This window comes from Myodes glareolus, chromosome 12 (genome assembly GCF_982192425.1).
Source record: "Myodes glareolus chromosome 12, mMyoGla1.1, whole genome shotgun sequence".
In the NCBI taxonomy this organism is placed as follows: Eukaryota; Metazoa; Chordata; class Mammalia; order Rodentia; family Cricetidae; genus Myodes; species Myodes glareolus.
Window position 1 is genome coordinate 67,639,843 of NC_142037.1, and position 124,548 is coordinate 67,764,390.

At 37.1% G+C, this 124,548-nt stretch overlaps 1 protein-coding gene and 1 long non-coding RNA gene across 22 annotated transcripts; both read right to left on the reverse strand.

Moving 5' to 3' along the window:
• Positions 1-14,299: 14,299 nt before the first annotated feature.
• Rbm26 (RNA binding motif protein 26) lies at positions 14,300-81,480 on the reverse strand. Of its 21 annotated transcripts, none has more exons than XM_085698205.2 (24): positions 80,942-81,479; positions 63,700-63,818; positions 62,998-63,134; positions 60,614-60,702; positions 59,643-59,860; positions 58,116-58,376; positions 57,165-57,404; positions 56,602-56,772; positions 56,131-56,286; positions 50,789-50,900; positions 49,573-49,732; positions 48,558-48,722; positions 47,867-47,989; positions 46,629-46,700; positions 39,857-39,982; positions 39,453-39,527; positions 37,357-37,524; positions 35,691-35,795; positions 31,741-31,941; positions 28,772-28,858; positions 22,079-22,192; positions 19,303-20,472; positions 18,647-18,705; positions 14,300-14,998 (listed from the first exon to the last, which is right to left on the reverse strand). In XM_085698205.2, the coding sequence occupies exons 1-22, from the start codon at positions 81,010-81,012 to the stop codon at positions 20,383-20,385; spliced, it is 3,060 nt and encodes a 1,019-aa protein (XP_085554331.1). In that variant the 5' UTR covers positions 81,013-81,479; the 3' UTR covers positions 14,300-14,998; positions 18,647-18,705; positions 19,303-20,382. The 21 variants fall into 21 exon arrangements, with proteins under 21 accessions (XP_085554331.1, XP_085554334.1, XP_085554333.1 ...); XM_085698208.2 differs by having other exon boundaries at positions 56,602-56,742; positions 80,942-81,478; XM_085698207.2 differs by having other exon boundaries at positions 47,867-47,998; positions 56,602-56,742; positions 80,942-81,478.
• A 35,608-nt stretch (positions 81,481-117,088) lies between these two features.
• On the reverse strand, positions 117,089-119,459 carry LOC146892168 (uncharacterized). The gene is made up of 3 exons (XR_015004657.2): positions 119,222-119,459; positions 118,347-118,478; positions 117,089-117,250 (listed from the first exon to the last, which is right to left on the reverse strand). It is a non-coding gene; the product is annotated as an uncharacterized LOC146892168 (long non-coding RNA).
• Between the last annotated feature and the right edge of the window lie 5,089 nt (positions 119,460-124,548).

The window sequence follows — 124,548 nt, forward strand, 5'->3', positions numbered from 1 at the left end:
TAGTCTACAGAGACAGCTAATATATGGCACATATGGCCTGTTCTTCGCCTCCTGAACTCAAAGCAGATAGCATTAACTGATCATGGTGCTGTTTCTCACTAAGCCATGACTCCACCTTATACTTTACTGGTTAGCACTCAGCAGCCAATGTTAAGAGTTGGTTCTCAGGATGACTCCTATGTTGACAACATGGATCTAGTTCCTTTTCTCTTGCTGCAGAAAGCCAAAGAAGTCTCTGGGACTGTTTTAAGTCACAGAGACAATTAGTTTTCAGAGCCTGAACCAGAACCCAACTAGTCTAAGTCTCTTTTTACACTATACTCATTAGAATATACTTTAATTCAAAATAGCTAGTCAATAATGTGCATCTATGTATATATACATATAAATGTACATATACAACAAAAAAGTAATATTCTCAATGACTATTTGTCCTTTTAAACCAGATAACAGATATCAATATATGTGAGTGTATGCTATTTAACTATATAGTATATTGTAGTTTCATATATTCTATTTCTTAATCAAAAGTGGAGTACTTTCTGAAAGCATACCATTAAAAGCAGTAAAGCATGAACTGAAGAGAATGCTCAGTAGTTAAGGGTATTTGCTGTTCTTACAGAGGACCCATGTTCAGTTCTTATCACCCACATGGAGGTTCACACAACAGCCTGTAACTCTGAAGGATCCAAAGCCCTTTTGATCACCACAGGAACCGGCATGGATTTGATACACGTGGATACAATCAGATAAAACATTCATATGCATAAAATAAAATCTTTTAAAAATAGTGAAAGACAAAAGAAATCAAATAAACTGATTAGCATAACCATTTGTATCTTCCTCACAGTTTCTTAGCATGTCTAAGATACAGCTGAGAAAAAAAGGTATAAAATTAAAATAAGTCAGTCTTGTAAAGTGTGTTTTATCCATTGCTATGGAAAGAATATTTTATTAAATTTTTACTTTTCACTGAGCAAACACTGATTCCTAGTACAAAGAGGAACTGGGAGCTCAGAAAAGCTTTAGTGGTATCTGTTCAATTCCTATAGATTCCTATCTTACCATGCACAAATGTTCACATGTCAAAAAATGTATGCCAAAAAAAAGTGAGATTACCTAAAAGTAATCAGAAGTTACTGTTTTCTGCTTCAGCGCAAGCTTAAATTCTCAAGAGGAATAGACGTGTTTCTTCCAAGTCAGTCAACAAGGGATGTGAAAAAAACCCACAAGGGTCGAAATAAAATTCTTTAACCTCCTTTGCTTTGAGAAGAGAAACAGAAAAATACTCTCCAAGAATTAACACCCAGGATACCTCATTACCAGAAATAAAGGCAAATAAGATAAAAAGTAAAGAAAAACAATCCCACTGCCTGCAAATAGACAAAAAAGGACAAGAGAAAGATCTTGGACAAAGAACTACACAATAGTATGTCATATGAGGAAAAGAAATGAAATAAACTTAGAAAATAGCAATGATAGCTTTGAAGGGAAAAAAGCTGATCTTGTGAAAAAATAGTTGTCACAGATGTCTAACACTTGGGCTCTATGTGTCCATCTGTATCACTGTGTCTTGCATGTGCTGGCGATTGTCTTATGACAGTAGCCTTGGAGATGCGCCTTTCAGGCATGTGTTTGAAAGTGAGACTCCAAATTAAGATACCGGTGGTCCTGTACCAACTGTGGCAGATATTTACCTACTGTCTCTCAGACTCTGGACAATCTTCCCAGCTTTTCTTCTGTAATAAACAGGATTTGGTGTCTGAAAATTCCTAGAGTGCCTTGATAATTGATTTCCAATTAAAAAGACTATGGTAGACTGTAGCACAAATTCTACAAATTCTACAAATTCCACAGACTGTTATAGGGGTAAATGCTGAAAAATGAGAGAAGCAGAGCAGCCAGACTTAGTTCTGACCTTCACCAAATCCTTAGACTGATCCTATCTTTAGGAATCCCCAGACTGAATGCCTTGAGCGCCTGTCTCCGCCTGCCTTATATTCTTCTCTCTGCCCTGCCATATCCCTTCCTGTCTCCAACTTCCTAAAGGACATACCTTTAATCCCAAATAGTGGGATTAAAGGTGTGAGCCACCACTTCCTGGTTCTGTTTCTCTTTCAGACTGATTCACTTGAGTGTAGCACAGGGTGGCCTTGACCTCATATTGGGTTCACCTGCCGCTGCCTCCCAAGTGCTTAAAGGTGTGTGCCACCCACTGCCTGACCTCTATGGCTAAGTAGTGGCTCACTCCAACCTCTGATCCTCAGGCAAGCTTTATTTGTTATAGTACAAACAAAATATAAGCAGGTTTCCTCTTTTTTGTTGTGACTCTCTGCCCAAAAAATAATGCAAGCTCTTTGCCCAGGTTCACTTTCTGCCCATAATTTGCAAATTTCACCATTAGTAAAAGGTACTACAATTTCTGCAGGATCAAGTCCTAATAATAGATGAAGTCTCAATTTTCCTTTTAGAATCAACTCACAGACCTTTTCCACATAAGTTTTTAATTTTTTACTGTTTATAAGGTAAAAATGGTCCATTCTAAGATAATATATTTCCTTTGCATTAATATCCCTGTAGGAAAATACAGAGATGATAAAATAGCCAGAATGCAAAGAATCCACAATATGCATCCTGTAATTTCTTTTCCACCAAAGCCAATTTCCTCTCAGCTTTAGCTGATAATTCTCTTGGACTACTTAGGTCCATGCCACCATCTAAGGTTTTGAGCAAATAACTCAGTTCATCATTTTGTACATAGGAAATGTCTCCTAGTAATCTTTGAAAATTATTAAGAGTCTGCAATCACTCCTAATGCGCACCTTTTGGGAACTAAATTTTTATAGATTTATATCCTAAATAGTTAATAGAATCTCCTCTTTGTATTTTTTTTCAGGAGCAATTTTTAATCCCAAACAATGCAAAATTTTCTTTACTACTTCAAACATTCCTTCTAAAGTATCTATAGTTGAATCAGCTAATAAGGTATAGATTAAGGAAATTGCTTATTTCTAGCAGCTAACAAACAAAATATTGGCCCAGGGTGGAAATATTTAACATTCCCTGTGAGGGAACCTTCCATTGATATCTTTGCAGGCTGAGAATTATTATCAGTAGGCACTGTGAAGGCAATTTTTTTTCTATTTCTTGTAAAAGTATAGTGAAGAAACAACCTTTTAAATCAAATAACTATAAGAGGCCATCCGTTATGTAACAGGAAAGGCAAAGGAATTCCAGATACAAAGAACCCATAGGCTGAATTTTTAGATCTGTTACTATTCTTCATTTTTCAGATTTCTTTTTAATAACAAATACAGGAAAATTCCAAAGGCTGTCCAATACTAGCTGTTCTAAGGCCTGCAGCTTCTCTGTTGGTAAAGGCCATTACTTAACCAATACAGGTTTGTCTGTCAACCATTTTAAAGGTAGGGCTGTTAGTGCCTTTGAAAGATCAGCAGCTGCTGTGCCCTGTTCCTGTACAACTTGAATGATTGTTGATTATTCTTTATAATACCTCCTAATATTTTCCCCAGAAACATACATTAATTTATGGCTTGTTTCTGAGATTGGAAGAAAGTTAATCTATTTCATTGTTGTAAGAAATCATGTTCCCATAAATTGTTGCTATGTTAGCTACATATGCCTTTAGTCTTCCTCACTGTCCTTCTGGCCGTATACATTCACACACTGTTTTACCTGAGATAACATTCCAATCCCGAAAAGCTAAATATTTACCTCCTGAAGAGTGTAACTTGAATGTCAAGATTCTGGTGCAATTATGGTTACATCACACCTGTGTCTATAAAACCTTCATATTTTTAATTTTGGTTTTTGTTCATTTATAGAAGTTTGCCAAAATATCTGCTTTATGGTTTCTTCTGAATTTTTTTGTTCTCTCTTCAACAGTTGTTCTATTATACAGAGCAGTATGGTTTTTAACAATAGGTATTAGGATCTTTAATTCTCTGAGGAGTTTCCTTCATGGTGACAGCAAATGACTGAAACAAGTTTGACATGAGGGTTCGTGAAGAGTTTTACAACAGCAAAGGGTTACCTTGACTATCCCTTGTTGATCAACATTCATTAGTCTAATGCCTGCCTTTGCCAGACCTTCTGCATAATCCAGAATGGAGGAGCTTTCTGTTTGGATTATGCTTAGAAAAAAAAACCATTTTTTTTTTCTGTTTACAATCCCTTTTTAGATGACCTTGTTTACCACAATTGAAACATTTGACATTTTGATTTTTCTTCGACCCTCAGGAAATCACCTCTTCTATACAAGCATCATGTTCATTAAGATTCAATATTGACTGTGTCTCAGATCCACTCCTCCAAACGAGTTGATCTTGTCTTAAATGGCCTAATTACCCTTTTGCATTGTGAATTAGCATTTTCAAAATTCAGACATTCAATTATTTGTGTAGTTTTTGAATTTGGTATCATTCTATTTACTATTGAAGCCAATCTTTGAAAGAAATCAGTGAAGGTTTCTTTTGGGCCCTTTATTTTAGTAAATGACTCAATCTTCTTTTGAACTTCTTCAATTCTGTCCCAAGCAGTCAAGGCTGCAGTAAACCATAAGGCCAGGCAGGGTATGGTCATCTTATACAGATTTCCTTCCTACATTAGCAAAACCTCCCTCTCTAAGAAGTTGGTCTTAGGAAGAGCATTCAAAGGCCTAACTCCATTGTAATCGTGTTCCCCTTTAAGAATTCCCAGTTTCTCACCAAATTTGCTGCTGAAGACGATTCAGATGACAATGAAGGATGAAACTGAAAGCTGCTGTGTAGAACAGCAGAAGTCTGAGTGGGCTCCGAGGCAGCTTTCTAGTTTGGTAGCAGCACAAAGAGGGGTCCAGGAAAAGTCCACAACCCACAGGGAGAAAAGAAGCCAAAGTGCCAGTCATCTGCATGGGAAAACATGAGAAACCAGCTACCTCCTGTAGTGTTTGGAGTTCGCTGCGGAGAAGTTGTGACAACAACAAGATTCCAAACTTGTTCAGAGGCTTGGGGGGAAAAAAGAGAAAAACCCAGGCAGTGAGGAAGTGACCCCGGCAGCATGTAACTCCAGCCAGTGCTGGTGGCTGCAAGGCCACAGGCAAGTGGCTTTTTCATCTCACATTGTGTGCCTGGTGCAATATGAATTCTATTTGGTCTTGATAATTAAAACCCAGAGTGAGATATAGGGGTAAATGCTCAAAGATCAGAGAAGCAGGACAGCCAGTCACTTGTTAGTACCTTTACCAAATCCTCAGACTTAATAGGGTATTCTGTCTCTACAAGTCCTCAGACTGAATGCCTTGAGCTCCTGTCTCCTCCTACTTCATATTCTTCTCACTGTCCCACCATATTCCTTTTCTCCACCTCCCTAGTGCTGGGATTGAAGGCATATGACTCCCGAGTGCTGGGATTAAATGTGTGAGCCACCACCACCTGGCTCTGTTTCTCTTTTAGACTGAGTCTCTCAAGTGTAGCACAAGGTAGCCTTGAACTCACAGAGATTGGTTTGCCTCTGCCTGGGAATAAAGGTGGGTGCCACTACTGCCTGGCCTCTATAGCTAACTAGTAGCTTGCTGATCCTCAGACAAACTTTGCTACAGCACAAACAAAATATCACCACAATAGACTCTAAAGTGGAGGTGAAGAAGGAAAGGAGACAGGCCCTGCCGCTTCTAGCTCTTAAACACTTTTTTAAAAACATCTTTATCACTTTCACACTCAGCCCTGTGCAGTCCCCCTTGGAAGTCAAGTAACTGTTTCAGTTGTTCCTCTTCCAGGATCAACATCTATTCTCAACCTGCGAAAACCAGCAATTCTCGTCCTGCACTTCTAAGCTAACAAAGAACTTCATTTTAATTAACTATTTTGGTAAAATATTTCAGGAGTTGATCTTTGGGAGACAAGAGAGAAACACAACTACATTTTGCGCTCCCCCCACCCTGTGTGTGTGTGTGTGTGTGTGTGTGTGTGTGTGTGTGTGTGTGTGTGCGCGCGCGCGAGCACAAACTGAATAAAATAGGGCTAGTGATCAATAACTGACAGACTTTAAAACAAAAAATAACGTGATGGAGAAGGGGCTTGTACTACTTAAAGGAACTGTGGTAACTGATAGTTATATGCATCTGAATATGCTAATACAAGAATTGCCCACTTGTTCCTCTGAAAATCCAACTATATAGGATAAATTAATTTTTGACCTGGAAAGTTTGTTCACACTAACAGTAAGAAATCAATCATATCTGAACATGTCTTAAAAGGTGTGGCTTTGGCCATCATTTATTGATTGCTGTTTTTATAGCCCTTGTCTGACACCCCTTTATACAGTGCATGAATGGTTCACCAATTATAAAAACAGCAGTTATCACCCCTCCTTCCACTCCTTTCCCTTCAATCTGTAAAATATGCTCACATACTTCCTGACAACTGTATTCATCATCCTAACATCTACTCTTCAATTACCCACAACCATTGATTGAGTCTCCACCTTAAATGTTACCTCCCCTTCACTGTGCATATCATTTCTTGTTTTCCTCCCAGTTTCTCTCCATTCTACATCACGTTGCCTTCTGTGTAGCTTACATGTTTTTTTCAGATCTGTAGGCTCTGGCCATCTTGATCAAATTTGGTATCTTACATAAAACAAGCCACTGTTAGAGGCCATGTAAGAGGAATAGCAAATAGTTTTGGAACTCATGAAAGACAACTCGGTGTTAGCATAGATACATTTCATATATAAAATTTTAGATTTGTGATTCTTTTAAGATTTTATATAAGATTTTAAGATTTTTTTAAGATTACTTTTTGAGATAAATAATAAAATGATTGATCCTTTCTTTAACTGCAAACAGTTGTCTGCCAGTACAAAGGAATCAAAGCATGCTTGATTTGCTTAAAACTTTGTTAAATTATAAAAGAATCATTCATTTGGGGTGAAGAAAATTCATTTGGGGTGTAGGAAAATTAATACAAAGAAAAAAGTTTAAGTATTTGTGGGCTTCTAATAAAAACATGTAACTAATGATAATGATGAGATTTCCTCCTCTGTAAAGATTTTATTTTTTTTTTACATTTTTTGTTTTTATTGAGTTATATATTTTTCTCTGCTCCCCTCCCTTTCTCCCCACTTCGCTTTTACCCTCGCCCATGAGCCCCATGATCCCAATTTCTGTAAATATTTTGTTTTTGGAAACTATGTAACTTGTGGTTGTGAGGTAATTGTTTTTTATGCAGAAATTTTTGTCTTAGGAGGTATAAAATGGTATGAGAAAAATAAGATTAGTAGAAGAAAAGAAAAAGAAGGAAAACATTAGGAAAGATATAGAAGGAAAACATCAGGGTAAGAGAGTACGAAAAGCAAGAAGAAAAATATAAAATGAAGAATTAAGTTTTGGCCCTCAGAAAAGTCTCCTGTGTGTACACAACTGCACAGTCTCTTTCTCTCTAGTACCTGGCCCCCTTGGCAAGCTAGCGTCTATGAAGGTCCCTTATTCCTCAATGTTTTGGACACCACCACTGAACTTAGCTTCTGCTAGACTCTTGCATCTACTCCACACACATGTTCTCCTCCTGTCCTTGTGGAGTTCACCAAGCTTCTATCCTTAGTCTGCTACATGTGCACCCCACAGAATCTCAACCATTAAACGTGATCACCAGATCTGTGTCTTCAGCCTAGACCATCCTAGATATATCCACTGGATATTTCCACTTTGAAATCCTGCAAGGTCACAAAGAGCTGTATGTCAGAAACTAAGTCAACTCATTCTTTTGTCCTACAAGTCGGTCTCCAGCCCCATGATAGATTCCTGGATACCACATGGCCACCAACTTGGTTGCTCAACCCAGAGACCCAGACTTTCATAAAAAGCCTATGCTACTTCTGCTGCATCCTTCTCACCACTGCCATGTTTTTTGAAATGCAAATAAAATGATTCTTCAGGTTCTTCTTCCACTCTATCCCACTTTCCCAAGTTTCAAAGAGTTCCAGTGACTCCTCAATATCTCAGGATGAAATTGAAAGTTCTTATCACACACTAGAACTTCTTTCAAAGCTTCTGTTCCCTGCCCCTTCTCGCTGGCTTTTTCTTAAAACCCTTCACATTTTAGCCATTTCATGTTTCTTATCACTCCTCTGAAGTGCTTATTTGCATTAATATCCCTGAGAAGGTTTTTCCTTAAATAAAAGATTAGGGTGGAAAAACTGGGGAGAGTGGAAAAGGCATATTACGGGAAGGATAAGAAAATGGTTGCCTATTCTCTAGTTTGAGAACTTCAGACAGGAAATAGGTGTTCAAGACGGTTCTGAAAGATGTTGTGCACTACGCCACAGGAACACACTGACAATTGAGTTAGGGATGGATCCTTGACTTCCTCAAATTACACTGGCTTTGTGCTTGGCAGGAAAGAACTCAACGAGAGATCCCATGAATCTGATATAGAAGACTCATAGAATAGTGGTGTACTTGAGACTGGACTTTCTTTAATTAAAAAAAATTTTCAAGCAGTATATTCTGATCTTTTCCCTCCGACAGATCTTCCCAGATCCTCCCTACCTCCTTAACTCAACACCCTTTCTTTCTCTTTAGAAAATAAACAGGCAAACAACGTAACATTTTTTAAAAAAAAAAAACACAAGAAATACAAACACACACACAGAGAACTCAGAAATGCAAAATTGGAAACCATAATATACAAGCAAAAGTACAATAAAACAGAAAAATGCCCAAACAAAGCAATATGAGACAAGAGACTTACATTCTTAACCCCAAGTAAAACTAGGAAGAATGGTAAAGGTGTGTGTGTGTGAGGGGGGTGTCAGAAATCATGGAAGTGATGACTCTGCAACAAACTACATTCCTACTAATAAAAAAAAGAAAAATCATTATTGTGGGAAGGACTTTTTATTGAGCTATAAATTTTTCTCTACTCCCCCTCCTCTTCCCTTCCCTTCAACCTTCTCCCATGGTCTCCCTGCTCCCAATTTACTCAGATCTTGTCTTTTTCTGCTTCCCATATAGATTAGATCCATGTATGTCTCTCTTAGGATCCTCATTGTTATCTACGTTGGGACTGTGAATTGTAGGCTGATTTTCTTTGCTTTATGTCTAAAAACCACTTATGAGTGAGTACACATGATATTTGTCTTTCTGGATCTGGGTTACCTCACTCAATATGTTTTCTAAACCTATTAATTTGCCTGCAAATTTCAAGATATCATTATTTTTTTCTGCTGTGTAGTACTCCACTGTGTAAGTGTATCATATGAATGTGGGAAGGACTTTAAGGGAGGAAGTGAGATCAACAGAGATGAGAAGATTAGAGAAGGGAGCTTATAATAACCACAATGCATATTACATACATGAAATTGTTAATTTTTCATTAAACAATTTCCCTTCTGCAGTCCTTCCAGATCATTCCCACCCACTCACCCCTTTCTTCCTCTCACTTCAAAAATTAAATAACCAAGCCCAATAAACAGACACACACACACACACACACACACACACACACACACACACAGAGTCCTACAGAAACAGAGTCAGAAACCATAATACAAACCAAAGACCAATAAGACAAAATGTCCAGAGTGATATGAGACAGTCTACAAAAGCACCACTGAGTTCATTTTGTGCTGGCCATCTGTCACTGAGTCCTATCCTTATGAGTGGCTAATATGAGACTCCAGCGAAGAAAGTTAATTTTTCCTCTGCAAGCAGGTGTCTTAGTTAGGTTTACTACTGCTATGATTGAAACACAATGATCAAAAAGCAAGTTGGGGAGGAAAGGCTTTATTGGCTCACACTTCAATATGGCTGTTTATCATGGAAAGAAGTCTGGACAGGAACTAAAACAAGGCAGGAACCTGGAGGCAGAAGCTGATTAGACACCATGCCTAACTGGCCTGCTTTCTTATAGAACCCAGGATCACAAGCTCACGGATGGCGCCACCCACAATAGGTTTAGTCTTCACTCAACAGTAACTAAGAAAGCGCCTTACAAACTTGCACACAACACTCCATCTTATGGGGGCATATTCTCAATTGAGGCTCCTTCCTCCTAAATGACTCCAGCTTATATAAGTTGACATATCTAGGATGGTGGGCGTCAACTGCAGACAGCTTCTTGGTCAAGGATGCAGTCTGTCTACTTCCCCCTTTCATTGCTGGCACCATCTGGTTTGTACCTGTGCAGGCACTGTGTATGCTGCCGTGATGGTTTAAAAGGAAACAGACCCCAAAGGGAGTGGCACTATTAGGAGTTGTGGCTTCTTTGGAGCGGGTGTAGCCTCAATGGAGGAAGTGTGCCACTGTGGAGGAGGGCTTTTAGGTCTCATATATGTCCAGCATTTTGTCTCCCAAAGAGAACACAGCAAGTTTGAGATTAGCCTAGGATACCATGTGACCATGCCTCCAACCTACCCAAACTGCTAAGAATCATGATTTTCAGAGCTCTGAATAAACGATATATTACATTAACTCAATAATGTACATTTTAAGCATACAGTGAGTCAGTAACCTAAAATGTAAAATTCTACAATGCAAACGTTCAGTTATTTAAACCAGTCATACTAAATTATACCCAAGTTTTCCTATTTCTAGTTAAATAAAAACAGCCATCAGATAAATAAAAGTATAAATTTATAAAAAGTATAAATTATATAGTCCAATATAAAAATTTCTAGTTTTGCCACGAATCACAGAGCCTGTGCACTAGTCTGCAGGAGGCTCTCTGTATACATGCGGTGGTTGTTTAGTTTGGGGTTTCTGTGGGACTCCTAAAAGTGGGAGTGGGGGTGTCTCCAACCCTTTTTTGCCTGTTCTCAGGACCTTTTTCCTGCTACTGGATTACCTCATTCGGCCTATATGAGGATATGTGCCTAGTCTTATTGCATCTTGTCATGCTGTGGTCAGCTATCACTGGAAGTCCTCTTTTCTGAATGAAGGGAAATGGAGGAGCAGTGGATCTGGGAGAGGAGGGAGGTGGAAGGAAAGGGAGGAGAGGAAGGGGAAACTGCAGTTCGGATATATTGTATGAGAGTAGAATGAAAAAATAAAGGAAAAAATTCAAGTTTCCTTAAAATACACAATTATATGTAATTAGAAAAGACTGAAAAAGATTAAGAAATACTTTTGGGTAAAAAAACCTGTCAACATAATCTGAAAATACCAACAGGTGGCTGTGTATTTGTGTGAATGTGTACGTGTGTGAGTGTTTACATGTAAGTAGGTACAAATTTTAACAATTTCATCAAGCACCATTTTTATTAAGAACTTTTGCTGTTTAAAAACAAAACAAACACACATATAACTCACGATTTACACCCTTTAAAGATGTATTTTTAATCCCCAGACTGACTACCATCAAGCTTTCTACACCTGTGAGATGTATCCCTACAATGACACGCAAAAAGAGGATGTAATATTTGTAATAACATTAACTATGAAAGAAACATGTTGAACGTGAGAAAAGAAAGCCAAGTCAGACCAGGTGAGGAAAGGTTACAAGGGGGACTTGTGAAAACATTTTTATGAGTCTATGGATCACCACTGTAAGCACTTTATAATAATTTCACTTTCAGACTCCATAGCAGCCACTCATAGTCACGAGTGCAGTATTTTTGAACTTATCATTCAACATAGGAAGACCTTTTTGGTCACCAAATGGAAGAGAAAATTCAGCAGTAGAGAAGCAGAAACTAAGGACAAATAGTAATTAAGGGTTGTGTATGTATGGGAAGAGGCACTGGGGCTAATAACACACTTGAATCATGGCTGACCTTAAACAACTTCAAGAAAGAACGGAGGGTAGACAGCGAAAGAAGAAACGTGGCTACTTCTTCACTAACAGTTTCACAAGTCTCAACTGTGTATGCATGGTGGATAAATATCTTATGTATATAAATATAACTGTTACAAGATGTAGGATAATTTTAAAACATTAACAACTGTTTTTATTAAGACTATTTTATTTTTAAAAATTTCAAAATATAAAAATAATAAACATGGATATTTAATAAACAAAACAACATAATTCAACTATAAATAATAGAAGTGTTGACAACCCACATAAACACAGTCACTATAAACATTCTGTGCATACAAGAGTAATTTTCAAGTTCAAGTTTTACCTTTTCAGTTCAAGTTTTATCATCACTTTTAAAAATAGACAAGGAAGCTGCTACAGCTTAACCAATTACTTTCGCTCCACTCAAAGAGCAGGGAATTTCCCCCATGCCAACACGCATTCATGAAATGGGATAATTATGGGCACAGGTACTAACCACTGGAACAACCCAGTCTTTCAGACAAGAAAAGACTCCTTTGGTGTTTTCAGATTCAACAACAGTCCATAGAAACTGAGTAAAAACAAACCACTTATTAAAGGCAGTCTTGTGCCAGACAGCATGTTCAGATAAAGTATGGTCAGAGTTGGGATTCTGAGAATCAGAAGTAAACATGTCAGAGTGCTCTGCTGATACTTCACTGTGTCTCAGGAACACTCACTAAGGTGCTAGAATAAAGTCTTGGGGGCAAAACGGAAAATGCACATCAAGGGAAAACTTATACAATGTAGTAACTCATCACATACTCTGTAAGTATCTGTAGGAAACACGTTGCCTTCCACTGAGCAAAGGACAGACAAGAGTTTAAAGCAGAGTATAATGACATAATTATTTTATGACTAGAAAAGTTTTCCATTTCAAATGAGGGGAAAACCATGCTTGAATATATCACCTTAAAATTCTAATCAAATTAATAGCCTTCGTCTTATCAAAATAAACTATTTTCTTTTGGGAGAAGCTGGGCAAAAATAAGGGTACAGTCATTCTGCATCATTTTCTTAAATTATTAGGTGTTCACTGATGGGGCTGGGCTCTTACCCGACTTAACACATACCACCCACTTCATAGATCTGCAGCTAGCGGGATTATTGTAAGCGATAATAGAGTAAAGCCTAGCAAAGACTAGACAACAGATTCAATGACACGAAAAGGTTTTATAGCACCAATGACTGTTTCCTAAGACACTTGAGGGGACTGTATCACTTTAAAGTATTATCTTGTAAACAAGACCAAAAATATTTAATTGATCTGTATTTTGAGCATAAATATTTATAAATTCTATTAAAAAAAACAAATATAGCATGGCTAGAGCGACAATAGTGTAAAATCTAAGTATATTGAAAAATATAAAGATATATAAAAGGCTTCCATAATGCAGTCATGCAGAGGTAAACTGCTCCATTCAACTACACACAAAAAAAGAACAATTCTATACAGTTATGTACAAATCACTCCATGACGAGTTTATTCAAAAAAAAAAAAAGTTAAAAGCAAATCTCTAGTAACCAATGTTTAAGGATTTAAGTATAACTGACCAACTGACTCTCACAACAATTTTCAAAAAAAACCCACTGATGTTAAGGAGATGTCAACTTGACTTTTCATTCCCAAGGGCACATTCCACTTTGTTTTGCTTTTTGATTCAATAGCAAAAAGAAAAAGTAATAGCCAAATAAATTTAAGGTAACAGTATGTAGCACTCACCAATGAAACCATCAAAGAGTTACTGGCAGGTATAGTCTGTTCGGACATGTTCTTTGGCTCTAACTTAAGCATCCACAACACTACCACTATAAAGACTTCTTTGAAAATAAAAAATATCAATTATTCTGGTATGAATTCCTAATGGATATCTAATAATTTGTGGAAAAGAGTAACAAAAAAGTGTGTGAGGAGAGAGGGGTAACGAAACAAAATGCCTTGTAGGCTATTATGTAATAATTACCTAAAATACATGCTTTACCTTTAACCATGCATGTATAATCAATGTGGATCAAGATAGACAATTTATAACATGACTAATGAGTTTGTTACATATTATTATTCATGAAGACAATCACAATACATACTCAAGAGGGAAAAAGTGTTTGTAGGATATCAGCTTTGTATAATAAAGTATAACTGAATAGAACTTTTAAAAAAAGCAGAATCAATATAATTTGGTTTTACTAAAGAGTAGCTATGATACTAGATTTCTCAAATACCTCTAAGAATCTGATGATGAATACTCAAAACAATTAGTAAAAAAAAATTGGTGTGCTATAAAAAGGGTTTTGTTAATATTTAGGATGAGAACGTTCTAAGTTTAAGCTATAGTGCTTATTATTAGTACATATACTTTTAAAGCAGCTGAAAACTAGGCTTTAAAAATAAACACTATTTCCCCTTGCTTGTAAGATTGTCTTTGATGTCTTGATTTTAAGTGATGAAAATTGTATAAATTAGACAAATTTAGTAGATATACAATTTTAAAACACATAGGTCATTATTTATTACTTGAAAAGAAATAAAATTATTTTCCTTGTTTTTGAAGAGTAGAACAACAACAAAATTTCACTGAAGTAAGTGGTCCTGGCAATCACATCAATTTATACACTTACACTTACAGTAACAGACAAATTAATTACAATGTGTAAAAAGTACTGTATAGTTGTCTCAAAATTATTTTAGTGGCAATCCTAATTCAATAAATACATCTCAAAAATAAGAAAAATTAAAGCCAAACTTATGTTTAACTTTTTTAATTCATTTTCTTCATTTTAAACTGTTCAATTAATGCTTTCATGGCTTTATATTTACCAGACACAATTCTCAGTTTGGCTGAGATGGACTATATTTCATAAGGAAACTAAAAGGCCTTGTTCCTTCCTAAGGTCTTTTACAAATTAAACTGCTATAAAATAAGGAAAGAAAACATTTATGAATAAGGTCAGAAATATCACATATTTCATACACCTCTGGACCGAGATGTGCTTGTACAGACTGTAAAGGTAAAATGGTCATCACAGTACATGTAAACATAAACAGCTATTCAGATGGGAAAGGGCAAACCCAAATGACAGGATGATGATGTTAACAGTCATCTCCAACAGGATGGGTCAGGACAGGGCTTGCTCATGTCGTCACAAAGCTAAATTCAGGCAGTGATGTTCTCTCTCTGCTGGAAAAAGAGAACACTTATTAAAAAATAAAGAAATAAATAACAGGAAAACTCCAAAATTGAATTGCAGCATGAACTAACTCTAACTTACTAAGACATTTTTAAAAGTCTACTTGAGAAGGATCGAAAGTTACAAATTGTATCCTAAACTACCTTTGGATTTAAGTGATTTTTAACAAAACCTCTCTATAACATGCTTTCTAAAAATATTAGGTTTCAATTTCATAGCACTACAAAACAGCTGTCATTGAAACTGGGGGAGGGGGCTGGACCATCTACTAACTGGTCAGGTGGTATTTTTACACAGAGTTGTGAACAGGCAAATAGATTTTTAAAAATCACGTACAAGTCTCAAGTCATTGTAAATAAACCAAAAACAAAAACAAATTTCTTAAAGTTTCCCAAGGATTTTCAAAATAACCATAAGGATACCTTATTTCCTTAAACTCCATACAATTATCATTTCTTTATTCTATATAACTCAAAATTCTAAACCAAGCACCAAGTGTAATAACAAAAATTTAAAAAGGAACACATAATGAGACAGTGCCTGGGATGAGTGGATGAAATAAAGAAATAGGAGATTTAGATCAAATATAAAAAGATATATAATACATGAGATCAAATATAAAAAGTTGATACAAAAAAGTTTTAAAGTGTTCTCACTTAAGTAATGAACACAGAGTACTAATAAAGTATACCCAGTTAGATGCTTTTTACTAAGCATATCTGCTTCCATTAGAAATTACTGATAATGGCAATCATGGCCAGTATTTTTTTTCCCTTTCATAAAACTGGGTAGCTATTTACAAGATTATAATTCTGTGTGATAAGAGACAAAAAATAATAATACCACCCTTTTTTACAGCAATACAAGCACGCCGTGGAGCAGCTTTTTTTAGTTCAGAGAACTGACAAAAGTGAGCTCCTTATATCTAATGTAAGAGAAGGGTGTGTTCTTTTTGGTTTATAAGTATTTTATACTTGTGGCTTAAAAATCTATGTTAAGTGTCCAATTTTAGTTCATAAAATTTTAGAAGAAAAAATTGTCCTAAGAAAAAACCCAGAGTGAGTAATCCAAAACTTCTTTTAGGACAACCTTGTTTTGAAGGCTTATTGAGTTTTTAAGGGGGATAGGGGTACAGATATTTATACAAATACTAGAACTAAAACTAGTTTTCTGTAATGAGCCTATATTCATTGTAGAAGGGAGAAAACATAATTTGGCAAGACCTGCACAGTACTCTGAGACAGTCACTGATATTTCAACAAATCCAATAAGCAAACATTTGATTTCTTTTTGAGCCATTATACCCAAAGGTCAATGTTGCAAGTAAAATTTGAATACAGCCCCTCTTCCCGCTCCCCAGAAAACAGTCCTGGTTACAAGATACCTACTTCAATGAGACTTAGCCATACTTGCTATATGTAATCAGCTAAAACAGTGGTGTCTTTTCTTCATAGTAAACTACTGGTTTGTTACATATGATCATATAACAATAGAACAGAACCTATGGAATAGTCTTCCATTTCTTGCAACATGTTTTCATTAAGTGTTGGGGCATCAGTTACTTGTTAAAAAATAAAATTACAATTTTCCAATAACATATAAAACATTGTTTAGAGATTAAAAATATGCAAAGTGACAACCATCCCTTGAAGTAATCCTAATCAATCTTTTAACCAGAAATATATCATTTCCCCTATAGTTGCCTACCTTGTCTCTAATCTTTTCCCCACTCCCAATCTACCTGCATAGCCAGATAACCAGATACGTACAACAAAGCAGCAAACTTATCAGGAGAGCTGTAGAATTAAAAAGGTTTCTCCTTTTAGGTGACATATTGTAGAAGAAAAAAATGGAGATGGAAAAGAAGATATAAATCTGCATTTGTTGAAAACTGGTATAATAGGCAAATAGTTTTATTTTTAAACCAAGTTTAGAAGCAAAGAGTAAAGTTATAAATGGGAATGAGTAGAACTTGTAAATACAGAAGTTTACTTGTACTTTATAGGTTAAATGGCAAACTTGTGTTGGCAAATGCAAGCATTTGGAAACATACATACAAAACTTTAGCAAAGAGGTATTATGTAAATTATTAGAATCAAAGTTAAGGTGTTTCCACTGATGAGAAAAAGAACATCAGGTAGGAATATCTGGCTTACAGATACAGATGTATTTTGAAATTAAACACTAATGTATCATCAGGGGCAGTGGAGAGATAAAAGAGACGTCAGAGATCATTTGGTCCAACCCTTTTCATTTTATATATAAGGAACAAACTCTGGGAAAGGAAAGAGACTTGGCCACAGAGTTATCTACAACAGCTGGGAACAAAAGATGAATCTCTTAAACCTTGTTCAGTTCTCTAAACTAGGTCATCTATGGACCAAGAGAAATTTAGTGAAATGGTCTAGGTTGGTGGCTTTCAGCATTTCTAATCATGCATTCTAATAAAAAAAAAAAAGCAAAGATAACCCCTAGAAATGACTACAGTCTTTAATATTACACCATCTAGATGCCTTAACTGGGGACATGTCAGGATTGGTTCTAAGTGTCTACCTCAATCACTACTACCCCTGTGATGAGACACATAGCTCTATCACTTTATAAAATGGCCCCGGTGACTGAGGAGACTATCCAGAGATTTTAGAAAATTGATAAGAATTAACAAGGGAGGTAATTGTCAACCTCATTACTATAAATTTAAATATGCATCCATTCATTATTTCATCCAACAAACATCTAAGTGCTCACATGAGCCAGGCTTTACTATAAGCACTAGAGATAAAAAGATGAATAAGACATGGTCCCCTTCCTAGAGGAGCTTGCAATCAATCTAGTGGGGGAAGACAAACATATAAACCAGATAAATTATGTTACAACATTAAATATTATAACAGAGATATGAACAAAGCGCTTTTTAAAAGGGTAAACATGTCTAGTGACCAAAGAGTTTACTAATTCTGTGCAGTATTCTGAGGTAAAGTTTATCATGGTTACTATAAACACAATCTCACGGTCAGTCAGTAACAAGGGAAAAGACAGCAGCGGAGTTCTATAGTCTTTTCTTGTTCTGTAAAGTTGGTACTGAAATCACAAAGCTTATATCTAGTTCTTCCACTTGCTCACTAGGACTTTAGGTAAGCCACTCCATTTCTAGCAGCTTGTTTTCTTCTTAGTAAAATGAGAACTACCATCTACTTAAAAGAGGTGTCATAGGTTTTAAATAAAAAATATAAATGTGGACATAGAGTACTAGTATTTATAAACATATTCATGAATTAAAAACCCAGTAGCAATGTATCAGTAAATATCATTTATAATAAAAGCCAGACTAATTCTTATAAAAGTACACTGTAAATCTAATGAATACTGGGAATATGTAACCCTTATGCTAGGGAACGATAACAAGCCGTAGTTGGTCTTCTGATTGATCCAAAGCACCATGCCTTAAAATTAAGTTATTAGGCAATTTCAGGCTAGGGAAGTTGATGAGCTATTCCTGATCTTAAAAGTAAACTGGTAATTTCAGTGACATTTCTAGGGAAATTTACAATAAAATTTGAAACTATAATCAAGTCATAAAGCCAAAAATAGAATGGAGATTTAACTGGCCTTGGAAAGATTTACTTTCTTTATAATACCTGTTTGGTGTAAAGAGAAGAAAGGTGAGCCTCTGCCAATTTGGCATCTTTCACGACTACTAAAAAGAAAAGAAAACAAACTTACCTAATGAATGAGAATAACACATAATAAACACACAAGAGACTACATAAAATACACCACAGTCTAAGCAAACTTTACAGTCATTATTGTAGCAAATGGAATCTAAGTTTGAAATTTTATATATAAATGTGTACTAACTGCAAGTCAAACATTCCTATAAAATAGTACTGTCATAAAAACATACAACTATAAGTCCAGTGGGAAAAAAGACAAAAACACCATCTGAGTTACTCTCCTGCAAAGACTGGTACTGGTGGGATTAGGTTTTGATTGTGTTGGCCCCAAAGTGGAAGAAAGTAGTTTAGCTTTGTTAAGAGGTATTTTAAAAAAAAAACATAATCTTGAGAAGCAGAAATACTTGAAATGAATATAAAGACTTTAAAAAGATAAATACAGTCATCTACCCTCATTCTACAAAGAATATATTGCCTGAAAATGATTTAGCTAACTTTCAATAATTATATTTACGTGCCAGGGAATTCCACTTAAAAAATCACAGTATTGTTGCAAATGTGAAAGATTTTTATATAAGTATAGTAAATGCACACTTAAAATATCAGACTGGAACACTTACCAAACAGTGTTTTCCTAAAGAGGTATCTATAGTACATTCTTTATTCATACATCTTCAAATGGTCAAGTTCTCTTTCATACATCCAAAATGTAATATGAAGTTGTCTTAGTCACCAAATGTTAGCGCTACTTGAAGTCTGGTTCCAAACTAATCAGCCTGCTTTTAAATTTTAAGACATCTGTTGAAAATGTATATGATCAAACCAAACTGAAGTGGTATCAATTTTAGACATTGGATTGTACATCATTATAAAGGTACCAGTACCCATTATTACTTTATGATTATAGCTCCTTTTGATAGTCAGGGGAAGGTAGATCATCATCTGGAATGGTCTGTTTCATTTTCTCTTTTTTTTCTTTTTTTTCTTTTTTCTTTCTTTTTTTTTACTTTTTCTTTTTTTTTTAAATCAAGGAACATTGTCATGGATTTTTTTTCATTGCTTTTTTTTCTTTTCTTTTCTTTTAAAAGACCATTCCACTTTATTTTTAGCATCCAGATGCATAAGGACTCATATGTAAAGCAGTCATACACCATTATCATTAACACCCATGTGATAAAATACATACACAAATCCAACAAACGGCTAATACATAGTAAAGCCTAAGCATACTACTATGTAATATTATGAATACATAACTTGGAGACTTTAGTTAGAGTACTATGTCATCTATTCATTTTTTAAAACATTCATTAAGGTTTTAAATGCAAACTCATTCCTTATTTGGAGTAAAACAAAATCTTCTATGTTATGACAAGAACTGGGTCATAAGTATTCAAATCTATTCATTAATTTACAAATAACCCAAAGAATTCTGTAATGTTCAATAGAATTATGTAATAAAAACATTGCATATGTTCTATTGTGATGTCTTTAGCAATTGTTTACTGAAATAAAATGCAAACATCAATCTTTTAAAATACAAGATCAGAAGGTAGTTTTCTTCTCTTTTATCTATTTGTGAAATCCATCTTCATCATATTTTACCAAAAATTGTTTTTACAAACATGTAAAAGTACATTAGATAATACTAATGAAACACAGGTAGAGTCCTAGCATATGCAGATCAGTGATCAGTCAAATCATCTTCTCCAAGAACGAGATTCATTGTCCTCTTCTTCTTCATCATCATCTTGAAGTAATGAGTCATCCACCAAAGACTCTTCCTGAAACTTTAGGTTAAGATGTATTTAGGAATTTACCCAAAATAAAAAAAGAAAAAGAAAAAGAAAAAAAAGAAAAAAAAGAAAGAAAAAAAAAGTAACACTTTTAAATACTTTCTCGCTCAAGAGTTGAATACAAACGGTTATTTCTATAGCTAAAACATGTCCTTATTCACTCAGTCTCTCTATAGTATGTTTTACTGCTTACATGAAGCAAGCAATAAAGATCAAATTAAAATTTTGTACATGCCACTTCTACTCTGACAAATCATGCCATCTGCTGTACTTTAAAATACTGCTCAATCCTTCTTTAAAAAGGGAATCATCAATTTTCACTAACTTACCCTAACTCTCAACACTCAACCAAACAATGACTTATAAAAATTCTACCACAATTTCAATTTGATTTTTGCTATCTATAAAATATGTTGAAGGAAAACCAAACACCTCTTTCTTTTCCCCATTCCCTCCATAAAAACTTCTCACACTGCTTTCCCAAACTTCAAAATACCTAATACCAGGAGCTCTCCTGCTTTTCTCCCCATTCAATTCAAACTCAGGGAAGGACAAAGGTATAATCTAAAATATAAAATGACAAATCATGTACATGAGTTTCAAATACACATTTATTCTTGCATTTGACTATGGATATGCATAACAGACTTGAAATGCTCTTCAAACAAAGTAAAGCACCATTATGGAACTCTAACAAATATAAAACAGAATCTTTTACTTTCTTACCTTTATTTTTTAACTTCTTCAAATTTTTTCTATAACTTTTTTCATGATTAAGCAAAACACAATTGCTTATTTTAAATTCTTTTGTCTTAAAGGCTTTTATCACTCACTGTCTTACCTGCCAAACCTTTATTCCACTGAATAGCTGGTGTTACCTGAGAAAAATGCAATCTCCCATTCTTATTCTGAAGCTCAAATTCTGCTGAAAATGCCTTTCTCAACTACATTTCCAGTGCCAGCACATAGTTACAGAATACTACTATATTCAGGACTCGGCTCCATTAGTAATAAGTCTTTAAGAGTGTTCTGGACAGACACAATTAGTCTTGCCTGAGAGCTCCCACAGCATGTTGTCCAAGTCTGCATTCGGCACATCAATATGCCTGCTTTTGCAATTAGTTCCTTCTGTCTCTGTCACCACCCTCTTTTCCAGATTATAAGCTCCTTGATGATAGGGACCGTGTCTTATTCATTTTTGAGCCTATCACAAAATCTACCACATAGCAGGTAGTCATTCTAATGTACTAAAGCAATATGAATTTAAAAAGGCTAAAATGTTGATACAGCAATTGAGTATATTAAATACCCTAAAACATAATATATTACAAGATTTCCTGTGAACAAAAATCTAATGAAGAATTATTATCTTCTGGAGGAATTGAAAACTGATATATCACATATTCTTTTTAGGTTAGACATCAGCAATTCTTCTCATTAATCCATAAAATATAAAGTTGTCTGAATTTATCTGATCTCTTCTGGTTGGAATATGGCTTAGGAATAAAAGTATTATGTTAAAATCACAGCCATAAAAATACCTTTTATAAAAGAGTTATGAATAATGATGAGAAAACAAGTGAAAAAAAATATAACATACTTCCTCTTCATCAGGTTCAACTTCTTCCGTTTCCACAGCTGAAATATTGGTTATTGGTTTATTCCACGCCAGTTTTAAATCCTGCCCCTTGAAACGAGCTCCATGAATTGCAGCCTAAAACAAGTAAGAATATGGGAGTGAAGAGTATTCTCATAAGCAAGTACTATTTCACTCTTGGTCAAATTTTAGTAAAAATTAGTATGTTTGCCGACTTACAGCCCAATGACAACTACTACTCAGACAACAATCCCATTATCCACCAAGAGTTCAGCTCTAGCTTCTAACGTCTATTTTAAGATTAACATACTAAATGAATTTTGCTTCATTCACTGTCAATTTACATCTGATATATATAGTAACTATTACCTAGAAACCTTTAACAAATTAATGATCAAAATCACTGTAAAACGATGCATAACTAACACAAACTATCAACACCTTAAGAAAAGGGGACAGTCACAGCTCTGAACTTATCTACAAAAAAGCAGTGTTTCCTATGAAAAGGTTTTGAAAATGATGGTGATGACAGCTGCAAAAATGTTCAGGTCTAAGGTTCGTGCGATAGTCAGTAGCAAGTATGGAAACACCACGTTTAAAACAACAAGAATTAACAAAAATCAATGCTAGCAACATTTTAAAGTAACTCATGGTCACAAAAGATTTATAGTACAGACTCAAAAGTACAGAATAGTATGAAGCATAGAAACAATTATATATATACAGTAACACCTGAAAATCTGTTGTATGTAATATTAATGGCCCAATGTACAAATTTTAAATACATACATACATATGAATGTTTTAGTTCAGAAAAAACTGAAAACTGAAGCTGAAATCATTACATAAGTATATCAGATTACTTTTAGGAATAATAAACACCACATGCAAAATACCTACAAAATTTTTTTCTATTTAGCCAAAAACATAAATATAAAATGTACAAACTATGATCAACAACCTATACAGTAAATTTTAGGTAAGCAGTTGATTTTGTTTCTGGGGGGAAAGTTCTTTGCTGTGTATCTCTACCTAGACTTGAACTCACGCTCCTCCTGCTTCAAAGTCTCCTACTAAAGAACAATACAGTTGCATAATACTACACCTTGCAACAACAGGTTACTGACAAGTTTTTCTAACAAATGAATTTTGTCCATTTCTATATTCAACACATATTTCAAATATGTAACATAGACTTTTGTTTTTCCCAAGACAGGGTTTTACTCTGTACCAGCCCTGGTTGTACTGGAACTTGATCAGGCTGGCCTCGAACTTACAGAGAATCACCTGCCACCACTTCCCAAGTGCTGGAATTAAAGGCGTGCACCACCGCTGCCTGGCATAGGGTGAACTTTTATCTTTATATCATTTTAATTTTTTAAAAACTGGATGGAGGGCCCAGTAGTCTCCAAAACACCACTATTACCATTGCTCTTGGATACTGGAGGTTTTTAAAAACTAGGTGTTTTCAATTTTTAATGAATTTTGTTCTTTAGAAACTTTTTTAACAATCCAGGCTATATAAACCTGTGAAACAACTTTGAATTTTGTTCCCTGAAAATAAAAATTTAATTCAAGAAACCTAAGCTTTTCTTATAAAACCATTAAGTTCCATTATTTTCATTGTAGTAATATCTATTTATAATAGCCTTTAAGAAATTAGAATGTAATCCAGGTAATTTAAAACACAATTATTTCTGTAACTCACCCATTTTATCTATCTGTCTGTCTATTTACCTATCTATCTGACTTTTCAAGACAGGGTTTCTATTTGTTTACTTATTTTTTTCTGTTTTGTTGGTTTCCAAGGCAGGATTCTCTGCATAACCCTGCCTGTCCTAGAACTTGCTCTGTGGACCAGGCTGGCGTCACATTCAGATCTGCCTACCTCTGCGTCCCTAGTGCTGAGATTAAAGGAGTACACCTCTACATCCAGGTTCATTTTATATTTTTTTAAAGTCAGATTTAAGTAACATAGTATAAAAATTATTATTCATAATTATCATTATTATAAGGCTAAGAGACAGCCACCACTATATAATTTGGGACAGAGGGCAGTGCTAGTGGAAGTTGGAAGAGTACACAGGATCCCTAGGAGGTGGAGTTAAAGGTGTTGTGAGCTGTCAGATACTATTCAGAAAAGAAATTCACAAAATAGGTGAAGTGTGTAAGGTTTAGAGACATAAAAAGATAGTTTTGGGTTGGTAATACAAGTTAAGATAGAAAGTGAATTAGTACAACACTTGAACATACCAAGGTAGGGCAGATAATGGAGTATTTTCTCTGAATTTGTCAATTGCAAACAAACTAGATATTGTTAATGTAATTATTATCTGTATATGTTTGTATGTAGTTATTGTATATAGTTTTACTATGTTAGCTAAAACCATCACTTTTTATTTAGACAAAAAGGGGGAAATGTGTAATATTATTTGTGTTCTTACATCTAAAGCTTGCTTGGAGTCAGAAGGTGGAGCTAGCCACTGGTTAGCCATAAAGAGGAAACAGGAAGTGATAAGGCAGGGGCAGAGAGAAGACCCTTTGGGAGGAGCCCCAGGCAGAGGCAGGAAGTCACTGGTGACTACTCTGCTGCTTCTCTGATGTTTCAGGTTTGTACCCTAATACCTGACTCCTGGTTTTTATTGATAAAGATTAACTAGATTAACACTTCACCTGAGTGCTAGAAACTGAACTCAGATCCTCTACAACAGCAATATTCACATTTAACCACCAAGTCACCTTTCCAGCTCCTCATTAACTTTTTAAACAATGAAGCCGGCTTGGATTTTTCTAATAGAAAAGAATTTTATCATAATTATGGAAATGTATTTTTGCAAAATAATTTACTATATTTTTAGAAAGTAGTTATTCTTTTATTTTAACAAGAAAGTTTTAAATTTTTATGTATTAGAAATTATCAGTCTTTTCCTTTGTAAATATCATGTCATGACTTAAAAAGTACTTACTAAATTAAGGTAATTTAAAAACAATTTTTATATATGTGTGTCTGAATGCCTAAGCATATATATATGTACATGTGTATACAGAACAGCTGGTGACACAGGGTGTCTTCCTTAGTTACTCTCCGCCTTACTTTTTTGAGACAAAATCTCCCATTAAATATAAAGCTCATCAATCTTGCTAGAATAGTTGGCTTGCTAGGAAACCCGAGGTTTCTAGCTGTATCTACTTTCCCAATGCTGAGATTACAGACTACCACTTTCCATGGCTAGCATTTCGGAGTGCTGGAGATGACCTAGATCCTCATGTTTCACACGACAAGTACTATACTTATTACATCATCTCCACAGGTACTTAGGCTGTAGATTTATTGTCGTGTGTGTGTGTGTAAAACTGTATGCTATGTGTAGGTGCTTCAGAGGCCAGAAGAGTGTCAGAATCCCTGAAGCTGGAGTTACATGTGATTATATAATCAGTTCCATGGTACTTTGACTCAACCGTGGGTCATCTGAATAGCAGAAGGTACTTTGAACTGCTGATACATCTCTCCAGCCCTGTTTTGGGCTTTCTTGAGGCAGGATCCTCTGGGTTTTAAGTCAGGCTGTCCTCAGATTTCCCATAGACTTTAGCTAACAAATATTTTTGTTGTTTTTCAGTTTGTACTTGAACTATAAAAAAAAAAGAGAGATAAAATATTTTGTTTTCTGTCCACCCCTCACCAAGTCATTGTCCAAATACATTTATTGGATTTTTTATTTGGTACCTTTAAACAGCTCTTTTGTGAGCCTTTAAAATCCATAAATATGTATAATACACGGACACCTATTTCTAAATTCTACTTTGTTTTATTTTCTACATCTATTCCAATTCATAATTTATGATAAATTAAATACTATTCTTTGTTCATTTATATTTGTCACTAATTGATGTTATTCCTACTTGTGGCCAAATGCAGTATCACATGATCTTTAACAGGTGTTAGTTAATGACATCCTCTCAGATTTAGTATTGTTTTCATATAGTATACTAAGAACAGCAAGAGTTCTGCAAGTATCTCACAGAAATGTAAGAAGGAACTTCATAGATATTTCTAAAATGCGAACAAGTATCACACAAGTACTTTTACATGTACTTTCTATAAGACACTTAAGGAAAGTAGTGTAGTGTGGTGACGTTTGTGCTATAACAAGTTTGCCTGAAGATCACAGTGTGGAGCTAAGTCACTACTAGTCAGATATAGAGGCCAAGCAGTGGTGGCACACACCTTTAATCCCAGCACTCCGGAGACAGGTGGACCCTCTGTGAGTTCAAGGCCTCCCTAAGCCTGAATCTGCCTGAAAGAAAAAACAGCCAAACGGTGGTGGTTCACATGTTTAATCCCAGTACTTGGGAGTCATACGCCTTTAACCCCAACACTAGGGAGGTGGAGACAGATATGGGATATGGCTTGACGGAGAGAAAAATATAAGGTGGAGGGAGACAGGAACTCAAGCATTTGGTCTGAGGACTTGGAGAGAGAGGATACCCTATTCAATCTGAGGATTTTGTGGAGGTAAGAACTAGTGCTGGTTGCTTTGCTTCTCTGATCTTTCAGCTTTCACCCCCTAATAAATGACTCTGGGTTTTTATTATTAAGACCAATTAGAATGTGCATTACAGTGCAGTAATATTAATGGAAATAGGACTATATATAAAAATGCACAAAACAAGAAGAATAGAAAATAGTCCTATCTCAGTATAAACACAATTAAAAATCCACTATATTTTCAAAATCCTCCAAGTTATCAAGATTCATCCAGAAAGGTTGTTTCATTTGATTTGCTTTTTGTTATTATTGTTGCTTTGAGACAGTTCTGTTATACAGCCCTGACTGGTTTCAAATTAACTATGATGACCCTGAATAATGAGATTAGGAACACATGTCATCAAGCCCAGCCTTCAAGGGAAAAAAATTCTTAAATAATTTATAGTTTAAAAAAAAAGTATTATTTCAAAATACTAAAAGAGATGGAAATTTTATCATCATGTTTTGTAGAAGCAAGTACCATTAATATGTGGGGGAAAATTCTTCATGTAAAACTAACACCTCTCAGAGAAAATTTAGTAGAGTTCTACCTAACACACACATATATATACACTATTGTTTTTAAATAATCACAAATTTTTTAAAAAACGTTATTATTATTTTTTTTCTTGATTTTTCAAAACAGGGTTTCTCTCTGTAGCCCTGGCTGCCCCAGAACTTGCTCTGCAGGCCACGGTGGGTAATTAAAGGGTTAAGTACTTCCCACATAAGCATGAGAAGAGTTCAGATCTCTACTACCCAAGTAAATGCCAGGAAGGCATGACAGTCCAGCAGTAATCCCACAATTCAGGGGATCCTTACATCAAGGTGAGCTCATCAAGAGACACAACCTCAATATAAAATGAGAGTAATTAAGAAAGAGACATTGAACATCGATCTCTGGTCTATACAAGCACATGGATACACATGCAGGCGCACCCACAAACATGCAATCACACAACGTACATATGCACACACAGACATAAACTGAAGATATTTCTGGGTTGTCTTTTGAAAGACAATTCAAGCGCAAGGCAGGGGCACAGTGATACATATCTTTAATCCTAGCACTGGGGACAAAGAGATAGGCACATCTCTGTTGAGTTCAAGGCCAGCCTGGTCTACATAGTGCACTCTATGATAACCAGAGCTACACAGCCATAAAGATTCCATTTCAAAAATACAAAACAACAAAAAAGACAATTCAAAGTATATCGATTAAGATAACTATATAACAAGGACTCTAAAAGCTAGAGTCACATATCGTCTCTTGGACAAATAACAGCAGTCTATTCAGGCATATACTAAACAAGAGATGCTTCTGTAGAACTCAACCTGCAGGGACCCGGAACTCATAGGTGAAGGATAAATAAAAAGGGTGGGCAGAATCATACTTTCTCTACATCTACCTTAGATAACTCTTACCATTATTCTACTAATGCAGACTTTGTCCATATAAAACAGTAAACAGTGGAAAGAGTAGCAGCCCTAATTTCTGTAAAAAGAGCTATGACATCTTCAAGTAAAAGGAATTTTAAATTCCACTTGGTGTCTAACTTATATATGCTATATGATGTAGTAGCATTTCATTTGTATTTTAATAAAAAAAAAGTCTGCCTGAAGATCAGAGAGTAAAACAGCCTCATAGGTCAGCCTTATCCACCAGGCAGTAGTAACACACACCTTTAATCCCAGTAGCCACACGAGTTGCCACAGAAACCGGGAGGTGCATGCTTTTAATCTCAGGGGTACACACCTTTAATTCCAGCCCTAGAGAGGATTATAAAACAGGAGGAGACAGCTCTCAGACAGAGTCTCATTCTGAGATTCCTGGAGGAAAGATCGTCATTTTGGACTGAGGTAGAGGTAAGAGTCACTAGCTGGCTGTTTTGGTTTTCTGACCTTCAGGTTAAACCCCAATATCTGATTCTGAGTTTTTATTATTAGTGCTTCAATATACTGTATTAGTATTATATTTATTATATTATATTAAAACGTTACATACAGATTTCCTAAGAAAATAAAGACATTTCTTTCATAAACACAAACTTGCACTTCAAATATTCTACCTTCTGTCAAGGTACAATTAATCAGTAAACTTGAAATTTATACTAAAACTTAAGGAAATAATAATCATTTAAATCTGAAGTTTTAATTATTTTAACACTTACAGCTTCTGCTTCTGCTCTTGTCTTGAATGTAATTATCGCATGGAGTGATGAGTCGTCAATCTGACAATCCTCAATTTCTCCATATTGCTGTAAATTAACAAATTATTTCCTCAAAATAAATGTTTTAAAATATCTAAAACCCCAACTGCATTAGAACAGTAATAAGCATAACCCAGAATATATAACTTATACAGCTTAAAGACAAATAGTTATTTCATCTAATCCTGTCTTCCAATCTCAGTTCTAATTCTATATTTCCCATAATTATGCTCTATTTGAGAAATAATGTATAAAATAATAATAGTCAAAGCCTGAGGTTGCTTACCAATCTTCCTTATTACGCCAACCTCAGGACAAGGTAAATTTGTTCTTAAACAGCATACTGAATTATCAAAACTAGGAAATTCTAGTATCATTTTCAGTAAAAGGGAGGAAAGATTCAGAGAATTCAAGCAATTTTTCCAAGCAGTCAAGAAAATTATCAAGAATAAGATCCAGGCCTTCTGATTGTAAATTCAACAATAATTGAGCATGGGTTCCCTTACTATGCATTCTATTATGGCATACACAATTTACAATACTTAAATACTAACCCAATTATACTATGCCTAATTGGAGTTTGCTGTATTTTCCCCAAATTAAGGAAGATTTTTCTTAACAGCAAGTTTACTACATGAAGATTAGTTTTTTGTATATTACTAATATTTTTCTTTTGTTCCAAAATAAGACTACAGCCATAAATTCATTAAATACAAATTTTTGTGAACTAATTTATACTTGAACAAGTTACTTAATCTCTTCAGGTTTCATGTCCTTACCTTAAAAAAATATGAGCAAAATAGTGGCCAATCTTAGTGTCAACTTGACTATGTGGAATTAACTAAAACCCAAAGATGGGGCACACCTATGAGAGTTGTTTTGCTTTGTTTCTATTAAATTATTTGAAATGGGAAGACCCATTTATAATACGGATCTTTGAGGTGGGAAAATACACCTTTAATCCAGGTAGTTTGATGTAGGAAGATCCATCTTCAATTTGGACCACACCTTCTGTTGGCAGCCTACATAAGGGACATAAAGAGAAGCTAGCTCTCTCTGCCTACTGATAGCACTCTCAACAGCAAGTCCATTCCTTCTCTGGCAAAAGGTCTACTTTTGGGGGATTTCAGTGTATTACTGAGGCTGAGACAGTCAGTCTTGTGAACTGAACAACTACTGGATTCCTGGACCTTCCATTGGTACAGACAATCACTCTTTAAGTCATTAAGTGATTCTAATAAAATCCCCCCCCCCATGAGACTCATTCTTTTAAGTTCTGCTCCTCTAGAGAATCCTGACAAAATCAAGTGGTCATTCAAGTAATTCTTAATATCCCCCAAAATTTCAGCTGTTTTTATTACCACTGTTACTGGTTTAACTGGATAAATTTTAAAAAGCATTTGCTATATGCAATTGTTCTGTCAATGGTCCTTATGCTCAGAGATAAAAAAGCTAAACTTTGAAATGTGTACTCTTGTTTAACACTAGTATTCTTCATGAGCAAATAATCACTTCTAACTTAGAGCTAAAAATTTCCAAGTTTATGGAACAATTTTTAATCTAAGTTTCTGAATATTTATTTCTCAAACATCTTAGTTTCAGCAAAACACAATTATAACAAACGATTATTTTAGCATATTGATTGCTAATCCCCTAATTAGCTCAATAACTGTACACAAGACAGGTAGATTATCTGCATCTCCTTTCCTTTGTAGAGTGGGACACAGAGGAGGGAAGAGCTGAGTTGCATCGTCAAGCACCTTTCTAGTTCTCATTCTTTATGCTTCTGAATCTAACAAGCACAGGACTCTCCAGACTCCTCAGCCTTAAATATTAATCATGTTAGTTACTTCATAAACATCAATTATTTCTTTCAAAACTTCCTTATATTTGCATAAATATTAACTGAAAGCTTGAAATATAAATGCCAAAAACAGAAATATAAATTTCTAAATGATGAGGACAGCTAATACCTATTCTTCTAGTTCTCAGTTTCAATTTTATTAACTGCTAAACTTTCCTCCACTGATTTTTCATCACACATCAGGGTCAAACTAGTCATTGGGGTCTTTAAGTGTTTACTAAGTTGAAGTTTAGTTCAACTGACTTGTGTCAAAACAATGTACCTTAAAATCTCTGTGAGTAAAGACCTGAGTAAAGGTTCTTCCTCTTTCTGATGTAATTACCAGAATACCTAGGTTAATACTGAAGTCTAGTAACTTATGTTTTGAATAACACTAAACACTGAAATAATTAAAATGAAAGGGTAAGGAAGGTATAGTCTCCATTCTGCATATTAGTCTATGAAGTCTAAACAAACAATAGATGAATAGAGACTAGAATCTCCTTATCTTAACCACTCTATTGTTAGATAAACTCTCTTAAATTTCACCCTTGATCCGAATAAGACAACTTTTAGATCATACATCAAAAGTGTATCTTCCTTCAATTCTACTAGGCTCTATGAAAACCTTATAATTTATTTTCATATTTAAAAATCTAAATGGTCTAGAAAACATGCCAATTTTTCTTTAAGTTATCAACATAAACCGACTCATAAGGTCCCTCTCTGAAACAATGATGCTTAAATAATTAGACTTATAGTATTTAAAGGCCTATCTAGTTTTGAGAATTATAAAATTTTAGCTGGTCCGTGGTAAATCACACCTTTAATCCCAGCACTTGAGAGGCAGAGACAGGAGAATCTCTGAATCTGAGGCGAGACTGGTCTACAAGTGAGTTTCCGGACAGCCAGGGCTACAAAGTGAAAGCCTGTCTTTAAAAAAAAAAAAAAAATTATTTCTTGCAAATACTCAGAGACCCTGTTTCTGTTTTATAACTAATAAAAAAAGACTACTGTACATTTTCCTAAATCTACTAACCCAAAGAACAATTATTTGTATTATTTTTGCTAGATGTTAAGAAAGTACCGCGAAATGAGGAAGAAGATCTTCTCTGTCACTCTCTGTAAATGCGGAGATCTCCAAGGCTCTGGGCCGGTGATCCACCACAGCATGTCCAGGAACACCTCGTCCTCGACCTCTACCCCTGCCCCGGCCATGAGCTGCACCGCGACCTCTTGGATGAATTCCTCTACCTCGGCCAGATGAAAGAATTCCTCTTTTAGCAGCCTAGAAAAGAAAAAGTTACACATGCAGTAAGTAGGCGCTTAGACCTCTACTTTGAAAAGCCTAACTCTGTGTTTCTGAGCTTTCAGATTTTAAAATATTTCCATTGACTTTCTTTACTTGTTGAACATAACAAGTAAATTCAATACTATACCTGTGTTAACTCAAGCCATGTATTACAATTTCAAAAATGATTCAGACCTTTATACAATCTGAGAAAGTATTTAGATAACTACAAAACATGAAAAATGTGAAATTATTAAATGTGCTTTTTCTAAAAGTATTTAAAATATAAAAATTTTTAAAATATTTACAATTTTATTACATTATTTTCTGTCTCTTTTCCCTGTCAGCTAGCCAACGTCACACACGGAGCCATCCTGCCACCTCACCTTTCTTCTTCCCTCCCAAACTAAATTCATACTCAAAGCCATCAAGGACACAGGACAAGAAGACTGGTAACCCTGGATCTCTTAGTTCCTTCAAAAGTCTAGTTAATACAGACTGCAGCATGACCTACATAAATAATAAATACATTTTACATTGAATATACTCCAACCCTTCAAGCTTTATGTAATTTTCAAATGAATGCTATTTCATTTTTGTTGACTAAACTGGTCTAGTAAGTTTTCTCAAATGCAATATTTTGCTCTTACCATAGAATACAGAGTATCAATATTCTACCACACCATTTCTTTCACATGGAGTACCATTCCTTGATTACACCAACATTTCACAACACCTATGTTAGCAGTCATTAATCCTAAGTGCAATTTCAGGCTGTGCAGTTGCCACAGTCGTTAAAATGCTTACCATGTAAGCACCCTACACAACAAGGACATCAGTAGTGGTTTGAAAGAAAACTGCTCCTATAGGTTCATAGGAGCAGCACTATTAGGAGGTGGGGCCTTGTTGGAGCAGGGGTAGATTGTTAGAGAAAATGTGTCATTGGGGATGGGCTTTGAGGTCTAAAATGGCCAAGCCAGGTCCAGGGTGTCACTGTATCTTCCTGCTGTGTGCTGATCCTGATGTAGAACTCTCAGGTACCCCTTCAGCACCATGTCTGCCTGTATGTCCCTATGCTTCCTTCCATGGTAACAATGAACTAAAAACCTGAACTGTGAGCCAGCCCCATTTAAATCCCTTCCCTTGCAAGAGTTGCAGTGGTCATGGTATCTCTTCACAAAAATAGAAACGCTGATTGAGACAACACCATAGTGTACATCTGTAATCTTATTATCAGAAAGACACAGACAGGCAGACCCCTGGGCCTCTTGGCCAGTCAAATCGTTGAGCAGCAAATGAACAGTGAAGCTTGGGTAAGACATTCAACATTAACTTTTGGCATCCAGCCTCCAGACATGCATTAGCACCTGTGCACACATGCAACATAAATACAAATACACATAAACCACATATACAAGCTCAATTTCTAGACAGGTAAATTATTGACACAGGCTCTTATACAAGACTTAGGTTCAACTTCAAACACCCACATGGTGCTTGACAGTTCCAAGAGACCCTCTTCTGACTTCCATGGTCATTATCCATACATGTGGTACATATACATACATATATGCAAGCAAACACTCATTCAAAAGAATAAAATAAAACTTGGGAGCAACTCACTTAAAATTTAGTAATTAACTGAATATATAGAGGTTGAACAAAGAAAGGGTGGAATCAAGTCTCCTTTCATACTTCTAATTTGAGTAACTATATATACAAACTTTGTAAGCAAGATAAACACAATGATGAACATGCTGATAAGGGTATTTGACATCCAAGCAATAACATCAAATTATGAGCACCAAAAATGAACACATAAAATTAAATAATGCTTAATGAAATAAAGCAGGCACAGAAAGACAACTACTGTAAGATTTCATTTACACACAGAATTTAAAACAGCAATGTTATAGAAACAGAAGAATGGCTATTACCAAGGGTTGTATTGGTGTGGAGAATAGGGAAATGCTGGTCAAAATGTACAATGGAATAAATTCTACCATCAGTTGTATAGTTTAGTGAGTACAATTAATGATAGTAGATGATATATGAGAAGAGTTAGGGAAGAAAATTTTTGATATATTTTCATAAGATTTGAATATGTATGAATTACTTTGATAACTCATCTTGTGATGTATACATATACTAAAACATCATGCTACATACCATACACATATACAACTCTTAACTGGTCAATTAAAAAATACTGAAATAAAATAATATAGTTTAAAGGGGAAAGGTTATTAAAATTAAACATACGAAAAGTATGCCCTGCAGAATATTAATGACACACAAGATAATCCCTGAAAATTAAGCTACAGCAAGCCTATAATTTGGAGATTCAAACTAAAAGCCTCTAAAAAATCCTAAAGTCAAATAGCATATTCATATGACCTTTTCAAATTATATTTAATCTTAGAATGTGTGCTAATGAGTCTCTATTAACGACAACAGAATCACTATAATGCGCATATTCTGGAATCTACTACATTACTGCATATTTGAGTATTATTGAAAACCAAAGCTGAGTCACCATAAAAGAACAGAAAATACCATTTTACCTTTGGCTGAATTACAACAAGTAAAACACAGAACAGTAAATTTTTATGTTATTTTTATTTATTTATTGTTATTTACTTACTAAAATCATATGTCAGAAATTTTACAATACTAATGGTACTAATAGTACAAAATATTTTTATGGAGAAAATAATTTTAAAATTAATGCAAGAAACCTATTGTTTTGGGCAGAATATGTAGGCAAACCAGATCATATTTCAAGGGAATGCAAGTGTATACATGTTTAGGACAAAATTTCACAGCTTTTTCTAACTCTCACATAAGACCTAGCCCAGGACATGATTCTAAAAGTTAAATCTTTAAAACTTACACGACACTAAACAGATTTTTACTGCATTGTAAGGTGAGAGAAAAAAAAATCAGTGTCAACATACCCTGTAAGAAAAGTTTATTCTAATTAAGCAAAATAATACAAAATGTTAAAAAAAAAATAAAAAACCTTAGATTATATCAAGCAACAGTAAACAGACATTAATATAGTTTCATATTGTTATATAATTTTATTTCTATACGTTTTAATAAATGTTAAGCATCCATGTTTCATAAGAGAACAATTTCATGAGGAGTTTCTTATATAACCATGTAACTGAATTATAAGGTAGCTTATCTTCTCTTTTAAAACAGTCACAGCACCATCTATAGGCCAAATTTAAACAAGCATGTGTTTAAACTGGTTTATAGCTGAGTCTATTCTTTAAGCCACTCAACAACACAATATGCCTATATAACTTTACACATATAAAGACTGTTTTCATACAATTACCTGAAAAGCCTTTAACTGTATTTAATCCAAAGAAGAAAAAGAGAACAAAAACAAAGAAGAAATAAAATTCACTAGAAATGGACACCAGGGTGTACAGGTAAAAGCAGTAAGATGTCTCAGAGGGTAAAAGCACTGCATTCAACGCTCAAGAGCCACATGGTAAAAGGAGAGAACATACCTCACAAACTGTCCTTATATTCCTATGCAAATGAATAAATTAACAAGCAAAATAAACTTGTTTTTTTTCTTAAAATATTTTCTCTAGTTGTTCTGTAAAAATCCACCCCCACAAATAAACAGTGGTCAGCAATTGTTAACTAGACTCTAAACCCACATTTTCATGTTAACCATAACAGTAACCACTTCTTCCAAGTCAACTGTGTGGTTGTAATAAACATACCTCCAACTGTAATTCTGTATACTTTCTCCTAAGTTCTGTGACTTCTTCTCCAGCCTGCATCTTCTTATATAAATCCAATTCTGTGTCAAGCAATTCTTTCTGCATCTGAAAAGTAATTAATGTTTCAAATAACAATATTCTGATCTTATGTAAAATTTTTACACGATCCTTTTGCTCATATACACTTTTTTCCCCTTTCTTTTGGCATGGGCTAGTAATATATAAAGTCAAGATTCTCCTGTTTTGACTTCATGAATGACAAGATTAAAGGTATGTGTCACCATGAAAACTGACATTTCTATTTCATGTGATACTATTCTAGCAAAAGTATCCTAATTCTTATTCTCATTGATTTCCCTAAAATTCATTGTCTATATCACAGCCAGAGTATGAGTTCTATGAGCTAATAATGTAATAACTTCTGGGAGGAAAAGGGCTAACAAGCAATATATAGTATGTCTTTATATAGGTAAATTCAAATACCTTAGATCTGAGGATAAAACACAAAGTAATCATAAAGGGTACCAATAGGAGTTGTGTTAGGAATACTGTTATCATGGGCTGGGGAAAGGAGTCTCTTATGTGTATCTTTTTATGTACTTTTGAACCATGTTATTATTAGTTACTTTAAAAAAGCTTAAACCAGTAAAAACTGGAGCCAGAAGAAAGAATTCAAAACTGAAAACAGACATAGACCTAACTTTTATCTAATTAACATATTTACAAAAAGGACTCAAAGTAAAGCAACATCATAATCTGATCTAATCTTTATTGGAACACAATTAGTTTGGAAAGAATATAAATAAAATTTGAATCCAACTTGTTGAAATCAGTACTGCAAATTTTGCAAATATTCTGAATGGACTGCAGGTCGACTTGAACGATGAATAAACTGATGTTATGAAATCAAGTCATCATCATGGAAACTGACAGTAGAGTATAAATTTTAAAAAAGAGTAAGGATGTGATTTAGATTGAAATTAGAAATGTCAATGTGGCTTTATACACACACAAAGAATAAATACTGTACCACCTGTATTTTATTACTTGTTGCCATCTGAAAACATCTTGCTCATTTGTTTAGATCATCCAGAATAATACATCTGAATTTTTTCCCTTTGCAAATTATTCTGGAGAGTGATAATAAGTTACTTCCTATCATGAGCCTTCTATATTACTAACTAGTAACAATACATAGTTCAAACTTCTTGACCATACAATCAAGTACCCATATCATTTTGTCCCAAACTACCTTTCCAAAATTATCCGTAATCATTTTATAATAGTAAGTTTCACAACTGTAAAAAGTAGAGTTATGATTAGTCCAATTCTGAACAAAGGATACATTCTTTAAAAAAAAAACTTAAAAAAATCACGTTTGATATTTTTATTTTAAAGCTCTTTTTAAAAAAGACTTATTTGTATTCATTATATATGGATGTTTTGCCTGCATATGTATCTGTACACTATTCAGTGCACTTGGGGGCCAAAAAAAGGCATGAGATCCTCTGAAACTGGAGTTACAGACAGTTGTTAGCTGCCAAGTGAGTAAGTTGAACCTAGGTCCTCTGAAAGAGCAACAAGAGCCCTTTACCACTAGGCCATCTCACCAGACCCATGCTTAATATTCTTAGTAAGCAGTCATATGGAAAACAAAACAGAATACCTGAGTCTTCGTTTTTATACTTTTTGGAAGACAGCGTCCAGGAGATGTAGCTTTGACTTCATCTTTCAACTTAGTAATATTTTTTGTCAAAACCTCTAATGTTTTCATTATTTCTGCTTTATCTTCAGACTTCATTGTTTTGTTTTTCTCTAGTTTTGAAATTAGCATCTGGCAAGTTTTAAAACAGAAATCTTAAGAGACCTATTCCTATTACTGATAACAAAACAAATACAATAAAACAAAACAAATACTATTTTTAGTTTATTTTTCTCAACAAAGCTGCTATATCTAAGTGTATAAAGATAGAAAAGCAGGCTTGGGAGCTAATAGCGTAATTAAAACCAGTTTACTTTGGGAAGAACTTTACTATTATTTGGCTCTCTTAGAACATAAGATCTGAACAGGAGAAGTGAGATAGGAGATATCACATGGAATTATGTTCTCGGAGTTAAGATAGCTTCAGTTTTATATGAAGCATTATGATTTCACCTTAATGAAGTATATCCAAAATAAGAAAAGACCATATTTATAATCAATGCAAGTTTTTCAACAGTCTTAACTTCTAGCCTACACTACAAAAAATAAGTAATTTGACAGTCTTAGTCTCCTCAGGTGCTGAGATTATATTAATGTACCACTGTGCTCCAACAAAACATTTTTTTCTAGATTTTTACATTTCTACTACATTATAAAACACATCAAAACTAATTTCTAAGCCAGATGGTGATGGTGCACACCTTTAATCCCAGCACTCAGGAGGCAGAGGCAGGCAGATCTGAGTTCAAGGCCAGCCTGGTCTACAAGAGCTAGTTCCATGACAGCTAGGACTGTTCCACAAAGAAACCCTATCTCGAAAAAAAAAAAGACAAAATAAAGTTAATTTATAATTAAAATGTCATAAATTAGAGAGCCATCTGCCCCAAAAATGTCAGCCAAGAAATGCCAGTTACATTAAGTAAGTTTTAAAGATTTAGTTTATAACTGATGTATGTGTGCTTGTGCCGTATGCATGAAGATGGCCATGGAAGCCAGAAAACAGGGTCTGATACCTTGCAGTTAGGGTTACATGCAATTGTGAAGCACCTGATATTGGTGTAGAAACCCAAACTGGGGTCCTCTGAAATAGTAGTAGCAAATGCTCTTAACCATTGAGCCATCTCTCCATGTCCACATATAATTTGACTGTTTTATCAATCACATTAAAAAGATAAAAAAGGAAAAATAAAATTGATGGCAGAAGCCATTCGTTCATCCCGGCCGCCCAGATCCAAGATAACAACACAGAAACTATATTAATTAAAACAGTGCTTGGCCTATTAGCTTATGCATATTTCTAGCTAACTCTTACATCTTAAATTAATCCATTTTTATTAATCTATGTATTGTCACATAGTTGCGGCCTACTCATAAGGTTCTGCCCGGCATCTGTCTCCTGAGGCAGCTACACGGCTTCTGTTTCACTCTGCCTACTCTCTCCACCTCTATCTGCTTTGAATTCCCATCTTGCCCTATTCTACACTGCAACAGGCCCAAAGCAGATTCTTTATTAGATGGTATTCACAACATACAGAGGCAAATCCTACATGAAAATTAATTAAGTAATTTAGCCTAGTGTACCAAATGCACATTTCAACAATAAAAAAATTTTAAGATGTTTTTCTTCATACTATAGCTTTGAAGTCTGGCATATAATTATAATTTTCCTCTCAATTTGGACTAGACACAGGGCAAACGAATCAGTCAGGTGTGGCTTTTGATTACTCTTGTAAAACCCCAGAGTAGAGAATCTCAACTAGTGAAGAGCATGCCAATAATAGTAAAAAGATTTCATTTCATTATTCGCTGACAAGAATACTATACAGTAACAGAGCTAAAGAAACTTATTTTCAATTTGTGTTGATAACCATTTCCAAATAAACTATACGTACACTTCATAAATTTCTTCAACTACAATGCTATTAATACACATGATACACTGTTTTTTTTTTATTTTTACCACTACCAATTACAATAAATCTGCTTCTCACTATGAATTTAAAAGATTAAATTCAATAAACATAAGGCCAGTATTTTGCCAAATACTTTAACTATTTTACCTTCTGTGTTTCAATGTGCTTTTCTAAAATTTCTTGCTTCCTTTTTCTTACATCCTGCTGAAGTTTCAGTGCCTCCTAAAAGAATCAAAATATCATTTGAGTAATATCTAACGATATCTAAAGATAGATAAAGCAATACAAGAGAAGAAAGGCAGTTTTAGTTAAAGAAGCATGGCAACAAAAGCAATACACTTTCTATCGTAAAGCTTAGAAAATGAATGCAAGTGTCAAAGATCAAAAAGAAGAAACTTTCCTTTACAGTAAATGGAAAATGGGGTGGGCGTTACTTATTTCTACACACAGAGCTATGTATCTAGTCTCACCTTGTGGGGAGTGCCTTATACACACACTGACTGGAGGAGTCTTCCTAAGCGCAGATTTTACGTCATGCTATTTATGCTTACCTGTTTCTTTTTCTGTGCTTCATTACTATCAACTGCAGGGGTAGAAACGAGTAAAGATTTCTGCGCAGCCTTCAAAGCAGCTGGATTATACACCGTTTTTGTAAGGCCAGTAGATGTAGACAACACCTACCAACACAAATTCAATTTCTTCAGAGTGTTATTATTCATAATTTCTTAAGTCTTGCTTCTAAAACACTCAAACTTTAAAGCATTCCTGCCTAAAATTAGCATGCTGAACTAAATGTATTATATACTTAGAATAACTAAATCATATTTTATGACTTAAAATGAATGGTTTGAGTGAATAAGCCCTAAACCAAACAGAAATTTCCTAGTGACTTAATATCTGTAACAAAAATTCAAAGCCAAACATGTAAATCTTGAAATCAAAGGATAAAAAAAACTCCCATTATTGTATTTCTCAGAAAATACTTGTGAATATATCTCTACCTATCTCTACTGAAGCAAAAAAAAAAAAGCACAAGAGAAAAACTGAATGTGATCCTACAAATAATTTAGTATGATCACTACAATTTGAAGTTCCAAAATAAATGCAGCCATCACTCTCCATTCCCGGCAGGCCATATTCTTCCTGTCTGAAGTGATCTTAACCTCTTAAGCCAAGCTCAGATGCAGTACAAGCCAAAGCATTAACCATTTCTCTTTTCTGCCCAATACTTAACAAACAACTTTTTATTCTGTAAGCCATGATATAAAATACTAGTAATGTTGTTAGGAAATATTAACTATTTTAACAAATTCTTATTTTAATTTTATTTATTATTAATTTTATTTATTTATTATTTTAATAAAAATTCTGATAGTGATGTCTTCCTTCCTATCTATACTGCAAGAGCCTTGATACAAAAAAAAACAAGTTCTCTTCTTTGTGGTTCTTGAATCTAAGTCTTAATGACACAGAATTATGAGACTTTGGTTAAAGTAAACTTGAGAAGTGGGGTAACTTCAGTGTGCTTATCTATAAACTGAAGGTTCACTCGACAGTATCCAAAACACAAACTCAAAGCTCTCGCTCTCCTTGACAGACATTACTGTCTCACTTTTATCACTATGCTGTTAGCACCTAAAGAGTACAGTCACACATGATAAATATTTCCACACTAAATTAAACAAATGATTATAGATTCAAGTAGAATACCCTTCAAAACACAAGGTTTATTTAAAATAAAAAAAGGACAGCTCTGACAGTCTACTTATCCTTTACTAAGCTCCATTTGGTGACGGGTTCACAGAAAAGATGGTATCAATAGATTCTACAAAACCTAATCAAGTAACCATACACCATGATTTTCCAGAGAAAATATTATTGTTTTGAATGTCTTAAGGGTTCCTACGCTAAAACATAACAACCAAAGACGTAAGAGTATATATGAGAACTATCACCCTATTTTTAGCTACTATGTTAACATCTGGTATAGCATAAAGCAGCAATCTGGAGAGTACTGTCTAATCTTTCCTCATGGAATTAGAAGGAAAAAAAATGGGCAACTCATTACTCTTCCATGTATCCATGAATGTCTCAAATCTCAATGAAATAAAAACTGTTATTTTACCTCCACAGTGCACACTTGATGTTTAAAAAGTAAAAGAAAATATTCTAAATGTACCCAAATTTCATTTGTAATTTTCTTCAAGGTTAAACTGTCACATATCACTAATAAACATGAAATAGTAACTATGAAATCCTTGCATTCATTAGAATATAAAATATGGATTTAGCTTATAGTCTAATTTCAGAGATTATTAGTAATAATTCAGAGAATGTCTTTGAACCTAGCTTGCTATGTAACAAATGTTAAAATGAATGATTATATGAAAGAGAAACAACTTATGAAAAACATAAAACAGTCTCACCTTTTTAAGTATATATTTAACTACTTTAAGTATACCATTTTTTATAAGAATGCCCTAATAAGTTAAACAGCTTTGAGTAGAAAAGTTTTCCACACTCAAATAACTTGGAAATATTGAGTATCACAACCATGTTTTCAAATATCAAATATATATAAAACAATTTGTTTAATCACTAGTATTTTCCTCACTCAAAGTTTGTATCTGATGAGAATAGAATACTTCTTTGTTTCTACAAGCTGTCTCATAAGCACATCCATAGTCCTATCCACTGATTTCCCTCTGCAATGATAGGATATATGATAAACTGTTCCACAAATCCTCAATATCTGAAGAACTCCTTAAAATTCAAAGATAAAGAAACAACAGCGCAGAGCTTACACTTACAACTGTATTTTCAACAATGGTGAAACATAGCCCAAAAGTGCCAAGAAGTAAAACTAAAACGTGTATTGGAAATAATGAACTGTAGAACTACATGCATTGTTTTTTATTTGAATCTATTTAGTTATAGAGATTAGGTACTAAAATAGTAAAGAATATCCACACTTTTCAAGATGTAAAATTTATCCAGGCCTGGTGGCATGTGCCTGCAAATCCAGCACTTGGGAGCTGGAAGCGCTGATAGAAGCACACTAAGAGTTCTATATGAGACTGAAGGCTGGCAGCACAGTACTGCCACGCTCCCAGTCATGGGTTCAACCTTTAGCACTGTCAATAAATAAATACATTTAAAATGAAAACAGTGGAGGAAGCAAAACAATTCCAACAGACAAGATTAAGTTACAATTCCTAATACAAAGCATGGCCTTAGCAAGTAAACACAGCATGTTTTTTCCAATTTTTTCACATAATGTAACTTAACATGGTGACATAATACTAGCTTAACTTCTGAAGATCTAATTGTACTCACTGTCTCAACTGCTTCTAAGTTTATTTTGGATTTTCTATACATATAATAATTGTGTCACCCATAAACAAACAATTTTATTTCCTCCTTTAGAATCTTTATAATGGTTTATTTCATTTTACTACTTTACTGTATTGGTTATGTCCTACAGAAAAAACTGCAAGTGTTTACAGTGGACATCTCTGTCTAATTCCTGAACTTGACAGATGGGAGACATTCAATATGTTTCACCATTAAGTTCAATGTTAGTTCTGGTGGGTGGGGATGCAAACATTCTTCATCAAGGTAGAGAATCTGCCTATTCCTAGTCTGTAGATTGTTAAATATTTCACCAAATGTTTTTCTACCAAGTTATTCATGTGAGGTTTTCCTTCTCCCTTACAATACTAATGTGGTCAGTTAAATAGATTTCTTGATGCTAAATCATCTTGAGTTTCTAAACTAAATCTTTTCTAGCCACGATGTATTATGCATTTGACATACACTGAAAATTACTAATATTTTATTTGGAATATCTGTGTCTATGTTCGTAACTGGTGTTAGTCTATAACTTTCCTTTCTTATAATATCCTTTGTCAAGTTTTGGTAGCAAAGATAAACCCAGAAGATGGGTTAGCAGGTCTATCATGTGGTAAGCTATCATTAAGATCTCCTATAACCAAGACATATCAATTCTCTAGAGAGGTTACACTTCACTAATACATTTTCTTTCTTTTTCATTTAGATTTATTTTATACGTATTTGTGTTTTGCCAGTATGTTACATATATGCACCATGTGCATGTCTGGTGTCCAAGGAGGTCAAAGAGGGCACTAGATCCCCTAAACCTTCTGAAGTTACGATGGGTATGAACAAGGGTTCTGGGAAACGAGCCTGGGTCCTCTTCAAGAGCAGCAAGTACTCTCAACTGTTGAAGTGTTTATCTAGTTCTCACATCTCCGTCATACTAGTACTAGTTCATGAAAAAAACAAATATTTTCTTGCTAAGGATGGGAGGGAAAGACTATTCTGCAAAAAACAAAATTATTTACTATTTAGGATTACTACGAAGTCATCTAAGTTTCATTTTTAAAATGTTCAACTGAAATTTAATATAAAAGAATGTAAACATGTTAAAGAAAGAAGTTCTAGCAGATATTTAAAGCAGAAAAGAGAAACTCAGTTAACTTTAAAAGTATCTGAGGTACTATATATACAGGAAAATTAATATGCTTAATGTTTTCGATTAAGTATGCATCTATTCAATAAAGTGGAATGTTTATTTATAATATTACTTAACAGCATAGATATGCATTCTACAGCACTGGCCAGTGGAGATCTGTGAGAAGAACAAGATTTAAAGGTTCATTTATAGAGTATTCTGAGGATTCTTCACAACAATATTAGGTACTTCTTAAAAGCTTGATTTAACCAACAGTAAAAAATTACAACTGCCAAGAATAATACATTGTGTGTATGTGTATGTGTGTATCTCTTGTATATGGCTACACTGAATACTGGCACAATGTCTCACATTTTGGTTGTGAGGACACTTAAAATCATGGCTATCCACTGAAGTTATCATGTTGTACTTGTGTTCTGAAATTACTTTACAACCTCCAACTATTATCTTCATAATTTCCTCACCCTGGAGCCCTACTAACATTACTCTGCTCCATGAATTTGACTTTTTAATTTTCCATATATGATAAAGGAATTAATGACCTTACAGAGAAACACTTTAAACAAAGAAAAACTATTTGCAATTCATAATCAATTTTGCTACAAACTCTAGCTCCCAGAAAGTGCAGCCTATCTTTTAAATAAGTCAAATTTTCCGGTAATAAAAAATAATCCAAGATGTCGGGCAGTGGTGATGCACACCTTTAATCCCAGCACTTGGGAGGCAGAGGCAGGCGGATCTCTGTGAGTTGGAGGCCAGCCCAATCTACAAAAGCTAGTTCCAGGACAGGCTCCAAAACTACAGAGAAATCCTGTCTCGAAAAACCAGAGAAAAAAAGTCTTCAGAGGACAATGTACTAAAAATTAAAATAACAAATAATGGGAGAGAAAAGCTGCATGTATTCTACCAATCTTTGGATTTATATTAGCAAAACTGTAAAAAAAAAAATCAAAATTTAAGACAACTTGCTCAATGTCATTTCCAATGGCTAAATGAAAAACTGAAGTGCCTATATGAAATATAGCTCATTTTACCACACAATCTCCAATTTTAAAAAATTCCAAATACAAATGTTAACTTTCATTATGAAAACAGGATAATATATACCTTGGATTAAAAAATAAATACATTAAGTCAGGCAGTGGTGGTACATGCCTTTAATCAGGAGAAAAAGGCAGGCAGATCTCTGAATTTGAGGCCAGCCAGGTCTACAGAGTGAGTTCCAGGACAGCCAGAACTACAAAGAAACCCTGTCTTAAAAATACCCAAAATAATAATTTAAAAAAACATTTTTTAGTTCAAAAATGAACATTCTATGATAAATTTAATATCTAAGACTGGCATATTAGACACCAGGACAGGACATTTGATTGAAAAGGAAAATGCACTCCAGGAGAAACACTACAAAGAAGCTAAAACTAGACCAGGATAGAACAAAAACAAAACAGAAAAGTGAGCTAGAAAAGGAACTGGAAGAGAACAAGACTGCTCCCTTGGGTTGGAGGCCACAGACAACACACAGCAAGTTATTCCTAAGGCAGATAACATAGACTGCACAGCAAAAGTGAGACAAACTACCAATGGCAGAGGTGTCTATGAACGGTTTATGAAACAAAGTAACTGTAGCCAATAAATTCATATTTTCTATAATAAACAGACACTGGAATAGTACTGACACATTGGCAACAAAGTAAAATTTAAAGAGGAGAATGGCAAGACACCCGCTAATAGGCACCCAAAAGCCAGGAAACTAAAGTAGAGAAAAAGTGGTAGGCTATAAATACATGCACCATGCCCATGAGGCTTTAAAACAACCACTTCTAGAGGTGAGGACCAGAAATTAAAAGTAACTTCTATATGGAAAATAATTCATTTTAGGCACTGAGATGTCCAAGAGGAAGGCCTTATGCAAACTGAGTTTCAAATTTCTAGAAATGTCAAAGACTACAAAGGTAAATAATAATAATTAAAAAAAAAGAAACCAGTTCTCTAAAGAACAAATGGAGGGCAGGTCAGGAGATGCTTGATTCATTTTCATCATGAATTTCCACTGTAACCTTCAAACTAGAAAGAACATGGACTGAAAATAAGAGAAACACAAATCTTTTGGGGCTTGATTATACTTGGTCTTTAGATCATTCAGTTCTAATATCCTATAGTTTCATGTATTAAACAAAACAATGTAATCAGGGCAGTCCCTAATACCGCAACATAAAAACAAAATACCCCATGTCTGTCTATTCAGAAGACAGATCCATAAACAGCTGTTAACACTCTGTATTTACCTTCTTTTTTAAAAAGTGTATTGTAAAGCCTTATAGAGATAACTGTCAGCAATAACTTTAAACTGCCAAAAATAAAATAATTAGATCATCCTTCCCATTTACAGACTACTTTTAAGTAAACAAAGACACGTTACCATCACCAGCCTACCAATACGTTAAAAGACTGAGAGACGTTAAATGCACTGCCAATTATCATGCAGTTAGTAAACAAAGAGCTGGGGATCAAATTCTGATAATATTCCTAGCACGGCCCTTTCTATTACACTACCAGAGTTTTGAAACTAAAATGCACCTCTCTTTAGAAAATAAACATAAAAGAAGACAAAGAATGGAGCACACAGAAATAAGAGAAGCGAGTATTACAATGCTGATGTAAAAAAGAAAGTAGCTAGGCTAGTAATTGTCTTTTTCAGCAAATAGGAGTAAGAGCTACAAATACTATTAAGAAGCAGGAGTTTGGAGCCATGAAAAAAAAATTAAAAATGAAGATGCCACCTGAAAAACATTTATGAAGCCAAGACAAACACATCATGCTATTCTTACCTTTTCAGTTGCTGAAACAGATGGCTTTGATACAAAACCCAACCTGTCCTTCACAGATAACTTAGTTACATTCTAAAAAGATTAAAACGGACATATTCAGTGTTTCCCCAAACATATATTAAGTCTGTTGGGATTTTGAACATCCTGATTCTACTATATATACTGAGTTTGTGCATAACAAAACTAGCCACAGAAACTTGGGCCTTTAAAAAAGTGGGAGAGAAACAAGGAGAAAGAAGAAAAGGGAAAAGAATAAGAGGATTAAAAGGAAATAGACGTTGAAAAACAAAAAGTCTTTAATATTAACCATAAAAAAATTACAATGTAAAATCTGTCCAAGTAGTTGGTTCCTAACGTCCTTTCCTGGAACTGTACATTAATAAGCAGAAAGTCTGCACATTTAAAAATGGATGTGAACATTTAAAGTATAAACCTGCTTCATAAGCTTAAAAACAAGAGTCATTCATTCCTAAAATATGCTTAAAATTAAATACACTATACTTAGTGATTACTTACATAAAATTTAAAAACAACTGTTTATCAATTTGCATTCTGAACCTTCACATAGAATCTCATTATCTTATTCTATTCATCAAGAATTATCGAAAAGAGCATCTATCATGGTATCTATTAGCTAAGTAGGATATTACATTCTAACCCAATTTTATACAGCAAGTCTTAAAACATCTAGAGAAAAAGAAAAGCTAAATTTCTGAGACTGAGAGTGTAGAGACAAGAAACTGTCACTAAAGTACGGAATTGGGAAAGCAACAACATATGTGAAAAGAGAATCCAGTCAGTAGTTAAGTGGTGCAAAGTTCTAAGCAGGGCAAGTGAGGTCCTAAAACAATGTATCAAGCACATATAGACTGATGGCTTAAGTCTTCCTTTAGCAAATGTTTTCTGTTCACCCTACTACATAATAATCGGGAGACAGAACTCTAAGCAAAAGGGTAACGGAAAAAATAAGATTTAGTATACTGAAATTCACTCTCAGGCAAATTTGTTTAAATACATCTCCACAAAGTGAAAAAGAGACCTTTCTCCTAAGTATTTATTCTCTAGCAGAAAGCAGTGCAAATGTTACAGTAAAACTAACTTACAGGAGGAGTTCCAAGCCATAAATACCATATTTCTGTATAGAACATACATCATCAAAATTCTAGCTATCAAGGAAAATGAATGGAAAATGAATGAGAACCTATTTGACAAACCTCTTAATACAACCTTCTATTTACCTGGGGAAGGTCTGAAGTAGCACTCTGAGCTTCTGCTGGTTCAACAGTAACTGACGGTACAGGACCCAACCGCTCTTTGACAGATTGTTTCACAACAGGTAAAATGGGCTGCTGAACTAACGGCTGTATTACCTCAGAACAAGTGGAAAGATTAAAAACAAGCTAGTTAGTAAAGGAAGATAAATATCCAATCAGGGTGATTTTGTACTCATTACCCATATAAAGAATGTTTAAAATATAGCTTATAATCAAACTCAACTATCTTTCAATTATTTTCAGTGTATAAATCTTCTTTGTAAGAAATGAATTATAAAAGAACAGAAAAATAATTAAATCCATTATTGTCTGCTTTAACATTGAGAAACCAGACTATTCTATAACCTCTAAAAAAAGAAAGGGAAAAAGTGAAAGGAAAAAAAAAGAATTCCAAAGATATTGTGTAGTGTAAACTTATAAGATATATAGTCATCTCTTAGTGAGTGATTACTTCCCAGGAAATGTTCCAGATGCTTTACACATACCATATTATAATTCTCTAAACTAGGATTAACCTCACTAGCTAATGAAAGAATAGTCTGGATAAGTAACTTTCTCAAGCCTCTATAGTAGGCGCCTCATGGCTCAAAAGCCTCTGCTTAAGCACTGTTAAAAGACCCCAAGAAACATTAGACTTCACACAAATTTCTCTTACCTTTGGTGAAGTAGTCTGTAACTGCTGAGTAGTTCCTTCTCTGTGCCAGTAAACCTTAATAAAGCGGTTATTTAATACTGCTTCTGTACTTGAGATTGCTTTCTTTGCCTCTTCGTACGTTGCAAATTGGATAAGGGCACCTTCAGGATCACCATTATAGGCAACCTAAGATTTAACATATTGAGGACAGTTTACTTCTAAAGGAATACACAGCTCTAGACAGTTAATTTCTCAAGATGTGAAATGCTGGTCCTTCCAAGTAAGAAAGAAGCTTATCATCACAGCTCCTTAGACCTATGCTGTCAATACAACATGCCAACTCTGTTACTCTTGGAGTTATTTCTAAAGAACATGAGAAAGTTCTTTGCTTTTTGTTTATTTACTTATTTGTTTATGGCAGTAAGAGAAAAGTTTATTTGGGGGCCAGATCTGAGTGACCATGGCCCGGATAAACATTTAGATTTCAATGTGGAAGCAGTTTCATGACATTTTTTAGTTTCCCAGAACAAAGACAGGTCAAAAAAAGCTATTAGTGCCAGCAGTGCTGGTAAGTGGTGAGAATCTTTGAAGAAGTGAGGCTAGTGGTATGTTATCAGATCATTTAGAGGAGCAGTCCTTACAAACTATGCTAGATAGTTTTATGTCAGCTTGACACACACTAAAAAGTCATTTCAGAGGAAGGAACCTCAATTAAGAAAAATGCCTCTATAGGCCATGCACAAGTCTGTAGGGCATTTTCTTTACAAGTGATCGATGTGGGAGGCCTATTCCACTGTGAGTAAGGGACCTCCCTGGGCTGGTGGTCCTGGGTTTTGTAAGAAAGCAGGCTGAGCAAGCCAACAGCATTACTTCATCTTACAAAATACCTCTTTCCTTTATTAAATGAGCCCTGTTCAGGTATCTCATTCTAGTAACAGATAATATAATCTGAACAAATTTTCTAAATCTCTATAAATAAAGTTTTCTTAACTTCTTTAAATAATTACTGACAATAGTATCATTCCACACTCCTTACCTGTAAGTTAACCAATGTTCCAAATCTACTAAAATGTTCATTAAGTTTGCTGATATTATTTAATTCCGGAGGAACTTTCCTAAGTTCAAGTTTAGTATTTTCGTTTCCAAACTGAACCTTCTTCTGGAAACCTGGGCTGTTTGTCCTATTAAAATTAGGTCTGTAAACAAAAATCAAGTCGATCAATATATTTATAAATGCTGACTCCAACTACGACAAAGAAAGAAAGTTTTACAAGTAAAATGGATATTCTCAATCAATTTTTCTCCAAAACTGGAGGCACAAGTTGATAAGGAAATTTTAAGTTTTCTTTCAACAAGTTTCCAAATTTGTAGCGCTACTATCTTTTATGGACGCCATATCCCTCTTTACTTACACTTTTCATCTCCTGCTAATTATTTTTATCAAAAAAGGTACTACTACTTGCATTTAGTCAAAATGTACATACAAATCTTTTTCTATTCTGCAAGTTAGCTTACCGAAAAGTATTTCATTTTAGGAATTCTTTACTTTTTGATATAAAGATGACACCTCAACCTGTCTCTAGTTTAAGAAACAAAATTATTGGAAATATACATGATACTTTGGCACATGAATAAAATAATATCTGTGATCCATGAAGCTACCTTTTCCCTTTTCTCTTAAATAGGAAAGCCAGATTTATAAACTATTGAACTATTAGGTGTGGCCCTAATCTCCCTTTGTGGGTGAAAATATATAAATGCAATGTCAAACTCTCCAGTATTCTGACTTTCTTCCTTTCTTCAATGTTCTTCCTGATCTATTCAGTGCCTCTTCGGCCCGACCCGACCTTCCCCCCCCAACAAAGGCCCTTTCCAGTTCCTAACAGGAAGTGTCTTCATGCTGAAATCTCCACCCAGACCTTCTACATTCTTCTCCCACGCCACTGGGCTCCTAACTATCCTGTGCACAACTTCTACTCAATAATACATCTAACATGTCTAAGGAATTGAGGTGGAAGAGGAAAGCGTAAAACTGTGTTCTCCACTATTTTCTAAAAAAATAGCTTTGTACTATCAAACTTATTTGTATAAATTTCTAGAAAACCAAAATTGTAGCTGAGGACAGCCTACATATCAGTATCTTTTAAGAGAAAAGATTACATGGTCATAATAATACAGTAATAATCAATGTAAAACAAAATCTATTAATATAATTAATTATAATTTAAATAATAAGTTTAATATTTAATTACTTATCAAACCATGTCTTCTTTGTAGAAACTCCTGGTTCTCCAGACCCAATGGTTCTTTTCCTTGATTCTGAATCCACCACTATCCTCATACTGCTTTTATTAGGAGGCTTTTCTGTGTCAAAACAAAAGAAAACAGACATTAATATTTTTGTGTTTATCTCAGCTACTTCTCCAATGAAAGAGTTCATTTCTCTCCAAATGAATATATTTATAACCAAAAGGGTAAATATACATTCAAGTACATTATTTCAAGAGGATTTTAGTCTCCTCTGAAATTTCAGAATTTCAGGTGCAGTTTTTTAAATTCACACTTAGCTCTAAGACTCAATAAAGTTCACATGACAAATATGATTCTACAGGCTTCTTTATTAAAGGCAAAATCCATGCCACTCCTCCAATTTGCATCTCTTATCACAAACCAAAACATAAATATAGAAATAAGTCACTTGAGACTTTAAATTCATAGTTTTGAAATCAAAGGAACAATTATAAGCACAAACACATCAAACTGCCTTTGCAAACTAGCAAATTGCAATTATACTGCCTAAATAGCAACATTAACATAATTGAAAATATATTTTAAAAGAAATATTCAAGACTAAATATAGTGCTAGAGAATTATAAACACCTATTAACCAATATTTTACAAACATTCTGCTAAAGCAATCTTACAAGCTTGTCTTACTTTTTACATAGCTTGTTGTCTTTACTGGGCTTCTAATTTCCAATTTCTCTGGTTGTCTATCTAAACATAAAGACAGAGCCTCCAATCCATGTCTCGGAGCCCCGCTGCTTGCCTCCATTTTCTAGCTCTCCTATGACACTGGAACATCATCCACACCAGGTATTACAGTTCAGATTCCTTCATATTTACAAAGGGGCTTCTCCTTTTACTCCTCTAGTTTCTCTCTACATATCCTACATCTAGTACCTAAGTGATATTTACATTTGACTATTTCTTCTTCCTTACCACACCCAATCAGTCACTAGTTCTTTGGAAATTGGTAGCTGTTCACATTACTAGACTTATCTTGTTCATGGAAGAAAAATAAATAACTGGTGTCACAATTTGATACTTAGGAGTATGAATATTCAGTGTTTTTCCCAGTTGTGTATGTGTACTTTGCCTATATTTATGTACACTGTGCATATGCCTGGTGACTGAAGAGATGGAGGTGTCAGATGTGAGCCACCATGTGGATGCTGGGACTGGAATCAAACCCTGATCTTCCAAAAGAGCAGTAAGTGCTTTAACATCTTAACCACCTGTCCAGTGCTACTTCTCAGTTTTTAACTGGCCTCCAAGAGACATCTACTGCTGCTGACTACTACCCCTCTTAGATATCACCAGTTCTGGATTTTCAGGAATCCCTTTTGTTTGTGGCCTCTTGTTTCCAGTCCCTACATAAGCCTGGCTCCCTCATCTCACTCCATTATCTCCCTAGTGTCCTTTGATCTACTCTCATTCACCTTTCCTGGTGTTTCTCAGGAGTTCCAGTGTGTGGGAAGTGGGGCAGAGATATAAGGGAAGGATGTGAAAATAAACAGAAAAGACTCTTTGTTCCTATGTGAATCAACCATGCAAGACTCAATGTGGTTCATTCTATTATTCTTTACCTCCACATTTATGATTCCAAAGTAATTTCCAGTCTGCTGTCTTCATGAAGCTGAGACTTAAGTATTTCTAATCAGATGACTTACAGGCATAATAACTAAACAGTAACAAAAATTATTTCTCTACCAATGCATTCTTTTTGTAGTAAATGTTATTATCATTTCCTAATTATCAACACAAAAACTGGTATTTGATTTCAGCCTTTACATTACTCTTCCAATCACATTTAGTAAATCATGCTGTCAAAATCTCAGTTCCCATGACTACTAACCTAGATCACCTCTATCACCTATTTTAAAATTCTTCAAATGTCTTCACTGTCCTGTGAACTTCCACACCTCCTTCCTTTTTGAGACAAAGCTGAGTTTCTCAGAAGTGTAAACTGTATATACTTTCAACTGTTCCCTTTCTCTCGCTGACCAACTTATCAGTGTACTGTATGAATTGTTGGTACAAATGTCATGCCATATTGATCTTAGTGGGAAAAGATGGTATTGGCGTTAGTGGTGATCAAAATGCAAGTTGTGGTTTCTGTGGGTAAGAATGCACTCACATGACCAATTCTCCAAGAGGACTTAGCTCATTGGCTCATTTGGAGAAGCTCTAAGCTACCCAATATCCTTTTCCACTAAAAACAAACCTCAATTATCTGAAAACTAAGAAACACAGTAAAAGTTTTTTCACCCAATAATTGGTGCATTTGCCATGCCTCTATTTTCTCTTTCAGATTCACTTTCACTAAGGTTTACTTGAAAATAAGCATTTAAAACAAAAAAATAAGTATTTCATGATATGCAATTAGCAAATGCATCTAATCACCTATACCAAACAGTATTATCAGTTCTATAGTTTTTCTGGATAAAACTGACAGCACTGGATAGTTATTTATTTATTTATTATATATACAATATTCTGTCTGTGTGTATGTCTGCAGGCCAGAAGAGGGCACCAGATCTCATTACACATGGTTGTGAGCCACCACGTGGTTGCCGGGAATTGAACTCAGGACCTTTGGAAGAGCAGGCAATGCTCTTTAACTGAGCCATCTCTCCAGCCCTGGATAGTTTCTTAAGCTATTAAATTCTTCTTCCTGCCTAAATCTACTATATCTACCTGTGGGAACATTTATTAAGTTCTTTTCCTTAGAAATATAAAAATAATTTCAAGGACAAAGAAGTCATAAAAATATTAGAATTTCCATAGCATCAAAAGTGCCCAAAATGTTTTATTTAATGATTATCTCTTATCAAGATTTAAGAGTATGAAACCTAAGTCAAATTATCAAATAATACACCCCATGATAAACTAATGCCATGGTTCAGGCTACCAGAAATGCACAGTAACTAAATAATTCGTATCACTACAAGCTTTTTATACAACAGTCACAATCCAGAACAAGAAATCTGAAACCTAAAATGAGGATTGAAAAGAACATATTGAGATAAAAAGGACTGAAAAAAGAAAAAAAAAGACATGAAATTCATAAAAACAACCCTCAATTTAAACGGTTTGCTAAATCAGTTGACAAATTAAAAGTAATTAACGCATTTCTAAAAGTAAAAAAATGCATTTCTAAATTATCACACAAAAAACATGATGTATCTAAATAATATTAAAATAATCATTACACAATTATGACTATGAGAAAAGGCAGTCAAATTTCTAAGTGTACATTTATCTCTCAATAAGAGCACTTCATGTATCCTGCAACATTATTCACAAAGAGCTGAAATTACCATAATGCCAATGGCAATGTTGTAAAATTTACATGCAAAGGATTTGATTCCCTTTCCTCTCTCAATCAAAACTAAAAATCAGTCTGGCACTGAACAGGGTTTAAAATATTATTACACAGTAGCAGCATACATTTATGCCAAACAAAAGCAAAACATGAGTGAAGTAGGAGTTACCAGTAACAGCAAGGAATATTGATATGAATTTTAATGAAAATATAGGTTTGGACAAATAGCTCAGCAGTTAAAAGGGAGTACTACTCTTGCAGATGATCTGAGTTCAGTACCCAGCACCCACATCAGGCAGTTCATAACACCAGAGGAAATAACATCCTCTGCTGGACTGCTTGGGCACCTCCATTCACATACAAACCCATAGACAAAAATACATAATTTAAAATTATTGTTTTTCTTTCTAAGTGCTAAACTGACCCAAGGAAAGAAGACTCCTGTAAACTAACCAGTGTGGGAGAGAAATTCAGAGGATAAGTAAACATTAGTAACAACTATAATCTTAAGGGTCTACTTTCCCATTATAGGCAATGTATATGTCTCATTTATAGAAGCAACTAAAATAAGAAAACTTGCTTTCCTGCTACTACTGATGATTAATTATTGAATTATCTTAGAGAGAATGCAATGGTGTATTGAAGAGAAACATGCACATTAAGGTTCTTTTTTTTTAATGTATATAATATTCTGTCTGTGTGTATGCCTGCAGGTCAGAAGAGGGCACCAGACCCCATTAGATGGTTGTGAGCCACCATGTGGTTGTTGGGAAATGAACTCAGGACCTTTGGAAGAGCAGGCAATGCTCTTAACCTGAGCCATCTCTCCAGCCCCAACATTAAGGTTCTCAAAGAGGGCAAATATGAACAGATTCTGTGATACTTCAGAGATATAAATTTGAGTTAGATTGTTCCTCATATCCTGCCACACATGCTTTTCAAATAGACAAAGTAGATACTCAGAATCTGACAAATTCCAATAAATAATAAAAACCTCAAAGTATAAGCATCCTAAATTTACTACTCCACATAAGTACTATTATTTAAGTTGGGCATTTATATGCAACTGAAAAGTCTTAATACTTATACTCTACATAAGGCAGAAAGAAAAAAACCTGGAATGCAAATTTCAAATGATATGATTAAGATAAAACACCTATTTCTACCACCATAATATTTTGTCTAAAAATTTTTCATCTCCTTTCTCATGTTATCTATAACTGCTACACTGTTTCACACTGAACCATTGTCACAGCTTGATGCTAGTAAAGAACTGTTGTGGCTCAGGCTAAACACTAGTTTTTAATAATTTACTGTCTCTCCTAAAATTTGAAAGATGAATTAACTGCTAGCCCATATTTCCTTTTACTAAAGAAAAGTATCAAATTTTAACATGTCAAGTGTACAAAAGAATCTGCATATGGAGTACAAGTTTTAGACAATTTCACTCTCTAAACTAGGACAGACTTCAAAACTTAAAGAATTCTATCTTACTCTCATCAATGGTTCTCAACCTTCCTAATTCTGCGACTCTTTAATACAGTTCCTCATGTTATGATGACTTCAACAACCATAAAATTATTGCAATTATAAAATTGCAACTTCATAGCTGTAATTTTGTTACTGTTGTAAGTTATAATGTAAATATTTTGGGAGATATAGGTTTGTCACAGGTTGTGACCCTCTGGTTTAAGTGAACCAGAAAGACCACACATGAAACAAAACATTAAGAAACAATAAGTTTCCTAAGACATATGAACTTTGGAATTTCATAAATATGGAACTCATGACAGACTAGAAAACCAAGTGAACAAACCACCACCATCCCTTTCTTACGTTTTCCTCCTTTCTCTGTCAGTTGTTTGTTTTGTTAGAGATCAACGCAGGGTCCTGTGCTTGATAAGCAAGCATCCTGCTACAAAGCTACACCCCATCCTGCTGTCCCATTATTAATGCTGTGAAATAAGAAAAGATTGATCATAATACCTCTGGGTGGCAAATCCATATCCCCTGATGTTAGTCCTATCAAGTTAGGCCTTTGCGCATGCACTCTGTGTCTATACATAGGTCTGGAAGTGTTTGTTATGCTTGGTGCTTCAGGATTGTAGCCATCTGTATCATATGTATCTGGTAACACAAAAACTGTAATTAAACAACAATTATAAAAAAAACATTTGGCAACTTTCAAACATTGATAATAGAAAAAACAAAAAAATAACTTATAATTAATTAAAAAACATAAAACTAATGTGTTTGAAATATATGACAGAGTTGTATAAAAAAAGTTACTAATAGAAGTCCTCCAAAAGATCTTAATTGAGTGATTTAATATTAATTCATCAAGTCCACCTCACACTGTATAATTTTAATGAGAAATTTCTTCCCATATTTTTAACTGACTAGGTAGTTTTAAAGCAGAGCTTGACATTACAAATTTAGAGGGGACCAAAACTGCACCTGCAGTAAAGAGAGAGGGTGGAGCAGGAGGAGGCTGGTGATGAATGCCGGTTGTTACTACAGTGGGGACAGAGCTGGTTGCAGAGTTAGGTGGAGCATCCATGCCAGATGGCTGTAAAGGAGGAAGTGGAGGAGGTGGTCCTGTCAAAACCAAAGAATAAGAAATATCATCTGAAAGCAAACAAATGAAATAAATTATTATACATTCAAGCCTAAAATGCTCTTTTATCAACTAAAATGTTTTCTATAAAGAGCAAAATCTTATAAGTAAGCTAACTTTTTTACAGTAAATATTCTTTTTAGTCTATTCCAAAACACTTTGCTGTAAACTATAAAGACCTACAAACAAGGGAATATTATCCTAATGTATGCAAGCCACAGGCTGTTACAAATAACAGTAAGTAGTTTAGGAAAGGTGACTTGTACATGATATCCAAGTGGGGGTAGAATACTTCATTTCTACCAGGTTTACTTTAGAAATTATTAACAAAAACAAGTATGAAATTGCTAATTTCATAAAGACTATAAGTAAAAAAGACTAGGAAACAACTTAATCTACTGACCTGTGACAGGTGGCAGACTGGGTGGTAATGGACCTGGTGGTGGCACTGGGGGTCTGAGATTCACAGGGGGCGGTGTAAGAATTGGAGGAGGTGGAGGCAGCCCAGGAGGAGGTGGTCCTTCAACAACAGGCGGCTGCGCTGGAAAAGGCAACATCCCAGGCAGGTTCACATCTTCTACCACTACTGGATCACTTCCATGATCAAAAGGACACATGTCTCCTCTCATACAAAACCCCTTTTCTGTAAGTAAAGGATTATTAAAAATAAATGTGAAAAGCTCTGGAAATACAAATTATCTCTGAGTTAGCAAACTGCAAATAAGAGTATTTTCAGTATTGGGCAAAATTATAATTTACACTTGCACAAGAGCTCTATTCATTCCCAGTAATATAAGCAATTATCAACTAATAATATGCCTAACAAACAAAATGAAAAAGAAAATTTAAATAAGCATAATACATAAAGTAATATAAACTTACATGCAACTTCCTATTCATCATTAGATAACACACTTATTACTTAAATCTCTCATTTTACACCAAAAACATATTGCAACTGTGCTTTCAATACTAAACACAATCTTTCATAGTAAATCCGTACGTCTGATTCTTCTGAAAAATCTTACATAGAATGTGTTTACTTCATAGGTCCTACATATACTTCAATAATCACCGATTTCATCAAAATGATTTCATCGAAAATATTCAAGTGAGCAGATTCCTTGAAAGGTAAGTCAAATGGTAAACTCCGACAATATTATAAACACAATCTAAAGTGTTAATAGCAGTGGCCTAATGGGAGATGACATTATGGAATTCATAAAGTGAGAAAAGCTAATCTGTCCTTTCCATAGGTAACTCCTTTCGAATTATTATACAATCAAAGCAAATAAAATACATAAACACAAAATAAAGTAGACAAAAATAGAAAAAATCCACTCGAGCAACTTACCATCATAATCTCTACACCGTTTCTTTGGCATTGGTGGCCTCACATAAGAGTTGTGATCTACCTGGTCTTCATGAAATTCAGACCAACTTTCGGTAGTGTTATTACCATGATGAGTAGGAGCAATTACAGTAATGGTGCTGCTCAAAGTAGGTACAGGATAGTGGCCAGATGAAATATTAGACACTGAAGAGACTGGTGTATAATTATTTTCTAATGGATCTGTTCTGTCCAGGTCATATTTAGGTTTCACCAGATCCCTTTCTGAAATAAAACATAAATAACTTGCAAAACTATATTCTTAAAAGAAATTACAGATCTTAAAAAAACAGTGTCAGTTTTTGCTAAACACACAGAACAGTTCAAACTTTCACAGATGTTCTCCTTTATAAGCTACTTAATAACTCGCTGATCAAAGTGTAGACATAAGTGACCGGAATGCTCAGCCCTACACGGACAGCTAGGTCCCTGCCTTTCCCAAATATCTGATGAGGAGACAGAAAGGTTGTAGAGACACAGTTCAGAAGACCAGTGTAAAATAGTGTCTTCTGGACACTGCATTCATGAATGCACAGCCAATATGGCTGCCTGCAGATCACGCTGACTCCAGCATAGAGAGAAGAGACTCAGGAGGCCCCACTCTAAGCTCAGGAGCTATCAGCTGCTGATGGCTGCAGGGGCAGGAGTCAGTATACTTCAGTAGCACAGCCTATGGTAAGCTGCCTGTGCTACAGTGGATGGTAATCTAGACTCATGCACATCTTGGAAGCACTAATTTGATTTGATGAAATAGTTAAAATATTAAAAAACCTCAAATTGGAAAAGTGAGGGAAATAGATCTGGAAGGATCTGGGAGTATAATAGTAACAATATATTGTGTTCACATATAAAATAACCAAGAAATATTTTAAACTTTAAAAATAAAGCTGTCCAATAAATATACATTGTGCCAAGCTCAGTCAATATACTTCAAATAAAATTTTTCTTTAGTAGAAAAATTTAAAGAGTATTGGCAAGCCAGACTTGGTGGCACACACCTTTACTCCCAGCTCCTGGGAGGCAGAGGTAGGTGGACCTCTGTGAGTTCAAAGACAAACTGTTCTATCTAGAGTGTGCCACGACAGCCAGAACTACATACTTAGGCATTATCGTGAATGAAAGCAATAAATAAATAAGTAAATTTTTTTTAGGAGAACATTCCTAGAAGCCAACCATGGAGATGCATGCCTTTTATCCCATTACACAAGGGGCAAAAGCATGCAGATCTCTGGATGTTTAAGGACAGCCTGGTGTACATAACCAGTTCTAAGCCAGTCAGGGATACACAGTGAGAACTTGTATTCAAAAGAAAAGAAAAAAAGATCAAAAATCATAGTAGGAGACTGAACAGAGGAGGTGCACACCTTTAATCCCAGCACTTGGGAGGCAGAGGCAGGCAAATAGGAAAGATAAAAGACAACACACTGAGCAGCATGGAAGGATTTTCAAAGTGGAGAACTATAACCAAGCACGAACACATGGATTACTAACCCCGGCTTCGTGTCCGACTTCTGCTCCTCGTCCTGCTTCTATCTCTGTCCCGGTCACGAAGCCGCTCTTTACTCCAACTTCGGCTGCGACTCCTGCTGTAACTGCGACTTCTCCCTCGCCTTCTGTTATACCGGTCTCTGTATGAATCTCTTCGAGGAGGATTTCGATCATAATCTCTTTTGCGAGAACGATCGTCTTTTTTCCTCTCATCGCGGCTTCTAAAAAATGTATCATCACTTTTATGTGAATAATGCTGAAGTAAATGTAAGGAGAAAAAAACCCTTCAAATATGTAAGTTGTGTCATTATCATAATACAAACAAGGGCAACTTCAAAAATTGAAAATTCTGAGATTGCTTATTCTAAAAGCTTTTAAAAAGAAAAATCAAATCTCTTAATTCCTAGTCTTAGGTACAATATCTAGTCAATTATATATCTACACAGAAGGCATCTACATGTGTCTTATATAACAAATAGTCTATACATACAATCACATTTACAAGTATCACTTATATCATACTCCAATCACTTTTGAAATCATAATAGGAAAAATAATTTAAACACACTAAAGGGAACCTTCAACCCCCAACCGCACTGTCCCAAAAAAACTTCCAAATAAAATCTCTCACTAAAAGCCACTGGATCTGAAGTTAGGGAAAGCAACATCAAGAGCAACCTATTCCAAATCTCACACTCAGCACATACACTGGACCTACATATTCTTGGTAGAAAAGGACCAACTACACTTTCCTGAACCAGTAAGAGAGCAGCAGTGCTGAGAGTGATGATGGCAGATTTCTGCAATATAATCCTAGCACTCAGGAGGATTGCCATGAGTTGTATGCCACCTAACTAGCAAGATTCTAGATTAAAAAAAAAAAAAAATCCAAAAGAACAAAGAAAATATAAATGCTACTTATCCCTATGTAAAATATAGCCTAAACAATAAAATATGAAAACTAAGCAAATCACCTGTTGTCTCTGTAGCGGGAGCTTGACTGGGGAGGACTATGATTCAGCCTTCTGGAAAACTTCTTCTCTCGCTCTTCCTCCTTTGTGAGCTAAGATATATATATAAAAATAAAAGGACAACTTTACCAACAGCAATTCTTTGCCATGTTATTATTTAAAAGACTTGATATTAAGCTTAATTTATATACTAGAAATACAAAACTATAATCACAATTTCAAGCAAAATTAATTTCTCTACCAAATACCCTTTAACCTGTAACCTGTAATTGTCTGTCTAAAGTTAAACTGAATAATAGTCATAAACCCTTACTTTAGATAATTGTGGCAAAAAAAGACATGTAAACAAATGTCTTCAATTTAACATTTGAAAGCCAATTACTTCAAAAGTCTAGCATACATCCATACTTCTGTTTCATGGACTTGGTCTGACATCATAGAACAGAGAAGACATTAGTACTAATCAAGTCATAAACAAAAAAGACTACGTGAGAATATACAAAATGAAAGTTTATTTAGAATAATATACATATAACAATACAAAACAAAACTGTCATTTTAGAGCATCTTGTCAGCTATATATTACTGTTTCCTACAGGCTCTATTCATATTTTATAGTTACTATAAAGCAATTACAGGAATATGCCTTTAGTCATTACTACACTATCTGAATTATACTTCTCACAATACTATCCCGTAGGACATTAGTATAAGATTAGAAAGAATTAAAAGTTAGACATCTTAGAATGGATTAGTAAGAAGGAAAAAACCAAAAGCCACACCCACGTCTCCCATAGAACAAGAATCTTCCAACAGTAACGGTACTATCAAGTTTACTAATTGCTATATATACATTATTTTTTTGTTCATCACTATAACCCTGCAACATTTCCATTTTACAGATAAATAAAACAAAGCTTGGAAATTACATTTTCAACATTATACCAAAATTTTTATAAGATTGGTATGTAGGGCCTACAGAGGTGGTACAGAGGATAAAGGCATATACTGCTCTTGTCGAAGACCTGAGTCTGCTTCCCAGCACCCATGTGAGGCAACTCAGAGATACCTGTAACTTCAGGACATCTGATCGTGGGCATTGGCACTCATGCCCACACAGACATACAAGCAAAACATCATCAAAAATAAGATTTTTAAAAGGATAGGCTGGGGTCAAGTGTGGTGACATACAACTGCAGCAGGAGGCAGAGCTAAGAGAAATATCAAAGAACTGGAGTTTCAGTCAAGCTAGGAATATACAGTCCCTGTTCCAACACTTTTTAAAGTAAAATTAGCTGAATACAAAAAGTATAGTATGAATGCCAGATACTGTTTTCTCTGGCACAATTGTCCTCGGTCATCTTGATTTTTACCAAAGTGAGAAAATCCTAATTATTAAGGTTATTAAGCAAATGGAAACACAAATTTTAAAATGTAATTTAAAACTTCCAAAAAATTTTAAGTATAAAGTCATTTCCATTGCTTTGTGAAAGTTCCTGTTTGACTATGTTGAAAATATTCTGACTAAACATATGAAGAGCAGACACAGTACATTTCCTGTTATCCTGATGAGTTTCACAGAACAACTATAGGATTCCATAACCAATAGAGTTGAAAGCAGACTTAGAATGCTAAGTTTTAAAAGAGCCTACATATAAGACTGGTTGATCTTCAGCTACCTTCTGAAATTTTGGTATCTATACGGTCCCCACCATTTCTTGATAAGGATGGCTCACTGTACTGTCTTTGCGAAAACACAATAGTTTATGCCAACATGTGCTTTTCTCTTAGGTGTCTGGAATTTTGTTATATGTTATGTAGTAGGTGCCTACTCTAAATAAAAACTGAGCACAGCTGCTCTTCCAGGGGACTCAGGTTCAATTCCCAGCATCTACATGGTGGCTCACAACCATCTATAACTCCAGTTCCGGGTGATCTGAAACCCTCTTTTGTCTTATATGCACTAGGCACACACATGATACATAAACACCTAGGCAAAACATCCATAAACACAATGAGATAATTTTTTTAATTCAAAAAAGTAAGTACAAAGTCTCTGATTTCTTCCTTACAATACGTCTTGCTGCTATAACTAGTCTCGAGGGGAATTAAGCATATTCTATGTGACTCCAGTGAGTCTTGACACTTGCACTAATTTTCCACCAGATTTCCTCGCAAACCATTTTTCTTTGGTAACTTTTAACTCTTTTGTATTAACTAAATCATTGCCATGATTACAACTAAATTCCTAGTTCACGAATTACTCCTAGAGAAGTCCCTGAACTTAGGAACAGGTATTTAGGATGCACAATAGAAAAATGCAGAAAACTTGACTAATTATTCCTTCAATGAACTTAAGGAACCAACACAACATAACAAATTCTCACCTCTTCTTTTTTTATATCTTTTTCTTGGTGCTGAAGAAAGTCTACCTTCAGGCTTCCTGACGATGGTTGCTCTGGAGGAGGTAGATAACTCTTTGTATTCACAGCATCAAAAAGCTTCTCCACAAATATCTGTGTCTCTAAAAATAAAATCAAAAAGTTCACAGAACAAAATATATTCAGTAAGACTTTAATTCCCCTGTTCTACATAGCAAGTTCCCTAACATCCTGATCAATAGCTTTGCCAAGTAGTGTATAATGGTACAAGTTCCATGACAACAATTCATCATGTTTCAAGACTAGAATGACAAGTTTCTTGGCCAGTTGCTTCCATCCATGACTATTCTTTGACATGTAGGACAACCAATATATAGATATAAGAACTAGTCATTATCTAGATGTGGAAAACGTATAACAAAGTTGAAAAGATGCCTTATACAACATTCCAGGACATTTTCTTAGTATTGTCTAAAATAGGCAGTCATTTCCTGAATATGTTAGTCTATGTTACAAAACAACTATAAAAGATACTGAGGAAACACACACACACACACACACACACACATATAATCAGTAATATGTGTATTCAATATTGTTACAGCTAAAAGCTTTGTTACAATGAGGGGCTAAATTCCTTTAATGTTCAACCCATAATCTTATTTTATATAACTTACTCAAAAAGTATTTTAAAACTAAAGGTGTTACCTTTCTGAAGAAATACATCAAGCTGATCAATACATAATGCCTTTAGTTCCTTTTCACTTTTGTCTTTCTTTACCAAAGCCAAAACATATTTTGCTAGGGCTGATGGATCGGCATCACAGCTAAAGGGAAAAAGAAAAATTTGAATGAAACTTAGCCATAAATGATTTCACAGTCTATAACTGAGTTAAAACTTGCAAAATATAATTGAGTTAATATATGTAAAAACACCAGGCTCATGAAAGGTCCTGAATGAATATATTTTCCTTATGTTAATATATTTTACATGCTACATCACTTCTTAAAAACATAATTTCTTAAAAGAATGTCACTGGGATTGGAGAGATGAATTAGTAATTAAGAGCACTTGCTCTTGAAGTTCCTAGTTCAGTTTCCATAATTCAAATGGAGGCTCAAAACCATCTGTAACTCCATCTCATAAGGATCAAATACCTCTTCTGATCTCCAAGGGTACCGGGTATGCATGTGGTACACACACATATATAAACAAAAAATGACAAACCACTCTATACATAAAAAAAATAAACCCACACAAATAAATAAATAAATAGGTGGATAAGTAAATCACCCCCCACACAACACATATAATGGCAGAAAAGTCTAGAAATTGAATCAAATGCATTAGGAATTTATATTTTATAAAAATAGCATTCAAGCAGTATGCAATTTGGTAACTATCTTTAAAAACCAAGTTGGGGGGATAGAGAGATGGCTCTGAGGTTAAGAGCACTGACTCTTCTTTCAGAGGTCCTGAGTTTAGTTCCCAGCAAGCACATTATGGTTCACAACCACCTATAATGAGATGTGGTGCCCTCTTCTGGCCTGCAGGCACAAATTCAGGCAGAACTCTGTACACATAATAAATAAGTAAATCTAAAATAATGGTAGGTTAGATTTTAAAAATCACATTAAATATGAAAGTAGAAACATGAACCCACTATAGAAAATTACTAGCATTAGAGAAAACCTGAATCATATTATAATACAAAATTCTTGTCAGCAAAGAGTAATACCATTGTATAAAAAAGTCTTCAGAATAAAGAATCAAAAAAAATATGACTAAAAGCTCAATAGTTAAAACAGTGGTTTTCAATCTTCCTCATGTTACAATACAGTTCATGCTGCTTCCCAACCATATAATTTTTGTTGCTACTTCATAACTGCAATTTTGCTATTGCTATGAATTATAATGTAAATACCTATGTTTTCCAATGGTCTTAGACGACCCCATGAAAGGGTCCTTCAACCCCCAAAGGGGTCACAACCCACAAGTTGAGAACCGTTGAGTTAAAACAAAAAGACAAATTCCTCAAGCACTAAGTTTCTATAATTAAGATTAACTCAGTAACACAGGCAGGGAATTGGGGAGGAATGTCCATTTAAAGAGAACTAGAAAAATTAATTATATTAAATTCACATCAGGGAACAACAGGCAACAAAATAGTAAAAAAGAATATACTTAAAAAAGCAACTTCTTTAATATAAAAAACAACGTACAGAAAAGTGTAAACAATATGCTACTATTTGTAAGGAAGAGATCATATACATGGACTGTTACAAATAAATAATATATATGCATAAGTATAAACTAATAATTACAGTTACTTGTATGAGGAAGCGTTGGTGTGCTTCAATAAAGGAGAGACTGGGTCAGAAAGGAATGCTCTAATGCTGGAATCATGTTTTTCCAACTCAAAAACTAAATAAAACGTGTTATTTAATTAAGGATCACTTAACAAATTAAAGAACAAAATAATAGCAATAGCTAGCTTTATTGAACTCATTCTGTTCCATAAACTAGGCTAGCTCTACTATTATATGGAAAGCTCTCACTTCACTGAAAAAACTAAGGTGAGTAGGAAAAAGTTAAGCAGGTCCCCTAAGACTATTAAACAAGTATAGTGAATGAGCCAATACTTAAAACCAAACTATTCTACTCTAACGCTCACACTTTCTAACCACTGTGAAGGATTCCCTCTTTACAATGAAATGACTCTACATGACGAGTGTTACAACCACCAACTCCTATGCACCTCCCATATTATTTTCTGTAAATATCCTCCTGAGCTTTACCTCTCAACAGCCTTAGTTGCAACCCAAGTCGGTTCCCTTAGCTCACATCCTGCACTCTATCTTTCCCACCTTATTTCTCAAAGACAACTATTTCACAATCCTCTGAATTCCTCAAACTCCCACACCCATGCCTTTAAAGCCTCCAGGATCCTTACCATCCACTCAATGAAATCCTAACTCAGAAACAGATACCTAGCATGAATTTAATGTAAAGGCTTAGCACAAAAACAACTACTTAATTCATACCAACAATGTAAGTAAGAAAGATTGTCTTTAAAGATACTGATGACACAAAAATTTAGCAGTAACTTTTAAATATATATGATATTAAAGGATCAAAGCAACAAACCAAACAAAGCTAGGTACAAACCTTTAGTCCTAGCACTCAGGAGGTAGAAGCAGGTGGATCTCTGAGTTCAAGGTTAGACTACAGACAGCAGTTCCAGGACAGAAAAGATTACAGAGAGACCCCTGTCTCAAAACAAAAATACAAAAGCTGGGGAGATGGCTCAGTCCACAAAGTGTGTGTTGAGCAAGCAATGAAGACCTGAGTTCAGATATCTAGCATCCACATAACAATAAATACAAAAATAAAAACCAAAAAATACTGTCATGGCATACTTAGAACCGCAGCACTTTGGGGACAGACACAGGCAGATTCCTGTAGCTATGGCCAGCTAGTCAACCTAACCAAATCAATGAGCTCCAGGTTTGGGGAGAGATCCTGTCCCACACACAACATACACACACTCACATAAACACATACATACACATTCCCCAAAAAAAATACAACATTTACTATCTATATTGCAAGGAATTCTCAGTCTACATCACAGGTAATTTTAAAATAATATCCACCAGCTCTTCATTCCTCCCTTCCAAGAGTTGCCACCTAATTCTCTCCTCACTTGAGTAGTAGATCAGTTTATGCTTATGCATGGCAGATTTTAAGGTATGTCTTACTTATGGGCTGTGGTAAAAATGGCATTGTGGCATCTCCCTTGCTTTTTCTATGTCACCTTTTTAATCATATTCAATATCCAAAAGCATTCAAGCAGTATTATGGAGACTATCCTAAGGCAATAAATGAAATTAGGGCGCAAAGCAAAATGCAAGCAGTACATGTAAATAGGCCTCAAAGCAGATTCTGAAGTTCCAAGGAAACCTAAGTTGTACTTCCAACAGTCTGACCACAACCCCATGAGAGACAAAAATATCCAACTAGCCTAGTCCTAAATTCCTGACTATAAAAACTTTGAGATCATAAATGCCTGCTTTGTTGCTAAGTGTCCTGATATCTTGTTACTCAATAACTATAAATCTATTTTCTCATAATTCTACTTCCATTTTCAAGACTTGAAGTTAGTTACAATAGAAATGGGGGAACATTTTTAAATGGTACATGGGAAATTTTATGAAAACCTATTTTCAAAACTTCCTTTGGACTAGATAAATGACTTGATGGTTAAGAGCACTGAACATTCTTCCAGAGGTAACAAACTCGATTCCTATCACCCACGTGAACTTGTGTACAGATCAGAACTGAGTGCAAGCATAGAAAAGACAGTCCAGGCCAACAGAACCCAACAGAAAGAACCCAAGGTTTGGAAAGAGTTGACACCAAAGAAAGATTCCAGCAAAATGGAATAAAATAAACATAAAATATCTGAATTACCCACCAGATTAACAGTTTCAGTGACTTTGGATGAATTATTCAGATTATTATGGCCAATCACAAAATTACTTAAAAGTCTAAGAATAAAACTTCATCACTATCTGAATAAACCTTAATAAAACTACTAAGAAAACACTTTTAGTTTTAAAACTAGTGGAGTTGCAGAGGTCCAGCTTCATACCATTCATTAAAATCACAGGGATGGAGGCAGTGAGAGGGCTCAGTGTGTCAAAGTAACCTAGCAAGCTGCCACAGGCACACGATGACAAACATGCCCATACACATATACACAGAATTTAAACATTTTGCAAAATGTAAAAAGAAAGCATATAGTTATTAAGAACATTAGTCTCTTCTAGATAGTAAGAAGGAAATTATTTATACTAAATGATGGCATTAAAAGAAATGGAGAAAACCAATAAAATTCTTGAAAATAATTAAAGTGTTTTAATAAATTTAAACTAGAATCAGACTGAGCCTAAAAAAAAAAAGCTACAAGCAATTCTCTAACACGATCATCGTATTTGTATTTTAACTTAATGATGTCAGATTGGTAAAAACAGTACAGAAAACACTGGCATTCTAATATATATGGCTGTATTTCAAGACAGAGTTTCTCAGTATATCCCTGGCTGTCCTGAAACTCAGGCTGTAGACCAGGCTGTCCTTGAACTCAGAGATCTGCCTCCCTCTGCAGAATGAAAGGCATGTGCCACAACCACCCAACTTCTACTACAGTATTTTTAGGATTTGCCCTGTTCAACTATCCTAAATTTTTTAGAATTTCAGTGGAAGATAACCGATGAAATTTAACCCAAGTTTTCATTTGTGAGGAGCTGGAGAATACCTGGGGTGGGAATTAAAATTGAAATAATCTCAACAGCTTTAGAACATAGTTACAAACCCACATCTGTTCTGATCAATTTTTTATTTTATATTCATGAAAACCATTTAATTTGTAAGTCATAATTCTATATTCTATACTTAGGATTAGTCTTTCAAAAAACTCAAATTTCAAATCAGGCAGTGGTGGCGCACACCTTTAATCTAGCTCTTATGGATCTCTGTGAGTTCAAAGTTCCAGTTCTAGAGCTACACCAAGAAATTCATGTCTCAAAAAAAAAATCAAAAACAAACAAGAAACAAATTTCATGGCAAAATACATAATATATAAAATATGAATTTTAATTACTATAGCTTCATTATACTGTTTTATTCAAATAAACTACAAATATTTGCATATAATTTACTTACAATAAAGGTTAAGAATTATGAAGCATCTACATTACAAAACAAGATTATAAAACATATTTATACATTCTTTACATAAACATCAAAATCCATTTTTAGATTATTAATTGTGGACTTCATTGGCATTTTCTTAAGTGTAATGTATAGTTGGCTCAGATTCACTACATTTCCTCCCTCTATATACTTTCTGGTTTCCTTCCTTTTCCCAGATACTTTCAGGCTTGGTTTTTAAATTCAGATTCTGAATAAGACAGGAAACTAGTAGCAATTTCTTTCTGAGTCTAGTTTACGTCACTTAACATACAACCTTCAGTTCCACCATCTTCCCGTAAATTATATAATTTTGTTCAACCTTACTGCTGAATAACTTACTACTTTATATAAAAAACCCAACCATCCACTCATCCACTGATAAACACACAGGCTGATCCTGTAATTTGGCTACAGTGAATATTCCCAATAACAGGGCATTGCAAGTATCACTATTGATTTTGATGATATACCCAGTTGTATGGGAAGATCATATTAGTTACTATTTTAGCTTTTTGAAGATCTTCCATACTGACTTCCATAATGACAAGACTAATAATACATATTCCTTCTTTCCATTTTCCCAATCATCAGAGCCAGCAATGTTTTATGTGTGTGGTATAAGTTTGCAAATGTGTGCAGGTATGTGGAGGCATGTGGTCAGTATCAGGTGTCATCTCTGATTACTCTCTACCATATTTTTTATTAAAATAAAATTATATCATTCCCCCTTCTCTTTCCTCCTTCCAATTCCTCCAAGTGCCCCCTCAGATTAGAACCTTTTCCTTCAGTGCTACATACATAAACACATTAATATACAAACCTGATGAGTCCATTTAATAATACTTGAATGTATATGATTTCAGGACTGACTATCGGATACTGAATAACTAAGAATTCACCCCCAGGAAGTCTAATTCTCCTGCTCTAATCATTCCTCTCTTGTTCTTTGTCTATGGGTAGAATCCCACGACATTTTCCCTTTCTACTTTGGTCTATCTAATTAGTGTTGTTTCTAGTTCAGGCCCTGTTTAGGCTGGTTAAGGTTTTGCTATCATTACTAGGAGACACAATCTCACAGCGGCTTTTGGTCAGGGTCCTCTGGCTCTTACAATCCTTCCATTCCCCTTCCAAGATGTTCCCTGAGCCTTAGGTGCAGGAGTTGTGTTGTAGCTGTATCCACAGGGGGTAGGCATCCCACAATTAGCTGTTCTCTGCATTTTGACAAGTTGTAGTTTACTGAAATGGTCTCTGTTGCAAAAAAGAAAAAAAAAAGAAAATGTCTGTGGTGAAGGGGTGAGAGCTATGCAATAAAGAATTATTTCTTTGCATAGCTTTGTTCACGTTTTCAGTACATAAACAGAACATAGCCATTGTTGTAAAACAAACAGTCCCTAGCCTAATTCCCCTAGTTTTCACTGCCTGTGTCTCTTGGCATTCTGGTCTTCTGAACTCAAGCAGAAAGGTCCGTCAAACACTGCTAACAGCATTCTATGCTAGCTTCCCTCGCCTGCAGTCCCAAACTTTTCTGTACTCTTTCAGCAAACCAGTACACAAGGTTTACGAATCACTTGATCGGGTTTTACAGCTACAGTTCATTTCTTGATGTTGTTTTTCTACATTTGTTATTTCCTTGTTCCTGTGACTAAATATCTGAAAAAAAGCAACTTAAAGCAGATGTTAAGTCTGGCTCCTGGTTTAAAGGACATAGTCTACCATGGTGAGGAAGATATGGTGGTAGAAAACTTGGTGGCAGCAAAGGTAGGCAGTGGCTACTTGCTAAGATCTCAGTAAACCAAGAAGTCTGTACTTCTTTTATGAACTGTTCAATTCATTTGCTCATTTACTGCCTGGATTAGTTATTCTTCTACTGTTTGGTGTTCTGAGTTTTTTATATATTAAGCCTATTAATCCCACCAGATATACAAATGGCAGCAATTTTTCCTCCTTCTATTAGCTGTTTCTTCACTCCATTGTTTTCTTTGCAATACAGAAGTTTTTTAATTTCATGTCACCCAGTTTGTCAATTTTTGTTATTCCCATCATGTCCTCAGAAAATTGTTGCCTATGCCTAGATCATGAAATATTTTCCCTGTGTTTTACTCTAGTATTTCTAAGTTTCAGCTCTTAAATTAGGTCTTCAATCTTTTTTTAACTTATTTTTTATACAAATAATAAAGGGGAATCATATGGCTAATTGGTTTTCTATACATTAGAAAAGGTGCCATTTTTTAACTAAAACACCATTTTTAATATCTTTAATAAGGATAAGATGGCCATGCCTATGTAGGTTGACCTCTGTGGGTACTCCACCAGTTTTTGTTGTTGACTGTGGCTCTGCGTATAACTTTAAATCAGGGATTGCTGTACCTCCATTTTTCCCCTTTACCTCTGGTTGATCTGACCTTTTGTTTTGTTTTTCAAGACAGTTTCTCAGTGTAACTTTGAAGCCTGTCCTGTAACTCACTCTGTAGACCTCTGCCTCCGAGGAGTGCGCCACCACCCAGCTCATTATCTTTTTCGCTTCCATGTGAATTTGTCGGATTTTTCTTTTAGTTCTACAAGAAATGTCAATTGAATTTTTTGACGTCTATTAGGTTAAATCTGTAGTTGGTAATTACTTTTGGTAACTTTTGGGTGACAGATAAAGACAGACACTAAAAAGAAACCCCACATGGCTCAGAATTGATATAATAAAGGGTTATTTATTTAGTAGTAGACACACAGATCACAGTCCTCTGCTCAAATGGGAAACAGCAATCAAATCCCGCAGCCAGAAGAGGGCAACCGCGTGCTTTATTGCATATTGCATTTATTGCATAAGATGCCACACCCAAGTGGGCGGGTAACTAAAAGGCTACTGGCTGTAGGACTTTCTACAGCAATGTACTAGTTTTACAATAATATGGCCCATCTCTGTAAGCACAAGGACTTTTTATCTTCTATTGTCTTTTTCAACTTGCATTCAGTGTTTTGGAGTTTTTCTCTAAATCCACACACTGCCAAAGTTTAACACAATTCTCGTAATTATAACATAATACTTACAAATATAATAAGCTTTTAGTCCATTCTTTCACTCCCCTAAACTAGCCCAAGAAACAGTATTTTCTTGTTTTTCTAAGCATTTCTTCAAATGCCTTCTAAGAATCACTCTATATAGTGATATATATTATTTGTGTTTTAATAAATAAATCTTGCCTGAAAATCAGAGGGCAAAGTTAGTTAGGTGGCATACACTTTTACTCCCAGGACCCACGAGACAGGCAGACAGATCTCTGTAGTTCAAAGCCACCCTGGGCTACACAAAATTGAATCTGTCTAAAAGAGAAACAGCTCACACAAAGGTGATACCAACACTTGGGATCACACACCTTCAATCACAGCACTAGGGAGGTAGAGACAAGCGTGATATGAATGGGTGGAGAGAAGGACAGGAACTCAGTGTGGTATGAAGTCTGAGGATTCGTGGAGAGAGGATCTCACCCTTTCAGTCTGAAGATTTGGTAGAGATAAAAGGTTTCTCTAGTGGTTGGCTGTTTTGTTTTTCTGATCTTTAGCTTGAGCCCCAATATCTGTCTCTGGTTTTTTATTATTCGTGCTATAACTCTATGCTTTAACTATTAGAACTTCAAGGAGCTTAAGTGTTCTACCATTATCATTATTTTAAAAACTAACATTAGCATAAATACTTTTAAGTAATTAAGAGGAAGACTTCTTTGATGTAGTAACTGTAAATCCAAAGACAGTACTGGCTTTATATGTATCTGGCTTAAGAGATGTTCAGAACACCAGGACTGGGCCTCAGTGGAAATTAAATATTGTATATTAAAAAACTGGTAAGAGTAACAGTGTTTCATATTTTTGTAAATATTTTGTAAAGGCTTGACTTAATAGAACACAGGCTGATTCATTTCTTACTATACAGTGATTAACTTAAAAAAACGTAAGGAATTGTCTGATTTTTCTTAAACGTTATTCACCTGCTTTACATGCAGTTTAGATGTCTCTACAAAAGAGGGAAATTAATCCTCACTGTGAGGTATTGAGATGAGGAACCAGGTGGGCCTTTGAGAAGTAATTAGGATTAGATGAGTACCTTAAGGTGGGGCCCACACAATTGCAAAAGAGGCTTTTTGTCCTATGGCAGGATAGCACATCATGGTGAGACCACATGGCAAAATAGGAAGTGCCCACTTACTTCATGGCTGACAAGTGAACAAGAAAGAAGAAAAGGAATGGAGTTCACACCCATAGTGTCCTAAAGACCTTCCACTAAAAAGCAATCTTAATTAATCTGAAGCAGGCCAAATGTTTCAGAAACAAGTCAATATATAGATGTCAATTATATTTCTAAATACTAATAACAGTTGCAAAGTAAAACTTTTAAATGCTAGTTATAAGACATGGGAGAAAAAAAAATCTAATCTTTGTAAGACCTCACCAGCAAAAACTATAAAATATTGCTTATATGTAAGTAAAATATTTCAGAAAGGTGCACTAAGAAATCTCAAACTGATTTCACTGTTTATAAACAGAAACCAAATTAAAAATAAACTTTTTCGTGGTACAAAAATAATTATTTGAACACTGTCCTGACTAGTTTTACATTAACTGGAGACAAGCTAGTCATATCAAGGGGGGAACCTCAACTGTGAAACTGGGTTTAAGTGGGCCAGTCTGTAGGGCATTTTCTTAATTAATGATTAATGGCGAAGGGCCAAATCCATGATAGGCAAGGACTTCCCGGGGCTGGTAGTCCTGGATTCTATAAGACAGCACACAAGCCAGTAAGCAGAACTCCTCCATGGGCTCTACATCAGCTCCTGCTTCCAGGTTCCCACCTGGTTGGCTTCCCTCATGGTGACTGTAATTGCAGGACATGTAAGCCACATAAACTCTCCCTCCTCAAGCTGCCTTTGGTCATGATTGTTCATCGCAGCAATAGTAGCCCTAAGTCATACACTAAAAATATTTTTTTTCTCACAAAAATAAGGTAGTGAGAAGTAATAAATCTGGTAAGAAAGGCTTATCACCTACTTCATCTCATTCATTCTCTTTGGAACTAGGGAGGAAGAAAAAAGCTGAGAAATTTGTTCGAGCTTGACTTGGCCTTTTCAACACGTACACATCAAACAAGGTAATATATCCATTTTGCTCCCAAACCTTTCCCTATCTTGTGGTTTTTAAGTAATTTTATCTAAGACATAACCATAGGTCAGTCAAATTGCTAAAATGCATTTTTAAAAGACTAAATTTAGTAACTCAAACTTCAAATGGAAAGTTCAAATAGTATTCTGCAATAAAATATGGTCTTGAGAGCCATTTATCAAGTTAAGAAGATACAGAAAGTAATGAACATAAGTATCATGGCCAATAATTAATTACACAGTATTAACTCTTCCACTAACTAAAACTAATATATAATCAGAATTATTACCTTTATCTGGCTCCATGAACAAAATGTTGAACACAGAAATCCTCAACATTTTCTTTAGTAAACATGAACTCATCAGTGCTCTCATCAAAAAAAAAAAATCACTATATAACTATTTTAACTAAATTTAAGCTTTAAATTTCTAATTTTAGCTTGGTGTAAATTCCAGATTTTGGGAAAACTGAGGCCAGCCTACTAGGCTACAAAGTGAAACCTTGCCTCAAAACAAAATGGGAAAAAATTCTAATTCTGAAGGCACTCCGAAATAAAGAGGGTTGGGAGTTAAAGCTGCTTGTCCCCTCGCTTGATGACCTGAGTCCACCCTCCAGAATCCACTCTTACAGGCTGTCTTCTAACCACCAACGTGTACGAGTGCCTGGGCACACTCACAAAGTAGCAAAACGATGTTTAAAATACTGAAATAAAAAGAGAAATTGACCCCTCATGTCAGCTACTCTGAAAGTTAAGGTAACAGTGTGGATTTTAGTTTTATACAAACGACCTTGTCACTCAGATTTTCAGTCAACAATGGAGAAACTTCATTGAATGCATTTAATACTGAAGTCTGTGTCACACACACACACACACACACACACACACATTCTAGGTGCTAGGAAGACAAACTGTAAGAGGCAAAGTCAGCTTTCACCTGCTAGATTCCAACAAGGATGCTAAAACATGTATGCTACATGTGATGTACGTAGTAAGTTATGGAAGACTGATTAAAGAGTTTTGTTGGAAGGAGTCACAATCCCCAACTAGAAAGATCCCAGAAAAGCTTCTGGGGAAAATAGATCATATTAGATCTCTATTTTAGTACTGACATACAACACATATACAGAAAAAAACATCTAAAGTCAGGAGGTACCACCACACAAAGCTTCAGAATCAAAATGTCTTCATTTGGAGTCCATCACCATCATTTACTGGTTATATATTTCTATACGATTGCAGCAATAGAATATGGTCTTGAGAATCATTTATCAAAGGTTAAGGAGATAAAGAAAGTATATTCATAGTCAGTAAGGTGTGCTACTAAATGGTCCTAAGAGTCCATTTTGTCATCTTTAACAGACCTTGTTCACATTCAATAAAGGCAAAATAATCAGCATAGAGTAAGTTGTCAATGAATTTTTACTATTTAAAATGGGAGAAAGGGGACCAATATAAACAATGTAACAGAGAATCACCAAGTGTAGCTGTGCAGAAATTAGATGCTCATAAAATAGGATATAAGTAGAAACCAGCAAGAAGGCAATTGTAAGAAAAGTATAGGGATAGTTTCTGCTATTTTTACTAACGGGGCAAACAGACTCACTATGCCAAAGGTGCTACTCTGCAGTAAGGGAAAATAAAGAAGAAAATTTAATTAAGGTTCGGGGGTAAAAAGGTCACTGTGCATCACAAAAGAACAATCTTTCTGTAATTCAAGATAAAAAAATAAATTTTAAAGAAGTTTTTTTTAACGTACTTATTAGTAGCAAATAAAGGAAAAAGTACCACACAAACTCCAAGGAGGAATCTCTCAAACTGTGTGTAATGCTTTTAGAATCTTGTTCCTTTTCAAATGGGTTCCTGTGAAAGAGTCTAATAGTTTAAAAATGAAGTATACCACTGGAAAGAGAATATTATCCACACTATTATGCAGTAGCATATTAAGAACATGCATGGCTCTGGAGCGTGCATGTTCAGCTCAATCAAGCAGATCTCAACCTTCCCAATCCTGTGACCCTTTAATACAGTTCCTCATGTTGTGGTCACCCCATCCATGAAATTATTTTCATTGCTACTTCATAGCTGCAATTTTGTCACTGTTATGAATCCCAATAGTCTTAGAAGACCCCTGTGAAAGAGACATTCAGCCCCCGAAAGGGTGGAGATTCACAGGTTGAAAACTGGTGCTCTAGAGTCTAAATAAGGCTTGAACTTAATTAACTGTGAACTAATATCTAACTTCACACTTAAGTGCCTCACTGTCATCATCACCTACAAAACAGAGATAACACTCCATCAAATAAAAAGGAATAGGAAACACCAACAAAGCACGCAAATGTTAGTGGTAGCAGTTGTAGTTATGTAAGCTATTGGTGTTTAATCAAGCAGTATTTAAGGAGGACAGACAGCAGAATCTTAAGTGTCTAATTCTCTTTTAACTATACAAGGAAACTATCCTCCCCAGTTTTATCAGTAAGGAAAGGGAGGTTCACTTGCCTAGATCACTAAGCTAACTGATGGCAGAAATGAGAATACTGACAGAATACTGACCTATGTATGAAGTCACGTTTGCTTTCTTTCCTCTACACAACCGACTTTCACAGCAATGCACAGCTGCAGAAGCAAAAACTAAACTCCAAAGTCTGAGCACTAGTCTGTCTCTGTTTTATTTTCTGAAAAATTAAAGGATTTAATTGTATCTTGAGGAATTCTTTCATATTAAAAAAAATCTGATTTTTTTAAATTACCACATATGGTAATAAGCCCACAAAAAATTAGTGAAGGAAACTTTTTCTATTTTACAAAAAATGAGGAAAAGTAGGTAAAACCCTTTAAGATTTATGCACAGGCTAGGACTTACTGAAAACTACTCTAACAGCAGAAATAATCCCAAGAATTGACAAGTGAGATTACCTGAAATAGAAGCACAGCAAAGGAAATAATTACCAGAGTAAAGACACAACCTAGAGAATAGGAAACAAAATTGCCAACTGTACCTCAGATGGAGTTACCTAGATTATATAAAGGACTACAAAAATCAAATCCCGCCCCCAAACAAGTCCACAAATGAAGAGATGGTTCTCAAAGGAAGAAATACAAAAGGCCAATAAATATCCTTAGCCATTAAAGAAACAACTTAAAATGCTTTCAGGAGACTGCAGAGATCAGTAAAATGTCTGCCTTAAAAGTATAAAGACACAAATTAGAGCCTGGTTTGGGGGTGGTGAACAGGTAGAGCTCACTGGCCAACTAATCTTAGCCAAATCAAGGAGCTCGAGGTCCAATGAGAGACTTTGTCTCAAAATACAAAGTGTATAGCAGTAGGAAAATACTTGATATGGACTACTGGCTTCAAGACTCTGGTTCACCCCAAGGAGAATGGCCAGGATCAAGAAAACAAATGACAGCCAGGCAGTGGTCGCACAACTTTAATCCCAGCACTCAGGATGCAGAGACAGGTGGCCAGTGGCCATGTGAGAGAGAGATCTTAGGTGGGGAGAGGGTGAAAACAGGGTCAAGGAATATGTGCCATGAACACTGACGGGAAGAATGTTTGAAAGGAAAAAAAGGAGAGTGGGGTCAAGGCCACAACTAAAGAGAAGAGCAATAAAAACAAAGTACAATGGCAAATATATGGAAATGCCAATGCCATTATAAAGCCCACTACTTTATATGCTAAATTTAAGGCTGAATCACTATGACAAATACCTTCTTATTTGCAGGGATGGGGTGTCAGGATTTCACATTACCAAAAGGACATTAGTAGTGGGGAAGGACTAAGAAAATTGTTGAAATCAAAAGACAACAATTCTAAGTATTTCAAGAGGAATTTTAGTATCTAAATTCTCAATGATTTGTGAAGAACAGAACTCTGCTACTACAGAGTGTCTAATGGAATAAATCGATGCACACATTTGTCACTCTGCCTGAAAACGCAGTCAGGCTCCCAGGGGCACCTCACTCCCCATCACTCTCCAAACTCATCTAACCCTTTACAGGCTTCCTAAAAAAAGACTCAATAACTTGACTCAACAAAATCCTGTATGACCTGGCTCATCTCCAATCCCTAACCATTTCTATTCTTCCTTTGCTCTTTCAAGTTCTTTCATTTTCTCCACACAATTTTACCCCACCTCATTTTTAGAACATTCATACGACCTGCTCTCCAAAACCTAGAAAGCTGCTCTTCATCCAAGCTGAGATCTAATGTTACCATTTCAAACAAGTTTTTCTTGACCTCCACACAATGTCTCTCCAGAGCATTTTGGACTTCTTTATCTCACACAATACTATAATTACTTGTTCAGCATCTGTCTTCCCTAACAAATTAAAACAGCTATTTCATACCTTGCCACATTTCCCACTCTGATTAGTACAGAGTAAGTACTTAAAAGTTTGCTAATACATTCACAATTCCGTTAGTTCAAAAAAATAAACAAATCAAATGATACTTCACTATCATGATAGCTAAAAACTACATAAAGTTCCTTCATATAGTTTTTTCTCAAACAGTATGTATTTTATAATTACATGTCAATACTAAGCAAAAAAAAAACTCTTTACATTAAAAAACAAAAAGAAAAGCAGCTATCTGCTGCTGCATTGTGTTGTTATTGTAAATCAACCATACCGAAAAGAAATTTATCTATGATGTATTTTGCATTTAACAAATCCACAGACACCCTGTGGTGGTGGCACCTGCTTCTGATCCCAGCTGATTCCAGCACTCTGCAGGCAGAGACAGGCATTTCAAGGCCAACCTGGGCTACAAAGCGACCTCCAGACCTGCTGAGCTGTTATACCTGTCTTGAAAAATCAGAAAATGAAGAGAGGGAGAGAGGGAAGGTTGGGGGGGGGGGGCGCACGAAGGAATGAACATAAGAAATCAATGGGGGGCTGGGCCGTGGTGGGAAGCGCCTTTAATCCCAGCACTAGGGAGGCAGAGGCAGGCCGATCTCTGTGAGTTAGAGGCCAGCCTGGTCTACAGAGTGAGTTCAGGATACCCAGGACTGTGTCACAGAGAAAGAGAACACATGGAAACTAAAAGAAGCTAAATTGTACAATGGACATTAGAAAGGGCCCCTGAGTAAGCTCTACTAGCAGTAACTGTTTACTGTAATCATGAAAGTAACAATATCTGAGTAGTGCTCCAGTAAGTATACTTTTCTTTAATTAAAAAGCATACACACCAAGAATATATATTTTAGGTTAGTGAAAAAACATGAACTAGCAAAATAAAGTTGGTTTGAAACATGCTAATTACAAACTAGGCAGTATTTTAAGGTTTTCTTTATATATATATATATATATTCATTATTTTCCCCATTTTACAAATGGAAACACATACTGAGTTAAGCGACTTATCCAATATTATGCAACTGGCCAGTGAGTGGTAGCTGCACACACAGTTCAAAGCTAGTCATTAGGCTCCGGCCTCCCTCTTACCTGTTAGATATGCTATTTTCCAATCCACTGAAGACAATGTCTTTTTTGTTTATTTGAAGGTGGAGGGTAGTGAAGATTTAGTCTTTGGCTCTGCATACCCTCCAGCTCTCAGAAATAGAACTTCTATACCATTCTGGTCAACTATTTTGCTACCTTGCCAAATCTAAGCGCTTCTAACTTATTGTATCAATCAAGTTAACAATAACCCCACCCCAGCCTTCTACATCATCCATGCAGCTATAGAGTTAACTTCGGGGCATCATACTTGCCACATCTGCTCTATCAGCAAGTTTTCTCAGATCCATTGTGAAGTACATTCGGTTCTGACTGCACTAGCATCCAATGCAGTCTTTCTACAATACCCTCAAAATAGCCTCCCTTCACTTCACAAAGCAGTCGTCTTTAAAGTCAAATCAGTCCTGGCCAGATTCAAATAGCCTATCTTTCACTTATGTGTTAAATAAAATCTTAATTCCTGACCTTGATCTAAAAGTCCCCGTATGATTTGGCCCCTGCCTGCTTGTAACTTCACTGTCTTTCCTCCCTTCTCTACAGAAACCACAGGGATTATGTCTTATACCAGGCCTTTCCATTCTTCCGACTACCACATAGAAGGGTCCTTCTCGTCTTAGTTTATTAAATATTATTTGCTCTGACAGCTCCCAGCAAGTGCTGAAGCAGCCCCCATCTTAACCACATATACACGATCCTCTACTATTACAATGGTCAAAACTGGCCATACCTGAAATGGTATCTTACTGTTAATCTGGGAATTTTAAAGTTCTACCCAAAGCTTCCCTCAGCACACTCTAAAAACTTAAAATGTGTATTAAATAGGTGAGCTATCTGCTGCTGCATTGTGTTGTTATTGTAAATCAACCATACCGAAAAGAAATTTATCTATGATGTATTTTGCATTTAACAAATCCACAAAACATTCCTAAAAGTTTCCCATCTAAGACATTTCAACAGTGGCACGAACTACTCAATTCCCTCCTTAAACTGGTAAATAGCCCATATGGATAGAGATTTGACTTTTTTTCCCCTCTCCACGTGAGTAGGGCGTGAGTGGAACAGGGAAATTTTTTTTACTGGGCACATCAGCACCTGTTACATCTTCCATCAGTTAAAAGAGGTGCGTATGAGCCAGACACCACATGGAAGACGTGGCCTTTCTTTTAAGTGAAACCTCAAATTTAAACTCGGACTGCCCCCGTCAAAGGCATTCACTTTGCTTAAAGAAACATGTGAAATAAGCTACGGCCAGGAAAACACGCTAGCACCCCTGGAGAGCGAAGAAACCGATGTGAAGGCCCTCGGAAAACACAGGTGTCTGGGGAAGTTTGCCATCAGTCTACACGTAACGGGAAAACAAAAGCAGTAGACAGCGGTGCAAAGATCGGTTCAACGACAAAAACCAAGCACACGGGCGCCCTCGACCGTGGAAGCGAAGGTGGAGGGAGAGGAGAGAGCAGAGTCCTAGGACCCCCGTTCTTCCCTCCGGCCCCCACCACGGGCACTTCGGATCAACTGCACCGATCTGGGCGTCCGCCGGGGCCACCCCCGCCATGCCTGCAAGGACAGCTCCCCGGGGTACTCACATAGGCTCGAGGGTCTTGCTGAGCCAGGATTTGAGGGCCTCGAAGTTTTCAATGATCATCTTAGAAACCATCCACCGCGGCCCCGAGGCCGGTCACACTCCTGCGCTCGCCCGGGTCGCGGCCACCGCCGCCGCCGCCCCCTCCTCCGCGCGCCGTCCGTCCGCGTGGGCCGCGGTGGGAGGTGCCGGTGGCAGGTCCCCGCGAGCCGAGCTCGCCCAGCAGCCCGGCGGGGCCGCCGCAGGCCGCGCGCCCAGACCCGGAGCTTCCCGTCGGCGGACCCCGGCCCGGGGCTGAGGCAGCAACGGTTTCCCCGGGCCCTCCCCCTTGCCAGGCTCCCCCAATGAATCTTCCCGAAGGACAGCCGGGCGCGCTGAGACCCAGGCGTTCCTCTCAGCTCTGGGGTGAGGTGCTTGTTGGCAACGCCGCAGAGCAGGAGTGAAGGCGGGCGAGAACGGAGGGCGGCTCAATGGGAACGGTTCGGGGGGTCTTCCCGGCTTCCAGCACCCCCAAGAAGATGGCTGCCGACAAATCTCGCGAGAATTAATTAAAGTCTCGCGGTGAGTCCCAGGGCATGCTGGGAAGAGACGCAAGTTCGGCGGACCGTAGGCTGAGCGAATGCAGTGGTGTGTTTTGTGTCTGCGTAGGCAGAGGCCCTGGCCCCTTTGTACCCATCGCCCTCGTAAGGAAGAGCCGCAAGCGCTGTCGTATTTCACAAGGAGGGAAAGGCCACTGACTCCCAAGCATTTTCCTCTAAGAGGATTGTGCCTGTGTGCGCGGGAATGAACGTGCAAGGAGAAGCCCCTTGAGAACGCGGCCAGCAGTCTGTCCTGCACCATGCAGCCTGCCGTAGCTACCTCAGCACCCTCCCAGTACAGTATTCCTGTGTGTGCTGTCCTGTGCACACGATGCATAAAGACAGACTGCTCTGATGTCCACCGAGACCTCCAGAGGATTAGTGTCAGGATTTTGTGGCATAGGTCTAACGGCCTATGCATGCCCCCCCCCCCTCAACACCTTGATGATGTGCAGCCTAGCTAAGGGCAATTTTGTTACGTTTTCAGTTCTGTTCACTTAGAAAAGACTCAACACTTTCTCCAAGAAGTTACAATGTACCAAAGCGGATCATGTAAATTAGCATGCTATATGTCATGGGTGACCCAACAGGGTTTGGTTCTTTTATATAATATTAAGAGACTAGCAAAGACTATAAAGTCCATATAATACAAGTGAGATGAAAATAGTTCACAGTCTAAAGACTGTGAACCATAAAGAAATTCTTAATGAGATAGAATTATAATTTGCTGGAGTGCAGTGTTCTTTAAGAATTAACTGAGATTATAAAATACAAACTAGATGTTTGCTCTGAAAGACAGTGTCTTAAGTCAGCCGTTAATTATAATCAAGCTACTGATTAAGTGAGATAATCCAGATATGAAAATATAAATATATCTTTATAGAGGTTTCTAGTGGAGCAGGAGAGACAGGAGTGAAAGGCAGAAAGGGAGGCAAAAAGAAAGGGAGCTTCAGAAATGCTCTCAGTGATACAAAATTTCAGTTTGGCATGATTAATAAAGTTCTGGGATGGATGGTGTTGATGACTGAACAATTTGACTATATCTAATGCCATAAAGTTGTACATATACAGTTATTAAAACGGTAAACTTTGGATTACATAAAATTTATTTATAAATACTACACTGCTGAGAACCATGTGTTTCTGTTTAAAGCCACTATTTGTATCGTTGATTAATCAATACTGAGCTCGTGTTCAATGCCACTGTAACACCAACCCTTATAATTCTTGTACTTTTCTCTGTAAAATACTCACAGAGATCCACCTGCCTCTGCTGCCCAAGTGCTGGGATTAAAGATTAAAGGAGTATGCCACCACCACCAGGCTGCACCACCACAACCCGACTCTTGGGGTTTTTTCCATCACATCCTTTTTATATATGGACGACAGAGAGTAGCTCATTGTTGCATATGGAGTATGGGGCACTTGCAAAAAGCTCATAAATGAAGAAAATAAAACATGGCACCAAATAGATCACAGAACGAGTACTTGTTTCTATAGTGTGAACTGTGAAAAGGACGCAGGATTTTTTACAGCCCCTTGTCCAACCTCAACTGAGAACATTCACATCATTGAACCTAAAGTTTTAACCACTCAGGCTTTGGCCACAGTTGTTCACTGCAGACCCCAGTACGGGTCTGGGGTTTAGAAATAAATTCTAAAGGGTAAGAAAACTCACAAATATAAAATATAGACTCTGTGAGTGACAAGGATCAGATGTATTTCCGAATGACAAAATGAAGCTTCCAAGAAATGTCCCTTCACCACTGAGGGTAATAGCAGTTCCTCCCCTTCCGTATTACAGTGCTTGTTAGCACCCAGCCTTAAGTCACCACTGCTCCCATGCTTTGCTCGCTTAAGCATTGTTGCTTAGACTGTGTTACTTCCTTCATTTTCTTTAGGCGTCTCTTCAAAGACAGAAATTTGGCTAATGCAGTAATAGTACTACTCGGAGAATAGTAACCACCAGCATGGACATCTTAGAGCTAGGCGTTTGTTACTTGACATTTTCCAAAGTACATTGGTCTTTCGAGACCCTGTCACTGTTAATGCTGTTCCTTTTGCACAGAATATTGTTTCTCATTGCTCACACTCCATCTCCTCATGATTTTTAATATGGTTTTTAAAAGCCGTTTGGTTTCCAGCTGTAGAATAAAAGTTAAATTTTTCGCTTTCTAGTCTTTCTCATCTTCAAATATGCTGAGCGTCAATTAATTCCCTTTTTTGCATCTTGATGTAGCATAATATCTGAAGCAACAAAAAATTGTTAAAGGATATTTGTTGCACTTTAAGTAGAAAAGAAACAGAAGGAAGAGAAACAGTTTCAGTTACTCCTGATAATGATACATTTTCTACAGGTTTGTATCATTTTATGCTATTTTGTCTCAAACCGTCTGATCTTCCCATTCCCCACCCACAGGAGTTAGCCGGCTTAAATTCTTAATTCTTTCCATTTTCTCACATAGTTGGCGAATATAGTCTTATCACTCTCAGTAGTGGTTATTGAGCGTTGTTTAAAAACTCAGTCTGTGCCAGGGTGATGGAGCACGCCTTTAATCCCAGCACTCGGGAGGCAGAGGTAGACGGACCTCTGAGTTTGATCCTAGCAAGTTCCAGGGTAGCCACTCTGCGTTTCAAGATCAGAAAGATAGTCTATATTTTCTTCAATTTTATCTTAGCCCTCTTCCTCCTCTCTAGGCGCACCCTGCAGACGGTAGGAGGTTGCTGTCAGCCTCCTTTTTTGCTCTAGAGCTGAGTTTTTCTCTACAGTGCCCCTCAGTAGCCGTGGGAAATGCTATTTATCATACATCACATTCCCATTTATACTTGACTCAGGTTACGGCTTCCTATTGAGTCGGTCTATTTGTCTATGACTACACCAGTTACTGTGCTGTTTGCTTTCTGTTGTGTTAATACTTCTCTGTCCTTCTTTTCCAGATTAAACCTGGCTAAATGAGAACCTTTAATCTTCCAAATATTTAGACAGCCGGCACAGAAAAAAAAAATATGGATCATTACAGCAAGCAATGCAGACGAGGAAGGCTCATGTCTAGCCTTCTTATTTTATTATTTTTTACCCATCCCTAGCTTCTTTAAGGATATAAAGTTTTTAATGATTAAGAAAGATGACTAGTAAAAGAAACTAGCCATGTGAAGCAAAGTACAAAGCAGAACATTCCAGGCTTATATGATAGCTTGTAAGATGTTACTGGCACAAATAAAAGCCAGACCTTTTTGTTTGCTTGCTTGCTTTGTTCTGTTTTGTTTTTAGAGACAGGGTAACAGCTCTGGCTGTATCGGGACTTGCTCTGTAGATCACGCTGGCCTTGAATTCACAAAATCCACTTGCTTCTGCCTCCAAGTGCTGGGATTAAAAGCGTGCACCACCACCACCTGGCTCAAAAGCCAAGACCTTTAAAACGATGTAAGAAGTAGTAAAGTATAAAGGTGGAATGGAGGAGGAGAATGACTATGGGTCAGTTTTAAGGTTTAAAAGGGTAACAAAATCTCTTTGGACTAGGCTACGGTGAGAAACTACTGAAGAGTGATCAGTAATACAGGACAAATTAAAGTCATGAGATCACCTTCACCTACTTCTCAGAGCTGAAATCTGAGAGTAGGTAAACTGTTCTTTAGCATAATAATACCAGAGTTTTTGCTTACCTAGGAATAATGTCAAGGTTATATTTATAAAGGGAATATATTTTTTCTTTTTCATCTCATTTATTTGTTTTGATTATAATTTAATTGGAACGTTTTCCCCTTCTCTTTTTTCCTTCTACAGCCTCCCATATAGTCCTCCCTGCTCTCTTTCAAATTCGTGGTCTCTTTTTTCACTAATTGTCGTTGCATATATATGTGTGTGTCTCTCTCTGTGTGTGTGTGTGTGTGTGTGTGTGTGTGTGTGGTGCGTATTCATATGGGAATATATTTTCTTTTCTTTTATTTATTCTGTATACAGTGTTCTGCCTACATGTTTGCTTGCATGCCATAAGAGGGCACCAAATCTTATTACATATGGGTGTGAGCCCCCATGTAGTTGCTGGGAATCGAACTCAGGACCTCTAGAAGAGCAATCAGTGCTCTTAACCTCTGAGCCATCTCTTCAGCCCTGGGAATACATTTTCTTAACCAGACTGACTGCTGCTAGCTAGCAAAGAAAAAGCATGTTTTCTGTGGCAAGCATAAGTAATGCCAAGGAAAAGACTTCACAATCTGCTGCTGTTGTAAACTGGCATCAGAAGGCAGACTTCCATTTCCCCTCACAAGACTATGGTGCATCTGTGGATTTCATAGAATACAAGGATTGAGGAATTGTCATTAGCTCTTCAGTGGGCATCTCTTTCTGCTCATAGAAAATTTAAATAATTCTCTAATTCAGAAGTGTCACGAAGCTGCTACCCTTTATGGTGGATAGTAATAACATAAACAGGGCATGAAAGCATATATATATACATATATATATATATGTGTGTGTGTGTGTGTGTGTGTGTGTGTGTGTGTGTGTAGTGCTTATATGATGTAGGAGGGTCATCTGTCTATGTGTTACTTTCATTGGCCAAATAAAGAAACTGCTTGACCTGATAGGTCAGAACATAGGTGGGTGGAGTAGACAGAACAGAATGCTGGGAAGAAGGCAGAGTCAGGCAGCCACCATAGAGCCAGCCACCAGGTCAGACATGATGAATCTTTCCTGGTAAACCATGAGCTCATGGTGACATATAGATAATTAGAAATGGGTTGAATCAATATGTAAGAGTTAGCCAATAAGAGGCTAGATATAATGGGCCAGGTAGTGTTTAAAAGAATACAGTTTCCGTGTAATTATTTCGGGTAAAGCTAGCCAGGTGGCCAGGAGCCGGGCGGGACAAAAAGCAGCCCACTGCTCCTTCTACACTTACACACGTGTGTGTGTGTGTGTGTGTGTGTGTGTGTATTTCACAATTGTTACACATGGTCTAGTGTACAAACTTCCACAGTGATGCCAGAGGAGCATAAATCTTAGTAGCCACGGGAGGAAATGCAGTGGTTTTAAAAAGCTTCTGTCAGTGAAGTGGCACACTGTCTGTGCTGTCAAAAACATTTGAAAGAATGTGAGTAGAGAGAGTAGAATATCTGTGAAACGAGATGGGCCACGGATCCACTACTGCTGAAGCTGCTTGATGAGGAAAGATGGTTTCTTTCAGATTTTGAATGTATTTGAAGGGTTCCATCATAAGAAAGGCTTTTAAATTTTTTTACTAAGGAACAGAGACCCAGGAAATGAACGGACCTCTGAGAAGGTTGGAGTTCTGTGAGAGCAGAGACTTGGCTTTCTGAGGACCACTGTGTGTTCAGTGCTGGGCGATGTGCATAACACATAGAAGGCTCTCACTGTATGCTACATGAATGAACGCTAGAGAGTAAAACTCAGACTTTGTGAGAGAATCTGGTCTTTCAGAGTGAGAAACAAATATCCTGGGGTTCACTCACCTGTCATGTCACATCTGACACTTCATTATCTAAGTTTAAATTATTATTGTGTGCAATATGTATGTATGAGTGTAGGCACATGTGCCATGACATACATTTAGAGGTCAAAGGATAACTTTCAGGAATTGGTTCTCTTTCCACTGTGGGATTTCAAAATCAAACTCAGATCATCGGGTTTGTTAGGCAAGTACCTTTACCCTCTGTGCCATCTCGCCAGCCTCCATGTTATATTATTTAAATTTATTTTTATTTTTAAATTGTTTATGTGCTGTGGGTATGTGCATGTGGGTGCAGGTGCCTACAGAGGCCAGAGGCTTCAGATCTCCCTGGAGCTAAAGTTACAATCAGCTGTGAGCTGGGATCTGTGCCTGGCTCGGGCACTGGGAACCTAATGTGGGGCTGCTGGAAAGTAAGGGCACTCTTAACCACTGAGCCATCTTTCCAGCACCCCACTGTATGCCTTAAACATAAATACTTCAGCCCTGTATAGGCTTCATGCCTGTAACCCCAGCACCTGGGAGACATAGGTAGGATCTCCAGTGGAGCCACCCTTGATTGCAAAAAGGATAACCAAGATGCATGGTGAGCCTGTTTTTAGGCAAAGAAAAAAAAGGAAGAATCCATCAAAAATGAAAAAAAGCTCTGTTCCCCACCCCCTAAAAAAAAGTCGAACACAAACTTCTACCTCGGGATCCCATGACAAGTAGCCATTCACAAACTGACACACACACGATTCCTGTAGAGTTGCTACTAGGGACTGTGTCACATCGTTTCTTTCCTGTTTTTCAACTAATAGTTGTGGTGCAGTACCTTCATGCTTTAAGCCAAAAGCAGTTGAAAAAAATTAAAAAAAATGTGTCTTTTTTTTCCACTAATAGTTGTGGTGCAGTACCTTCATGCTTTAAGTCAAAAGCAGTTGAAAAAAATAAAAAAAAATGTGTCTTTTCCCCAGTGCTCCCTTTGCACTTCTTTCTTCTCTAACTTGAGTGGGAGAAATGGTTTCTTTTGAAGTCAGTCCACTTTAGCATGTTTTTCTTGGTGTCCATTAGCCCTGGGACAGAACTGTCTGCTATGAAGTTTAATGATGTGGAACCTATATTAAAGCTTTTGATAATCAAGGTCATCATTTTTAAGACCAGACCCTGAACAGAAGAAAACAATAACAGTGAGATAGCGTAGAGCAGCCAAATCAAATGCTCTTATGAGACATTGCCCACATGTTTGCAAGCTGCACTGTCTGCTGGCACTGCCATCAACAACGTATGGCCACTGAGCACTTGTAATGTGGCTAAGTAGCTTGACTGTGTTAAGCACTGACTTTAAAATACATTGTGACCTCCAAACTTCTTTGTTTTTTTTAAATTTATTTATTTATTATGTATAGAGACAGTGTTCCTCTGCATGCATGCCAGAAGAGGGCACCAGATCTCATTACAGATGGGTGTGAGACACCATGTGGGTGCTGGGAATTGAACTCAGGACCTCTGGAAGAGCAACCAGTGCTCTTAACCCCAGAGCCATCTCTCCAGCCCCAAACTTCTTTGTTTAACAGAGTATGAATTAACAGTAAAACAATATGTTTGTATGTAAGCATAGGCATCCCACAGAACAGACTTGTACAAGAACAGACGGTTAAAGCTTACACAGCAGCCTGAATCATGGAACGAAATCCTGGTGGTGGTAGCAGCTCAAGTTACATAAGGACAAAAAGAAAAAAAAAAAACAGAAAAAAATAAAGAAAATTATAGAGAAGAAAAAGTGTCTTGTTAGACAGTGAAGGTCACTTGGGTAATAAAAACTCTCCCTCAACAGTTTGGAAGAATAAGTGACTATACATGTCTGGCATCACCCTCTAGTGTACTGGTTCTCAACCCAAGGGGTGAAATCCCTTTGGAGATCAAATGACCCTTTCACAGAGGTCACAAACCCAATACCAGGATATTTGCATTATGATTCATAACAGTAGCCAAATTACAGTTATGAAGTGGCAATGAGAATAATCTTATGGTCCCTCACAACATGAGGAACTCCAGTCTCCTTGTGACCCAAGTTAATTTTCACTAGCAGAGAAGTTTCTGGTGAGCAGACCTTCCACAGTTGTGCTTCTCTAATTTTTTTAAATTGCTTTTACTGAGCTCTACATTTTTCTCCGCTCCCCTCCCTGAATCTCCCCTCCCCTTCTACTGTGGTCCCCATGCTCCCAATTTACTCAGGAGATCTCGTCTTTTTCTACTTTTTTCCCCATGTAGATTAACATATATCTCTCTTAGGGTTCTCTTTGTTGTCTAGTGGTGTGGGAGGTCCTTCTGTATATGTGTTGCTTTTATTGGTTAATGAATAAAGAAGCTGCCTTGGCTTGTGACAGGGCAGAGCAGAGATAGGTGGGGGAAACTAAACTGAATGCTGGGAGAAAGAAGATAGAGTCAAGAGAAGCCATGTAGCTGCTTCTAGGCACAGACACCTCCGCTGGAGCCCACCAAAACTTTTTTGGTAGGTCACAAGCCTTGTGATAAAATAAGAGAAATAGGTTAATTTAAGATATAAGAGCTAGCTAGAAATAAGCTTAAGATATTGGCCAAATAGTATTGCAATTAATATAACTTCTGTGTGATTAGTTCGGATCCAGGTGGCTGAGAAATGAACGAGTGGCCTCTGCCTACAGATTGGCTTGCCAGTGTGGGGCAAGAGTTTCAATGTAAAGTCTAAAAAAGTATTTTTTAAAGGCTTCTAAAGCCACAAAAAAATGGGAACCAAGTGCAATTTCTTGATAACAGCATTTTTTTAGATAGGCTCTGTTTGCAAGGGAGGTGCAGTAAAACTTTCATGGTTTCTTTAAAAATCAGCAACTCTGTTGGGTGGTGGTGGTGCACATCTTTAATCCAAGCACTCAGGAGACAGAGGCAGGTGGATCTCTGTGAATTTGAGGCCAGCCTGGTCTATAAGAGCTAGTTTCAGGACAGGCTCTCAAGCAACACAGAGAAACCCTGTCTTGAAAAACCAAAAAAAAGAAAAAAGAAAAGAAAGGAAAAAAAAGAGAGAAAAGAAAAAAGAAACACAAAACAAAACAAACAAAAACGGTGACTTCCTGGTTTGCCAGCACAAAGGTTCTGATTCTGGATCCATCAAGACCACCTGAAAGGTTGCCGTGAACACCTCCAAAAATTACTTCACCCAACAAAGAGCAGGAAGCAGATTGAAGAGAACTATGCTCAAATTCCCGAAATGATTGATTATAAATGTTTATTTACACTTAAAGGGTGATATGATATAGATGTGAATAATTTGCATTGGTATGGATCTTGGTTGACTGGTACAAATTTAAGGTCAATTTTGTGTGTGTATATGTGTGTGTGTGTGCTCTTGATTAATATATTGTGTTTGTGCAGCTCACTTAGAAATGTTAATATATAATTAAGCAATATAGGTTAATATCATCTATAATAGTCAAACTTGTAGTCATGTTAGTTAGGTTTTCTAGATGTATAGATTTAGGGCCCGGTCTACCCTTGCTCCTTGGGGTGCATCCTGAGGACAGTTTCTGGTTAGCCAGCTAAGCATCCTGTTTGTTCCTGTGCTCCCTCTGCCCTAGCCTGGTGATTAGCTGTAGGGCATTGTTTCATCTTTGGTATGGTAATTTCCCACCTGCCTGGGAGGAAATCCTTATGCAGCAGTCAGGTTTTCCCCTAAATTGAATAAATGGCATTCGGCTGATCTCCTTTCGAATGACCCAGGTCTCTTGTGTGTTTCTTTTAATCTCCAGGCCTTTGCCCAGACTCGCGATTGGTACAGAGGCGCGCGAACTGTACCGAGGGGGTAACGCAGAATCGGATATTACATATAGAGATATATTTCGGATTGATAGTTATTCTTCAAACCTTCAAAAACTACAGAATATACCATTTAAAATGTTTTAAAAGCTTAAGACTTTTTATGACAATGAGACACATCTACTCCTGGCAGCACCAATCTACTTCAAGAGGATGATGGGCATCAAAGAAGCTCCTCATGAAGCATTCAGCCATTTGGGCAAGAAACTGACTGCTCTTGCTTGAACTGTTTGACTGGATATGCAGGACCCACAGAAAATGACTGCTGAACTTTTCTAAATGCAAGACAGTCCTTCAGGGTTTCTGCATCATGAAAAAGACTGCCAGACAATCTGCAGGACACAGAAGGAATCGACTGACAAACTGCCAATATAAGTGGGACTGTCTTTGAAATTTCCTGCTTCATGGAAAAGTATTCTGAATACTATGGGCTAGTAGTAGGCTGAAGATAGGGGTGCCTGCAACATTACAGAAGAACTTTGGATGACTGTCCAGCAGCAAGATGTCTCTGTCAATTCTAGAGTTTTGAAAGTTGTTTACAATGTATTTCCTGTTTTTTTATGTAATATTATATTCTTCTGGAGTCTTTGATGGAGATAAAGAATATACAGTTTTAGTTTTCCTTAGTTATGATAAAATATAAAGTAGATAGAAATACTGTAACTGTTATTCTTGCTTGATACCTATTTTGTTATATGTAATTATACTATGTTAAAGTTAAAAACCTTCCTTTTTATTTAAACAGAAAAGGAGAAATGGTATTGAGGTCCTTCTGTATATGTGTTGCTTTTATTGGTTAATGAATAAAGATGCTGCAATGGCCTGTGATAGGGCAGAGTACAGCTAGGCAGGGAAAACTAAACTGAATACTGGGAGAAAGAAGGCAGAGTCGAGAGAAGTCAGCGAGCTGCTGCTGGGAACAGACAGGCCGGAGACTTGCTGGTAGGCCAAAGCCACATGGCGATACACAGATTAATAGAAATGAGTTAACCAAAGATATAAGAACTAGCAAGCAATACGCTTGGCTGATTGGCCAAGCAGTGATTTAAATAATATAGTTTCTGAGTGCTTATTTGGACTGAGCTGCCAAGAACTAACAGCCTACTTACAACAGTCTAGGTTCTCTGAGATTGTGAATTGTAGCTGGTTTTCTTTGTCTAAAGGCCACTTATGAATGAGTACATATGATATTTATCTTTCTGGGTCTTGGTTACCTCATTCAATATGATGTTTTCTAGATTCATCCATTTGTCTGCAAATTTCAAGATGCCATTATTTTTTTCTGCTGTGTAATACTCCATTGTGTAAATGTACCACAGTTTCCTTATCCATTCTTCAGTAAAGGGGCATTTAGGTACAGAAATTGGTCATCAAAAGAACAAATAATCCAATAAAAAAAAATAGGGTCTAGATTTAAACAGAGAACTCTCAACAGGGGAATCTAACATTCAGGAACAGCCTATCTCAAGACCCAGACATACCACTTTTGGATATAAAACCGATATACTCAAACATACCACAAGGACATGTGCTCAACTATGTTCATAGCAGCATTATTTGTCAAGGTTGTGATCCTTTTATAGGATTCACTTTTAATCATACAAGGGAAGCTCACAGAGAGGCTCTGCCTGCATCTATTGTTCCCAAAGTACCCTAAGTCCAAGTGCAGGCTTCAAATGTGTTCTTGGATAATTTTATGCATGAATACAATGAAATATGACCACGTCCGTCTCTGTCACTGTTCTATTGCTCTGAAAACACACCAAGATCAAGGCAACTCTTGTAAGAGAAATCATTTAGTTCAGGACTTGCTTACAGTTTCAGAGGCTTAGTTCATGAACATCATGGCAGGAGGTGAGGGTGTCAGGCAAGCCAGCATGACTCTGAGAGTTCACATCTGATCAGCAAGTTGCAGGCAGAAAGCTAGAGACTGGGCCTGGTGTGGACTTTTGAAACTTCAAAGCTCCCTCCACACACACACCCAGGGATTCAACTTCTCCAACATGGCCACACATACTAATCCTTTCCAAATAGTTCCACTAACAGGGACCAAGTATTCAAACATATGACCCTCTGGAGACCATCCTCATTCAAACCACCACAATGTCCACCCTCAATTGCCTCCCTCTAACCCCATCTGGATGCCACTTATGCACCCTCTCTGAACTTCATGGCTTGCTCATGTGCAATTAGTGATGACCATATGTATGTTCATGAGGTGGGGCTGTCCCCCGGAGCACGGAAAGCCTACAAGTGGCCACATACCCCCAATATAATGATTATTCCTTCTCTAGCAGCTACCAACTGTTAATAGCTCCTCATCTTGATATAGGGCTTCATAGCTCTTCCCCTATCCATGCTAGAATTTCAGTTGGCTTGCTCTTGTGCAGGTCTTACACAGGTAAGCACAGCTGCTGTGAGTTTATGCATGCAGTAGTCATGTCATTTCCAGAAGATGGCATTTCAAAGCACCCTTCCTTCTTCCCTTCCACCCTCCCTTCTCCCCTACCATCATGCTCCCAATTTTCTCAGGAGATCTTGTCTATTTCCCTTTCTCAGGGTGAATCTATATATATATTTCTCTTGGGGTTCTCCTTGTTACTTTGCTTCTCTGGGGTCGTGGAATATAGGCTCCTAATTCTTTGCTTCACAGTTAGTATTCACCTATGAGTGGGTACATACCATGCTCATCTTTCTGGGTCTGGGTTACTTCACTCAGGAGAATTTTTTCTAGTTTCATCCATTTGCATGCAAATTTCAAGATGTCATTATTTTTTTACTGCTGAGTAGTACTCCACATTTTCTTTATCCATTCCTCAGTTAAGGGGCATTTAGGTTTTTTCTAGGTCTTAACTATTACAAATAATGCTGCTATGAACATAGTTGAGCAAATGTTCTTGTAGTATGGTTATAGCATCCTTTGGGTATATGCCCGTGAGTGGTATTGCTGGGTCTTGCAGTAGGTTGATTCCCAATTTTCTGAGGAACCACCATACAATTCCAGAGTGGTTGTATAAAATTGCATTCCCACCAACAATGGAGGAATGTTCTCCTTACTCTGCATCCTCTCCAGCATAAGTTGTCATCAGCGTTTTTGATATTGGTCATTCTTACAGGTGTAAGATGGAATTTCAGAGTTATTTTGATTTGCATTTCTCTGATGGCTAAGGATGTTGAACATTTTCTTAAGTGTCTTTCAGCCATTTTAGACAAGATCTCCTGAGATTGGGAGCATGGGGGTGGGGGAGAAGGGAAGAAAGAGAGTAGGAGGGAAGAAGAAGAGGGGGAAAAGAACTAGAGGGAACAGGATGGGCGATATGGGGGAAGAACAGAGACAGAAAACGAGGAAAAAATACCTTGATTGAGGGAGCAATTATGGGACTAGCAAGAACACCAGCACTAGAGAAATTCTCAGGAATCCACAAGGATGATCCCAGTTAAGACCCTAGGCAATAGTGGAGAGGGTACCAGAACTGCCCTTACCCTGTAGTCAGAATGATGAATATCTTAAATGTCATCATAGAACCTTCATCCAGCAACTGATGGAAGCCGATGCAGAGAACCACAGCAGAACGTTAGGCTGAACTCCCAATGTTCAGTCGAAGAGTGAAAGGAGTGAGAATATGAGCAAAGAAGTCAAGACCGTGATGGAGATACTCACTGAAACAGCTTACCCGAGCTAATGAAAGCCTTTCCAACTCTGGCCGGACAGTGAGGGAACCAGACCAAACTAGGCCCTCTGAATGTTGGTGACAGTTTTATGGCTGGGACAGACTGTGGGGCCACTGTCAGTGAGACCAAGATTTATGCCTACTGCTTGTTCTGGCTTTTTAGAATCCATTCTCTCTGGAGGGATACCTTGCTCAGACTAGATAGAGTGGGGAGGGCCTTGGTCCTGCCTCAAAGCAATGTGCCTTAACTTCTCTGAGGAGTGAATGTGGGGTGGAAGGAGGAAGATGGAAGGAGGAGGAGGAGGGGAGGGAGTGGGAAATGGATTTGGCATATAAAATGAGAAAAGATAGGTTTTGTTTTTTTAAAAAAAAATAATTAAAAATAAGAAATCGGGAAAAAAACTAAAATCCTCTTGGACATATTACACACATGGAGAAAAACTTTGTATGAAAAATACACTTATGTGATGCTGCCTAGGGGGATTATAAAAATCATTAAATGATAATTCAAATAAAAAGTAAGCATCTATATTGAAATGTTAATGTTTTCAATATCATATATAATTTAACATTTATAAGATTTATAAGGTTGTTCTTTTATATTAGCAAAGTGAACCATGTGTCAATTTGTATACACACGTGCACATACATGCACACACACACACACACACACAAATGTATAGTTGGTTATGCTACTGCAGATCCAGTAGAGGGAGCTCACACATTTTCATTCAGTTAATATAGAAAATTTCCTTTAAAAGCCACTGCACTTAGAATGTCATTATTATTGATACACTAAAAACACAGTAGTAAACAAAAATATCATACTGTTGGTTAAAATAAGAATTATTGCAATATTAAAAGATATTATTGATCATTTTTATTTAGAAGTGGTTTTACAATTACATCCTTTCGATATATTTTCCCAATAGCATATATATGCTTTAAATTCTTGTTTTAGAGTGCACAAAAAGAAATTTCCAGCTACAAGTCAAAAGCAAGCTGGACAATATATGATAAATAAGTCATTTTATTTATTTGTTTTCATGTAGAAGGCATACAGCAGACTCATTTATTTAACATCAAGGAAAAACATATACCCTCCCAGCACCAAGGGGTTCCCGTCTGTTGCCATCGCTTGGTTTTCCCTCATTGGCACGTATAATCAGAATCTCTGACAGCATCCGTTGCTAGGCTCTTAAGCAACATCACATGGTCGCCCTCATTGGCTAGGTACAATCAAGACTTCTGACAGCACCAGGCAGATCTAGGTTGGCTTCTCTTGGCGTAGTAGGTCTTAACTTCCTACAGGAGAGGTCTTGACATTTCAGCTCCATACCATTCAATAGGTACATTAACGGAAAAACTAATTCCTACAGTTCCATTCAAACTATACCACTTCCATCTTAACTTTGAGAATATTTCCCTTGACGGGAGCCATAAGGACTCCAGTCAATGAAGTCTCTATGAGAGATATTAATTAGCACTCAAGATTTCTCACTCTTTTTTTCTTTTCTTTTTTTAATTGATTTTTATTGAGCTATACCTATGAGTGAGTACAGGTGATAATTGCCTTTCTGTGTCTGGGTTACCTCACTCAAAATAATGTTTTTTAGTTTTATTCATTTTCCTGCAAAATCCAAGATGTCATTATTTTTTTCTGCTGTGTAGTACTCCATTGTGTAAACGTACCACATTTTCCTTATCCATTCTTCAGTCGAGGGGCATTTAGGTTGTTTTCAGGTTCTGATATGACAAACAAAGCTGTTATGAACATAGTTGAGCGCATGTCCTTGTGGCATGATTGAGCATCCTTTGGTTATATACCCAAAAGCGGTATTACTGGGTCTTCAGGAATGTTGTTTCCTAATTTTCTGAGAAATCGCCACACTGACATCCAAAGGGGTTGTACCAGCTTGCCTTCCCACTAGCAATGCAGAAGTGTTTCGTTTTCCCCACAACCTCTCCAATATAAGTTGTCATCAGTGTTTTTGATCTTGGCCATTCTTTCAGGTCTTGGCTATTACAAATAATGTTGCTGTGAACATAGTTTTTCTCAGGCACCCCTAATGATGTCTTCACCCCTAGACAACAGGAAGCAGACTAGAGAACAGGATGCCCACATTTGTGGTGTGGGTGGTCTTTGGTTATTTGGTGGTTTATGCATATTTGTTTTCATTTTGTGGAATATAGGATAAAAAGATGGCTATTAACCTCAGATATTTTGCACTGATATGAATTTTGGTATATTGATGATACAAGTTTAAAGTTAATTTTGTTACACTGTATATATGTTTGTACTCTTGTTTGGGGTATTGTGCTTATGTATTTCATTTTAAAATGCAATGTATAAATAAGAAATGATGTTAGTAGTTAATCTATAATAATCAGACTTGTAGCCTCATTAAGTATGTTTTCAAGGCTAATTAGGTATATTTTAGACAGATGATTTTCAAGCACTTCAAAAACCTACAGATTATGGCATTTAAGATGTTTAGTGACCTAAATTTTTCATGACAATAGGACAAATCTGATCCTGGCAGCACCAGTTTACTTAACAAAAGGATAATGGGCATTGAAGAAACTCCAAGGGAGTTTATTATCGTTGTGGCAAGGTTAGTCACTGGGCAAAGAAACTGCTCTTGCCTTTGACTGCTGACAATATGCTATACAAACTAGACATGCAGGACCCACAGGAAAATGACTGCTGAACTTTTACAATACATGGTAGGACAGTCCTTCAAGCTTCCTGCTTTACTGGAAAGTTTGCCATAAATTCTACGCCTGTAGGCTGACGATGGATGCCCCAACATAGCAGAGGGACTTTGGGTGACTGTCCAGGCAGCCAAATGTCTCTGTTGTTAGGTAATAGTACATCCTTCTGGAGGGTCTTTAATAGAGTTAAAGACTAAATTATTAGAGTTACAGTTTTCCTTAGTTATGATAGAAAGTAAATTAGGTATACAACTTTAGAATAACTAAGATAAGATAGATAATGGAGTATTTTCTCTGAGTTTGCTAAATACAAATGTACTAAATATTGTAAATGTAATTCTTACTTGACAACTGTTTTTGTTGTGTGTGGTTTTACTATTTTAAAACTAAAACCTTTCATTTTGACTTACAGCACTTTCACAAGTATCAGGTATGGCTTTGGCGATTAAGTGGTTATTTGTAAACCGCTTACCTTTTCTCTCTGTTCTGCCATTTATGCGGGCTGGAAATATACTTTAAAATGTTCTCTCCTTTAACTAGAAAGATTGCTATAGGGAAGCCAAGCTTGATTTCTCTTGGGTTAGCAAGCCCAGTGGGAAGAAATCACCTGTTTCTCGGTAATTTTTTTGTGAGCTGGGTAAGGCACTGGGGTCATTGGTATCACATGCCCCTTCCTGAGCCGATCACTGCAGACTTGGCGAGCGCTGCTCAGACTAGTCGTATTAGCTCCACCAGCCCCATCCTCCTAGGTCAGCTCCAGCTAAGTCTTGTGGAATAAGTGGAGGAGGCAGTTAGTTACCTGAAGGAAAATTGCTCGATGGTGCCAGAACATACCAGATGCCAGGCAGACAAAGATAGTGTGTTTGGTAGAGAAGGTGAACACTTGCAAACGGGGGTGGGGGTATGGGGGGGGGCGAGGGGGAATAGGTATTTCCAGCCTAGAAATGTAAAGAGACAATATTGAGTCACTGGAAACGTTCGTAATATCCAACTTTCTTTACTATTTATTGACGCTGTCCAGAGAGGAAGCACACAGCAGAGCAATTGTCATCTTGTTTGAGCTTCGTGAGAAGCATGCGCAGTCCCAAAACTTCAAGCGAACCAGCAGGAGGGGGATTGCAGAAGGGCGACTATTTATAAGGATGCCTGTTTGAGGGAGCTTCCTTAACACTTAAATCACAGGATTCCAAGAAACTCACACTCACAAATTGGTCCTTTCAGCACCGGAACACAGCTCGGCAGGACAGATTGTGAAGAGGACATACAGCAAGTAAAGTTCTCCCCACCACGTCCAAGGTCATGGATTCAGTCAGTGACCAAGCAGCGAAGCTGCTGACTCCCAAAATACATGACTCATACTTTTTTCCATTTCCATATCTTATTTTAGCATATTGCAAAGACGGGTCTCATTTGTTGTATTTTTATAAGTGATTGGCAGGAAGTGAAAATGGCCATATGTTCAAAAATGAGCATCATCTACCCTAGGGAATAACAAATTACGGAGAAGAGAAGTACAGAGTATGAGATGAAGAAGTGACACACAGGGTAGAATATCTACGGAGAAGATTTACTGGTAGCCAGAAACTAACTGTGGTGTATAAAGGTGAGCGTAAGAACCTCAGGGTTCAGTATATCAGCGAGGACATTTAAGACTCAGCACCATATTTCCCTTTTAACACAACTTTATCTTTATGAAACGTTAAGATGAGGACAAAGAATTCAGAATAACTTCTACCCAAATTCCCAATGCTAACTTTTGATATGTTTGTAGTCTCCTTTTTTATCTTTCATCCATACATTTTCCTGTTTCTTTCTGCGTGTACCTGTACACACAATATGCAAACAATTTTCTAAAGCATTTAAGTGTCAATTGTAGTTACAAATCTTTCCCCCCACTACCTAGCCCAGCGTATATTTGCTAAAACCAAGGATATCTTCTTATATAGCTACATCATAATTATAATTATAAATTATAAATATTGTGATCAACGCTGTTATGGTACTGCCACATAATGGACAGCCTTTCTTCAGATTTCACTAATGAAATCTGGTAATGGCAATTACAGAAAAAGAAATTCAAAATCATCTACATTCATTTTTCAAATCTATTTGCTCTCTTATATTTTGACTCTTTATTCCGTAAAGCTGACATTGAAGAGTGCAGAACAATTATTTCGTGGTGTCTTCCTCACTGCTATTGCTGTGAAGAGACACTACGATCAGGGCAGTGCTTATGGCAGAAACATTCCCTTAGAGGTTTGTTTACAGTTTCAGAGGCTTAGTCAGTGTCATGAGCACTGGAGCAGTAGTTGAGAGAGAGAGAGAGAGAGAGAGAGAGAGAGAGAGAGAGAGAGAGGAGGACGAGGAGGAGGGGAGCCAGTGGATGTGGGGGTCTGCCTTGAGTTTTTGAAACCTAAAAGCCCACTCCCATTGACTTGCTTCCTCCAACAAGACCACACTTCCGATCTTTTTAATCTTTTCACATTGTCTCCCCTGCACCCTGGTGTCTAAGTGTTCAAATATATGAGCGTCTTATTCAAACCACTATATATGGCAAGCACTTTACCAGCTGAGCCGTCTCACTGGCCCTTTTGTGTCTTTTTGCAAGGCGGGAATCACATTTATGTGAGCTTTCCCCTGCTGACTCACTCATCTCCTAATAGCTTCACTTCAGAGAGTAGGATCTCAGCAGAAAGACTTGGTGGTAGGAGACACAAACAGTTAGTCCTTTGAAACTATCAGGAAGGTAGATTAAATACAGAGTGGCTTTGAATTAGTGACAAGAATAAATACCACTTTGAGATTGCTACAGCAGTGTCACAGTGATAGGAAATTATCTGTGCTTTCCTAGGTAGCAATGTCAGAGACCAAGATACTTGCTGAGATCCATACCTAAAGGTGCATTTAAAATTCAGTTAAATGTTACTGAAAGCAATGATGCACTGTTTCCATCCAATCAAGTTCAAAGATCCCCTGAATTTGTTTAAGAGCTCCAGGGTAAGAGTTTCTTAAGCAGAATTTATGACTCTCATATTCTGTACCTGATATGATCATAGAATTCTTATGACAGAGGAAAGACACATGGAAAGCCCCTGAAGAGAAGGGGACATTTCTGGTTTGGGATGTCAGCTCTAATGACCTGAAAATAGAAACATAATTCTGTATCTTTTAAGATTCTTCCCTACAAGACGTGAATATTTAGTGCTGCTGCTTTAAAGAACGGTCATAGGGCAGCTCTCCTCGCTCTCTAGCCTCGGCTCTATTGTTTCTGGGCTTATTTCCAACCTGGGGTTTTCCTGCCTCATCATTTATAATAGGAAGAAATTGATCTCTCATTTCTCATTTGTTATTTCTAGTTTAAAGTCTTTTTTCTTTTCTTTATGCATCTTCATCTAAATTTTGGTATTGATTTCTTCTGAAATTCACTGCAAGATGAATCTATCCAATTGCCTGTTTCTGAGTAGTTGGTTATTTTCTAATATAATACTTAGACCCAAGACATGGTATCAGATTCGTACTTCTTTATGGTGGGGTAGGACGTGGAGACTAGAGAGAAGGTTTCTACTACTTCTACACAAACCAAAAGTTAGATGTCTGGAAGTCAATAGGACTTAAGGCATAATAAAATGTAATTGTTGGATGTCAGTCCTGCGATTTAACTCAGATTATGACAGATCAGGTCCTGCTACTACTGTGTTTCTGGACCCTGTGTGGAAAGTGAATGGTGATTTCTTATGGTATCAGTAAACTGCTTCATACTTCCAAAAGCCCGGTCGGTTATGGCTGTCTCACACAGGCATCCAGGGAAACTGCTGACATTGTCGGTGCCCCGTCTCACTGGCAAGTTTTTGTGGCCATCCCATAGCTCTTTGGAAACTTTGTGTAGTAAAGGCACTCGCCACAACATGGCGGAAGAGAGAGCTGACTCCTGCAGCTGTTGTCTGACCTCCATATATGTACCAGGGCACATGTCATCCCCTTCATTTTTCTTTAAAAGATGTTCTTATTCCAGAAACATTGCTCTCTTGCTTTCAATACAACAGAAAAATCAAGCACACACCCTTGAGAGTTACAGCTGCCTTTCAGTAATTGGCTTCACCCTTCCTCCTAAGGAAACCAGTTTTCTGTTAAGCTGTACTAAACGTAGCACAGTATATGAGATCGTATTCTCTCTGAGAGCACCCATTTCTTCCTCCCTCCTTCGTCTTCTGAGAGCACACTCTCAGCTCGTCATTTCAACAAGAACTCTACCTCAGTCCTTCACCCAAACTTCTCCGTGGTCGTTGATAAGTACTATCTTTCTTCCTTTAAAAAAGGTTTAATTAGTTCATTAATTTTTTGCATATGGGCATTTTACCTGCATGTATATATATGTACCATGTCTATGCCTGATACCTGTGGAAGTCAGAAGAGGGCATCAGATCCATTGGAACAAGGTTTGTGAACGGTTGCGAGCTACCGTGTAAATGCTAGGAATTGAGCTCCAACCTTCTGCAAGAGCAGCAAGTGCTCTTAACCACGGGCCAGCTCTCCAGCCCCAATAAGTGCTATATTATAGTATGTATTCAGCAAATCTTCTGAAGTGACTGGATAAGTGAAGAAATATAGTCTATATAATTGTGAGCCATGTAATGTATAAACAGCCTGAGAAGGCTTCATGGAGTTTTCAATAGTAACTATATTGGGGCTATTTCTTAGTATGTGCTACAAATTTATCAATAAATCTGCCCTTGCTCCTTTTTGATTAAATGAATTCATTTCCAGAAGAAACTTTATCAAATGTGTATTGAGTGTTCATCAGAGGATGTACTAATTCCAGCAGCTGGCCAAAGTGATCAGAGATATGGACTCATTGTTCAGGGAGGCAAAGAGAGTGTGGTGGCTCGTATTCCCACTGTTCAGCACCTCAGGTTAATTATTTATTTCTAACTTAAGGGTGGTACATTATCAACCTAATAGTGATACCATATTAAGAATGTATGAGCAGACAGTGTAGTAAGTGCTCAAATGTGAGGCTAACTTTCAATTATTCAGTAACAGAGATGAGTAATGCGGATGAGTGGATTGGAACACATTATACAATTGGTCCCAGACCTACAGAGATCAGGCCAAACTCTGACTTATTATCATTTCTTCTTTTTAAATAACTGCCCAGATATTTTTAAAGTGGAAAGAAATTGTGTAACTCTCAGAACTTTTTAATGGAAAGAAATTTTCTGATATTACTTACCAAAATATTTACAAGTGTAAGAGAAATCTTGTTTTGTAAAACAGTGACAGTCTATGGGTAGCAGACAGGATGTTAGGTGCTTGGGTGTCAGGACTCTACAGCGGCAGTTTATGCGCGCAGATAGAATGTTAAGGGCTTGGGTATCAGGACTCTGTTCCCCATTCCACTCTAGACCCCAGTTCCCTGGCTTCAGGTTTTGAGTTTCCAGTGGATAACAGCCACCTGTTTGGAAGTTATTGGGTATTCCAGTTGAATGCAGTGTCAGTTTCAGAACTTTTACTTCTGCATTTCTTGTGATTCCCACGCAGCTGAGCTAGAAAAATGACCTTCCATTAATCCCTTCTCTGAAGGCAAACATTTACCTCTTGAATGTAGTTCAAGCAGACGTTGTGAATCTGTTTTAGACATATGAAATGAAAACTCAATTTTCTTTTTCATTTAATAAATAATTCATGAAATTATAGCTCCATATTCATTTTGTTTATTTTAAACATGGTCTTCAACCTTCATAATTCTGTAGATCAGGCTGGCCTTGAACTCACAGAAGCTTCCCAAGAGCTATGATTAAAGGAGCTCACCACTACACCTGACATGAACTTTCCTTGATTTTTTTTTTTTTTTACAGTATCTGCAGTCTGGCAGGCCTTCAATCACTGTATTGCTAAGGGTGACCTTGAACTCCTGATTCTCCTGCCTCTATCTCCCATGTTCTGGGATTACAAGTGTCTCAGCACATCTAGCCTAATTTGGAATATTCTAAGAAATGAAACAAATATTTAAATGTCTGTCTTCTCCATAGTGTCTAGCATACGTTAAGCAGTTATGTTTTTCTACATCAATTGATAATAAACATATATTGTTTTTTCCTTATGTTTTTTTTTCTTTTGTTAGCTCTTATTTGCTAATATTTTGCTGAGAATATTACAGGTTTGTAGGTGTGGTTTTGGAGGGAAAGAGAGGAAGGCAGCAAGGGAGCAAGAGAAAGCAAGTAGAGCACTGAGCAGAGCCTGCATCGCAGGAGTGGGGCCCCAGAAGCTGGGTACTATCTGGGGTGTGGTACCGGGAGCTGAGTGAGCTGGGCAGTCCAGGTGGTACCACTAGGTGTCCCAGTGTGTTGAGGATTTCTGTGTTTCCGAGAGATTGTGTAGGTTAACAGTTGCTTCTCTAAATACTGGGAGTAATTCTCTTATAAAATACTCTGTGCCTAGGGTTCTTTCTCTCTCTCTCTCTCTCTCTCTCTCTCTCTCTCTCTCTCTCTCTCTCTCTCTCTCTCTCTCCAGAAGATTCATAAGCTGTGAATCCAATTACTTTAGCGATTGTGGTAATATTCAGGTTGACTATTTCAACTTAGATGGGTTTTGGTAGCGTGTGGCTTTCAAGGAATCCATGTTTACAAAAGGGTTATTAAGTGTGTGTACATAGAGGTGTTCCTAAGGTTTCCTTAGGATCTTTGTATTGTTTATGGGGGCTGTGGTGCTATATCTTCTTTCGTTGTTTTGGTTCGTTTTGCTTTGGCTTCTTGTTTTTCCCCAACAGCAGAAGCTGGCCTTGAATTCCCCATCCTCCTGCTTCTGCCTCAGAAGTGTTAGGACTCTTAGGAAGTGTTAGGAAGCGCTACACTTCCAGGGTCCCTTGTTTGTTTCTGACGTTGATACATTGTGTCCTGTACTATTCTTTAGCCAACTTTGCTGCAATTGACCAATTTTACTTTTATTTCCTCCAACAAATTGCCTTTTTGTTTCATTAACTCTATCATTTGTTTTCAAAACTCCATTTCTGCTCTAATCTTCACTGTTTACTTTATTCTTCTTGCTCTGGGTTTATTTTTCTCTTCCTTAGATTGTTCCTAAATTGGAAGCTAACATTATTGATTTGAGACCCGTCTTCCTTGCTAACATAAATATTTGATGGTGTAAATATCCCAGTACGCACTGATTTAACGTTAAAGTTTGTTGTATATTAGACTTTTAGACTCTGTAGCATGCATCATCGGTACGTGTACTCCTTGTTTGGAAATGTAGTTTGACTTTGCTGGTGGTGTGGGGTTTGTTAATCATGAAAAGTTCATTATTTTATTAGTGCCCCTAGATTTTGAGGCATTAGAACTCCTTCACAATATCAAGATTAAAGAGGAATTCACCAATATTTTCTTCTAAGATTTGTAGTCAGCTTAGAAGTTATTTTTTGTGTATGATATAAGATGAAAATCTGTTTGTCTTTCTCCAAATAGCTATTTAATTGTTTTGGCCAATTTATTAAACATCATCTTTATTTTATTACACTTTTTATTTGTGAGCACGTGCACGTACACACTCATGCACATGCCAGACCATGTGTGAAGGTCAGAGGACTACTTGTGAGATCTGTTTTCTTTCCTTTATGTGAGTTTCAGGGATCAAACTCAGTTCAACAGGCTTGTCAGAAAGTGCTTTTACCTACTGAGTCTCAATATTGCTGGCCCTAAAAACTTATCCTTTATATATAAATATATCTACTGTATGTGTGGGTGCCTGCACAAACTTAGGAACAGCACATGCAGGTCTAGTACCTGCAGAGGCCAGGAAAGGGTGGTGGATACTATGAAACCAGAGTTATAGGGAGCTGTGAACCATCATGTGGATGCTGGGATACTCTGAGCATGTTTCTCCTGGCAACACTGACCTAGGGACATGCCGGGAAAGGATGTTTAACTATTCTCTAATCCAAGCCAGCGTTCAATTTATAGTTCCCTACATGTTTCATAAGTGTGTCATGATCTTGTTTCATGTGGATAATGGAATCTAAGCCATTTTCATTATCTGCTCTAAAAAGCAAACATCAAAATCCTCTCTTTTAAAAAAATGTATGAAATCAAAGGCGTGGTAGTCACTGACCTAGTTAAATAGTACACAGTGTACTGAAAACGTAATTGTGTGCTAGTTATTTGGGTGTGTGTGGGGGGATATGAGGTTTGGTCTTACAGAGTATAGGCAGGCTTGGGAGCATCCTTCCCTCCACAACCTCTGGTAGTGGAGATCAAAGAATAGATTTGGGAGCAGGTTTTCTTAATATTGTGCCTAAGAATTCATTTACAGAGATTTTGCCTCCAATCTCAGAAATTTTAGGTTTTGCTTATGCCAAGATCTGACTCTGAGGGAACGTTTCCAACAGAAAATCAAGAATGCTTCTATTGACATGAAATCTAAGTTTGATATATATAGTTTTTCAAGACAGGGTTTCTCTGTAGCTTTCAATCCTGTCCTGGAATTAGTTCTTTTAGACCAGGCTGGCCTCGAACTCACAGAGATCTGCCTACCTCTGCCTCCCAAGCGCTGGGATCAAAGGCGTGCGCCGCCACCACCCAGCACATTCTGTATTTTGAAATCAATTCAAAAGGAAGAACAACAACAAAAAAGATCATTCAACATACTGGTACATAATTGTGATTAGCCAGTTGGCATATGAGCTACTAAGGGGAGATGTGGTAGAAGAGAGAAACATCTTGTTGTTAAGTCAGATTAGAGTTTAGATAAGTATTTAGTTGGACTCTGGTACTGTATGTCTTCTCATTGTGGGGACTGAATGAGAACTTAACTGGAGTGATAGCTCCATCTCTTGGGAGGAAACCTGTACTGGCTGGTTTTGTGTCAGCTTAGCACAAGCTGGAGCCCTCAGAGACGAAGGAGCCTCAGTCAAGGAAAGGCCTCCGTGAGTTCCAGCTGTGAGGCATTTTCTCAATTAGTGATCAATGGGTGAGGGTCCAACCCACTGTGGGTGGTGCCATCCCTAGGCTGGTGGCCTTTGGGTCTATAAGAAAGCAGGCTGAGCAAGCCACGGGAAGCAAGCCAGTAAGCAGCTCCCCTCCACGGCATCTGCATCAGCTCCTGTTCCCAGGTTCCTGCCTTGTTTGAGTTCCTGACTTCCTTCAAGAATGAACAGCAATGCTGCAGTGTATGTCAAATAAATTTTTTCTCCCCAATTTGCTTTTTGGTCATGGTGTTTTGTCACAGCCATAGAAACCCCAACTAAGGACTCAAGTTGCTTTGCTGTTGCGTGGGAGTCTAAATATGTGGAAAGAGGTGTGGATGGAAACAGAAGCCAAAGGTTGGCGGGGCTGTTTTCAATGTATTGTTTCCTACTCCTAAATGCCGCCTTTTTCCAGGCTTTTTGATATAAAACCCCTGGATTATCAGGAGTTCCTGGGTGGCAACAGACAGTTTGCCAGTCATGTGAACTGATTCGACCCTGAAATGCCAACGCAACACGAAGATTCTTTGCTCTCAGATTCCATCCCTTGGGTGCTGTTATGCAGGGGGAGTCAGCTATGCCATGTGCTCTCGCTATGGTCTCTTTCTCAGAGGGGACCGACACTCCTGGCCTATCCAGGCCTTCTGCAATGGTGGCCTCGTTCACATACTGATGCCAACCTGGACTTCGGAGACCACATTCTCCACTAGTTTGTGCTGGTATTCTTTTGGTTGCTTTTGCCTCAGGTTAGGCATCAGCCCTCTTGGGGTATCCAGTTCCTTTCATCTTAGCCAGTCTGTGCTTTTAGAGACTGGAGGAGGTGGTGACTGTTGTTTTACATATGACACATTTGTATTGTTGTTCTTAGTTAGTTGTTTCTATTACGTATCTCTGGCTGTCTTGGAACTCACTATGTAGACCATGGTGGCTTTGAACTCATAGAGATTTTCCCCTGCTTTTGCTTCCTGAGTGCTGGGATCAAAGGTATGTGCTCCCATGCCTGACTTATAGATGACTCATTTGGATCCCTCTAAAATTCTAACTCCTCCAATGCTGATTGAGGACTACTTTCCACTGTCAAACAATTTCTCATATTTCCTGTTTGAATAAGTGGCAAGGATCCTGATGCATAAATTCTATCTTCATCCTACTGCATTGCTATCACAAGACTAAGACAGGGTAACTTATAAATAGTAAATGTTTGTGTACCAGAGATCAGGAAGTTAGGAAACCCAAGACACAGTAGCGTTAGTGTCTAGTGAGAGCCCTTTCCTCGTAGATGGGGCTGCCTAGTGTCCACACATGGCGGCTGGACAAGGTGACACAGAGAATTTCCTCATACCTCTTCTGCGGAATATACTTCCGTTCATCACCCACAAAGGCTCTCTCTGTAATACATTGGCCACTAAATTGTAAAGTATGTATTTTGGAGAACATATTCTGATCAGAGCACCCTGCAGAAAGGAAGCCATATTCTTATCAAGCAGACTGCCTTCTGCTCAGCGAACGTGTCAGGACAGGCTCAAGTTGCATTTTAGTTTGCAATGTACTTCCTGTTCTCTTAGCTCCTGTGCTCAAGGAGAAGAGGACATGCTGGGGAGCCCAGTATTTTCTACCATGAAATACACAGCGGGAGCCTTAATACCTGAATGAGTGTGGCGGTTTTGAGGAGCAGTGTTGCACATAACGATCATAAGATGGGATACGACCGAAGTGAAAATTGATGATGGCAGTACGAATGAATCGCTGAATCAGAGGCAGGCTCACCGAGTCTCTCTTTTGTTTGCATCTCTTATTTTCAGAGCTCTAAAAAAGTTTCTGGTAATTCTTGGTGGTTAGGAAAATGGCCTTTCTTTTCTATAGCAGGTGTTTTTTGTTTCTAAGAAAAATATTCGTGCTTGATCTCTAAAATCTAAATACAACATAAAGGTCTTAGGTGTCCCTCTCTCTCTTTTTTAAATAGAAAAATCTTTTGACCTAGAATAATCCAGACAGAAATATAATAATAGTAATGCAGACGGGGTTAGTCCAAAGCTGTAGCTGATCTGTGCGGAAGGCACTCTCCTACTGCTGCATGTATGAGACAGAATCTCCAAGTGGACTTGTGAGAGCAGATTGCTGGATATCAAGTCCTAAGCTTGCTGCTCAGTGAGCAAAGCAAGAGATTTTGCATTGCTAGCACATTGTTAGGGGATGTTCATCTAGGGAACCATATTTCAAGAGTCGGTGTTTTCAGGAACAGTTTCCAATACTGTCTCTTTTCCTGTATTTGATCCTAAACTGTTTATACATATCGTTACTATTACCTTTGTGCTATCAGTTATGTATTGCTGTGACAAACTGCCTCAGTAGAAATGCAAGAAATGATTTATATTGATCTTTGGTTTGATGGAATGGACCATCATTGTGGAAAAAATGTGGCAGAATTCATGACACCAAGAGCCAGAGGCTGAGACTTCTCATACCTGAGGGACTAAGAGGCAGAGTCAGAATAGGAAGAGAGACCTGGCTGTCAACCTCAAGCCTGGCCCCAGGGGAGCTGAGGCCCCTCTACTGAAGGTCCCACGCCTTCTCACCTTGAGTTTCATAGCTGGGTACTATTATCTGCCTTCGGTTCAGGTAATTCATTTTCTATTATTTTTGAAACTTGGGCATACTCTTTTCTTTTTGCCTTAACGTATATACTTTCTGCTTCAATTCCTAGAGTCACAACATGCTTTCATTCCAGCCCTTTAATCAGTTAATGTCTTTCCCCGTCCTTTGCCCTCTATTTGCAGACGCTCAGACACGCCCTCTGCTGGCAGTAGCTAGCAGTAAAACTGTGACGTTTGGAGTTGTGAGTTGAGGTGATTTCAATTCTAAAAGATGCATTATATTTGACTGTAACAGTTTTAAATTATAACAATAAAATGAAAACAGAAACAAACGTAGAGAATTGAGATTATTAATTTTTCAAGTCCTTACTACTGCAGAGTTATGCACATTGGATGCGTTAACTTTGCATGCATTGGCAATCGTTCTCATTCCAGAAAGAGTGCTGTATGTAGAGCAATGAATAACAGATCCTGCACAGGGGTCTTAAGACTCAGCTCTTCACAGCACTCCAGACAACTACTGAAAGCATTATTGGGGAATATTATATCGACTTTCTCATAGGATATAAGTTCCTCTTATACTATTTTTTTGTTTGTTTTTTTATTGTTGTTTTCTCAAACGGAAAGAAATTATTCTGGTTGGGAAGCAGAACAGAGAAATAGTGTTATATAAATGGTATGTTTAACAAATTGATTTATTTTTAAACCCAATGATAGCATGTGTTCAAATAAAAAAATCCTACAAGTTACAAACTAAATAAAGTAGACATAATGCCTGTCCCTTTAAAGGGCCGCTGAAGAGGAGAGAGGAGGAATCAAAAGCCACCTCGACAGAGCTGGAAATTGGGGTGATTTTCCAGAACTCAGTATGTAGGGGAGTTGGGAGTGGAGAGGTGTCATTGCTAATCAAACAAGCAACCAGCAACAACAGAGTCAGGATAGCTCTGCCTCATCCACTAGAGGAGGCAACTGCCATTATAAAAGACATACTGTGAGCTAAGTCTATGCTGTCAGTTCTATATGGTCTCTGTCTTCCAAGGGATGGTCTGTCTGACTGTCCCTCCCTTATCCTATACTCAGTTACCCCAAGACTGTCACTTCAAGAGAATCCTACCTGTATGAAATGTTTGACTATCTGTAAGGAAGGCAAAGGTATCGTGTTGATCCCAACCCAAACTGCCCTAGACCTTCCTAAGGGGAAACTAATACAGTTAGATCATCTTGAGAGTAGAGAGAGGGAAATACTGAGGCTAACTTGACAGTTGAAAGATTCCTGGTAACTAGGCTGCTCATTCAGGACAGATGTTAAAACCAAAATTCCCTTTTAAAACTATATATGAATAACCACTAATCAAGAAGGAAACAGGGACGTCAGTGTGCCTGATTTCTCTGCCTTCTCAAAATGTAAAACTAAGTAAATGTCTGTTATGTAAATGTAGCACTCCACTTTCTGTAGCCAGGAAATACTGTAGCTGTAGATGGCAAATTAAATCTGCCTGAATCTTTTATTATTGGGAGGAAAGTCCTCTTTTGTTAGAAGATTCTCTAGCTGATTACAGTGTCTGGTGATTATTCAAACCTACCCATGTATTAAATTATTCGACTAGGAAAACCCTAACGACACATCGGGAAATAAAAAGTACAGTCTACTCTTTTTTTTTCTGGGGATCTTAGAAAGTGGATTAGCTCTTTAATATTTGTTCGGTGTTTTAGAGACAAGGTCTCACGTAAACAGACTGGCCTTCAAATTGTTCTGTAGCTGAAGCTAAACCTGGACTTCTGATCTCCCGCCTGGCCTGAAAGTTCTAGGATTCGTCATGTGGCCCCCATATCCAACCTAGCATATTGGTTCTAATATTTCTCCAAAGGAGGTGGCTTACCCTGTCGCTTTGACCTGATCCGTAAACATTGCTACCACATGCATACCTAAGCTTCCCCAAGATCTACATTAACAACAAAAATAAAAACACAATAAAATGAAAAATGACGAAGAAGAGCTTGTAGAAGTAAACAACATCAAACGTTCGAAGTTATAAAAGGTAAAGTTAAGAAGATCTCCCCAGAAAGGTAGGAGAGAAGGACGAGGGAAAAAAGACAGCAGTAAAGAAACTTTAATAGATCCCAAGGGTGGATGTCAGAGAGCATCTGGAGAATGGGCAGAACCACAAAGAGAACAAAAGGATCCCTGGGGATTTCCTGAGACTGCGCATCTTCAAATCTGAGTCAGGACAAATGAGGAAAGATCTGCATGCAGGCATATTGTCCTGATGCTTCAAACTATCGATGTGCAGGAGTCTGAGAGTGATTTTAGAGTCAGCTCTCAGGCAAAGGATTCAGAGTCTGCCTGGCATGAGGCTTGTTAGCAGCAATTGAGTTCCATACTTCACAAGCTTCTGAGACAAGGGTTTTCTCCTAAACAAACTTAAGTATTAGGGTGAGTAAATACATTTAAGACTTGAGAGTTAAACTATGTACTTTTGTGAGAAATACCTGGAGAATATGCTCTACAAGAGGAGGGAGACAAGACTCTAGGGACGCAGGGAAGATGGTAGCCAAAACAGATAGGGAAGGTCTCAGAATAGGGGCCTTACCTTGCTAGTTGGAGGACTGGAGAGATGACTCAGCCATTAAGAGTACTGACTGGTCTTCCAGAGGTCCTGAACTCTCTTCCAGAGGTCCTGAACTCTCATCCAGAGGTCCTGAACTCTCATCCAGAGGTCCTGAACTCTCATCCAGAGGTCCTGAACTCTCATCCAGAGGTCCTGAGCTCTCTTCCAGAGGTCCTGAGCTTTCTTCCAGAGGTCCTGAGTTCAATTCCTTGCAACAATATGGTGGCTCACAACTATTTCTAGTGGGATCTAATGCCCTCTTTGGGCATAAAGGTGTATATGCAGATATGAGCACTCGTTTTTAAAATAAATAAATCTTAAAAAAAAAGAACTTCTAATTTACAGTTGTGCAACAACCCAGCAACCAATCAGGATGAAACCTTGAAGATGTGGTCAGAACTGATAATCTACCTGATACAGTTGAGTACTTGAAATACCTTGGTATGTATTTGCTATCTGAGAAAGAACATGCATAAAACTTCTCGTAAGAAATTGAGAAGTGAGAATAATTTATGTGACAAATGTTATTACTAATGTAGGAAAAATAATGTTTTATAGGAAAGTGTTGTTTATCTCCAGGTACAGCAGCTGCACCTGTCTCAGGCAATAATTGCGGCTCTGAAGTTACTGGCCTGCTTCTCTGGTAGTGGCCCAGTGCCAGGTTCACCTCCCCGACCGCCACCAAATGCAGCATTAACTAAATCTCTATTGTTCTGTTTTTCAATGAGACTAGTGAGTCAGAGGCTGGGGTAAAAACCTGCTAGGTCAGAGAGGTTGAGGAGCAACCAGCTGACCTTCCCTCTTTGTCAGCATCTCCAAAGAAGAGAGCTTCCTTCCACTCCACCAAACCAAAGAAGACCACCCCACTCGAAGTCCCTCCCTACTACACCATCTTCCAGCTGCCCTCTGACTCTCTATGAATACTTTCTATCGACTAGTTGCTAGCTTCACCTCCTGACCCAAATGCAAACTCAGGGTTCACAGTGTTATCATAGATCCCAGAACAGGAAAGGTCGTCGCTCTGAAAATTCAGTATTTACTAGTAGTAAAAATATCAATACAAGGAACTGAAAACAAATGTCTCAAAGCTTAAGAGCACTTTCCTAACCTTTGTTAAGAACTTGACAATTGTGAGGATCAGGATTCCTAGTAGGTTCTAGAACAGACATAACAAGTAGGGCATCTGTCGCTCTAAGATGATGGAGAAAAGGGGATCGTTGGGGCTGGCTGAGTTTTAGCTGTCTAAGAACAGGTGATCCACAGGTTCAAGGAGAGACTCTGCCTCAAAGGAAAAGGCAGAGTTATAGAAGAGGACACTGGACACCTTCTTCTATCCTCTCTGTGCACAGAGACTCTCAGTCCAGCCCAATACCTATACACACATTCACACATACAATAAATTAATTATTATATTAATACTTATGTAAATATTTATTGTGTATGTTCGCATGTGCATGTGATATGGCACACATGTGGGAGTCAGTTCTCTCCATCTTGTGGAGTTTAGGGGCAAACTCTGGTTGTCAAGTTTGATGGAAATGTCTTTGCCCATTGAACCCTTTGTTCATCCCATGAATAAATAAACTAATACATCTCTTAATTAAAATGTCGACACTGAATATTTGCATAGCTAAAAATTGTGATAAACCTATCTGGAAGATGGAAGGGTGGTATAAATGAATGATACATCTTCTTTACCATAACAGCAGTAGTACTGACAGGACATTAGTACTAATCTGACATTGATAAATAAGATAAGATATACACACATCATTTAGAAATATGGCGGCAAATGCCAGAAAAAAATACAAGGAGTCAGTTTTTGTTAATTTTTCTGGACACAAAACAGAGATGGGCACTGGGATTTTAGTGGTAGTGCTGTTTCTCCCTCCTGACAATCTTTAAGTAGCTCAAGCTAATTTTAAACTCAGTTTTCTTGCACAACCTCCTGAGTGCAAGTATTATACAAGTGAACCACCATGCCAGCTTTCTTGTTTTGTCTGTCTTTTTGTGACTTTATTTTAGAGACAAGTCTCATTATGTTGCTTACAGTGACCTGAAACCCCTGAGTAAATCTCCTGTCCTCGGCATACCAAGTAGCAAGGAAGCACATGCCATGATACTACACCCTAAAATACTGTGGTTTTAAGTTTATTTATTTTATATTTTGTGCGTATACATGTACATATCCATGGGTGTGCTTGTGCACATATATGTGTGGGGGTATATGCATGTATTTATACATACATGTGTTTCTCCTTAGGTGCTGTCTACCTTGTTGTTTTGAGACCCTGTCTCAAAACATTAGCCTATAGTTCACTGATTAAGCTGAGCTGACTAGGCAGCAAGCCCCAGGGATCTACTTGTCCCCGCTTCTGCTGTCCCGGAATTACAATCATGTGCCACTGTGCCTGGCTTGCTTCTTTGTGGAGGCCCAAAAATGTAAGCCTATTTCCACCTTGATCAAAGGACAGAGAGTTGGAACTTACCTCTAGTCCTTCAAGGTTATTGTGTTTCTACCTCAAACAAAGGTTCCACCTACATTTAGATCAGAGAGTTCTGTTCTCTCAAGGTTATTGTCAACAGACGTGGCAAATAGCCAGACCTTGTATTTCAGGAATACAGAAGTAGATATGTTTCTACCTCAAACAAAAGTCTAAGGATCCAACTAAGGTTCCAGTTCCTTTAAGGAGGTAACATTGGATTCCACCCAGTGAGTGGTTTGCCTACAGAATGTTTTGGTCTAGGGTGTGAGCGTGACTTGTTTTGTTCTAGCAACAGAATGTTTAACTATGGATATAGCCTGTGACCTTCAACTGGTCTGTTCATTTCTTTGTATCATGTTAATGCAGTTTTTGTCTTATTCCTACTTTCTGTGGTAAGGGATATTTTAAGCAATTGGAAATAAAATGCAGGTGATTTCAGTAGAACTCCCTCCTGGTACTATTCTATGTGTTTTTCTGTCTTATTATTTTCACGTCTTCACATTCTTTACTAATATCTCTAAATACCAACACCCCTACCCTGGTGAGTGGTATTTTTGTCGAGGCTAGTCCCTGACACTTCTCTCTCTCTCTCTCTCTCTCTCTCTCTCTCTCTCTCCCTTCCTTTCTTTCTTCCTTCCTTCTTCCTTCCTTCTTCCTTCCTTTTTTCTTTCCTTTTCCTCCTTCCTTTCTCCCCCTTTCTTTCTTTATTGCTTGCTGGTTTGCTTTCTCTCTCTCCCCCTTTCTTTCTTTCTTTCTTTCTTTCTTTCTTTCTTTCTTTCTTTCTTTCTTTCTTTCTTCTCTCACTCTCTTCCTTCCTTTCTTTCTTTTCTTTTTTATTTTTGAGACAGGGTCTCTCTACATAGTTGACTGTCCTGTAACTCACTCTGTAGATTAGGCTGGTCTCGAACTCAGAGATATACTTGCCTCTGCCTCCTGAATGTTGGGGTTAAAGGTGTTTGTCATGACACCTGGTGCATTTTCATTTCCTAATATGGGTTATGGCTACTGAACTCAGGGCCTCATGCTTCCAGCACTACAGATAGCTATGTCTCCAGCCCAGTACTGAAGTTTACAAGTTGCTATTACTTCATTAGGAGTTCCCTCCTACTCTCACCTCTCACACACACCTCTCTGAATAAAAATTTTGAATAAGGCCAGGCTTGTAACACAGCAACTTGGTAGACAGAGGCAAAATTATCAAAAGTTCAAGTCCTTCCTGAACTTTAAAATGAGGTCAAACCAGTCTTGCCAACCTAGGAAGACACTGTCTCAAAATAAAAAGTAAAGGATGGAGCTGGAGAGATGGTTCAGCCTTAAGAGCACTGGCAGTTCTTCCAGAGGTCTTGAGTTCAATTCCAGCAACCACATAGTGGATCACAACCATCTGTAACGGGATCTGATGCCCTTTTCTGGTATAAAGGTGCACAAGCAGATAGAGTATTCATACATACATAAAATAAAAAAAATAATAAATCTTACAAAAAAAAACGTAAAGGAGGCAGGCAGTGGAAATATCAATGGTGGAGCTTAGCATGTGCACGGCCCTAAGTTCAACTCCCAGTACACAAAACAGTAAAAAAGTGTGTAGGAGGAGGCTGCTTGTTTGTCCCAGCCACTCAGAATCATAATAACCACACAGAAACTGTATTAATTAAATAACTGCTTGGTCTATTAGCTTTAGCTTCTTATTGGCTAACTTTTAGATATTAATTTAACCCATTTCTATTAATCTATGTATCAGCACGTGGCTGCGGCTTCCCGGCTAAAGTCCATCTGGCTCTGATGGGGCTACATGGCTTCTCCCTTGACTCCACCTCCTTTCTCCCAACATTCAGCTTAGTTTTCCCCCAGCTACCTAAGTTCTGCCCTGCTATAGGTCCAAAGCAGTTTCTTTATTCATTAATGATAAACACAGCATACAGAGGGCAATCCCACGCCAAAAGTGAAAATAAATAAATTACTGTGTCTCACTATCTGGGTCAGAGATTCTTCAATCAGTGTATGACTGGGGTTAGGGATACAATGATATGTTCAATGGAATCACCTGCTTGGGTGTGTGAAGTTGGGAGCAGAAGCACACAGCCAACCTTGCAATCAGCCTGGAATGTTTTTGAACAAATGAAAATGGACCCTCTTTTACAACATTTTACTGCCATTAACAGAAACTTTATCTATAAATACCAGGATTCAGTGATAAAGATCAGTATGAACAGAACCCTTAGGGATTCTGCAACCTTGTACAATAGCCCTGCTTGTTGTGTTGATACTTGCTCAGCTGTGCACAACAGTCCTAGTGTTGATCCTTGCTCAGCTGTACTCAACGGTCCTGCCCACTATAGTGTTGATCTTTGCTCAGCTGTGCACAACAGTCCTGCCCAGAAGCCACAGAGCCAAAGAGGACTCTGAGGGATCTTAAGGAAGCCATCCTGTCTCATGCTTTCCCGAGTGTTCCTGAAGTGTGTGCCTAAGGGTTTGCTGTAGAAGTTAATAAATAGATACTTTAGAACCAGATGAGGGTAGGGGTGCAGATCTCTGATTTTTCAGCACTTTGGAGGCAGAGGCAAAGGATAAAAAGTTTAAGGTCATTCTTGGCGTCATAGTGAGTTTGTGGTTAATATGGGCTGTGCAAGTCCCAGTCTCAAAAAGGCAAGTGAAACAAAACAAAACAAAGCAAAACAACAATAGCAAAAGGCATAAATAGGAAGAAAAATTTGCCATGCTTGTTCTTGAAGCCTAGGAGCTACAAACGGTGGGGAAACATGTCTAATTCACTTTTCCACACATTCAGCTCCTGTGAACAAGCACAACACACAAGAAATACTCAATGGCATTTTCGCAAATGAACGGACACTTTGTTAAACATCTTAAAATCTCTACTTGCTCTCTCAGCTAGGAATGTTATTCTTTTCTTTTCTGAGGCCTTGAGAGGGCTTGTTTGAGTCTGAGTCCCAGTACTGCCGCTTCTTCATTATGTAACCTTGAGCAGATACTTCATGTTTCCAAACCTAGTTTTCTTATGAGAGAAAAATTAATTATAATATCTACTTCATAGAGTAGTGTAAGGATCAAATAACATAATATTTTAGAATACTTCGGAGAGCGGTATCTAATAAGTACTCAAAAATTTGCTATTGTTATTAATCCAGGAAATATTAATTACTAATATTCCCAATTAACAGTTGTATTGGCTAGGATTGACATTTAGTAGCTAGTAATAAAAATAACAATCTTTAATACCTTTTCTCTCAAATAAAAGAAACTTGAGGGCGAGTGGCCGAGATCCCAGAGTTATCGCTGTCTTTGGAGGTCCAGCTTTTTGGATTTCTACTGTGCCATCATTGGCTGTTACTTTAAAGGTTTCTCATGGTTCTGGAGTACTGATGGTGTCCAGACACCATGCTAGACCTACAAATAAGAAGCAACAGAAAGTACAAGATAGTTGGTTGTTTTCTTGACAAGCCTTTCTACTCCATCTTTGCTTGAAAGGAGGCTGCAGGGAACACTTTCTAGCTGTCACCTCTTCCTCCAATAGAAGCCAAAGCTTTGCTTCTTAAGAATCAGTACTCGTTTGGTAGCATGTCTCTTTCATAATGATAAACGAGGACATGAACACTGCCATTACAGAGATGATCTGAGTTCATCTAAGCGTGCCTCCAAAATCATGTGGTCTTCATTTTCACCCAGTGGTGATGGTACACCTGAACCAGGGGAATGTTGACTTCCTTAAAGTTTGCTTATATGCTTGTAATTCACTTGAAGCTACATAAGTCAGATTTTTGAGTTCAGAGAATAAGATGGGTTGCTAGCCATTTGAGTTTGGTGATTAGTACACAAAATATATAGACACACACATATACTTTGTCATTTTATGTGGTCCATGGATCAAACAATATCTCCAAATTGGTAGTTTAGGAAGTCAGCCTATATATAAGGATCAACTCTTTTCTTGGCCCAATCATTTTAAAACCGTAGCACTAATAACCAGCCTAGAAAAATACAATTTATATTTATATAATTTGACCTGCTTTTCTTAGTCTCATAAGAATAATGTCCTAGGAGTTATGCTGTGAGGTGGCCTGACAAATGTGCCTTGGTAAAATCTCCCATTTATGTAAGACAGAAACTTTAAATGCTGAGGGCAGGGTTTTTGTTGGTTGTTGCTATTGTTTATTTTTTGAATGGAAATATAATCTCTTGTGAGAATTCATGCTTCATAATGTACACAGAAATATTGCTGGTTTGAAGGATTCCATCTGGTCAAGTCAAGAGATACACAGGACACATTGATTCCAAAGCCGGGGTGAAGGTGAATGCCTTGGGGCGTAGAACAGGAACAAGTGGGAAGGAGAGATGTCAGTGTTGTTTGGGGTGTTGCTAGGGTGTGTTCATGGCTGTGTGTGGCTAACCATGAATCATGCTTGCAAACCATCCTGGTTGGGTTTCTGTTGTTGTGAAGAGACACCATGACCACAGAAACTCTTATAAAGGAAAAACACTTAACTGGAGCGCCTTCCACTGTCAGAGGTTTCATCCTTTATCATCAAGGTGCGACATGGTGGTGTGCAGGCAGACATGGTGCTGGAGCGGGGGCTGAGCATTCTTACGCCTCAATCTGAAGGCTGTAGGAAGTGAACTGAGACAGTGGGTGGTATCTGAAGCATAGGAGACCTCAAAGCCCACACCCACAGTGACACACTTTCTCTAACAATGCTATACTTACTCCAACAAAGTCACACTTCTTAATAATGCTACTCCCTTTGGGGGCCATTTTCTTTCAAAGCACCACACAACAGAACAAAGACTAAAAAAAATGAAGATGGCTTGTACAGTAAGTTCCCAATTTCACTAACACCATTAAGTAATAATTCTGACTTCTGGTGTGTCCAAGTCCTCATTCTGCAGAGAGGACAGATCAAATATATGGTCAGATACATTTGAATTTCAAATAATTAAGAAGCTGAGTTTATGTTTCCTACATCACGTAGAACATACTTATTCTAAAAATGTATTCATTACCGTTTTGAACTTATGTGGGCAACATTTCATAAAGGAAAGAACACAATGGTACCCACTGGTATCCATCTGAATGCAGCATCTTGACCCAGTGGAACTCCCCAAGAGACTGCCACTTTCCCTTCTGTCTGGTCAGCCAGCGCCCCTCTTATCCCCAACCATTATCAGTGCTGCCACTTTTGCTTTCACTGACCTGACTTTTCACTACCAGAAAATGAGACTGGCCCAGTGAGGATACCTAGAATTCCTGAACCCTTGCCCTCCATTTGTGGCTCAAATTTAAGTATACACTCCATCAAAACCAATTGATTCTATATTCAGCTGCTTCTTGTATTATTTTCTTTTGCTCATTTGGTTCTGTACCTTGGCTTTCCGGATTTTCCTTTCTCTTCCCTGAAATGGCGACTGAGTTTCCTGATGCATCCTGTAAATCCAACCAGCGGCCTTAACTTGAATGCAGTTTGTCCTGTCTATTCATTCTTGGCTTTGGACCTCTGCAAAGCAGGCACGCTTCTCACTCTACTGCTCAGCCCTTACTTTACCCTGAATAGAATGTTTTAACCAAACGAGTCAGCTCATTCCTTTCCACTTCTGCTGACATTTATCACTGACCTTTTATGCTTTTATGAGCCTTTTAACGACTAGTCAGCTTCCCCACGTGAACCTTGCTCTTCTGGGTGTGATGGGGTCAGCTGCATGTCCATGTTGGGTTTGCAAACCAATGCGCCAAGTACTTATCAGCCTATTTCGTCTCACTCTGTAAGAATGATGGTTGTTTTCTGTTGAAAATAGGATAAAGCTAAATTTTCCACCATTGTAGCAAAGTATACATAACAAAACTGACCACGTTAGCCATTTTAAGAGCAGAGCTGCGAGAGACTTCACACTGCACAGCATCGCCTGTCCCTCTCCAGAGCGTCATCTGGCAGGGCTGACGCTCTGCTCTGTCCCATCAGGGTCATGAGTCCCTCCCCCAACGCCTTACAGATGGCATCCAGCTCTGTCTCTGGGATTTGATTATTCTGCCTCATGCAAACGGGATGTACAATAGTTTTTACTATGATTAGCTGATTTTCCTCAGTGTTTGCACACATCATAACAGAACTTCCCACCTTCTGAGGTGGCATGATATCCCACCATATACATATAATTCATATATATGTGTATATATGTATATATCACATATACATGAATATATTTGAGTTATGTTGCATCGAATATAAGTGTACAGATATTTCTTCTAGGTCCTTCCAATTATATTTGGTATGTATCAGAAATGAAGTTGCTGGCTCACAGGACAATTCTAATTTTGATTTCTGACACACTGCTTACTCTCCTCTGCAGTAGCTCTATACGGTCTAGCCTAGTGCACACAAGGCCCAGCTTTTCCAAATCCATGCTAAGTTTTACCTTTTTGTCTTATTTTTTTTATGGTGACCATACTAATGAGTATTTTTATTATTTATTTTGTTTTTTCATTATAATTATTCAATTTATTGTTTAAAGTTATATAAATACTATTGTTTCTAGTTTGTTTGTGAAGGGTTTTTTGGGGGGTTTTCAAAGAAGTCATAAAACATACTGATTCTTTCATTGTCAGTTCTGGCAAGGGTTCTCAGCCTATGGGTCGTGATCTCCTTGGGGTCAAATGACTCTTTCAAAGGGTCACATATCAGATCCCCTGCATAGCAGATATTTATATTACAACTTATAACAGTATCAAAATTACAGTGAAGAAGTAACAATGAAAACAGTTTTATGGTGCAGGTCACCACAACATGAGGAACTGTGTTAACGTGCGTTAGGAAGGTTGAGAACCACTGGTCTCCTAACAGTACATGGGTGACCTTAAACTGCACACATTTTACATTTCTTGGTGTTGAAGTCAGAAGTAACTGGGTTTGTTTGTTGGTTTTGAAAAGGCATATACATAGTGTCATGTACACGACAGTAAGAACTTCTGTTCGGCTTTATTTTTTAAGCTATGAAAATAGATACATTCATATATTTTAAAGAGGGTCCTTACAGTGATATATAATCACTGTAAGTTGTTAGTAGAAGGAGAGAGGGGAAGAAGGGAGAGGAGTGGAGAAAAATGTATAGTGCAATGAAAATGGTAAAAACGTAAGTACCATGAAGTACGTGGTGTAGACAACAGAAGTCTTCCCCCTACAGTGGCAAAGGCTGGGAACTCTGCACGGCTGCATTCTGGTTAGAACATTCTTTGTGCACACTGTTTTTCAGTAAAGATTTATTTCCCTCAGAAAAACAAAAAAATTAAATTACAAGATTACTGCATAATGAAAAATGGAAGATTATATTCAATTACATGGCTCGACTTCAAATTATTGAAATTTAAATGAGAATTCATCATAGATACATTATCTCTAAATAATTCAGAGGCTAGAAGATCACTCTGTAGGTAAAGTATTTGCTACATAGTCAAGAAATTTGGATGATGCCCAGAACCCATGTAAACTCCGGGAGGAAAGGGCAGCCCACTGATAATCTCAGTCTCAGAGGTGGAAATGGGGTCTCTGAGCAAACTGGTGATCAGGACTAGTCAGTCATTGATGTGGGATTCCCCTCCGTATGCTATGAATATGTTGTATTGCCATTGGTTAATAAAGAAGCTGCTTTGGCCTGTGGCAGGGCAGAATATAGCTAGGCAGGAAACCTAAACTGAATCAGGGAGAAAGAAAGCAGAGTCAGGTAGACGCCATGTAGCCACCCAAGAAGCAAGATGTGAGCCTCACGGGAAAATATAAATATGAAATAATAGAAATGGGTTAATTTAAAATGTAAGAGATAGCTAGGAATACACCTAAGCCATTGGCCAAACAAAGCTGTCATTCATATAGTTTCTGTGTGATTATTCAGGTCTGGGCAGCCAGGAAACAAAAGCACAGTCTCCATTTACAAGTTATCACTGAGCTCTGGGGTTTCAAAGTGAGACCACAGCACAAAGAATAAGGTCAAGAGTGGAAGAGATATCAGGAAGAGCCTTGATATACACATATGTAAGCACATGTGCCCCTCCCCCCTCTCTCTCACATACATACACACACACACACACACTTGTGCCCACAAACATGAACATGTACCTACACATGCACCCACATCGTACTCAAACATAATACATATACACATATATGGACATGTATACAGTACACATATGTATATTTGTGTGTTTACATACTTATCTGCCAAGAATGCCATAAAATGCTGCAGACTGGTTAGCTTAAGCAACAAGAAACTATTTTTTGTGGTCTGGAGGCTTGAAGTCAAAGCAAAAGGAATGGGTGGTAATATTCGCTGAAGCCTCTCTTCTGGTTTGCGAATGACTTCCTCTTTTCTGTATCCTAGCGTGACTTTCCTTGAGTGCAGAGTGTACAGAGAGATCACTGGTTTCTCCTTCTTTTTATAAAAGACATAAAGTTTATGGGATTAAGACTCTTATGATCCTGTTTAGCTTCAATGCTCTGCATTGAAGAGCCTATTGTCAAATGTCACATGGCAGTTCTGGTTGTAGCATATGGAGGGCCACAATTCAGGTCCAAGCAATAATGCTGCAGATTTTTAGTGTAATGATTATTTATATCTCATCTTAACATTTCATTCTTCAGAATACCATACCTAAGTTTTAAGTTGTTAATAAAAAGGGACATCATTGGGGCTGGAGAGATGGTTCAATGGTTAATAGAACTGGCTGTTCTTCTAGAGTACCTACATTAAATTCCCAGCACCCACATGGCAGCGCACAGCTGTCTTTAACTCCAGTTCCAGGGGCTCTGACATCCTCACACAGATATACATTTAGGCAAAAAAAAAAATCAATGCATATAAATAAATAAATAATTTAAAAGGGAGACATCATTGCAAATATTTTACATACATTAGCATATTTAACCCTTATACCAGCTCTATCAGGTAGTTAATAGTTTTGTATTTTCAGTTAAGACTCTGAATAGAGAAAGCAATGTCTCAATATTCTGCTATCATCTGTTTGAATCCATCATCATTTGAGTCCATAAATTTGTCCAAGTCTATTCTTAATTACTTTGCTGTTATTACCTGTCTTGGAATAATTTCCCATCACTTTAGAAAAATCTCTGTAGGGTATTCCTTTACAGTGTTAAGTGAAAAAAAGGTGGAGAATATAAAATTGAAACAAAGACAGGCATAACCGCTCATACCTTTAATCCTAGCATTCAGGAGTGAGGCTGAGGCATTAGGATTGTTGATAGTCAGAGGCAAGCCTGGGCTACACAGTAATACCATACTTCCAACAAAACAGAAAAAGAATATAAAAAATTATTGGGCTTAATCTTCCTCCAAAAAGGCCAGCGTTCAATCATTAGTCTTCCTTTTGAAAATTTAATTTCTTCAGTCAGAAAATGTATATTTTAAAAGTCTATTAAAGTTAAAATGCATTAAAAGTTCTTTATGGCTTATATTAATATTTTATAAGAGGCAACCTATTTTTTATATAAAATCTACTCAAGACACTTCCATGGTGATAGAGGATGATGGCTCCATGGGTAAACTGCTCACTATACAAGCATGAGAACCCATGTTCCAGTCTAAAATAAAATTTACATGAAATTTGGGTATGGTGGTATGTATTTGTAACCCTGAGGGGGTTTCTGGGAGGTAGAGAGGAGGCAGAGACAGGCAGGTAGGTCCCATGGCTGCTTGGCCGGCTGATACAGCTGAAACAGAGGAGTCCAGGTTCAGTGGGAGACATTTTCACAAATAAGGTGGAGGGTCCGCAAATGGCTCACTGAGTATAACGCACTTGTCTCCAAGCCTGATGATTCAAGTTCAATCCCAAGAAACCACAAGGATGAGGGGAGAACTGCCTTCCACAAGTTGTCCTCGGACCTCCACACATGGGCTGTGGCACTTGTGCGAAATCTCCGTTGCTAATAAATAAAAAAAATTAAAAATTGAGGTGGAGAGCAATAAAAGAAGTCACCCAATGCTGACCTTTGGTTGCCACACCCACATATACACAGAAGTGAGTGCACACACACACACACACACACACAGAGCAGTGAACCCACACACATACACACAAAAGTGACTGCACCTACACACACATACATACATGTAGATTTACACCTTCTCACAATTAATTAAAGAAATTCTTCTGAAAAGTTTGACCAGTGCTTACCTTGTGAATTAGTTTATCTTCAGTTGATTCTGATTATGTTTTCTATATAAGTTACTAAGTGTGTATGCCTAAAAAGTTTGATTTTGTCTGATAAACAAAAATGATACTGCTTTAAACCAGACTTTTGAATTGACATTTTAACCTCTATGAGGTTGGCAAATAGATTGTGGGCGGAAGAAAAAGTGCATGGTTCACAAATTATCCCTGTCTCCCTTCATCGATTTTAGTATACTGTGGAAGTTAAAAGTACCTTGGGGATAAGCCATATATATCTGACCTAAGATGACTTTTCATAAAGCAAGATATATATTGTGTATGTCAGTCTGGATGTTGTCTTAGATGTGTGGAGCAGACTCTTCAATTGTCTACTGTCAAAGGGAAACATGTCAAGCTGCCAGTGATAGATACTCACCTGTTGGGCAGGCTCTAGATACACTAGGTATTTTGTTTTCTTATTAAATCTTCATTGACAGTGAGGTGACATTCATTTTTATTTTTAATTAAGAAATTAAGA

Coding starts and splice junctions, on each gene's coding strand:
- Rbm26 (XM_085698204.2), bottom strand. CDS start 81,012: ATGGTTTCTAAGATGATCATTGAAAACTTCGAGGCCCTCAAATCCTGG. Junction 60,703..62,997: donor AAGATATAAAAAAAGAAGAG/GTGAGAATTTGT, acceptor TATATATCTTAG/CTCACAAAGGAGGAAGAGCG. Junction 35,796..37,356: donor GTATAAAAACGAAGACTCAG/GTATTCTGTTTT, acceptor ATTACTTTTCAG/ATGCAGAAAGAATTGCTTGA.